The sequence below is a fragment of the Rosa rugosa genome, chromosome 4 (genome assembly GCF_958449725.1).
Source record: "Rosa rugosa chromosome 4, drRosRugo1.1, whole genome shotgun sequence".
Taxonomy (NCBI): domain Eukaryota; kingdom Viridiplantae; phylum Streptophyta; class Magnoliopsida; order Rosales; family Rosaceae; genus Rosa; species Rosa rugosa.
The window spans coordinates 17,949,813-18,093,685 of record NC_084823.1 but is presented as its reverse complement, the minus strand read 5'-3'; the positions used below and the strand labels follow the sequence as shown (position 1 = coordinate 18,093,685).

Sequence of the window (143,873 nt, the reverse complement as noted above, 5' to 3'; positions counted from 1 at the left end):
CAAAATCCATGCATGTAGTAGTGCTGCCTGAAACGGCCGGAGCACTGTGGAAGAACCACGTTGAGTAGATGGACCCGCGACTGAGAAATTTCTTCGATTCTCTTTTCCTAATGTGAATTAAGTTAAGCAGAGGGCATAGGTCAAGACGACGTGGGCTAGCAGTTCCAATGCCACCGGTGCGGTGTCCCGGGGTAGTTGGAGGGGGGAGATGGCCTCGGGTCTGGTTAGAATCGGAATCGGGTTTGAGAGTATATTCGGGTCGAGGCTCCTCTATGTGAATATGGCCTGAATGTCGAACCCTAAGAGAAATTTTAAATACACACCCCAAACTACTTAATACACATCCCTATTATTTTATATTTCAAATCAGATTTTAAATGACCAAAATAGACATTGAAAAACAATAATAATCATATCTTCCTTATATTATTCTATAATTATAAACACAATGAACTTCTATAAATGGAATCCTCATTTAAAACAAGAATAAAGTTAGAAACCATCTAATTTAAATTTTTCTTAAATAAATTGTAATTAAATGGGGTGAGAGACCATATAATTTAGAATTTCAAAATCAATGGCATTAAGTGTTTTTAAAACATATCGCTTTACTCCCACTTTTTAGTTCTTTTTTTTTTCCTAAAAGTTATGATTAGTCAATTTATTATCTAATATAAAAGGGGTTTTTCCAGTTTACCCAAAAAGCTCTTGTATTTTTCCCAACTGCCCAACACTTATGTATTTCACTATTAGCTTTGGGGAAAGACTAAAAGGTATAGGTCTTTATCTAAATGCCATTTGTATCCTATAATAACCCGTGGTTATGCTAATGACCAAGAAAAATTTATTTTAAACGACAAAAACAAAACAAACCTAGCCTTCAACATGCCTAAGTTTTTCTCCTAACGGCCACTTGCCTAACGGATACTTTAACAGGCGGAATCACTGCTGTTTTGTCTTAATTTTTGGTTTTAAAACTGGTTTTTCTGGGTAAATCACATGACTTTGGGTTTCCATAAGACACAGACATCTAGGATAATGACATACATATGAAAAAAAATGAAGGAACATGATGACACATGATGACAATGATAGAAAGGAAATAATGACAACAAAATTTGACTGATAACAATTGAAGAAGTGGGTGAGCAACCACACGAATTTATTTATTCAAATAATATACATGTTAATCATTCAGAGCCTCATTCTTAGGTAAACAGCAAAAACTGTTTTAGCTATCCATGAGAATGAGAACAAGTACTTACTTGTACTGGAGCACACTACTTCACTTCTAGATAGGAATGGAAGCACACTATTATGGCTCTCTTCGAATATCGGAGTGATGTTTCCGTTTTTTCGAATGCCTTACAAATGAAACTAAAGCTCTTTATATAGAGAGCGGAACTCAAACTAGAATTCAAAACTTAACAATCTACAGGACAACTCCGTGACCTTCTGCTTTTCTGAGTGCTCTTGTTGGTAGAGGTCGTTCGGGAAAAGCAAAAAGGATGTTAGGTGAGAAGTGAAGTGTTTTTTACTTGTTCCTTTTTTGAAAAAGGACAAAGCAAAAGTAGCTTTAGAAAAGTCTAAAGATCTACAGTTTGCAAATTTGGTGCTGATTCTTCACCTGTTGCTTCACATGTTCTCATCCGTTTCAGAGTGGTGGCCAAAGACAAAGGAGTTGTTGTCTGCCTGGGCCATACGAGCGGTTGTCGCATTGTCCTCGACGTCTGTATCAACATACATCTTGTAGTGGTTGTCAATTTCAAGTTTTTCCACCCATTGCATGCATGCCATTGTCGAGTCTATCTCATTTCTGGTGAGAGATAGGAATAGGTCACTGCTGACTACGTCAGGGTGATCGTAAGCAGTGATGATTGTCTTTTCTCCTGCTTCCAGGAAGGTATTATTGACATCTTCAGAGATGATCTTCTTGATGTAGTCCAATGCCATGGCCTTCATCCATGGGATGCTTGAGTTTGGTTGGCTATTGTATGCTACACAGGCTGGTTGAAGATATTTTCTTTGAATAATTCTCACATAATGATATGGAGGAATATATTCAACCTTACCGTTTGCCTTCTGGATCCATTCTGGGGGAGTGGATCTGAACTTCAGTCGAAGTGTACAGTCATTTCTTCTGATATTTTTGACTGTGTTGACAATGATGGGCGGCAAACCTTTTAGATCATCATTCGTTTTGCTCCATAGATTATGGACAAAACCATTTTCAACAAGCCAAAGCTTGTGTTCTTGAGGATGTTCACTCTGAACATTAACCAGGTATCTTCCAACATATGCTCCTGAGACAATGAAAAGGGTTGGAGGAACAAGGTCTTCTGAATTGTGTCTTCCTATCAGATTGTGGAAATCATGCCAATCTGCTTCATTGAGTGCCATGATAGGGACCCTAGCACTTTCTGGACTTTCAAGGAAGTTAATTTTTTTTTCTTTCTTGACAGCACTCTGTTGTACTTCTTCTAACTGTGGCCTTGCATTCTCATAAAGTTCTTCAGCTAACGCAAAGAGAGCTGGAAACATTAGACCACTGCTTCTTTCCTGAAAGGCAAATAAAAGATTATCCAGAATTGCCTTCTGGTGGTAAGCTAATCTCCTGCCAGTTCTGAACACAGGAGTATCGAACGTTCGAAGTTCATAATTGAAAACATTTATTACTCCAGTTGGAGTAGGTTTGCTTTTTGGCAAAGCAACAGCCGTCAACGGTCTTGATGAGCCTTTACCGTCTGCCGTTTAAGACGGGCTAGTCAATCCTTTACTCTGGGATTGATCAGTTGTGGCTAAGCCCTTTGGACTTAGCAGGAATCTCTTGAGGATTTTTTCTTTGGGATCCCCATTGGTTTCATGTTCTTTCCCAGCTCTTCTGCTTCTGGGATTGCGACCTTCGTCGTCGTCGTCATCATTTCTTTTGCTGAACATGGCTAATTCTCTTGTTAAGGCGTCTGGAAGATAGTTCTTGTTTCCTGCAATTAATTCAACAACATAATCGTATTGGTTAAGGAATAATTGCCAGTTAGCTAGTCTTCCTCTGTCAGCAGCTTTATCAAGTTTGAAATTTTTTAAATTCTTTACTCTGGCACAATCGGTGCGGACAGTAAAGGTTTTTCCAAGGAAAGCTGGAGAATTTAAAATTGTTTTCTTAACAGCCAAAATTTCTTTTTCCCCTGTGGGATAATTCAGTTCTGCAGGGCTGAACTTGCCACTACAAAATTTACAGATCTTTTCAATGTTAGTTCCAGGCGCTTTCGCCAGAACAACACCGGACCAGTAATTATCACTCGCATCTGTCTGGAGGATAATCTCATCATTCTCTTCTGGTTGTTGAAGAGGAGGGAGGTTTTTGCAGAGATTTTTTATCTGCTTCACAGTTTTCACATCATCTTCTGTGAAGTTCCATTTTCTTTTGGAACTTGTTTTAGGAGATAACATTGCTGTTAACCCTGAGATTTGGGGGATTAAGTCTCTCCCATAATTTAGGATACCAAGGAATATCTCTAGACTCTTAGCATCAGGAATTCTATCTGGGAACTTCCGGATTTTCTCAAAGATATGAGGATAAATTAATCTCTTTTTCAGGAGATCTTTCATATCTGTTCTGAATCCTTTCTGAGCTTCCTCTTTGTATTGAGGAATGGCTTTGACATGCCAGATAGCATTCACGTCATGTAATCTCAATTCACAGACCACTGGGTCTTTTTCCCAAAACTTCTGAGGGTCTACATCGATGTTCTGCTCGAGTAGTTTCTTGATTTTCTCAAGAGTGGGAATTTTCTGAGACTCAAGCTTATTCTGAAAGTGCTTGAGGTAATGCTCATGGAGGAAACTAGCTTCTTTTTCTTTACTAGTTTCTGCTTCTGCTTCTTTTTCTTCTTCTTCAGAAGATTCTTCAACAAGTAATTCTTCTTCTTGTTTGATCTGGAGTATGGGTACAAATTTTTTCGGTTTTTTCGGTTTGTAGGGGTTAAGATCACCACTATTCTGTTGCGATCTCTGATATGGGGTAGTAAAGTGAGGACTTACTACACTTTTGGCTTGAGTAAGCCTATCTGCCCAGAACACCCGTTCTCCTTTTCTGAAGCCTATTGCTTCTTCATCCTGAATAAATCTCTGTTGGAGAATGAAATCATTACCTAACAAGAAATCTGCGTCTTGGCCTTCAGATTGCCAGACGTTATGGATGATAAATGTTCCTCCACCAATGGTGATGTGAACATTTTTTGCTACTTTATTCATGGTGAGATGGCTTCCATCAAAAGTAGCACCAGTAGCTGTTTTCTTTTATTCTTTCCAGAGATTTTCTGGAATTGCAAATCTTTTTGCAACTGTAAATCCTGATCCATTATCTACAAAGGCATGTAGATGATATTTTTTATGATCAGGGAATTTTAGTCCAATCTCTATGTAGTTGCTGTATCTACTAGTAGAGACGACTTTCGATTGCTGAAGCTCAATTTCTCGAGCTTGTTCCTTTGGAATGAATGGTTGACATTCTTCTGGAACATTTTCCTGAGTGGGAGATTTATCAGAACTTCTGGGTTCTGTATCATCCCAGTCTGTAGGAATTATCTCTTTGCAGTCTGGATTATTGAACCATGAGGGAGGGTCATATCTGACTTTATAGTCAAACTTGCCAGAAGGTTGGCCAAGTAGATCCCATGTTTCAGTGGCTGCTGTAGCTGCTTCTTGTCTTTCTAAAAGATGAGCAGTTTCTGGTGGTTTCACCATTTCTACCTTTTCTGGTATTTCGACCAGTTCTATATCTTCATCGATTTTTTCTTCATCGATGATTTCTTCCTTTATTTTTGAGGAAGATGGTTCCACTATTTTTTGGAACAAAGTTTCTACTTCTTTCTCTTTTTTCTCAGAGAAATATTCTTCATATTCTTGTTCAACTAGTTGGCTGAGAAGACCATTCTTGGTTTTTTTTCTTGCTTCAGCTATGAAGCATTCTTTGTGATAAGTCTTTTTTGACTCTTCACAAAACATAGGGAGACCATTCTTTTCATGACATAAACAGTAGTCACAAACGAATGTACCAGGGTTCACCTGATAAGAAGACATTAAGGATTCTGTCTTGCTTTCTTCCCAGTTTTTGATTCTCAAAACATTCATTTGTCTGGATTCGAAGTACTCTACTTCAGAATCTGTCTCAGACTCAGATGAATCTTCTTCTTCAGACCAGGCAGAGTAAACTGACCTGTCGTCTTCTTCATCATCAGAATAGGCTATTTCGTAGCCTTTCATGTTGGCAAGTTCTACTATATGCTCATATTCTTCAAAGAGAGCTTTAGTAGATCTTTTACCCTTTTCCGGCCATTCATTGGCATAGTGCCCTTCAGCTTTACATAACCAACATCTGCAAGCTTTCTTGCTTGGTTGTTTATGTTGATGAGTATTCTTCTTTTTCTTGAAGAATTTCTTTTTTGGATCTTCATCCTGTTGTTTCTTGTAATTGGAACTTTTCTTGAATTTCCAATCTTTTCTTTGATTACTCTTTTTGAATTTTTTAGAGTAATATTTTCCTTTTTTCTTTCTGTGGAACTTGGATTCATGACATCCCCAGTTGGTTGGCATGTCAAGTATTCCATAACAGAAATTTTCAACTCCTTTGAGTTGTTTCTTAGCCATCTTTGCTGTAAGATTGGCTTTGCATTGTTCTTTCAGTAATTGCCGGATTCTGTCGGCAATTCCTCCAACTGAAAATCTTTCAATTGGTTTTTCTGCTATGCTTTCTCGCACAGCTGTTCTCCATGGTTCAGGGAGTTTCCTGTGCAACAGGTTGACTAGATCTGTGCTTTCTAGTTCACCAATTGTACAGTAATATTCTTGAAATTCATTCAAGTATTCTTCAAAATATCTCATGTCACAAATCTTGAGAGCATAGATATTTGATTTGGCCGTTTCTCTGGCTTTTTCACTCATATTTGCAGAATCTCCACAGAACTGATCGTATAGGGGTACTGCAAAATCATACGGAGATTTTGAAGCTTTGATATCTTCTAGCCATTCTTTTCCTCTGGCTGTTTCTTTGAAAGAGAAATAATATTTCTTAGCTACTCCTGTGAGAGTAGTTTCAAAGTACATCTGAAGATCAGGAGCTTCGAATTTTCCAAAGGTGAGAGCAGATGCCATCATCAGGCTGTCTACCCATTGGTCAAGAGTTTTTCTCTTGTCTAGAGTTTTATCCAGATCTAACCAGATACCAAAATTGGTAATTGGTACTCTGGGTATCTTGTCCTCTGGGACAAATCTTTGAGAATTTCTTTCTCCATCTCTGCCCGTAGGGGCCTTCTGTATAGGGAGTTTCACCTTTCCTTTTTCTCTGGTGATGGAAGTTTTGGAGCTTTCTCCTTCTTCCATTTCAACATCCTGGTAGGGAAGGAGTTTTCTTTCCTTTCCTGGATTGAAATTCTTCATTTCTTCGATTAGTTTTTCTAATCTTTCTGGATTTTCACAGAATTCTGCTTCTTCATAAAGATCATAGAGCTTTTGTGCTCTAAGCGTGTTAACTGGTCTGTTCAGATCAGTTTCTAGGTCTTCTTCAGTAATTGGCTCTTCAGTAGTGGGTTTTGTGCCACTAGTACTAGCTTCTCTAGTGCTATAGCTTCTTCTGAGAAGATTTTTGTTTATCCTGATATTCTCAGGACAGACATCACTTTTTCTGTGATTGTCAAAATTTAGACTGATTTCTCCAGTCTTTCTGCTTTCATAAATTTTAGCTTTTGCACTTTCTGCTGGTAGCTTCGGACCAGATAATTTCCATTCAATAGGAAACGTTACTTCATTCCAAGTAACCTTGTGGATCTGTTGTGAATGGTTCTTCTGACTGGTGAGGAATCCAGTAGTAAGACCAGGGATGTTTGATATCCTTGTCTTTGGCTCTACTGTGGTACTCATCAGTTTATAGTATATCCTGTATACTATTGCCAATTCTTGCATATCATTTTTCATAGATATGCCATCTGTCTTGACTCTCAGTCGGAGACAGTGAGCTGCATCTTTCAAGCTGGTAGAGAAGTTGGGGAAGCAGTTGAAATATGCTACTTGGTTGCACAGAGATGCTTCAAGGGTTCCTAAAAGACTAGCTTGAAAATCTTCCAGTCTATTGTCTTGTAAGACACATAGAACTGAACAGTTTATGCCTGCTCGAGCAAGAAGTTTTATGCCTACTTGGACTGCTCCAATGTGCATAAATTGATAATTTTTTGCTTTTGCTCTGGCTACTTCAGCAGGAGTGATCAGTAAAAGATCTGTTTCTCCTGTTGTAGACGGGGTTGTAAATTCCAGTAATTTGAAATGATGGCTATCCATCAGGTCAAATGTTCCCCTTTTGTATATTTGTTTGAAATCTAGCTTTGGAATTGAGGCGTTTTTTACCTCATGCTCGATTTCATTATATTCAAATTCTTCAGCATTTAGGAGCTGTACTCCTTTCTTTTTCCCGAAGATGCTCAACATGTTAACATCTCGAGTTTCTTTCGGCTTTTCATACCGAATACTAGTAGAACTAGTTGAAGGATCCAGAAAAATCAAGTTTGGAACAGGATTCTCTGGTCTTTCTAATGGTTTGAATCCATTAGCTTTCTTTTTTACTGTAGGCACTTTCTTGTCCTTCAGTATAGTTTTCATAGAATCCAGCGTTTTTTGCTGTTCATTGATTTTTCTACTAACACTTGTTAGCTTTTCTTCTTCCGTTTTTGGAAGTCCTTTGATATAATCCAGTTTGTTTTCCAATTTTTCTAACTGGTGGATTATAATAGGAATTTGTTCTAGATGATCTTGACATCTAGCTATCTCTTTCTGCAGGATCTGATATTTTTCATCAGAAGATTTTAATAGAGAATTCAGTCTCTCTATTATTAAATCAGACATTGTCCCCATCGGGGATTCCCCTGCTGAGCTATTTTACAAGCTCTGATACCAGTGATTTGCGGATCTAACCAATACTCAGATAATCTAGAGGTTTTTGTTCCTCTTCCAGAATATATAAGAGATTATCAATATCTTCTTCTATTTTATAAATTCTGGTTTGAAGCCTATAGATAATATCCCAATAGTTGGGAGTTTAGCCTATAGATAATATCCCAATAGTTGGGAGTTTCTCTACTAAGACTTTCTCTATATTCTTTTAACTTTCTCAATTTTTCTCTCTCTTTTTGCAATTCTTTGCTAGTATTTCTACAGATAGCATTTAACTCAAGTCTGTCTACTATTGAAATCTTGAATAGTAAAGTGTACTGTTTACCTTTGAATAGAGGATGAATGCAACAGTCGTATCTTATTTAAACAGATAAAATTCACATGGGCCCACCACGTTTCAACATAACAATAGACAACAGATATGCAAAGGAAAACCAACTGACAAAGACTTCAAGGAAGGGTACTACAGGTAAGAAAGTTGATAAGATGGGTTGGTAGGAATGGAAAAGAGAAAGAGTTGTGTAAAGAGGAATAAAAATAAGACACTGGGGTGTATGAGACGTATTTTCAGAGATTTGGGGTGTATGAGCATTAACCCAATATAAAACATCACGTACATGTATAAAATTTTGTAGTTGTTAATTTGTTTGACCATCCAATGACAACTTCGTAATTTTGCCATTGTGGAGAAACTACTGATATAGTTTTGGTTGAATGTTCGACTCAAAATTTTATACTTGATCAATAGGGTGTTTCCGTGTTTGGTGAATGAGAACTCAAATAATACAAAACCTATTTCTAAGCATCTATTTGAAGGGAACAATCATGAATCCTTAAGGATTTCCCAATAACTAACACAAATAATTAATATGGTGAATTATATATACTAATCAAATTAAATAGTAGCCTTAATGTAGTTAAATAATAGTGTATTTCATGGTTTTTTAGTTTAAGGATATTTTAGGTAATTTGGGTTGTGTATTTAGTAAAATATTAGAATAAGAAATTAAATGGGAAGTGTATTGAGTAAGGAGTGTGTATTAAGTAATTAGGGGTGTGTATTTAGAACTACTCGAACCCTAAACCCAAAAAAAAAAAGTGCCCTAGTCTTGTAGGGTCACCTCCTATAAATACGTATAATGTTAAATGTCCAATTTGCCCTCTTCAAAAATTTGAAAAACTCCGACATAAAAATAAACTTTCTATAGATCGTAACTTTTTCATACAAACTTCAATTTTAGCGTGCCGCATGTCTATGAACTTGTTTTAACATCATCTACAACTTCCGTGAAGAAAGTTTCATCGAAAATTGAATCAATTAAAAACTCAACTCTAGCTACCCCAAAATAATATAACTTTTGGATTTATTCTACACAATCACCCACGTTTTCAACCATAATTGAGATGAACTAGTTTGCAGACTCTGCTTGCTTCACTTTCCTTCTTGGAAAGCTATAGTCTCATCTGGGAAGAGACACTTGAGGAATGTGCGGTCTCCAGTGCCTACTGACTATTGTTCTCCTAAAACGAGAGACCCTCTGTCTCACAAGATTACATGCGCCACAGTCTCCTCGAGCTAAATGATGAGAACGAAATGAAGCCACACAACCATTTAACTATAATGATCTTGCTAGTGCTATGGATAGTTGGGTAAGCAAGCTAGTCGAATGGTCCTGAACAAGATATAGAAAAGTGTTTCAAAAGCCTGCAAAATGTTCATGAGAAACTCATCTTGATCCCGAAAGGCCTAAAGCAGAGCATGAAGATCTTGTTAATTCTTTGAGTTCAGAAGGATCCAAAGCAAGTTGGATATCCAGTTCAGATTAAAGAAGCAAAGCAACTGATGATCATTACATAACATGTCAGATATGTGGTAAAACAACATACCCTTTCAACGGTATAGGGACCGACGACCTCTCTTTATTCCTATGGCTTTATGGAATTGAATGAGAAACAATAGGGAGTTGTACAATTGAAGGGTATGAAATTCATGCCAAGACAATGGTGAAAATGATCAAAAGATCTAAGAAACAAAGTTTTCTTCAGACATGTAGTTCATCCATCACCTCAGTTCTATGCATATTAGTCCTCATGTATTATTCTTCTATGAGAAACTAGAGCAAATTCGCCTAACCCCACCTTCCAAACTGGTCTTGATACCAATCTGGCCCATCTTTATAATCGATTCGACAAAATCTGCCTCGAACGAAGGTCCAAAAGGTGGCTGGAAAAAACCAAAGTAGGAGTCTATTACACTACTGGTAGTTTCATCATCATTGAGCTTGGCATCGGATTCTAACACAGCAAAACCACTTCTAATATTTTGCAAAATGTGAATGTCAAATGTTTCCTCGCTTCCTCGGTCAATCGGCAACCGTACATTAACATCACCATTTTCAGGACATTTTCTTTTGAGTTCTTGGAGTAGAATGGGGTTGATTGTTGGATCAGATCCCCCTCCTGGAAAAAAGTTGTAGAGCCTTTTGGTCATGAAGAAGCAAGCTGTTGTCCCAATTGTATGAGCAGCTGCATAATAGTAATAACAGTGATCACCAAAGGTAACAGAATCAACATCAATTTTGAACTAAAAGAAGCTTTATGCTTATCACAAAATGACTCAGAATTAAATGAAATCCAAATCTGTTTATACTGTCTAAAATTTAGAGAGAATTTTCAGACTTGTTCATAAATGACACAGTTTCACGTCAGTTGGCATGAGTTTTACCAATTTGGTAAGCAGAGTAGCCATATTCAATCTATGTTTCCAAATAATTCATGGAATTAAAGACTCAAGTCTTAGCTAGTCTTTTCTGTCATGTAATAACTAGCTAATGGGATAATGTGAATCTCCCCATGTTGTTGAATTGCATGTACGACCAACCTTTACCATCACTCAACTTGCATGAGAGAATTAGAGAGAGAACAAAACACTATACATACCACTGAGAATGACAAGGTCCTTTTCTGAGAGTCCCTTCCTCATGAACTTGGCCTTGAGTTGCTGAATCGAATCACTAACATCCGGCATATCACCGGCCAGGGACAGATTTGAAACGACTCCGTCTATCCGCCCCGCAGGCACCTCGTAACTCGGCCCACCCGCCTCCAAATATTACAACAAAAAAGTTAGCATCATACATAAATCAACCATAACTCGAAGGAGGTTGATGGGAGTACCAACGATATGGCATCTCTAGCCGCCAAGGCCACAATGTCTGCACAGGAAACGACGCCATGGCATGTAGCCTCCAACTGTGCTTTTGCCTTGTCTATCACTTCAAATCCCCTAACCCCTTGGTGACCAAACGCATTTTTCTCTGCGCTTTCACCATTGTCTATAAGGATTGAACCATCACAGCCCTACATATACATAATACAATGGACTCAGCAGTTGTGTGATTATGATCCATCAAAGAGGAGAATTAAGGTGATAGAGCTCAGTACCTCAACGAAGCAGTCGTGAAAATGAAGCCTGAGCAAGACGGCCGGAATGGTGGAATCCGAAAGAGCAGCTTCCCGGACGACGGCACGAACAATGGACTCGGCATTGGGGCATGTTTCGTCGTAGAAACCGACTGTAAGCCGGTTAAACTGGCCCTCCGACAAACAAATGCTACCAACTAAAAAGACCAAGATCAAACCAGAAACCAAAGCCATAAGTAAATGAGTGCAATAAGCTGAGCAAGTTGGAGAAGATGAAGATCCTGGCAAGTTATATATATGATGGTAGAGGCCAACGGTCCCCGGCACTAGTTATTAACAAGCAGCTTTTCAACTGACAGCTTTGAAGAAATAGGACTGCAATGTGTCAAATGGAATGCATGAGAATTTGTCACCTTGCTAATTATTATTATTATACTAACTAATTGTCATTTAGAAAGTCAAAAGGAGTCGTCATACAAGAATTCTAAATTTTTATATTACTTACTTTGGTTCAACAAAAACTGAAGTGCTAGAAGGAAGTGATTACATTTTACTTCTCAAGTTCTCATCGAAAAATGAATACATTTCACTTTACTTTTTTTTTTTTTTAATCACATCAACAAGTCATAACTATTGGGGTGAACTTTCGGCCACCGAAACACCAAAAACTGATCAACTCCGCACTAAATCGGCGAGAAAACCAAAACCAGACTGAAACGGAACATCGGTGCTCAAAACCGCACTGACCCTGCAACTTCGGTGCCGGTTTTCAGCCCTATTAATCACATCGTTCGTGGACTCACGACCTCTCATACGAAGAAGACTTAAATCACTAAACCAAATGATTCTAGGCTACTTCTGATGTTTAATGAAGTACAACAAAATATATAAAAAGAATAAAAGGAAGCTTTAAGGTAATAGCCTTAAAACATATAAGCTAGCTACTTTTCCAAGATGAGATCCACTTTACTTCATGTCCATTTTAAGTAAAGCCTTTGCCAATCATTCATCTAATTGGTATAGAAAAACATTTCAAAATGAAGTACGGAGTTTCTAACAAATAGAAAGAGGCCTTTTCTTCCTCATTCCCTTTTTTTTTTTTTTTTTTTTTTGTTTCTTAAACTCTTACGATGTACTAGGAAGCTGCAGTTTTTCGCCAAGTAAGGCTTAGTTTGGGATTGATTTCTGGAGTGCTTTTGAGATTGCTTCTGCTTTTGGGACAAGAGCATGGTGTTTGGTAAAATCTTTGAAAGCTGCTTTTGGTTGGAATTGCTTCTCTGTAAAGCTGAAATTGAGAAGCTACAATTTGTAGCTTTCAAAAACTGCTTTGGGAAAACACGGAGGAGCTCTCCACTGTTGTTTAATGAAATTGGACTTCCTGCCAATTCTGTCCTCCTCATCTCTCTTTGCCGTCATTATCATTATCACTCCACATCTCCTCCTTCCTCTTCTTCGGTGCCTGGTTCTCCATCCTCTTCTCTCAGATCGCCTTCTTCTTCAGCTCGTCGCTGTTGACGTCCTTCAATTCCTGGATTCTCGCCGGCCTCGCCTCCTTCCTCTGCGCAGACTTTGGGTCTTCTGGGTTATGCTTCTTCTCTGCAGATAGTTAAAGTCCCTGAATTCGATTCAGATAAAACTCCTAGTCTCCAACCCATGTGGGTCTTCTTCCTCACCAGCTATTAATACCCAATTCCAGTCATTTTTTTCTCTCTATGTTGATTTTCAATCAAAGCTCTCAACTTTGAAACCAGCTATTAGTTCCCAATTGTCCTCATTTTTCTTCTCTGTTGTTTTTCAATCCAAAGTTTCAGTCTTTAAATCAAAGCTCGCAACTTTGAACCAAAACCCACATCATGTCTATTGCTTTGGACAGAAATGGGAATAGTGGGAATGGTATGATCCCACGGTCCGGGAGGTTCATCCATGGGATGCCTTGTATTTCGATCTACGACACAAAAGGGTTTGATCAGGATTGTCGTTTGGAGTTGGAGGAGGACTCTAGTATCTCGAGGTCCTCGTCGGTTGGTAATAACAGTGACGAGTCTAATGGGTCGTCGGAGGGTGAGGTTCAGAGCTCGTTTAAAGGGCCTTTGGACACCATGGACCAGCTTGAGGAGGTTTTGCCTGTCAAGTAAGTTAGTTGGTACTTTGTTCTTAGTTGGGTTTTGATTTAATTTGGATTTTGATTGCTTGGTGTTGTTGGTTTGTTGAATTATTGAATTGCGTTTTGGAATTTGGGTTAAAAATTTGATGCTTTATTGGTTGCTTAGCATGTTAGAGGTGTTTGTTAGATACAGACCTGGTTTAAAAGAGTTACTAGCTTGTGGGTTTTCTTTGTTAGTGATTCCATATTATACAGAAAGCCCCAAATGGGATTTGAAACAAGAAAGAAAAGAAGTACCTATTAGCTAGTATTGGTTGGGGTAATAGTTTAATGCTTGCTTGCTTAGCATATTACTAGTTCTTATTGAATAAAAACTTGACTTCGAGGAATTATTAGCTGGTGTGTTTCTTTGTTCATGATCCAATATGTACTCAAACCCCAAATATTTGTATTGGATATTTAGAATAGAAAACTCACAACTTCATCAGAAATTTGGATTTGCTTGTTTATGCTTTGTTTAGTCTTCGTGAAACTAGAGGGAATGAGAAGAATTTTCTATGTTTGAGCCTTCTGGATGTGGTTGTTATTGTTGTGTTGTGAGAAGTCCCAAGGGAAGTTGATCAAAGCACATTATTGTTGATCAAAACTTGACTTCGAGGATTTTTTGGTGATATTGTTTCCAGCTATACATATCAAATGTTTGTCGAATTGCCTAGCTTAGCATGCATGAACTTCCCCAGTCTGGTTTCTTTCTCTTTGTATTTTAATTTGATTCCTTTTCTGAACTATGAAATCGTCTGCTTTGGTTGTGAAGATTATTCCCAGCATTTTCAATTGATTGGAGCCATTACTTTCTTATTGTTCCTCTGATCGAGTTCTTGAATCAATATGTATTTATATTCTCTGCACTATTTGCTTGGATATATTGTGGTTTTCTGCTTCCTTGTGCTGACACATGCACAAAACTCACACACAAAAAACATGAATATTGGAATACATATTTTGTTTTTGTACAATAATGATGAATGTACTCTGTATTGTATTCTATTAGAAAGAGGGCATATGTTATTTGGTTATTTGGTTTGGCATCTTTCAAGCTCTTATGTCGTAATTCAATTGGTTAGTTCTAAGGTTGCCTTTTCCCAATCTATTCTCAGCGTCCTTATTTCATCCTCTTTAGATGCTATGGTATTTTTCAGTGTCCTATTTTCTTGAATCATGCCTTGTAATTTTTCATCAAGTTCAAACTGAAGGGCAGCAACCTCTTCCTGTAAATGTAGAATTGTCTTGCCGTCTCCATCTCAACCATGTTCACCAGCTCACTTGATGCAGTTTTATTGAGTTTTAATCCATCTATAAAGATTGGTTTAGTTTGTGAACAGGTCTAATCATTACAGTAGGAATTTGATTTCTTGTGATCATTCTCATAGCATTCTCTGGTTTTTTTAATTCGAAAAACTTATTTCCAAATGTAGTGGTGTGATCTAAATATTTAAATAATAGTCCAACGTCCGAGTTCTCGTGTCATGTACTTGTGTTTTCTCAATGAGATTAGTGATGTCTCAATAGTTGTTTTTTTTTTTCCCTTTCGTAGAGGTGATGAACCGACCGGTCATAAAGAAATATTCAATCATGCACATTCTTCACTCAGGGGTGTTATTGAGCGCACTTTTGGAGTATGGAAAAAAAAAAAGGAGTATTTTACGTGATATGCCATTTTTTCCGTATGAAAAACAAGTGAAGATAGTTATTGCTACTATGGCTCTTCATAATTACATAAGAAGATATGCTCAACAAGATATTGATTTTGATGAAAGTGGAAATTATTCAAGTGAAGAGATGGAGGATAATGAACATGATGGAGATGGTCCAGGAAGACAAGAAATAGAGGTGTTAAGAAATGCAATTGCACAAAGTCTAATGAATGCATCTACTTAGCATTTAGTTGCAAATTTCAAGTGATTTTAATATATTTTGTGTAATGGTTTCCGTTAAACTATGGTCGGAAAATTAATCCAAATATTCTAGATGAGATTTTGTGTAATAGTAAAACATAATATGCATATTGAAGGGTTTAAAGTAAATATTTTATTCGGTCCAACCAAGGTTTCAAGAATAATACATGAGAATTTTTTTTATTTGGTATGGTTACATAATCAAAAAATAAAATTATGTATTTTAGTAGCATATCTTAGCATGTGTGACTATTTTGGTAATTATAACTAGCCAAAGCACTTTTGCTTTGCAACTTACCAAACACCTAGAAATTGCTTTTGGATCTCACAGCACTTTTAAAAACAGTTTACCAAACACCTCAGCTGCTTCTCCTCACAGCAAGTTCGGAAGTGCTTCCTCTCACAGTAAGTTCGAAATTGCTTCCCCTCACAGCACAGCAATCCCAAACTAAGCCTAACTACTAAATGGGTGACCGATAGAGGTTTGTGCCCCTATCCACAAATTCACCGAAAATTGCATGCTTCCGAGTTGTCATTGCCCCACTCAACTGCTCAAAGAAGGCCCAAAGTACATACAGATAGGTGGATTCACCTTAAAAATAGACAGGATTGCTGATGGAATCGTCCAAATCCCATCACCACACATTAGACCTGAAGCAACTGCCCCTGCATAATCCTCCGCATCCTTCCTATTCACTTGCTCCCATATATACAATATCATTGTCCCAACAAATAAGTCTATGGCAAAATATGATCCGATGTAGAATGGAATTGCCATGGCCATTGGAATAGGAATGAATCGTGATATTCTCTTGGGAATCACATCCCTCAGGAGGTTTATAACCAGAGCTGCCATGAAAAACCCACCGCACAAAGCCAAGCAGTGCTTCGGGAACTTAGAGAAGCCTTCAGTACCTAAAATCGCCATTTCCCTAAATATCACAGCATGTGGTGCTTTATATGGGCCATCAGGCGCCCCAATGTCAAAGGCAGTCCAAAACAACCAAAACGTTAATGGAGCAATTACACAACCCATGGCTGTTCCCACTAGCTGACTGACGAACATTGACTTGGGTGAGGACAGAGTCAGGTAACCTGTCTTGAAGTCTTGCATGAGTTCGCCTGCTGTACCAATAATGGACATCATCACCCCACAAGATGCTAAACCGCCTATAACTCCACCATCACTTCCGATTAATGAAGCAATTACAAAAAGACCAATTTTCCCATATGTAAAAAGTAAACTGCAGTCTGTGAGGCCAGTGCCATAGGAATTGCAGAAGGCAAGGATAGGAGCAAGGATGTATGAGAAGAGAACCAAATACCATTTGAAAGGGGGAAAGATGATGGGCAATGTTGCTACCGATAATGCCCCTAGGACGAGATATCCAGAACCAGCAAGCCAAGTTGGTATTCTATCCTTGAGAAATACCTCATCTCTTTTTCTTTGCTCCATCAATTCTTCAGAACTCTCACCATCTGATTAGCACATATCAACAACTATTATTCAGCTGAAAAACAGGTAACCTTATAACTAAGAAACATGCGCAACTTCCCATTTCCACTCAGACTATGCCAAATGTATACCTGGTTGACAACAGATAAAATCTAGTTCTATACTATTAATAATCTATCACACTAGCCAATAATTTTTTTTGGTTTGAAAAACCTAAACCAAAAAAAAAAAAAAAAAAAAAGTAGACTTCTCCAAGACCACATTCAAATAAAAAATCAGAAGTCAATTGAAGTTCTCTATATCCATAGCAGATATACCACTCAGTAATATGCATGTACCACAAATAAATAGTTTTGCTAATCTAAGCCAAAAGTTTACTCTCAAGTTCCTAGTCAAAATACCCACAGCCAAAAATGGATGAATAATGCTAAGCTAACCACCTTTTAGGTACCATCTTATGTGGCAGCTGATGTGGCATAGAAAACCACCCTTATCAGAAACTTTTATTATAGGATGTGGCATAGAAAGGCTATGCCACATCATCGACCACATAATGTGATTTGTAGCTCATACCTAAAAAGGTGGTTCACCTAGCATTACATATGTTTGGAAATAACATCTCAGCTAGTTAAAACAAGTAACAGTAGATTACTAATATGTGTGTGTGTAAGCATAACCAATAGAAGAAGAAAAAAAATATTATATAATGTGTGTGTAGTGAATTCCTGCCTTCCACGCATGATTTCAATATGAAGTGACAAAATTAAATTCAAAGAATATCCGAGACCATATTATATACTCACTTAGTACCTCTTTAACAACAGGAAGGTTGCTCCGTTTGCTAATATTATTGTAAATTTCTTTAAGAGTCATGCCTATAATCTTGATTAAATTGTAGAGACCATCCCCAAGAATGAGAGCAATAGCAATAAAGACCTGCAACAAGTAAAAGGAAAGGTTGCTTTTGAGAAAACACACATGCATGAGAGAAACTGGACATCATAAGGGGCCTCAAGTGGAAAGGGTTATACGATACCTTGTATCCATAAAGACCTTTAAAATCATTACTACCGAGGTCTGCTGGATACCAGTCCCCTGCCTGTTGGGATATGAAGGGCCAGAGTAAACCCCATGATATGATACCCCCAAGAAGAACTGAACAAACGACTATGCGAGGACAGATAAGACCACATCCAACATAGGTTAAACCGAAGTCAAAATAAAACCTGCATAAAGCAGTCATGAATATATAAGCAACTTCACTCAAAATAATATACTGTTGATAATACTTAATAAAAATAAAATAAAATAAAAGATCCCTTTGATACCAATTCCATATATTATAACAACTATAAATCCAGGTTATGGCACAAAATACACTGCCTAGTGTTGCTATTATTAGGCTTCTTATTATGTCCATGTTAGATGAGGTGGGACTTGGGACTGAAGAAAATAATCACAAAAGAAAACCAAAATTACAAAAACCTTACGTGTTCTTAAATAGTGTTAGTCCAAAGCTAGGAAAGTTGTCAAACCCACATGAATCTCCAATACCACTAAAGAACCACTTAAAACAGCTCCAAACAAAACTTATACTTAGATACTTCGCAAGAGAACGTACTTGCTTCCTGCAAAAATAAGATTATATAAAAGATATTGAGTTGAAAAAATAGAACTAGAACAGGGTGCATCTTATTTAATAAAAACCCATAAAAGGGCTCATGGTGTTTCTAGATCTACTACAAACACCAATTCAGTGGTGATGAAGTGCACTACACTTAAATATTTCATGAAGATGAGACATAGACTTTACCGGGCAAGCTCTGCGCCAGTTTTAGTTTGAAGACTATTTATCAACATTGCTGTGGCTGTCCCACTGGGATATGTAAGTTTGTAATCCATGATCATAACCTGATATCATATGCATAGATGTGGCAACAAGGAAACCTTTTCAGTGAAAAAGGACAGAGAGAAGCAGATTTCATAATTACAATAGTGATTTTGTTGTGACTTGTGAGAAATACTTGGTGCTCGTATATGAAAATTCATGTTAGTTACCTACTGATTCTAGTGACTAGCTTGTAATGGTTCAAGGAAATTAGGCAGATGTCTATATTTATTTTAAAAATAGTCGAGACTAATGGTATATATCAATGCCCCCAACACCCCAACCCCACCCACCCACCAAACACAAAAAATACCCCAAACATGAACTAGCCAGTAAAGGCTGGAAGAACAACCCAGCTTCTTCCCTACCGCCACTCCAAATAATAATAGTATTTTTTTTTCTCCTCTAGGCATTTGAATTCTGCCTCTGTGTTTCATACAGTCTAACAAGCAATTATTTCTCCAACTGTGGAATAAGCCAGTACTCCCTAAGGTCTTTAGTCTCAGCAGCGTTGATAGATGGACAAAATCTGCAGTTGCAGCTACTCTAATTGGAGAACTACCAACAACGTCAAAATTTTCCTTAGTCACACTGTAAACACCTATGATCACCTAAGAAAGATGAGAACTAGCCTTGAAAAAGTGGTTGTATCATCCCAGATTCTTGTACGAAAGTGGAGATGCTAATCTGACTCACGAGAGGTATAATTATGCAACAACTCCCTACTGTTGTAATTTCAATCCACCTTAACACTCTGAGAATTAGAAGGTGTGTAAAATCTTTATCTCATATATTGCCGGTGATGTAATATATTGGAGGGGCTACACATTAGCCCTTTTTGCATGTTTGTGTCTGCACAAAGATGCCAATCATGGCAGCCAGCAGGCATGCTAAGCTTATCCCTATATAAAAGGGTGTTTTATTTCTGTTACATTGAGACACAAATTTAGAGATAAATCATTAGAACAGTTTGAAAGCAACTAACAAGCAACTGGAATGGAAACCCACAACCTCCATCAAAGCATCAATAGAAGGACAAAAAACACAGAACCAACTTAACCTACGAGCAATAGTTGACTTAGATTGGAATTCAATTAGAAAAGAAAACAGCAGCATAAGCTCAAATCAAACCCATAAAGCATCAACAGTGGAGGTAGTTACCTTACGAAGTGGAACAAGAGTAAAGATGCCACCAAAGCTGACGACAAACAAGAAAACAGTCATCCACCCCAAGCTTGGATTTTTAACATCTTGTGCCCGATTCCCAGGGTGATTGGCTCCAGTGAGTTCATATGTTTTCTCATCCATTGCTATCAGATATGAACCGAATCCCCCTTCATTTATTCCATTACAAGAATACAGAAACAAAAAAGAGTGTCATACACAGATAAGTAGATAACTAAAACAAAATCTCTAGCACATTGATCGGTAAAAATTTCCTGATGAAACAAGCAACTATCACATTAAGGAGATGTTATAATACCGGTAAGAGCGAGGGTATAGCAAGCGACGACACAAGTCTGGATGACGGTGTTCTCTTGCCTTGTAAAGGGGGTAACCCTAAATCCCAACTTAGACAAGAAGCCAGTCCAGGACTGGATGAAAAAGAAGCCTAGCAGCCCCGCAGCAACATTCAAGGATGGGATGATCCCGGTTGTTAGATTGAGCTTGTGAATGATGATGCAGAAAAGACTCCCCAACATCGTGCTCACCACCAGCCCTCTCATTGTGATCTGGTCCTTCCATTCAGGGTTTGAATCGCTCTCCACAGGTTGAATGGCTCTAAACTTATTTGAATCATGCAGCAATTGTTCTGATACTTCCATGAAGATCGTTTCACTCTCCATCACACCAGCCTAATAAATACGGAACAATGGTACATTCTCATTTTGTAAGGATTTAGGCAAGAGTGTATTTCCAAAATTTATTAAAAAAAAAAATGATTTGGGTAAGAGTCAAAGTAAAAACTTTCCATATTTAAAATACAAAGATTTTAGAATCTTTTTTACTTAAAATGTTACAAAGAAGTGGACAAGATGGATCCACTGACAAAATATCCTAGAAACACAAGACTACCAAAAACACCAAGCAGAGAAAAACAAAGTTGAAGACGCTGAAGACAAGCTAACTGTAGCAGTCCAATCTAAATGGATAGCAAAAAAACAAGCTCTATTCCAAAAGCTGAAGCCGAAAAAGATGAAAGAAAATCCAAAAACTCTCAAAGTTGAATCAAAACTCGTCAAATAAATTTACAAGTAAAGCTTGAGTACCTTCACCTCAGAGTTTCTAAAGATCACCCGGACAGTTTCATAAAAAGCATAATGAGATATTTATTGGGTCTAACTTTTTCCGTCTCCTCCAGATGCAACTTTTCACCACTGCTTTTCTCAGAAGTCAGAACCCTGTTTACGCCTCCTTCGTCTTTCTTTTTCTCAGAGAGAAAATAAATATTTTTTAATCCACACAGACACCTTTGATTTTTCGTTGAAAATTTGCTGAAATGACATATATGAGTATATCACTGACAAAAAATGAATGAGTGATGCTAGAGGTTCCAAAAATCTCTGCCACTGAATGTGACCCACTTTATATTTTCCACGTATCTTCAACATATTATTATTTTTTGGGATAATGACCACTTACCCATAGAATATCAAAATACGACTTCATACACTCCACTAATTTATTTTCAACCACACTCACACAAAAGTTTCATTTTTTTTCCTCCCAACTATTCATTTCACTTAAATGTTTATCCCAAGAGTACCCCTCTCTCTCTCTCTAATTCTTGCTTTTACTATTATTTTCCTTTTGATGAAACGTAGTGGGCTCATCTTGAATTTATTGATCTAAATTATAATTGCAGCTAAACTTCATCCTCTGAATTCAAAGGTAGACAGTTAAAATTACTATTCATAATTTCGATCGTTGATAAACTTGAGTTAAATGTTATCTGCAAAAATACTAGCAAAGAATTGAGAAAAGTTGAGAAAATTGAAAGACTTCAGAGAAAGTCTTAAAAGAGAAACTCCCGATTACTGGGATATCATTTTTAGACTTCAAACAAGAATCTATAAAATAGAAGAAGATATTGAAAATCTCTTACATATACTCAAAGAGGAACAAAAACCTCTTGATTATATGAGCATTGGTTAGATCCGCAAATCACTGGTATCAAAGCTTGAAAAAGGCTCAGCAGGGGAATCCCCTATGGGGACAATGTCTGATTTAATAATAGAGAAACTGAATTCTCTATTAAAAACATCTGATGAAAAATATCAGAACCTGCAGAAAGAATTATCTAGATGTCAAACTCATCTAGAAAAATTACCTGATATACTCCACCAATTAGAAAAATTGGAAAACAAACTGGATTATATCAAAGAATTTCCAAAAACGGAAGAAGAAAAGCTAACAAGTGTTAGTAGAAAAATCAATGAACAGCAAAAAACGCTGGATTCTATGAAAAAATATACTGAAGGACAAGAAAGTGCCTACAGTAAAAACAAAGAAAGCTAATGGATTCAAACAATTAGCGATCGAGAAGGCCAACATCTACTTGGTCTGTTCTTTTTTTAATTTTTTAATTTTTTTATGTTTGAAGCTTTGTGTACTCACTCTTTTTTGTTAGCAATGAAGTCTTGTTTCTATCTTTTTTAAAAAAGAAAAAAGAAAAAAAGAAGAAGAAATCTTGTTTCTATTAAAAAGATATATTGTTTATCGGTACTCTTGCACATAGAATTCTTAAACTTGCTGGTGCTTTTAACGTAGGAGACAAAGAGACGGCCTCTAACAACAAATTTGACAGCCAAAGCAGTTCTTGCAGCTGCTGCCACTGATACTGCTGGCTGCCATCGTGACTCGGTCCTTTCATTGGCCTCTGTTAAGTTGAATCAAAGACACTTAATATCAAGCAGTAGAGATGGGGCAATCAAGGTCTGGAAGTGATCTGACATTATCATAGACACTTGTTATTATCAAATGTACATACTTAGCATCAATGCTAGTCAAGTTTGTGCCAAAAATCTCCAAAAAAAGAAAGTTCCACTTTATATTTTCCACGTATAAAGAAAGAAAGTTCCTTTCATTAGCTAATGGAACAAAGAAAGTTCCAAAAATCTCTGCCACTGAATGTGACCCACTTTATATTTTCCACGTATCTTCAACATATTATTATTTTTTGTAGAAATATTTTTTAATTAAAACCCAAAAACTCAAAAAAAAAAAATATATATATATATATATATATATATAAATATAATTGTTCAAGTATATTTGAATTATGTGTCTGGCCCAAACTCTAGTTACTTGTCCAAGTTGTAATAGGGTTAGTCTTACAGATATTCTTGAAGATATCCTAATCATTGTACGATTCAGTTTCCTTGTAAAACTCAGATTCCATGCTTATAATCCTCTATATAAATAGGCATCTATTATCAATGAAAGACACAACTTATTCTCTCTCAATTTCAGTTTTCCTAAAACACGTTATCAGCACGAAACTCTGACCCTGAAACCCTAATTTTGTAACCTTCAAACCCTAGCTTCCACCGCCTCACACCTTGAAGCACTCGATCTCAGGAATTTAAAACCGGCTGCGGAACCACCAGAACCAGTCGAAAAAGTCCCGAACCAGCCACTGAAAGTTTCGAACTGGTCCTGTTAGCCTTGCTTGCCTTCGGTTAGCCTCCCCAACGTGACCTGCTAGCCTCTCCTGCTTGTTGCCCAGCGCCCCCGCAGCCCTGCACGCCTGCAGCCCCGCATTAGCCTCACTTCGCCTCAACAGCGCAACGCCCAGCGCAAGCTTGCCTCGCCAGCACCCCTATGCACGCTAGCCTGGCCAGACCTCGGCAGCAGTCAGCCTCTCTTCGACAGCTGCTAACCTCGCCTCAACAGCCCCGCGCATCACCCCTGCACCTAGGGGTGGGCAGAAACCGAACCAGAGGTCCAAAACCGGCCGAACCGGATGAAATAAGGGGGAAAAATGACTTGACCGAACCGGACCGGATTTCTCCGGTTCGGGACCGGGTTCATTGAGTAAATCGGCCGAAAAAAACCAAACCGTTCCGGATAATTAATATTATAACTTTTATTTAAATTATATTAGTTTTTATTTAAATTAATAATATTTTTAATGGCTGTCTAATTCTTATTGGCTGGAATCAGGTTACACATACAACATGTTACACCTGATCCCTCTCCTTAGAAGAAAACCCTACACTCTCATTCCTCCTCTTGTCTCTTTCGGCCTCTCATCTCTCTCTCTCTCTCTCTCTCTTTTTTTCTGAAATGTCTCATCTCTCTCTTCTGGGCTTTGGAGTTTGGAGTTTAAGGAACAGACACCACAACCAGTTCACCGCCACCATACCACCACCACCACACCAGCTTTCGAACCCCTCTTATCTTGTGGAAAAGCCAAAGGCCTTAACCACAAAGCTAAAGGGAAAGCCTCTCATCTCTCTCGACAACCACTCTCACACAGCCGCTGACCAACGCTGCCTACCAACACCTTCGATTTTCACAAAGCCGAGCCCGACTTTCAGCCTACCAGCGCCGCCTACCAACGCCTTCGATCCGCAGTTCCGCACAATGTCGAGCCCAACCTTCAGCCTTCGATCTGCAATTCTACACAACGCCGCCTACCAAGTACGACGACCAACCACGATGAGCAACGACGCCGACTTGAACCGAAACCAAACCGGGGCCGACTTGAAATTCGGGTCACCCGAATTTTTCGGGCCAGCCCATTAACAATCAGTTTTCGGTCCTAAAAGTCTGCCCACCGAAGAATACAGGTCGGATGCGATTTTGACCCAAAACCGATTTGACCCGACCCGCTCCCACCCCTACCTGCACCCACGTGCAGTAGCCCCTGCACATGGTTAGCCTCCCTACCAGCCAAGCTTCGGCCAGTGCCCAGCCACCTGCGAATTCTGGCCATTTTTCGACAACTTTTTTGACCACTTTTCGAGGTAAATTTTTATAAAAATTGCCGCTTTCAAGTAATTTAATTTCTTTTCTTTTCTCGGGGACTTGCAACCTCTCTTCTCCTACCCCCCCCCCTTTCTTCTTTCATGGGGAGGCCTAAGCCGAACTGTGGGGGTTCGTGCTATCTCCAAGCTTAGAGTTTGTAGAGAATATATGATCAACCACACACATCATTGTTTCGATCTAATCCAATACCTCTTAGAATTGAATTTCTTAGGAGCAATTACGCTCAGAAATTCCTAATTTCTTAGGAGCGATTACGCTCAAAAATTTCTATTGTTTTCGTGGTAGCTTTTTCCGCTCCGAAACTAACTATTTTTCTTGTTCTCTTTCAGGATGAGTAACCTGAACAAATTGAATTTTGCTTCATTGGGAACAACTGGCTCTGAATATCACAAGTGGGTTCATGATGTCTGCCAACATCTCAAGGCCCAAGGAATCCTGGATACGATTCTTGAGCCTAGCTAGGACGTGGTAACTGTTGAGCAAGCTCAAGCTTTGGAAGCAAATAGAGCAGCCTTAGAGGCAAATAAGGCAAAAGCCATCATCCTAATGACTCGTCATATGGATGATTCGCTCCAGTACAAGTATATGAATGAAGAAGAGACCCCAGAAAGCTGTGGGTCTCACTCGAAGAATGCTTTGGCAATGTCCGTGACTCCCTGCTTCCTGACCTAGAAGTGAGATGACATAATTTCCGCCTCTGTGATTTCAAGTCAGTTCTTGACTGCAACTCAAAAGCACTTCTCATTAAATCCTTAATGGAATTCTGTGTAAAAGATATCACAGATGCGATATTGATTGTCTCTCTACCTTCCACGTCTCTGCTTTGATGGTTGCTAAGAACTATCAAATCGATGTTACTGCATGACGAATTACAAGGTTTCATGAGTAATTGGAGCCATGAATGTCGCTAAAAAGCATGACAACATCCTAGTGAAGAACTATAATTCGAGACCCATGGGAACTATGTCTATTCCGGAGTCCAATTATAGTTGCGCCCCTAAGGGAGGGCAGCAAGAGCTAAACCCTAAATCTAGGGACAATTTTGGATGTTCTGGTCCATATTCTCGCTCTAATGAGGAAGATAACCGCAAAAATAGGCGGACATGGAACCGAAGAGGTCAACCTGGAAAGAGAGGGAGGCAACACCTCTAGCCATGTTGTTGGCGCCACCAACATTAAGAGTCATCCTTATGACGCTTTCAAAACTCCTCAATCAACGGAGTCTGAGCACAAAGATGTATGTTCTCGATGTGGAGCATCCGGTCATTGGGCACACATTTGTAGAGCTCGTGAAGATATTGTCACCGCCTACAAAGCATATTGTGAAGCAAGAGAAGCTTACTATGTGGAACAAGAAGATCAAGAAGGTGATCTAGAGTGAAGGGTTGAAGACTTCAAATCTGGCTGGGATCAATAGATTGCCAATTCTGTTTAAGTCTTTATTTTTCCAATAGATGTAATAGGCAATTGTCATATATTTTGTACTAAATGCCGTTGGTTTAGTTTTTCTTAAAGTAATTATGTCTACTAACCCCTTTAACCTTGATGCATCTTTACATATATATGTGTGTGTGTGTGTGTGTGTGTGTGTGTGTGTGTGTGTGTGTGTGTATTATATAGATATATTTTCTTAAAATAATATATATATAAAAAAAAGGCTACCTCACGCCAAATGTTTGAAAAAGCTACTAGGGCACCTACTTGATTGGAAAATAACAAAAACCAGCAATTTTTAAAGGAACAATTCAAGCACTTGTAGAAAAGTAAAAAAGGAAATGGAGAAGGTGGGGTGGGGTGCGCTATCTATCTCATGTTACAGGAGGGAAGGATTTTCTTCAATTGCGAAAGCCTGATGGAGAAAGAGATGAGATGTTCCACACGGAGCTATCACCAGCCAGTCCTTAAGTTGCAAAGAGATGCAGCAAAAATGAAATTGAAGGAAGAATATGGCATGGTTCATTTTCATAACTTCTCCAACTTCAGAAATTTCAATTGGCATGATGCATTTAGCAGGATATTAAAGGTGAGTCCTCCCTATAAATAAGCAATTGGCCCTGAAAGAAATCAGAGGTCGACAGATTGAAAGATGTTTAAAACCCGTCCCACATACATCAAGAGTCTCCCTATAAATAAGCAATCTAGTTGATGGACACAGTAGGCATCTAGCAAAGAGAACAACCACCATTCGTGGCTAAAGACCAGCTACCCAGGAAAAGCAATATCCGCCTCATCTAAAAGTACAATCTTATCAATTAATGGTTAGTACGTACCTAAAAGTGGGTATAGTGAGATCGGAGGAATTGATAATCTGACCATGCTCTGAGGTCCCAATCAAATGATCATAGCCACCCTGTCATTAAGATAACAGAAGTTGGTAAGGAAGGTCATATCCGAACGATTAGAGAGACAACATGAATAGATAAGGCGAAGAGAAGCATAAAGTCAATGTATGGATACCTCATATAGACATTCAATCATTACCGAAGTTATATTGGAAGCATAGTGCACTTTGTACCCCCAATACATCTCTGCTTCTTCCATTGGCTTGGATGATGATACAACCTGCCGTGATATATCTAGATAAATGCCATAGGAAAAAGAAACCATTAAGTATCTAAGATTCATACTAAAAGATGAAAAGAAACTTTCACTAACTGTTAAGAAAGGAATCACTATAGTTAATAGAATTCAGAACAAAGCATTCATTACCAGCATCCAAATTACAACTGTCTCCCATAGCCACTATAACTCTTGCTCCAGGATCAAGTACTTGATCAACGACGACATTTTGCATATTGTCAACAAAATCAATTAATCGCTAACTCCCGGGATTTAAGAAAAGTATCAGGCAATAACTCGTGAAAGACTAGCAAAACCAGACAATGAGAATACCTTACTCAAGCCCACATCAACTAACGTCCCAACACCGTCTGGAGATCTTTCCTTTAGTGTGACACCTGTGCATTAATGGCAAATATCAAAACTTGTCCAATATTCTAAACAGCAAACACAAACAAGCCACCAAAACTAAACATTAACAGTACAAACTCCAAACCATCTCATTTCTCAGTTGGTTCTAGTTCAATATCTTCAACATAATCAAGTTAAACAATTGCTTATCTTGCGATAAACTAATAAAGCCAATAACCATAACACAACCGTACGAGAAACAAAACTAGTCACTTGAATAGCACAAAATGGGTACTAAGCATTGGTAAACAAACTACTGAACTAAACTGGTTTTGGTTTACCTATAAAATACTTGGTCATGACATCAGGAGTAACAACCTCGCGCTCATCAATATCACCAAGTCGAGAAGCCTTGAATTGATTTAGATCTTTAGTGATAGAGAGAGAGTAATGATGAGAAACGATGAAGAAGAACGTGAGGGTAACACAAAGTGGAGCTTCGATTATCGATTATCAATTGGGTAGATGGAGTTGGAGGTGGGTTTGGATAAGTGAAGAGCGAGCCCCAATTCGAACCCAAATCTCTTGCTGGAGAGCAAGAACAACCGGTGAATTAGGGTTTCAAGGATAAAAAGTAAATCGGAGTAGAGGATTTGGGTAATCGAATTTGCACTACACAATGATATAACTTCTATTCATCAATTTCACCGATCCCAAACCTCTACTCAAATCCATAGAAAATCAAGCACGAAATCGAATCATAAATAGAAGACAGATAGAGAGAGAGAAACTAGAGCGACGGATGAGCCGAGGGGGGTCGACTATGTAGAGAGAGTAGAAGATACCGTCTTGCCACTGAGTCGACTCGTTGATGTCGTCCCACCAGCACAGCACGAACGCCGCGACCTCCATCGGCGTCGAGGTCTGAGAGAGACAGAGGACCTAGAGGGTTCAAGAATTGAGAGAGGACTGAGAGAGAGAAGGTCGAGAGGGTCGAGAGCTTTTGTTTTCTTTTCTCTACAATTAGGTCGATATGTGGCTAGGTCTAGGGATTGTCTAGCTTGGTGGGAGTAATTGGGGGGAAGTAAAGGAATAAGCGTGGTTGTCGGACTTCAATTAAGTTGTTTGGTAAGAGACTTCAATTTGTCTCAAGTTTCTCCCACAACAGATGAAAATGACCGTTGTGTGAGAGTGTAACGAAAAAACAGGCTGGGAGGGAAAATTTGCCGCCTGTGCCTACATATGTTTCATCAAATTGAAACTTTGCCGCGCTATGCAACTTGCTGAGTTGCTTCCATGCTCAGACAACAGAACTATGACAATCTGTTGTACAAATTTGTGCATCTTGCACTAGATGTACCTAGAGGATTTCTCAAAGTTCATACAACATTTCTTATACAACAGATATCAAAAAAACTGTTGTGTAGATAGTTGAAATTGAGCTCCTTCTGGCAGGGAATTATGTGCTCATTTCCCTCCCTCTAGGCCTCAGATTCACACAATAGAAACTTCTTAACTCAGTTGTGCAATATCTTCCTAAAAAAAAAGTTTTCAATTTGCTTACATTCACACAACAAAAACATATTTGTACCGTTGTATGATAGAGTTTGTGTTAACACACAACAACAAATTTTAGTTCTGTTGTGTGATGAGTGTTGTGTGTTTCTATTTTTGTACGTAGTAGTGAATCCTTTGAACTTGCACTGCATTCTTTGAATCCTGAATCCCGAAAAAACCACAAACCGCTGCATACCACCACCATTGAAATCAAACCATCCCTGAATTTCAAACCGTCATCACCCTACCTTTTTTTTCTAGAAAAAAAAATATTCAGATCCATCTTGAAACCCTAGAAAACTCAATCCTGCAAAAATCCCGAATTCCTCAATGATCGGACCTGTAATTGAAGGTGAACAGTCAAATCCCGAGAAGGCAATGGTGCCATCCACACAAGTCATCTATCACCACTACACCACCCAACAAGACAACTCTGCGTTCCTAACGAGTGTTGTCTTGAATGAATCCAACTACACCATATTGGCTCCTCTCATGCGGATGCGCATTGGAGCACGAGGGAAGGTTGGTTATCTGACCGGAGTGAACGCTGAACCCGCCATAAATTCTGCAGAGTATGAAGCTTGGGCCACGGACAATGAAAAGGTGAAAAGTTGGCTCATTGACTCCATGGAGTCCTCTCTTATGAACCGGTATATTCGTCTTCCTACTGCAAAAGATATCTGGGAAGCTGTAGAGAAAACTTTTTATGATGATTCTGATGAAACCCGGATCTTTGAATTGAACAAGAAGTGTTTTAAAGCAAAGCAAAATGGACGGCCCATTCCTACCTACTAGAATGAGTTAGTGGTGATGTTCCAGGAGATTGATCAAAGGGTGGCCTCTCAGAATGATAATGTTGCAGCTGTAGTTCAAGAGACCTCAACGATGTCCCGGATGCATGTTCACATATTTTTGAGTGGACTTGACCCAGAGTATGATCAAGTGTGTGGAGAAATCCTGCACAAGGAACCTAAATTCTCTTTGGAGCAGAGCTATGCTTACATTCGCAAGGTGCAATCAGAGAAACAGAATATGGGGCATTCGATACCTACCGAATCTTCTGTTATGGTTGTCCAACGCAAACCAGGTCCTCCTCCAGGCTTCTCAGGTTCTTCTCCATGTTGTCCTCTAGGTAAACCAAATCCATACGCAAACAGAAAGTGCATTGTTTGTGGGGAACTAGGTCATAGCAAGGAGCGGTGCTATGAAGTGATTGGTTACCCTGATTGGTGGGACTTCACCAAGAAATCGCAAAAGAATTTGGGCAAGGCCGCCATTGCTACTACAAAGGAAGAACATCTAGACAATGCCTCCGCTAATGTAGCGTAATCAGGTATGAAGGGTAAGGTTACTTTGAATAATACATGGATAATTGATACAGGTGCATCTGATCATATGACCAATATAATGACCCTAATCTTGTGAAAAACCATAGACATTCCCCTCAAAATGTTGTCTCTACTGTTGATGGTACTCCAACTCCGGTCACCGGAGAAGGTTCTATTGCTTTATCTGATACCTTAACCCTTGAATCTGTCTTAGTTGTTCCATCACTAGCTAGCTTATAATTTCCTGTCTGTTGGTCAAATTATTTTAGCTCTTGCATGTATTGTGACCTTCTATCCGTCTTTCTGTGTGTTTCAAGACATTCTGACTCGGCGGATTCTTGGTTATGGTGTTAGAAGGGGGAAATTGTACTACCTGGATCTGACAGAGACGGGAGAGAACCAGAAGCATCTTTTGGGGCAAGCTAATCAGATCAATGGGGTAGAGAATATGAAGGAAGTTGTATGGTTATGGCATCGCCGTTTAGGTCATCTGTCTTTTAGTTATCTTAAGAAGCTGCAACCTCATTTGTTTTTTGTTGTCAGTGATTTGGATTTCTGTTGTGATATTTGTGAACTGGTCAAGAGCCACTGTGTTTCATATTCACCAAGTCTTAATAAAAGTCATGTTCCTTTTATGAAAATTCACTCTGATATCTGGGGTCCTGCGAAAATTCCTTCTCTTTCTGGAGCTCGATATTATGTAACATTTATTGATGATTGTACTCGCATGACATGGGTATCATTACTAAAGAATAAGAGTGATGTATTTGGGATGTTTACCGAATTTCATAAAATGGTGGCAACTCAGTATCAAAAATCCATCAGAGTGTTTCAGTCTGACAATGGTGGAGAGTTTGTGAATGGCCCTATGATTGAGTTTTGCCGGTCACATGGAATTCGTCATCAAACCTCCAATTCTTATACTCCTCAACAGAATGGTTTAGCAGAATGAAAGAACAGGCAGTTGATGGAAGTTGTTCGTGCTTCCTTATTTGGCATGAATGTACCTCGGTCCTATTGGGGAGAAGCAGTGAAATCAGCAGCATATCTCATCAACCGTACTCCTTCACAGGTAATTGAGTTTCAGAATCCTTATCAAAAGCTTCATACATTTTTAACCATCCCTTCTATGCCTAATTTGGAACCCCGAGTATTTGGGTGTACAGCTTATGTCCACATACCAAAGCCACAACGGAGCAAACTTGATCCCCGTGCAAAGAAGTGTATTTTTGTGGGTTATGCAGAGTTTCAGAAGGGCTACAGATGTTATGATCCGCTCACCAATACAGTACATATATCTCTTGATGTCTCATTCGTTGAATCTGAGCCATATTACTCAGAGGGAGCTTCTCAGTCTTTCCTTCAGGGGGAGAGAGGTTGTGAAGGGAATCCTCGTTCTATTATTGATTTTGATGTCTTTGAAGACTTGAAAAATTTGGAGGAACGATTTGAAGGTAGAAATTCTGAAACAGCCAAAAACGATCGATCGTTTGAACCTGACGATCAATTGTTTCGAGAGAAAGAAGCTTCCAGTGGACAAAATGATCGATCGGTTGAACCTAGTGATCGATCGCTTCAACAGGCAGAAATTTCCAGTAGCCAAACGATTAATCCTTTAGTCTCTAACGATCAATCATTTCCTGAGACGACTTTTCTGGATCGTTTGAATCAAAATCAAGACATAGCTGAAGCTCACACACAAGATATTCCCCCTTCTGCATCACCAACTGAAGATCCCGGTCATAATGATCCACCTCAGGTACCCCTAAACTTTAATGAGTCTTCTGGGTTAGAAAGTGTCGAACCTAGGAAATCACAAAGGGTTACCAAGGGAATTTCTAATAAACAATATATATGAACCAGATATCAAAGCTAAAGCTAAATACCCTATAGCTAATTTTATGTCTAACCATAGGATTTCTGGGTCACATGCACTTGTTGTTGATCAATTATCTACTGTCTCTATTCCTAGTAACGTGCAGGATGCATTGACGGATCCAAAATGGACAAAGGCGATGAATGAAGAATTGGAAGCTCTTCAAAAGAATGCAACATGGGAGCTAGTACCTATGCCGGTTGGAAAGAAGACTGTAGGATGTCGTTGGGTATTTACTGTGAAGCTTAATGCAGATGGAACTATTAATAGATACAAGGCGAGGTTGGTTGCCAAGGGATATACACAACACTATGGGATTGATTATGAGGAGACTTTTGCACCTGTGGCAAAGATTAATACTGTCCGGATTCTAATCTCACTTGCAGCAAACAAAGATCGGCCCTTGCACCAGTTTGATGTGAAGAATGCGTTTCTTAATGGGAATTTAGAGGAAGAAGTGTACATGGATATGCCCCCAGGTGTTAAGAATTACCCAAGTGACGTTGGCAAGGTGTGTAAATTGAAGAAATCTTTATATGGCCTGAAGCAATCTCCAAGAGCTTGGTTTGAAAGATTTTTAAAGTCCATGAGAGCCTTTGGATACAGACAGAGCAATTCTGACCATACCTTGTTCATCAAGCGCAAGAATGGTAAGATTACAGCTCTTATTGTGTATGTTGATGACATGATTGTTACGGGGGATGATCCGAAAGAGATAAATGAATTGCAAAAGTATTTGTCAAAGGACTTTGAAATGAAGGATCTGGGACAACTGAAGTATTTTTTGGGTATTGAAGTTGGAAGGTCTAAGAAGGGGATTTCACTTTCACAGAGGAAATATGTTCTTGATTTACTTGCTGAAACGGGGATGCTGGACTGCAGACCCATCGAGACACCCATTGAGATGAATCACGGACTTGCTATCTATCCTGATCAAGTTCCAACTGATAAAGGGAGGTATATATCAACGTCTTGTAGGAAGGTTGATTTATCTTTCACATACTATACCTGATATTGCTTATGCTGTGAGTGTTGTTAGTCAATTTATGCATTGTCCTAGTGAAGAGCATATGGATTCAGTCTTTCGTATTTTGAGGTACTTGAAGATGGCGCCAGGTAAAGGGTTACTGTTTTGGAAAAAATATGAATTGGAAGTTGTTGGGTACACAGATGCAGATTGGGCTGGTGATAAAACTGACAGACGTTCTACATCTGGGTACTTCACTTTTGTTGGAAGGAACCTTGTCACTTGGCGTAGCAAAAAGCAGAAAGTTGTTACCAGATCAAGTGCAGAAGCTGAATTCTGAGGTATGGCACATGGAGTCTGTGAAATGTTGTGGATTCGTAATGTCTTGAAAGACCTGGGTTACAAGCTTAAAAAGCCTATGGATTTGCATTGTGATAATACAGCTGCCATTGAGATTGCACATAATCCAGTTCAGCATGATAGAACAAAGCATGTGGAGATTGACCGTCATTTTATTAAAGAAAATCTTGACAGAAAGGTTATTGGCTTTCCATTTGTAAACTCAGAGGAGCAATTAGCTGATGTTCTTACTAAAGGAGTGTCCAGGAAGATATTGACAGCTCGGTTAGCAAATTGGGCATGATAGACATCTATGCACTAACTTGAAGGGGAGTGTAGAATCGCTGTAAATCTGTATGTAATTAGGATTTTATTTAATTAGGATATCCTGTAATTATGGAAAGATTGTTTCCTATTAGAGTTAGACGTACTACTCCTTTGTACTTGTATATATACCCCCATTGTGGGATGAATAGAATCATCGAATTAACCATGAATTGAAATATTCTTTTCTACTAAATCCATTATGATCCTGCCAAGTTCCAAATTCAGACGAAGATGAGCAAAGCTGTTCCATCAAGTTTGTCAAGTTCTACAGATTTCAACAAAAAAGAATAAAGTTGCACAACTCATATCTTCTCAAGTCTTTCAAAGAATCAAAATGTTTTCCAGCTGTATTATTGTAACAATGTTGTAAAGTGGCTATAAAAGCCGTTCAAATGTTAGATATACTTAGAGTGGGTGTTAGCTAGCCTCTTTGCTTGAATTTCTCACCCAGACATCTTGGATCAAATTGCTTTCCCAATAAAAGTTGTTCAAGTTGCAAGTATTTCAAAGGTATCTTTATTTACAATCATGCTATCATGTCTTCATTACACTATCATTCAAAACACAAAATTGCTTTATATCAATTTTATCTTCAAACATTAGATTTACAACAAAAATTTGTTGAAGGAAAATATCATATTGTCCTTCATCCATGCCCTCCAAATACCTATGAATATTATTGTTATAATTTATATTTCATTACTCCTGAAATGTTTGAATGGAGAAAAGCAATGATCAAAGCCATCATAAAATCTTGGGGAAATGATTATTTACCCAATTTCAGCTTAAAAATTGCTCAATTGCTCCACTAACAGTTTTTTAACCTCATTTACCTAAAACACTCTAAGAGATTATTTCCCTAATACCCAATTAATTCTTTTTTTATTCTTTTTATTTATTTTTGGGACTTTTTTGCCCTCTCCGTCTTTCTCACTTAGAGAGAAAAGTCATCCTCCACCTTGCTGTGCTCCGGTGACCAGTGGCCGGTCACGGACTCCGGCGACCGGAATCCGGCGACCGGTGACCGGAATCCCGAATCCGGCTACCAGTTTGGTGACCGGATTCAGGCGTCTGATTTTATTACCCCCCAATAATACCCAGTAATCATATTATTGCCCCCCAATAATCATGTTATTGTCCCCCAATAAACATATTATTGCTCCCCAATAACAAGGGTATTGGGGATCAATAATTAGTGAAAAATGAAAATATTTATAATTTTGAAAGTTTTTGTAGGTTTATCCAAATAAATAATCTTATTATTGCCCCGTAATAATCTTATTATTGCCCCCCAATAATCATATTATTGACCCGCAATAGACATGCATAACTCCTCGAAAAAACCTTTTTTTTTTCTTCTTTCTTCTTTCCTCTTTCCTTAGACATGTATAAGCCTTATGCCAAATTTACCCAAAAAATAATACAACAGAAAGATGCGTCTGAGCGACGTTGAAGTGTCAACGTCCGAGCGAAGCCCAGTCTTGGAGAACGACGCCGTCTAAGCGACGTTGAAGCATCAACGTCCGAGCGAAGCCCAGACCCGAACTTGGAGAACGATGTCTTTTGAGCGATGTTGAAGCGTCCGAGCAAAGTCCAGACCCGAACCTGGAGAACGACGCCGTGTGAGCGATGTTGAAGCGTCTGAGCGAAGCCCAGACCCGAACTTGGAGCATGGAGCTTCGAAGCGTCGTCTCTATCCAGATCGCCTCTATCCGGGAAAGGAAAGCCGCAAGGGAAAAGCAGCGTCGTCGGCGTCACTCAGCCTCACCGTGTTACTGCGCGCCGTCTCCTTTGCCATCAGGATCCGAACCTGCGCCGCCAAAATCGATGGGGATGTTCCTCGCCTGAAAGAGATGAGAGAGAGAGAGAGGGAGAGAGTCTGCAGATGCAGAGAGACATAGAGGAGAGAAAGTGAACCTGTAATTTTTTAATTAGTTGAAGGTTGAAATTGTCATTTAACACTGAATTGGGTAAATGAGGTTAAAAACTCTTATTGGAGTAAGTGGGCAATTTTGAAGCTGAAATTGGGTAAGTGGTTACGGCCCCTAAAATCTTATACGAACAAACTTGAACTTCTTGCTTGTTTCCAAAAAAATCTGAAACTTCCAATGGCCATAACTTCCGCATACAAACTCTAATTTTCGCGTTCCACATATCCACGAACTCGTATCGACGTGCTCTACGACTTTCATGAAGGAAGTTTTCAGAGAAACCCAACGTATAAAAAGTCAAACTTTGTAACCCCCAAAAACTTTGCGTTTCGAAAAATTATTCGTCCGAAATACTTCCACCTCAACCTCGAACTACGTACACATACCAACAACCACTGAATCAATTCCGAAAAATCCTCTGAAAATAATAACGAATTTCCGGGGTATTACATGGTCAATGTTTTCTGAAAAGATCAGGACATCATCTATGTAAATAATCAAAAAATTTGTAAGGATTAAAAATGTCATTCATCATATTTTGAAATTCTGAAGGGGCATTTTTGATTCGAAAAGCATAACATTCCATTCATAATGTCCGAAGGGAACATTGAATGCTATCTTGTATTTGTCTTTTTCGCCAATTTGGATTTGCCAAAAGCAAGATTTCATGTCAAATTTGGAGAAAACATTTGCTTGTACTAATCTTTTTAATAAATCTCTTTTGTTTGGAATTGGATATCTAATCCACTTAATGACTTTATTTAATGGTTTGTAGTTAATTACAAGTATTGGAGCTCCTCTTTCAAGTTCAAGATCCTTCTGAACATAAAAGGTTAAGCAACTCCATGAGGACTTGCTAGGTCTTATTAATTTCTTGTCCAAGAGATTTTGGATTTCCTTTTTGCAATACTCTAACAATTCGTTATTCATCTGGATTGGTCTTGCCTTAGTAGGTATTTTTTGTTGGTCAAAATTCTTTTCATATGGCAATTCAACCATGCATATGGGTTTTTCTATTCCAAAAGGCATTTGGGATGTTTGAGCATACTTCTTTTCCTACTCGCTCTTTAAATCTATAATTCGATTTTGTAGGTAAAGTTGTTGACGTTGATGTTCAATTCTATTAATTTGTAAATCTTGTTTGAGATCATTTATGTGATTTTGTTTATTTTGAATTAAATTGACTTTTCTAGTGATTGCAGAATTTCAGACTATATTTAAGTTTCCAGTTTCTTCTTTTTCAATAAAAGGAAAATGAACTTTGTGTCCTATATGATTGTTGTTTCTAAGCCTTCATCAGTTGTTAGAATTGGATGAATTAAACTGACGGATAAATTAAGCTGTTAAAGGGGGTTCCTAGAATTAATTCAGTATCTAGGTTATTAACGATTGTGAGAAATGCTTGTATGCAGACATTGTCTACATGCACATACATAAACTTTTGGTAATTTATATCTTATTTTTAACTTTGATCCTTCTACGCTTGCGAGATTTTCTTTTGATTTTTTACAATATTTGGTAGGGATTATTCCTTGTTGAATACAGTTCACATCTCCTGTATCAATCTAAGCGACGATTTGAATAATGGGATCTTGAACCCCCCCCCCCCCCCCCAAATTTTTTTATTTTTTATTTTTTATTAGGGGGCAATAAAACAGGACGCCGGACTCGGGTCACCGGTCTGGAGGTTGCCGGAAGTTTGCAAAGAGGTCGTCAGAGACTTTTGTTACCCCCCAATAAATTTTTATTTGAGTTAATAAAAAAAAATTGGGTATTATTGGGGGGCAATAAAACTGGACGTCGGACTCCAGTCACGGGTCGCAGACTTTTGATGGCTGGTCACCTGATTCCGGCGACCAAAGTCAGGCGAAGTCTCTCTCTCTCTAAGTGATAAAGGGAGAGAGGAAAAAATTGTCCCAAAAATAAACAAAAAATAATTAAAAAAATAACTTAATTGGGTATTAGGGCAAAAAAATGTAATTTGTTGGGTAAGTGAGCAATCTTATAAGATGTTTGGGTAAATGGGGTTAGTGTAGCTCAAATTTGGATAAATAGACATTTTTCCTAAATAAAAAGCAATATTAAATTAAAAACAAACCCCTAATGGACCTAGGCTAAAACCCTAGGCCAAGCACCGCCAGGCCCACATTTGGAGCAAAGCTAGGAGGGTCCAAGCATCGAACCCAGCCCACGACAACGTTTTCACAGACAGCCCAGCCACCACCATCGCACCTCTCCGACCGTTGCACTACCCCCTTTAGACCCAGACAGCTATCGAACAGACACCGCCGGCAGAACACCAGCATATCAGATCGCCCACCGCCACAACCCCAATCATATAGAGCCCGAGCAGAAGAACGATCCCTGCACTATGACTCCCTCTGCCTCCTCCTGCTATGGGATCCGAGACCACCTCACACCCAAACTCTAAGTGATCTATGACGAGATCCAATCGGATCCAACCACAAACTTGGATTCCAGATCGAGTGCGCCCCTCTGCCACGCACCCAACTTCTGTGCAACCACCACCGTTAACTGAAAACAATGCAAAAGAATGCCTCCCAACCACCATCTCCGATCATCTACACAAATATCCCGTCCGATTGTACTGGACGCACGCCGACGAGGCCAGAGGCCAAGGCAAGCATGGCAGCGCAGTCGGACAAGCGGATTATATTCTTATGGTTTTCCTCTATTCTCTCTATTATTTATCTTTAAAATTCTTGTTCTTACATAAAAGAAAAAATGGCCTCCTCACATGCGTTACAAAATTACATGCTGGCCAATAAATTTTTTTTGCTCTATTTTTACAACCACCCTTTTTTTTTTTTTCCTCTCAAGAAAATAAAAATTATTTTTAAATCCTCCCTTCTTCATAGGACTCACATCTCGTTGCTGAAGGCCCAAATCAGTTTAGGTATAAAATATTCATTTTAGGCTTTTTGTGCACTTTGTTTTGCTTTTAGTTTTAGTGAATTATTTTGTTTAAAAAAAAAAAATTCATGACCGATTGTACCGTTAGAGAACCCTATGCCTTATTCAAATCCTCCCCCAAAAATTCAAATTCTCCCCCAAAATCACAAAGCCTACGCAAAACCCTAAACCTAGACAATCGAATTCTTTTCAACTCTGAAAAAAAAAATTCCCTAATTGACAATTCTTTGCTAAACCCTAATCCCCAATTTCAAAATATGCTAAACCCTAATTCCCCAAAATCCAAATTCAAAGCACCATGGCCGAGGGACGTTCTGAGCGAAGGCGTGCCAGAGGCGAATGTATCCAGGATACGATCGATCGCTTGGGATGGATATTCTATGAGGTCACCAACTGGAAGAATGAATTGCTATGGTATCAATCGGCGCCTATCCTCCAAAAGTTGAATAGGTGAGAGTAAAAAGATTGTTTCTTTTTTAATTTCTGATAAGCAAAGAATGAATTTTCGTTTATACTTGTTTCTAATGTCTGTGTCATTTTCTACAGGGATGTGTTAGATGAAGTGGCATTTAGATGGGCTAACAATATGGTTGTACCTCCCTGGGATACATATACTGTGAAAGTCAGGGATAACAAAGCCTATATTCCGAGACAAGGCTCTCGAAACTATTCTTGGAACTACACAATTCGGTATCGGGATTTCATTCTTTCTGTTTATGGCCCTGTGGCAGATAATAGGCTTCTTGATGATTTTTGTAGAAGGCTGAGTGACCCAACCCTCACACTGTAAGTTTCTTGTGCCCTTTTCTATTGTGTATTCCCCCCCCCCCCTATTTAAGACCCTCTCCTTTTTCTCTCTATTTTTGAGTCCTTTTATTGAAATTGGGTCTAAGTTCATGTAAATCATCTGATTCTCTGCTGCAAAAGTGGAAGCTTGACATTTTGATTGGTACAAGGTCTGAAAACACATGTAGTAACTCACTAGAAACTACACCTTACTATACTATTATTACATTTCCAGATTAAAGATTGATTATTTGATGAGAAAATTTGAGAATTTGCGAGGATTGGCAGTGGTATTTGTATAATTGATCTTATAAGAGTACTGTTTGATCAGAATAATGAGTTGAGTTAGAGCTTTCTGTTCCCAAATACTGAAAGCTCTATATTATACACATAAGTAGGCCAACTACCCCATAACTCCTTCCCATTTTTACCTTTCAACAATCTTGTTTCTTCTTGTTATACACATACTGAAAACATCTTCCAGGAGGTCAGAATTGATGTTGTAGTATTAGGCGATACGTTGCTAGTTGTTGATGTTGCAAAGGTGTGCTCACTCTCGGCGTTCTTCCAGGAGGTCAGAATTGAGGCTCAACCCCTCCGGGTTGGTGAGTGCATCGAAACATGCCACTCTATTGCTTTGGACTTCCTGTTCAATAGGGATCACTGCCTCGGTGACGAACGACATGCAGAAAGGGGACTCGCCATTGGCCTCCGTTGGAGTTGTTCTGATCGCCAAGAGGGCCTCGGGTAACTTTTCCGCCTATAGGCCCTTGGCGTCATCCAAGCGCTTCTTCAGGTTTTGTTTGATGATCTTGTTCACTGCCTCTACCTGGCCGTTTGTCTGTGGATGGGCGGGTGAAGCGTATCGGATCTTTGTGCTGTATTGGCCCACGAATTCCTCAGGGTATCGTTATCAAACTGCACTCCATTATCGGTGATAATTGTTTCAGGAATTCCAAACCGGTAGTAGATGTTTTTCCATAGAAAGTTGATGACCTTGGCGACCGTGATGGTGGCAAGAGCCTCCGCTTCTACCCATTTTGTGTTGTAATCTATGGCAATGATAACGAACTTTAGCTGCCCTGGCTCTGTGGGAAACTTGTTGATGAAATTGAGTCCCCACTGACAGTATGCCCAAGGGGCGATGATGATGGAGAGTGGCACCGATAGTGCGAGAGGGGAGTTGGCTAATTGATGGCACTTGAGGTAGGCGTCGACGATACGTTTTGCATCTTCTTCGATCGTTGGCCAATAATACCCTGTACGTAGTGCCTTGAATGCTAAGTTTCTGGCCCCTGCATGGTTACCACAGACTCCACTGTGCAATGACAGTAGAACTCGTTGTCCTTCCTCGAGGGAGATGCATTTCAGTATGGGGAATGACCTTCCTTTTCGGTATAATTTTCCCTCTCGGACTGTGTACAATGTCGCCCTTCTGCAGAGTCTTGTGGCGATGGCCCTGTCTGCTGGCTCGATATCCCTGGAGAGATAATCAATGAATGGGTCCATCCATGAGGATGGTCATTGGCTCTCTGTGGCGAATATCTCTAAGAATGGTCTGTCGATACTTGGTTTTTCCAGGATTTCCATTTTGAGGTTCCCGATATCGGTGTCCGATGGCGATGTTGCTAACCAGGCGACGGCTTCTGCTTTAGTGTTCCGTGTCCGGAGGATCAGGGCGATAGTGTGGCTAGGAAGGCATTGCTGGAGTAGAGCTTTTGTGAGGGACTGATAGTGGGATAAATGTGGTTCCTTGGCCTGGAAATCGCTACCGACCTGGTTTACGACAAGTTGTAAGTCGCTGAAGATGTTCAATCTTTTCACTCCCAGTTCCTTTGCCAATTGAACGCCGGCTATTAATGCTTCGTACTCGGCTGTGTTGTTCGAGGCCTTGAACTTGAACTGTAGCGCGTACTCATGTGTATGCCCCTCTAGGTCAGTTAAGACCACTCCGGCCCCCCTGAGTTTGCTATTGGAGGACGCGTACGACGTGAAGTATCCATGCTAGGGTGGTGATGGTTTCCGATGCTATCTCGTTTGGGGGCTCGTTGTCCTCCAGAGGTATGAATTTTGCAATGAAGTCTGCAGCAGCCTGCCATTTGATGGTTGTGCATGGCATTAGTGGATGTCAAACTCGCCTAGCTCGATGGACCATTTCACCAACCGTCCCGAGGATTCCGGTCTCTGGAGGACCTGCTTCAAGGGTTGGTTGGTCAGGACATGAATGGTGTGTGCCTGGAAGTATTGCCGTAGCCGTCGAGCAGCGGTGAGGAGTGTGAGGGCAAACTTTTCGATATTGGAGTACCTGGACTCGGCATCGTTGAACCCTTTGCCGGTATAATATACTGGCAACTCGTCACTACTCTCGCGTCTGACAAGGACACCGCTGACCGCTGTGACTGATACTACGAGATAGATGTAAATGATTTCCCCGAGGATAGGTTTTGAAAGAGTGTGTACCGACGCCAGGTAGTCTCAGATTCCCTGGAAAGCCTTGTCGTGCTCGGGCCCCCAGGCGATTTTCTCGGTGTGGTGAGTTTTAAGGAGCTTGAAGAATGGAGCGCATTTGTCGGTTAGGTGGGATATGAATCAGGCGAGAGCTACAACCTTACCTATGGGGGACTGTACCTCATTTCTCGTCTTTGGCGGTGCCATATCGAGGATAGCTTGAACCTTCTTCGGATTTGCTTCAATGCCTCTCTCGCTAAGTAAAAAGCCCATGAATTTTTCACCAAGGACGCCGAACACTCACTTGTCTGGGTTGATTCGCATACCTTATTGGAGTAAGATGTCGAAGACGATACCCAGGTTTTTGATGTGATCTTCGATGGTAATGCTCTTGACAAGCATATCGTCGACATATACCTCCATTATCTTCCTGATGTGATCTGCAAACATGGCGTTGACTAGTCTCTAGTATGTGGCCTCAGCGTTTTTCAGACCAAATGACATTACCTTGTAGCAATATAAGCCTTTGTCGGTGGTGAAGGATGTGTGTTCTTGATCGGAGGGTTCCATAGCAATCTGGTTATATCTCGAGAAGGCGTCCATAAAGCTGAGGAGCTTATGGCCTGCGGTGGAATTGACAAGATGGTCAATTCTTGGCAGGGGAAAACTGTCTTTTGGGCAAGCCTTGTTTAGATTGGTGTAATCGACACACATTCTCCACTTGCCATTGGGTTTCTTCACCATCACAACATTTGATAGCCATGTCGGGTAGGATACTTCTTTGAGGAACCCGATATCTTGGAGTTTTTTGACTTCTGCCTGGATGGCCTTGTATTTTTCTTCTGTAAAGGCCCTTCTTTTTTGCCGGATAGGGGGAACGTCTGGTGAGATGGTGAGCTTGTGGGTCAGCAATTCTGGTGAGACCCCTGGCATGTCGGCGTATGACCACATAAACACCTCATGTCTAGACTTGAGGAAGGCAATTAATTCTGTTTGAAAGTGTGGGTCCATCTTGGAGCCAATCTTGACCTTTCTTTCCAGTTTCGTGTCGGATATGGAGACCGATATCAAGTCTTCCAAGGCATCTGGCCTCGGGTGTTTGAGCTTCCGCTTATCTTCCTTCTTTTTGCTGCGTTATCACAATCGTCCTGGGTCTCGGGGTCCTCTCTTGGGTCGTCAGGCTTGTTGGATGGGGAGGGCAGGTCCGTGGTGAGGAGTACTTCTTGTCTGCCATGCCCTCTCGCGACAGTCAGGGAGTTACACTGTCTCGCCAACTCCTAATCGCCTCGGATGGTGAGGGTGCCCCCCGGGGTAGGTATCTTCATCATTAATATGTGCCCTGCAACTAAGCACTGAAGTCCCCAGATGGCGTCTCGCCCTAGGATAACGTAGGATGAGGGGCAGTTGACAATGATAAAGTGTGTTGTCATGGTGACGATAGGGTTGCCTCCACCGAGTGTTATGCGCAAGTTGCCGGATCCCAAGGGCTGTGTGATTTCTCTTGCAAAGCTGATCAGAGGCTCGTGATCCTAGGTGAGTTTCTTCTTGTCTCGGTTCAAACCTTCATAGCCAAATGTTTCAGCTGTCTAGAGAGGGATTCAATCCAGCTAAATCATGGGGTGTCTCAACCTGCCACTATCGTTATCGGTCTCGCTTATCTGTAAACCAAACAAAGGTCAAAGGGAAGACCGGGTGTACCGGCCTTCAACGCTCCTATGCCTAAGTCAGTATCGTTATAAGATAATGATAATGGAAAGCAATAGTAAACAGTTACCCCTTTGGTCGTTGGAGATGACATTCATGTAGTGGTTTCGTGAGAGCTTGGTTTCATTTCCTTCAGTGTGGGACATTTGGATTCCCAATATCGCCCTAGGGGGTATTGGGATCCCTAGCTGGGAGCTCTTTCCTTACTTTGTGATGGCTAGATGAGCCTTGTGCTTTCGGTACTTGTGCTTGGGAGGTATATACATACCAACACAAAAGGCACCTAAAAACCCTTCAGTCAAAAAGGAAAGAGTTGGCAATGAACCATGCTATAGGTGTGGAATTATTAGGCATTGGTACAAGAACTGCCAAGCAAGCGAACAGAGTCGCAGCCACTTATAAGAGGTATAAGGAGGTCTAAAGAACAAGAGGCTCACTGTCACGCCCCGAATTTTGAATAAAGGAATTCAAATCCGAAACGCAAGAACAAACAATCACAAGAAGATTCTTAGAAATTTTTTTCATTTAAATCAAGCAACAAATAAACTGAGCTTACAATGTCAATACCGACTCGTTCTTTAGAGTCACATATTACATTATAATAGTTTACAAATTAAACTGAATATCAATTCAATAAGTAAACGCACCCTCTACACTCATAACACAGCGGAAGACTAGAACCAAGAGTACCCTTCCACGTCCACGCTACCGAACGTACACCTCAGCTTTGATGACGATTGATTGATATTCTAACCTGCACAATAACCCCTACACCATAGAATAGTGCACCGGGAATGTAAACAACAAACCCGGTAAGCTTTTCAGCCCGTATGAGTAAACTCAAATAAAGTGACTCACGTCACTCTTGCTTATAATTTCTCAATTCGTGAGATAATTAAAGCAGCAACATTTAACTCCACAAACACAACCAAACATATAATCACACTAGGTAACAATTAGTAATCCCTGAATCGAAAGTTTAGTTCAGGAGATCACTAAAGTCACCCAATTCAAATTATAGTAATCCCTGCATCGAAAGTTTAGTTCAGGAGATCACTAAAGTCACCCAAACACAACCAAACATAAAATCACACTAGGTAACAATTAGTAATCCCTGCATCGAAAGTTTAGTTCAGGAGATCACTAAAGTCACCCAATTCAAATTATAGTAATCCCTGCGTCGAAAGTTTAGTTCAGGAGATTACAATTAAATCAACAATAGAATTCATAGCATTCCAATTCTCACATATGAATTAAGGAAAGAACACCAGAACATTCTCCGAAAACTACGTACTCATGATGCAGTAACGTCGTTACCACCATGACGGTACGTAAACACAGACTACACACCCATGATGCAATAACCCAGTTACCATCATGAAACTATGCAAACACAGACTACACACCCATGATGCAATAACCTAGTTACCATCATGAAACTATGCAAACACAGACTACACACCCATGATGCAATAACCCAGTTACCATCATGAAACTGTGCATGCAACATGACTAGAGCTCTAACCATACCGTAACCTGTTGCCTCCGTCGAGGTTCAGCCTTACGATGATATTGCACCCAGGTTAACCACAGTAACCTTTAGAATTCAGCCATTTAAAGAAATCCCACCCGACTCTCAATTATCACATCATAATTTCAATCACTCATTCAACAATATAAGTTCTCAAATATAATTCTGGCATAAGTGGAAGTTCAATTCAATAATGTGAATGAAAACATCAAAAGTCTACATATCACAATGCCACACCATCCAGATATATATATACCACGTAAATATATATATACGTAATCATCCACACAGGAATGACCACTAATACCAACTATAGTTCACACACTTTAAAACCAAGAAATTCATTTTATACTTAAATTCATTTTTTTTACCTGGGAGCCGTAGCCCTATGAACCGTAGTCGATCGAGTTCATATTATTTCAAACAAAGCATTAAATTTGAAAACGATTTACAATTATAACAACAATTTCCAACAATTAAATAATTCGGTTCGTAAATGAACCATGTGAGATTTACTCACCTTTAAATCCAGCTGCGTCTTCAATACAGCCCAAAATCACAATCACAACCGTTCGCCCAACCAAAACCGTCAATCACCTAAACAAATACGACCTTAACTTAGCAACCGATTCATAAAACACACTTAAACGACGATCCCACGGTCGGATCCTCATCCGTGACCACACAAAGTCATCGGAACAGCTCTACGATCAACAAATCAAAACTACAAGTCGATCGGACGGCCAAATCCTCACGGATCGAAAACCGAAACGAATCGAAAACCCTAAAACTTGGAAAATTCATAACATGCTCATACGATTTCCAAAAATTACAAACTATATATCGAAATACTCGTATCGACGAGTAGATCACAATGAAGAGCATAAACTGCCCCAGAGGTGGCCGGAGGCCGCCGGAAACCACCACCACAGTGGCGGCACCGCCACCAAACCAAAGTCAAAATTTGACAAAACCTCCAACATCAAAGTTCTTCATCTCAACTCCAATTGAAACATTCATAACTAGCACAAAGTCAGAATCAAAGCCATTTGGCCGGAATTTACCTCGCAAGTTCAGAAAACCGATGAACCCTAGAATCACAATCTTCAAAATTCGACCTCCACACCTTGAATCGTTGCAAGCCGCTTGGAGGGAAGCATCTACATCCTCTGGGCTTCAAAAGCCCCCAAGAATCACCGGCTATGGTGGCCGGAAACGTGATCTCCGATCTGGGTTCGAAGCATCGCCGCCGCCAAACTTCCCGGCCTTGCACCGCCCTCCACAGCTCGTTTCATGCTCCAATTCTTCCACAGACCTCAAGAGGGGATTGAGGCGAAGAGATCATGAGAAGAATCACGGCCTATGGTGGCCGGACGGCGGAGAACGAAGCCGGCGAAGGTGAGGGGGCGAAACCGGGCTCGGGCTGAAGGGAGAGAAAAAGTTTCCCGTTTTGGAAACTTCAGATTTTCTGATATTTTTCGGAAAAATCCCATATATACCAAAATGGAAAGTTTTTCTGACGGCCATAACTTCTTCATACGAACTCCGATTTCCGCGTTCCGCATGTCCACGAACTCGTATCGACGCGCTCTACAACTTTCGTGAAGGAAGTTTCCGCAGAATCCTAACGTATGAAAAGTCAAACTTCTTAACCCCCTAAAACGTGCACTTCAAATAATTATTCGTCCGAAAATAATTCCTCTCCAACCACGAACCACGAAATCGTATCAACGAACTCTTAAATAATTCCCGAAGCATTTAGGAATTAATTACGAATTTTCGGGGTATTACACTCACTATAAGGAAGAAGGAGGCCATGACCCAGACATCAACTCACAATTGCAGACTCCAATGGCAACAAGGAACTTGCTCAGTCAATGGATGCTCCAGATTATGATTGATGTGCTTTATTTATTTATTTTATTTTCCAAAGACATTTGTGAAGGCATAATGCCTCATTTTTTTTTAATTAGACTATTGCTTGGTCTTAAAGTTTATTTAAATAATGGTTTGATGAATTATATTTCTTAACAAGACCTTGATTTGATTATCGTTGGCTTATTAATAAATTTTGGATTTTATTTTGAAGCATTGAATTTATTCGATTTTATTTACTACACATATATACATGGTTCGAAGTAGCACTATAAAGATGTAAAGCAATACATCTTGAAAAATCAAGAAAAATTATTAGAATGAAAAGATTATCATTCTACCTAAATCGATATACTCTAAAGAATAAGAGATATTTTTTTCGAATTATTTAATAATACCTCCCATTTACTTGTAGGAATGAATTGAGGAGAACTTGAGTGCTTGGTTGATAGTGGGACTATCCACACCATATTAAGGAATAGGCAATTATTCATTGAATAAATAGCCTATAAAGGAACTGCCTAATTTTTGCTGCCTAACGGCACAATGTTTAAATTCGCAGACGCTCTGTATGCACCAAAAGCTAATTGAACATTATTAAGTTTCAAAGATATTCATGCCAACGGTTATCATATAGAAACCCACTGTGAGAATGGAACCGAATACCCTTTATATTACCTCTAATGAATGTGAAAGGAAACGCATTTTAGAGAAACTAATGAGTCAATCTAATGGACTGTACCTCACTACTATTCGGATCATTGAATCCTATGCTGTCCCCAACAATGAAATGTGGGACACTGATTCATACAGGCTATGGCATGAGCGCCTAGGGCACCCTAGTCGTGACATGATGATCCGTATTTTAAAGAACTCACACGGACATCCCTTCTTTTGAGTGAAAAATAAAATGAGACAAAAATCCGCCACACTGCAAAGTGTCGGTCCTACTACTGCTCAAATGCAGCCATTGCCTCTGAAGTACCAGAAGCACTGCCTCCCTCCCATTATGCCTCATTGACTATTTCAAAGGCACATCACTCGTTTTGCAAAGCCTGCTCTTTAGCAAAAACCTTCCTATGCTAAAGATACAAAACAAAACATTCCATTCTTACAAAGGATACAAGGAGATATATGTGGACCTATCCATCCAGAATGAAGACCATTCAAGTACTTTATGGTTCTTGTGGATGCTTCGACACACTAGTCACATGTCGCATTATTGTCCATAAGAAATGCTGTATTTGCAAAACTCCTAGCACAGATTATAGGTTTAAAGGCTCACCACCCTAATCACCCTATCAAGTATATAAGGCTTGATAACGCTGGAGAGTTTACATCAAAAGCATTTGATGATTATTGCATGTCTATTGGGATCGATGTAGAGCATCCTATACTCCATGTGCATACACAAAAATGGCTTGCAGAAGCCACCATCAAAAGGCTACAGATGGTGGCTAGGGCACTAGTTATGCGCACTAACCTGCCTATATCTGCCTGGGGTTATGCAATATTGCACGCAGCTTTACTTATTCATTTCAGACCCACTGCTAGCCAACCATTTTCTGTGTACCAGTCGATAACTGGATATGAGCCTGACATTTCACACTTATGCATATTTGGTTGCGTAGTATAAAAAAATAACAATCACAATTACTCTGGCGTGATGGTTCAGACATCAATACAAAACACTAGGAAAAATTTTCTTTAAAGAACAGCAAGTAAAGATGTCCTGAACCCACAATGTCAATACAGACTCATTCTTTAGAGTCTTATATTACATTACACCAAGTTTACAAACTAAACTGAATACCAATTCAATAAGTAAACAGCCCCACCCCACTCACTACACAGCGGAAGACTATCAAGTGCGTACAACAATTAAGTTCCTAAACTCATGACTGCAACAGCAAGGAACCACAGCTCCATCACGTTCACCCTAACCTGCAGGATAGACCCCTACACCATTGAATAGTGCACCGGGTTGAAATAACAAACCCGGTAAGCTTATGAAAGCTCGTGTGAGTAAACCCAAAATAATAAAGAAGAAACACATGCTTAAACCATCTCAACCTAACCAAATCGTTATACAAATATCATAACAAAAACATCAAGTTCATATCCTACCATACCATGCTCACATACGTTAATTCAAATTTTAAAACTCACATGCTTTGACTCTCAACTGATGCAATTAATTTCAAAAATGTACAACTATCAATCAAACTCCAGTAATGTTGTAAAACATTTAAAACTCTAAGAATCCAAAATCATGCTCCTTTTATCTCAACCGAATAGTTGTCACCTCAGTGACCTTTCAAAATCATTGAAATCTCAACAACCACTTCTCAAAAAAATAAAGCATTTATAATTTAAAATCAAGTAAAAAGTAATCCCTGCATGTGAATTAGTTCAGGAGATCATATCAAAAGCACATCAAGCAAATCATAGTAATCCCTAGGAGATCACATCAAAAGTGTTTCAGCTGTCTCGAGAGGGGTTCAGTCCAGCTAAACCACGGGGAGTTTCGACCTGCCACTATCGCTATCGGTCTCGCTTATCTGTAAAACAAACGAAGGTCAGAGGGAAGACCGGGTGTGCCGGCCTTCGACACTCCGATGACTAAGTCAGTATCGTTATAAGATAATGATAATGGAAAGCGATAGTAAACAGTTACCTTTTTTGGTCGTTGGAGATGACCTTCATGTAGTGGGTTTGTAGGAGCTTGGTTTCATTTCCTTCGGTGTGGGACGTTTGGGTTCCCGATACTGCCCCAAAGGGTATCGAAATCCCTGGCTGGGAGCTCTTTCATTACTTTGTGATAGCTAGACGAGCCTTGTGCTTCCGGTACTTATGCCTGGGAGGTATATGTATACCAAAAAAAAGCACATCAAGCAAATCATAGTAATCCCTGCATGTGAATTAGTTCAGGAGATCACATCAAAAGCACATCAAGCAAATTATAGTAATCCATGCATGTCATTTAGTTCAGGAGATTACATTAAAACAATCAATAGACTTCATAGTAATCCCTGCATATCGTTTAGTTCAGGAGATTACATTAAAACCAATCAATTTAGAAAACAGTAATCCCTGCATATAGTGTAGTTCAGAAGATTACAAAAGAAAAACAAGCAATTCATTAATAAGAATAAAAAAGAAAATCAATACACATTCATCTACTGATAACACCAAACACCACATCACCAATTTCAAACATCAATCACTCAATAATAAACCATATCCTTTTCATAATAATCGTCACATAGATCACCACACTGGTTCCGCCACACAAGTCCTATTACACGACACTATATATTTAATCACACTCTCAAACACAACTTTCACCATTCTCAAAACAATATCGAAAACCTTTTTCAAAATATTATTTGCACACCACAACATTATCACTAATCGTATATATTCCTTTCAAAACATAAATCTAACAACACCGTCATTTCCCTTTTCAAATTCATTTATTTTCTTTAAAATCACCACTCAACCCAATGGTGATAAAATCACGCAAAATAATGTTTTTCACTTCTCCAAACAATTCCAACTATATTTCATAATCTACTCAAACCGAAATTCATTTGTAACAAATCCTTGTTTTTACTTACCCACGAACCGTTGACGATCAAGTTCATATATTTCAAAACAAATATTTATTTTGCGACAGATATGATTTTACAGCTAACAATTTATTCTACTAACTATCACTCAACTAATTTATCACCCAAAACAATGTGAGATTTACTCACCTCAAAATCCCGCTGCGTCTTCACACATAACCGAGACAAACATAGAATCATCAAACTCCATTCAATCACCTAATTAATCACATCAAGGTCACACTCAATACGACACAAAGTACACAAACACTTAAATTCGAAACACATGAACTATAAATTGAATAATACATCAATCGAGGTAAAACTTCGTCCGAGACCACCAAAGTCTTCGGAACACTCCTACGAGCAATATGTCAAAGTTACAAGTCGATCGAACTGCCGGATCCTCACGGATCGAAAACCGAGACAATAAAAAACGGTGAAAACCCTAATAAAATCATACGAACTCCGAAAATTACATATTAAATATCAAAATGCTCGTATCGACGAGTAGATGATAAATAAAATCAGAAATTGCCCTTGGCATGGCTGGAAACGCTGCCAAGCGCCGTCACAGGCGGTGGCACACCGGATCAACTTCAAAATCTCAACAATCAAACCGATAAAAATGTTCAACACGAAGAGTTGAGCAACTTTCATACTTGGAGCTAAGTCAGATTCAGTCTAGATCGATTGGGGTCAAGCTCACAAACTAGAACAGTCTCCATCATTGATCTTCAAAACCCGATCTCGGTCACCACACTTAAAATCATCATTCAAGGCTGGTATAGTTGTGATCTAGAGGATAAGAGGAATCTAGAAATGGTAAGGATCGGCCCCAGACATTGCCGGACTCAAAAACTCCGACCGGGTCGGAAACGGAGCTCCGATAAGCCGCTTCTGGTGGTTGTCGTCGCCGTCGAGCACCAGAGGGAAGATGGGGAGGTGGCATAACTTTTCCATACAATCTCCGATTTTCCCATGCCGCATGTCCACGAACTCGTATCGACGCGTTCTACAATATCCATGAAGGAAGTTTTCACAGAATCCTAACGTATAAAAAGTCAACCCTTGACTCCACTACATAAAACTTTTCGAGTAATTATTCATCAGAAATTCTTCTCTTTCACCCTCGAACCAACTAATCGTACAACAATCAACAAAATAAATTCCGAAAGACACTCAAAAATTAATAAGTAATTTCTGGGGTATTACAATATGTGCCTATTGCGCCCCCACAACGCACCAAAATGGGTCCTTAGAGACGATTAGATAATTATGTTGGATACGAATCTCCAACCATTATCCGCTATTTGGAATCCTTGATAGGCGATCTTTTTACCACTAGATTTGCGGATTGTCACTTTGATGAGACAGTCTTCCTGTCATTAAGGGGAGATAGGAAAAAGGATTTTCCAAGGGAACAACATGAATTATCGTGGTTTGTCCCCACTCTATCTCATTTTGATCCCCGCACTTCACAATGTGAAAGTGAAGTGAAAAGAATAATTGATCTTCATAACGCAGCAGATTCGATGCCTGATGAGTTTACTAATATCGCAAAAGTGACGAGATCACATATACCAGCTACAAATGTGCCTACAAGGTTAGAAGTCTCCAACAAGGGGCACGACACCGCAGATAGAGGCGCTGCAACCACACTTAGTGGAAGTGTGGTTGAGGCCATGGCTCCCCAAAGGAAGAGGGGGAGGCCACTTGGTTCAACTGACACTCACCCAAGGAAGAAGAGGGTGAGTAAGGCACAAACCGATCCATTAATCATCAATGTAGAGAATCCCTCTCATGAGATTGTCTCTGATTATAGTTATGTCCATGAATCAATACTAGAGGACGCTCCGATGTTTGAAATGATCCTAGAGAACAAAGAAATCTCAATGGATTATGAGAGTGTGTATAAGTTGATGGAAAGATCATCCATACACATTGATGATGTATTTGCATACACTGTTGCTCAAGAAATCATAGAGCACGATGATATCGGACCACGCTCTGTTGCAGAATATCAACAAAGAGCAGATTGGCCTAAATGGAAAGAAGCAATCCAGGCAGAACTAGATTTTCTGGCAATGAGACCGGTATTTGGTCCGGTAGTGCTAACCCCACCAAGTGTAAAGCCTGTAGGACATAAATGGGTCTTTGTCAGAAAGCGTAATGAGAAGAATGAAGTCTTGAGGTACAATGCTCGCCTTGTGGCGCAAGGTTTCTCACAACGTCCTGGAATTGACTACGAGGAGACATACTCTCCCGTAATTGACGTTATAATGTTCCGCTACTTAGTTAGCTTGGTAGTTTCCGAAGGACTGGAAATGCAGCTCATGGATGTGGTTACTGCATATCTCTATGGGGATCTTGATTCAAAGATATATATGAAAGTGTCTGATGGCCTTACATTACCCAAGTCAAGTGACTCTAAACCACGGAGTGCGTTTGCAATTAGGTTGAAACGCTCACTTTACGGATTGAAACAATCCGGGCGGATGTGGTATACCCGTCTAAGTGACTACTTGATTAGGAAGGGATATAAGAACGATGAATTATTGCCCCTGCGTATTCATAAAGAAAACGAGTTCCGGATTTGCAATTGTAGCTATATATGTCGATCATATGAACATAATAGGTACTCTTGATGAAATAGGAGAAACCGCGAGCTACTTGAAATCCGAATTTGAGATGAAGGATCTTGGGAAAACTCGATTATATCTAGGCCTTAAACTAGAACACCGAGTTTGTGGAATACTAATCCACCAGTCTGCTTATGTCTAAAAGATGCTCAGGCGATTTAACATGGACAAAGCGCATCCTGCTAGCACTCCCATGATCTGTTGAAGTTTAGATGCAAGGAAAGACCCATTTCGTCCAAAGGAAGATGACGAAGAGGTGTTGGGAGCTGAAATTCTCTATCTAAGTGCAATAGGCGCATTATTGTACTTAGCCCAATGCATTCAACCATACATTGCATTCTCAGTGAACTTGTTAGCTAGATTTAGCTCAGCGCCAACGCAGCGTTACTGGAATGGTATCAAGAACATTTTCCGATACCTAAAAGGAACCATTGACTTGAGACTGTTCTTTCCTTATAGAGAGACAAGAGGGATCGTAGATGGAACTGCAATCCCTAAAGGAAATGTTGATGGCGAAAGCGCCACCCACTACACCGAAACCCCAAATAATGTTTTGGTTGGTTTTGCAGATGCTGGGTACCTCTCTGATTCGCATAAAGATCGTTCCCAAACTGGTTATGTATTTACCATTAGCAACATGGTGATATCTTGGAGATCAACCAAGCAAACCCTTGTGGCTACCTCCTCGAACCACTCTAAGATCATTGCTCTACATGAGGCGGTTCGTGAATGTATATGGTTAAGGGTTATCATTACACATATTCGAGGGACTAGTGGTTTGAGTTCTACTACTGAAGAGCCTACTTGCATTTATGAAGATAATGCAGCTTGCATCGAACAGATGAAGTTAGGTTATATCAAGAGTGATAATACAAAACACATATCGCCAAAGTTTTTCTACAATTAGCAACAACAGGCTCTCCTCAAGATTCAAGTGAATCAAGTAAGGTCTGAGGAGAATGTGTCAGATTTGTTTACCAAATCATTGCCTAAGGCCATATTTGAGAAACATGTGAAAAACATAGGAATGCGAAGACTTTCCAAACTCCCTAGACTGATGTAAGGATCAAGGGGAGGTGTAGACTTCAAGGGAGGGGTGTCGTTTTTGTACTGCTTGCTGAAATTCATTAATGGGATGATTTTTTTTATTTAAAAAAAGAAACTTAACTTTAGGCATTTGCAAATTATTTTTTTCTTCAATATATGTTGTTTGAGCTAACTTGTCAATAAAATTGACCGGTTCCAAATCGGTTTGGTTTCGTAATAAATCAAAATTCGATTTTTTGACTTAACATTTGCATTCGGGTTCTGTTAGTTTGAAACAATTCTTTGCAGACTCACCCGGTTATATCAAAAAAAAAAAGAAAAAAATCGAGTGTGTTGACTTTGTTTTATTTATCTACTAAAACTTGTAATGTTTCGATAATATAAATTTTCGTAGCTAATTTTCTTATTAGTAAAATTAAGCACTTTATTAGGGATAGTAAAACACAGTATCATGAGTCGGGGGTTTGAGTCGAAACTGTAAGTTTTATGCTTTACAGTCACTTTCTCTCCCTACATCGAATCACACTGATCCTCCTCCACAATTTTCATATTAGGGTTTCTCAGAGAGAGAGACACACAGAGGCCCCAGGCTTTGCGATCGCCGCCGTTGAGCTCGAACGGAGGACTCAGGTATGCATCAACGATTCACCACCATACAGCACAGATTAGGGATTTGAATTCGGCATTGAATTGCCATTGCCTTTTTAGGTTTTCCAAATTACATTCACAATCTTGATTTTTGTGGTGTTAGTTTTGCTGAAGAGGGGGCTTTGATTTGATTCGATCCGAATCGGATTGAATCTCGAGATGTCGAGGTTCAATGTGGGAGGAAAGGTGGTGGACAAAGTTGATTTGTTGAGGAAGAAGAAGTTGGCGTGGCGCTTCGATGTGTGGCCTTTCGCTATCCTCTATGCTCTGTGGCTCGCTACAGTTGTGCCTAGTTTAGACTTTGGCGACGCCATTATTGTTCTCGGTGGTGTAGTGGCGCTTCACATTCTCGTTTGGCTTTTCACTGCTTGGTCCGTCGACTTCAATTGCTTTGTACACTATTCCAAGGTATCCAAAATGCTTGATATAATCCATATACACGTATTTGCCTTTTGGGAATACAGCTACTCTTTTTTTTTTTTTTGTCTGTGGTGAGAATGCGTTTTTATTGTAGTAATTGGTGTTTGTTTTGGTATTCAGGTGAACGATATACACCAGGCTGATGCATGCAAAGTAACCCCAGCTAAATTTTCCGGTTCTAAAGAAGTTGTACCACTCCATTTCCGTAAGCTTGTATGTTTGTTATATAGTTGGTTTTTTGTTTTTGTTTTCCTGATAGGAAGCATAAGTTTTACAGTTGAGAAATAGAGGTGTTAATTGAAAATGACCCAGAAGTCCAAACTACTATAAACAGAATGCAAAGAACAGACAATCAACACCAGCCAATATTAGCCAGTAGAACAACTTGAAGTAAAATTTCTTTTATTTCATATTACGAGATTCATTGGATATGGATTATGCACCAATTTCCTACAGATCAGTTTTTGCAATGGACACTTGTCTTCACTCCTGTTCTTGCTGACATGTCCATGTTATTATCAGCTCCCAGGAAATTCAGCTCTTCCATAGTGATCCATAGTTATCTTCAATATATAAAATGTTGACAACTATATTTTAATCACAGTACAACCATTTGTTCTTATATATTTCTCATAAATATCATCAAAGGGATTTATTTCTAGAGGGGCTTACACTTGCTATACTGTAATTCCATCTACAGTTCATGACATCTGCAAAAGTCTATACCCGAAGAAAAATTAAATTCTGGTTGAGTTACTCCTGCTAGGAATCTATCCTACTTAACTTTCCGTCCTTAATATATCAAATTCCATGATTCAGTTTTTGTTTTTGTTTTGCAACCTACCCCTTAGTTTGTTTGTTGAAATGTGCTTAATTTTTTCAGCTTGGAGGTTCTTCATCCTCAGTGAATATGGAGGAGATCTACTTTGACTTCAGAAAGCAACGCTACATCTTTTCAAATGAGAAGGAGAACTTTTGCAAGCTTCCATACCCTACCAAGGAAACCATGAGTTACTATTTAAAAAGCACTGGCCATGGCTCTGAAGCTAAAGTTGTTGCTGCTACTGAAAAATGGGGACGGAATCTGTGAGTTACTGTTCTTGTTTCCTTTTTCCTTCTTAAAATTCCATTTGTTGAACTCGTGACATTTGCCTTTGCAATTACAGATAGTTTCATTTGTTTCTCCCGAGTTTAGATATAGTTGTTTGTTTGCATGGTATTTTGTTGGATTGAAGGCCTGTCGTCTCTTGTTTTCTCTGTAGATGCTTTCTTTAGCTGTTGTTAATGAGTTTAGTTAATCATAGGACAGCTTGTCCCTACCTTGTAGTTTTCTCGTTTGTGTTAATAAAAGTTTGTTTGTTAGTTAATGCCATATAGTACTTGATATATTTTCCCTTGGAATGAGGAGTGCCTCTTATGTGATTTTCTTAAGTCAAAACTTTTACGTTATCAAATTGACTGATTCATTAACAGCTTTTACCTTTTCTGAACTCTGAAGAAAAGGTGTGTGTTCGTATTTACAAACTTAAGAAAAGGTCTTTTGTCCCAATAAATTCAACTGAAGTATTAATGAAGTACTTATTGTATTGGAGGTTCAATCACTTCTGAAATGTGGTTGACGAATTTGATTTGAAAATTGAATGACAAGACTTACTAGGTTGAAGATTGAATGACAAGACTTACTAGGTTGAAGATTGAATGACAACTTTTAAGTTTTATTAGGGGGTAGGAGTGGAGGAACTATGGATAGATTGTGTTATCGGTCTCCACTATAGGCTTCAGTTGTTGCTATTTTTGGAGATTTTCCATCTCTTTATGTTGATTCTGTTAGCTGTTATGAACTGATGCTGGCTAGTGGTTTCTGGTTGCTAGTCTCTCTCTGTTTATCAGCTCTAGTCCATGGAGTCCTTATCCATTCCATGTACTAATCTCTTGTTTTAAATTTTTTTGTCTTTTCTCCAAAACCAAAAAATGATTAGGCTTACCCGGTCAATGGTTGTTTCTGCCCTTGAATGTTAAGAAACAGTGGTACCAGCAACTTTTATATCCTTGAATGTGATGATTTGAATTTTGGTTCCTCAATACTCACACTTGCCTTTTGTGTAACACATGCTTGGTTTAAAGTTTCAAAACCTAATAAGATTGTTATTTCCAAGAAAAGAATTATTGTCTTCAAGTTGATTAAATAAAATTTTATTAATCTCAAATTTGTATCTTTCTTTTAATTATATGTTACTTTCCTTTGGGCCTTCTTTTGCAATTGAGTTGATTGGTTCCACTGGTTCAATATTTTGTTTGTTTTCTTCATCATCTTGTTCTCTTTTGGTTGTGATAATAAATATCAATAAATTTGTAATGCAGGACTGTGGCGCCTTTGCTAGATGAATTATATGTTGTTTGCGTCCTCATGGTTGCTCTTACCCCAGTTATCCAAATTAATGTTAAAAATTGTTCATGCAAGGAAGATGTGTTGAAATAACTTAAAAATTACATGGTAGTTTGTTATATTTTGTTTGTGGTAGTTTAGCTCTTCATGGATATCACTGTAAATGCCCCCTCTGGATTTGTGGAGCCTGGTTTTATTATTGGATCTATTGTTCTTGAACTCTTATTACATATATGCTGCATGCCCTGTTGCTATACTGGGACAACTATTAATTTTGCTTGATTCAGAGCTACCTATTATATTCCTGTTTGTATGGTTGGCTAATTGCAATTGGTGCATGGTACTTATAATTTGGTTCTATTGATTGATTCATTCATTCATTCAAGTTGTAAGCTTTGGCTGTAAAAGCAACTGGCAACAAATTGCATCTTAAGCCTGATGAAGTTTGGTTGATAATATTTTATCTCTCTTTAATGTTGCTGTTTCTTGGTTGTGCAGATTTGAATATCCACAACCTACATTCCAGAAATTAATGAAAGAAAATTGTATGCAGCCCTTCTTTGTATTTCAGGTTTTAGCTCTCTCTCTCTCTCTCTCTCTCTCTCTCTATCTATCTATCTATCTATCTATCTATCTCTCTCTCTTTTCTTGCACTCATCAAAATTTTTTTTTTTGGATGCACATTCACTCTCATTTATTCTCTTTTATGCGTTTTAAATGTAGGTGTTCTGCGTGGGTCTTTGGTGTTTGGACGAATATTGGTATTATAGTTTGTTTACACTTTTCATGCTGTTCATGTTTGAGTCAACAATGGCAAAAAGTCAATTAAAGACTCTGACTGAGCTAAGACGTGTCAGAGTGGATAGCCAGACCTTAATGGTGCATCGATGCGGGAAGTAAGTTATCTACTTGCAATGATGTTTGTTTTACGTCGTTTATACCTTATAGATTTGGTAATTTTCAGGTGGATAAAGCTAGCTGGAACTGATCTTTTGCCTGGGGATGTTGTTTCAATTGGACGATCTTCTGGTCCAGCTGGAGAAGATAGGACTGTACCAGCCGACATGCTTATATTAGCAGGAAGTGCTATTGTCAATGAAGCCATTCTCACTGGCGAGTCTACTCCGCAGTGGAAGGTGATAGCCTACTTTCAGACTTACTAGATAGTTAGAACATCTGTCATTGCAGGAGTTTGTTTTCTTAATGTATAATATAATGTATATTATGTATATGTATGCACGCACGCACGCATATATACATACATATATCTCATATGTATGCTCGTTTTTCTTTTATTTTCTCTCTTATTTGACATCGTTGCATCCTTGTCTTCACTTCTTTTTCCTTTTCCTAGAGGCTTAGTTTTCGGATTCTAACTGGATGACTCCTCTTCGATGCTAAATTTTATATTGTCCTTTATGCCACCTAGTATCTGGTGGTTGTTGAGTTCGATCATGGATGGTCTGTTTTTTTCCCCCTTTGTACAAGGGATTTAAATTACTGTTCCTGTGGGAAACTTCTGAAATTCGAATGGCATGGTGGTTTACTGATTAGAGTGACTTTATTTGATTTAATATTCATGACTATCTTCCTAGAGAATAAACAGTGTTCTATTCTGAACTTTTCTTTTCGAAGATTGAATTTGAATATTTAGCCTTTCTTCCTCTTATCAAAGTATCTGTAGAAAATAATACATGTTATTGTAAGTTTGTGAAGCTTTTTAATAGGACTCTTATTTCCTTAACTTGCATTCTGCTTATCCTTTTTTTTTTTTTTCCAATTTATTTGAAGTTCAATAAGCTAATTGTAGTTTTCTAGTGATGGAATATCTACTTGAGTTTTGCCTATGGATTCCTTTGAACTATGGTATTATTACCCTTCGTACAGACTGTAAATGTTGAAGGATGGGAGAATGACTTAAGTGCCATATGTTTATATGATTATATTTTCAGGTATCGATCATGGGCAGAGGAGCTGAGGCGAAGTTATCAGCTAGGCGGGACAAAAGCCATGTTTTATTTGGTGGTACTAAGATATTGCAGCATACTCCGGATAAGGTTCTTTTGTTTTCTTGTTTGTTTCTTAGATTACAGTCGCAACTTGTTAGTAATTTTTAAATCAACATACTTCCGACAATCTCATGGTAACACTTCTGATTATCTCAATGGAATCAGGGTTTTCCTTTAAAAACCCCTGATGCTGGCTGTGTGGCTGTTGTTCTGAGGACTGGGTTTGAAACAAGTCAGGGAAAACTTATGCGTACAATTTTGTTTTCCACAGAAAGGGTAATTATCTATTCTTTAGCAATGATTTTTGAACTCTATTTACTTTATCTTCTCTTTCCATAATATATATACATTTTATTCTAGGTGACTGCTAACAGCTGGGAAAGTGGGCTGTTCATTTTATTCTTGGTCGTATTTGCAGTGATAGCTGCTGGTTATGTTTTAAAAAAGGTAAACTATGGTTCCTTCACACGTTCTTAGGGGATTGTGCCATTATTGTATTTATGCTTGTCTAGTGGCCATTCTGTGACTTGCGATTTCTTTCTTGTAGGGGCTTGAGGATCCCACTAGAAGCAAGTACAAGCTTTTTCTTAGTTGTTCACTTATTATTACCTCTGTGATTCCCCCTGAGCTGCCAATGGAATTATCTATAGCTGTCAATACATCTCTGATTGCTCTGGCACGACGTGGAATATTTTGTACAGAACCTTTTCGTATACCCTTTGCTGGAAAGGTATGTTGGAATGACTCCGAATACGGGCGCCATTTTTTTTATTTTTTTATTTTTATATATATACGTAAACACAAAGTCCTCTTCTTAAGAGAAGTAAAGAAGAATATTGTTTGGCCCTACCCTTGTACTGTGGTCATACAATGCTAATCCCTATAAAACTTATTTATAATTGGAAATCATTCGGATATTTCATTGTCATGATCATTTTGTTATTTATTAGAAGCGTTATTTATTATCTATATTTAACCAGCTAGATGATTATTTGGAAGGATAATACTCGGGACATAAGAATGTTGGATTATGCTGCTTCAGTCTAATTCCTATGCTAGATTTGGTTGCTTGGGTATGCAGTATGCTGAAATGTGGATTTCCTTCTTTTCAAGCAGATAATAGTATTCTTGGGAGTTATATATTCTGATTACTGATAATATCTTTAGACCTAGTAATGATCTAGTAGTCATTACCTCACCACATGTGATGCATGTACTCACTATATATTTCACTGCCTCATTCACTTTTCTGTCACTTAAATTTTTATTGCTGATACTCGGGCAATGACACAGTACTATTGCGCTGTGGCAAGTATACTTATGAGACATTTGTTTATGTTCCTTCCATGCAGGTCGATATATGTTGTTTTGACAAAACAGGGACACTTACATCAGATGACATGGTATGCCATATTATTACCTATAGCATGCTCATTAAGTTGATGTGATTTTATGTAAGATCTATTAGTAATGTCTTCCTTGCTCTTCTCCAGGAATTCTGTGGAGTTGTTGGGTTGGCTGGTAGTACGGATTTGGAACCGGATATGACTAAAGTACATGGGCGCACATTAGAGATTTTGGCTTCTTGTCATGCCTTGGTGTTTGTGGACAATAAGCTGGTATGCTTCTTTTATCATTTACACATGCTGTCCTTGCTATCTCTGTATTTTGCTGAGTTCTTATTTATTATGCTGGATGCAATATGGTTATGTCCAAAACTGATTCTTTTCGTTGAATACTATGTTCTATTTGTCAATGCTTTGTAGATACTAAGAGTGAAATGCAAAATTTTTTTAGAAACTACTCATCTCATGTCCTCTTGCAATTCCATTTGATGTAAAAGTTTGCAACCAATAAAGAAAAAGACTTCATCAAGTAATTTTGAAGAACCATTTGAATGTGGTACTTATTTGTTATTAACCACTTGGTAGCATCACACTTTCAGGAAGCACATTTATGGGCTTGATTGCCTCTGGGTGGGCTATAAGCTCTTTTAAATTAACATAGAAAATTAGATATAAATATAAAAAATAACAAAAATATAAAATGTGTCATGGGTAGTGTTAGAAGCACTTGAAAGTTGTTTTGAGAAAGACTGGCCAAGTGCTTCCTGGTTTAAAAGTGCTTTTGCCAAATTTGAAAAGCACTTTTAAGCTTTTCAGAAGCAGTCTCAAACAGGCCCGTACATAAAGAAGGCTGATGGGTTGTTGGAGCTTTTGAGGGCCTTAGACACAGAATGGCCACAGAATGGTCCATTCTTGTAATTTGTCATTTTTAATACAAGTTTCTTTCTCCCATAAATGGAAGCTTTACTTTCTTGTGTGCTGTGTTATCCAATTTTGTTGTCTACTTTGTTGGATATGAAAGCATTAGTAGATATTGTATATGATTGCACAGGTTATAGTATCTAGTCTCTCGCTTCTTGATATAATCTCTCAAATAAAAAGTCTTCTGAACCTAGTTGTCTCTGAATGTTATTATCTCTTTAAGCTGTTTTTCCACCTCTAGTATGAAGTTTCTCCAATATCGTGTTTCGCTGATTTACTTAACAAGCAATTCAGATGTGTATTTAGATAAAGCTGTCTAACTTTACATTATATATAGCTATGTTGACTGAAACTTTGGTGGAAAGAAGAGATAAGGATCCTAGATGGAGCCAGGGATAAAGAGGTGGATTATTTAATGATTCTTGGGTATTAGTATTGATGGAGTCCCGGGATGTTCTTTTCAAGAATTTGTGTGATTGAATTATTTAATTCTTTTTTGAATTTTCTTCATCATTTCTGATAATGCTCAGTCTTGTTTGCCACTGTAGGGTTTGATAGTTAGTCCACGGAACAAGTTTTCCTCTGCTTTGTAGTGTATTTTTTCCTATCAATGATATTATATTCCTACAAACAAAAAACAAAATTGTAGCTGTAGTCTGCTGTAAATCAAGCTTTGGGTTACAAATGACATTCCTTTTTCTGACCATTGTTTGGCAACATTTTTCTTCTTGAATTTCTTATTTTTGTGAGTAATCTTTCACAACTGCATGTAGGTTGGTGATCCTCTCGAAAAGGCTGCACTTAAAGGAATAGATTGGAGCTTTAAATCTGATGAGAAGGCCATGCCAAAAAAGTAAGCTGAACTCCCCTTAACATTTAATATCTCTAATCTATACCTGAAGTTCTGAACTGATTCATGCATCATTTGGCTTATTTACAACGTAACTGTTCGTTTGCCAACCAGTTCTTTCGCTATTACCTATTAATTTCTCTTTAAATGTTAAAATATAGATTTTTCTTTTATTTTGTTCTTTAGATTAGGGGAATGTGTGAGGTTTGAAGTTTTGTTCTAGGGAGGAGAAGGGACTTGATTTGGGGCAGCTAATAAGCTTAATACAAAAAAATCAATTGTAATAAAATTGGAGTTTGTGCTTAGGATATATTAGAATTATATACCCATTAGATGTGTAATATGAAATTGGCCATTGTGTTCGATCTAGTATTCATATGGAGAAAGAGGTTAAAACATGCTTGTACTATTATAAGTGGGGGCACTCGTGGTAGAAAAATTGATTGCTATTTGAGTACAAACAGAAATAGTAATTTATGTGTGTGTTTGACTAATGGAGTGAAATGATTGCAATTTGTAAAGAATGACAGGTAGCTTAGACTTACAGGGCGGAAATTGTATTGAGAGGTGGTGGGGGGAGAGGAGTGATTCTGTGTTCTTGTTTGTCTCGCTAGGTTGAAAATTACCACCCAAAAAATTTAACCAATCTAAATTTGACCTCGTGCGGATTAAAAGGAAGTAGGAGGTCAATCTAAAAAGGGATGTTAATTATTCAAAGTTCCAACTGTATTGTAAATATATATATATATATATATATTTTTTTTTTGTGGGGGGTGAGGGGGTTGGTAAATTGTGTTTGAAAATTCATAATGGAGGGAGAGGAGACTTAGATTTCGGTCATCAGTTTCTTTAAATATCATTTGCTCTTTGACTTGCAGCAGGGCCATATTTCCTAATTAGATCTTCGTTAATTGGTGTCTGTTTGTATGCTGTGTATTGTGAGGGTGCACCACAATTTGTACTTCTTTATGTTGATTATAAGTCTCTGTTTCTTCTGAAAAAAAAAATATATCTTTTTAAGAGTGTAGAATACAGATACGGATAAGTGACATGATTGTATATGAGAGATCACTGGAGAAACAAGCTGTTTATTCTAGTTGAAACACAGACTTGACAAATTTGGTAATAGGAAATGAGAAGATGTATGAATATCTTCATTACAAGTATGATTCATTAATTGCTGTTATTAAACAGTTCACCTCATTCGTTCCTCTCTTTATGAGATGGCAAATGCTGAAATTCATATATGAGTTATCTGTGCTCTCTATGTTGGGCTTATTTAAGGTCTCATTGAATGCAGGGGCACTGGTCAAGCTGTGCAGATTGTTCAGAGACACCACTTTGCTTCCCACTTGAAACGAATGGCAGTTGTTGTTCGCATTGAAGAGAATTTTTTTGCTTTTGTGAAGGTTTGATTATACAAATTACAGCTAACATGAATACTTTGCACAACTACATTTTCACTTGAAGAATCTTCAGATTAGTATTCTGGCAACGCTAAAAGATGTTTATTCAATAAGCAACAATTGTAGGTGCACTCCAGTTATTATTTTAGTAGTATCCTTCAGTCAAGTAGTTTCTCTTATGTTTCAGGGTGCCCCTGAAACTATTCAGGATAGACTCACTGAGGTGCCATCATATTATGTTGAAACTTACAAGAAATTTACCCGACAAGGATCTCGTGTTCTGGCTCTTGCCTACAAGTCCATTGGTGACATGACAGTAAGATCTCTTTCTGATTATCTTTTGTCAATGCATTTTGACGCTCATTAGTATTAAGTAATGGCTGTGCCTTTTTTTTTTTTTTTTAATAGAATACGTAATGATTAAAAGCAGTGTCCTTAAAGTTATGGGTAGAGGTTTAGTGTCTAGATCATAATGCTTTATTGCATGGAGGCACATGGTTTCTGAAATGCTTCCTTTGAGGTGAAATAATATGTTTACAACTGTTTTAAAAAATAAGAAATTTTATGTCCTTATTCCATTCTGCGTTATCTGTGTCATGCTTGGTTCGGAAGTTCTCTTATTCGAAACGCAGATGCCACTATATGATATCTATAGGGAAAAGGAAATAAGTTTTAGATAACCTTTGCATTGAAATCTGCGGGTTGATTTTCATACTCCCTTTTTCATGATTTTCAATCTTGCACTCTTTCATGTAGTAAACAATTGAAATATATATATATATACAGATCCTATCCAGAGCGGAGTTCCGCTTTGAAATTACGGAGTGAACTTCGAGTTTTGGGTCGCTTTTAGGTCACATATCCACATCTCGACCGTTCAGTTTTTAGGTACTAGTGTATAGATCATCTCTGCAAATTTTCAGCCAAATTGATGACCGTTAAGACATTGATAACTGCTTTAAAGCTAGTACGGTTCAGGTTGGACAGATTCAGTTCGTCGATTGGTTTAAGCGAGTTAGATACCGTAACGATCATCAATTTAGCTGAAAATTTGTAGAGATGATCTATACACTAGTACCTAAAAACTGAACGGTTGAGATGTGGATATGTGACTTAAAAGCGACCCAAAACTTGAAGTTCACTCCATAATTTCAAAGCGGAACTCCGCTTTGGATAGGATCTGTATATATATATATATATATATACAATTTTTCTTAGGTAAGGATATCTTTACCTAAGCTTATGGAACGGATTTTCAGTTTTTGGCCACTTTTCGATCGCATGTTAACCGTTCAGTTTTTAGATCCTAATGTATAGATCATCTCTGCAAAATTTCAGCCAAATTGATGATCGTTAAGGCATCCAAAACTGCAATTTACACGAACGAACCGAATATGTTGAACAGGAACCGTTCGTGTACATTGTTGTAAATTGCAGTTTTGGATGCCTTAACGATCATCAATTTGGCTGAAATTTTGCAGAGATGATCTATACATTAGGACCTAAAAACTGAACGGTTAAGATGTGAATATGTGATCGAAAAGTGGCCAAAAACTGAAAATCCGTACCTAAGCTTAGGTAAGGATGTCCTTAGCCAAGAAGGACTGTATATATATATTTTTTTAAAGTATCATTGAAGTAATGAAATCTAATAGCGCTTCAGTAACTATTAAAAGTTTTTGAGCTTATCTAAATTTTGTTATCACATTTTATAATCTTAGGTTTTCTCTTGTGTGTAAAGTTTAGTTGAATTGTTTCTTTAATCTATTTATTGCATGAAGGTGAGTGAAGCCAGAAGCTTGGATAGGGATGTGGTGGAGACTGGCCTCACATTTGCCGGTTTTGCGGTAATCAAAATTTCCTTATCCGTAGCTTCATATCAATTTACTGTTCTGTGACATGGTTCCTAGCTTTTATTTTACTTTTGTAACTGCCGGGAATTCTCAGATGAGTGTCTGGAGTAGGCTTTTGTGACTTTCTGCTTTTAGTCACTAATTCTTGTCATTTGAGTTTCAGGTTTTTAACTGTCCTATTAGAGCAGATTCAGCCACTGTTTTATCTGAGCTTAAAGGATCCTCGCATGATTTGGTATGTCTGATGCTGTTGGTCAAGCTAGTTTTTCCTTGTATGATAGTATTTCATATTTCATATTATGGAACGCTGTGTATTTTGGATTTACCTACCATAGCTAGAGGAGTTAGAGAAAATATATGATACGTTTGAAATCATTCATGCAATTGCTGAATTCATGCCATGTATTTTATAATGGTTTTTGCTCTCACACAGTAGAGCATATAATCTGCAGTGTGATTGTTTTAGTTTCTGGCAAGTAAATGAAGAAATATTGCAGAGTGGAAGAGCCTTAGGTAGATTTTTACATTGTGCTGATAAATTGAGACGAGGCTTGTAATGGATATGTTTTAGTATGTTCTTGAGTTGTGTGTATCATTCTACCTAACCATTCGATTCGCTGTTAAGGATACTCCAGCTACTGCTTGTTGATGTGGTGTCCTGTTACTTTACATTTTGTCATTTTTTCCATGTTTCTATTTTTTATGCATTTCCCAGGGCAATTTTCAATAATTTTGTTTCTCTTTCTGCTTGGGTGGCTTTTAGCTGTTGGTCCATTTATACTTATATAAAGTTGTTCTGTTGTTAGGTGATGATTACGGGTGATCAAGCTTTGACAGCCTGCCATGTTGCCACTCAAGTTCATATTATATCAAAGCCAGCATTAATTCTAGGCCCAAAAAGGAACAGTGAAGAATATGAGTGGATATCACCTGACGAGACTGAGATGATTCCTTACAAGTATAGTTTTTATCGTCTCTGGATGACTATTTTCAAATTTGTCTGGATGTTAAGATCTTTATCTTGCCTTGGTCTTAACTTGGACATTGCTTCTCTATTATTTTGTTTGCGCTTCCTGTGAATTTTCTTTTTTCTTCTGCTCTCTCTCTTTCAGATTCACTTTTGAGTTTTCTTCCTTTTGTCTATACTGATTAGAGATTATGAATTTGATTTTTAGTGAAAATGAAGTGGAAACTTTGTCAGAGACTCATGATCTTTGTATTGGAGGGGACTGCATTGAAATGTTGCAACGAACTTCTGCAGTCATACGAGTGATTCCATATGTCAAGGTGCTGATTTATAACTCTTAACTGTGATACTTAATTTTGATAGTGGGTTAATCTAGACATTTCTCACTCGATTCGTTCTGTTAGGTTTATGCAAGAGTTGCTCCCGAGCAGAAAGAACTCATATTGACTACTTTCAAAACAGTGGGAAGGATAACATTAATGTGTGGGGATGGAACAAATGATGTTGGAGCTTTGAAACAGGTAAGTTGGCAAAGATGTATTTAGAAATAGGTGCTCATAAGTAGTGACACTTGGCCGAGAATTCAATACACTTTATAATAATCCTAGGGATCTTCACTTTACTTTTTTTTTTTTTTTTTGTTGGGGGGCCGCCGCCCTTGGGGGGGGGGGGGGGGGCTATCATCATGTTTGAAATTAGCGATCAATGAATTCAAAAAAAAGAAGAATAATTAAATTCCTATGTACAAACAGGTTTTGCAGTTTCAGACCGTGAAATTTGTCAAATATTAGTTTTTTTTTATTAACTTAGGGCACATATTCTCAGATAGTTAACTTTTTTTTTATTTTATTTAAATTTTGTGGACATGTTCTCAGATTATCTCATTTTGAATTTATTAATCTTATTTTTGTTAGAAAGTCATGTTATAGTTAGTGTCGTGCGGACTCAAAATCTGTGAAAGAATAAGCCCTTGGTGTTAGCCCAAGTGGTGAGGGGGGATTTGGTGTTTGATTGCCCTCCAATGTAACCAAAAAAAAAAAAAATTCTGTGATAGGATAGTATGAAGCTGTGTCATATTACTTTATAAAAAGTTAAGAGTAAGTAGCTTCTAGCTTGTAATGTGTTTTTTCCCTTCAGGCCCATGTGGGAGTTGCTTTACTGAATGCGGTGCCTCCAGCTAAGAGTGCAAAGTCTGCCAATGAAACATCTAAAGATGAGAGTAAGAAGTCTATCCGCCCAAAGAAGTCCAAGTCTGCATCGGATGCTGCAGATAAATCTGCCAGTGTAAATGGAGAAGTCTCAGCTGTTAACCAGCGTAATCAGCGTCTAACAGCTGCGGAGTTGCAACGACAAAAGATTACTTCATTACAAAAGAAACTAATGGATGAGCTGAATGAGGAGGGGGATGGTGGTCACGCGGCTCCAGTTGTAAAGCTTGGAGATGCCTCCATGGCATCACCGTTCACAGCAAAGCATGCATCTGTTGCTCCCACCACTGACATAATTCGTCAAGGTCGCAGTACTCTGGTGACTACCCTACAAATGTTCAAAATCCTAGGCCTTAACTGCCTGGCAACAGCATATGTGTTGAGTGTTATGTATTTGGATGGTGTCAAGCTAGGTGATATGCAGGCTACAATCAGTGGTGTATTTACAGCTGCCTTTTTCCTCTTCATCTCGCACGCACGTCCTCTTCAAACCCTTTCATCTGAACGGCCTCATCCTAATATCTTTTGCGCCTATGTCTTTCTTTCTCTGCTAGGACAGTTTGCAATCCACTTACTCTTCTTGATTAGTTCTGTCAACGAGGCTGAGAAACACATGCCTGATGAGTGCATTGAACCAGACTCCGAGTTTCATCCAAACCTTGTAAATACAGTATCATACATGGTGAGCATGATGCTCCAGGTGGCTACATTTGCTGTGAACTACATGGGGCATCCCTTCAATCAAAGCATTTCAGAGAACAAGCCATTCTTGTATGCCCTTGTATCTGCCGTTGGTTTCTTCACAGTTATCACGTCTGATGTTTTTAGGAATTTGAATGACTCCCTTAAGCTGGTTCCCTTGCCTTTGGGATTGAGGGATAAGCTATTGACATGGGCTCTTCTCATGTACTTGGGCTGTTACTCATGGGAGAGATTTTTAAGGTGGGCTTTCCCAGGTAAGGTCCCATCCTGGAAGAAGCGACAACGTCTCGCTGCAAAAAGTCTGGAAAAGAAGAAGAATGTTTAAGTGAATATAAGCTTTTATGTCAGGCGAATATTAACTGCATCTGGCGTTTTGGTACATGGCCATGCAGAGTTGTATATGGCAGAATGGATTCAATTACGCCCACAGGTCTTATTACAAAGGTTTCATCCTTTTGTTAGGAATTAAGGATTGATTACTCTGAGAATTAGTTCTTTATAGATATACTGATTCGTAACATGGTGTTTTACATGGTTGGACCTTTAATTGCACTGCCCTAGAAATCTCATGTACCACAAATTCCAATATTCCATACAACTGTTTTGCTCATTAGTTATCAGTATAAATTTTTACTTACACTCGTGCTTTTTATTTTTATTTTTTAAATATTTTTATCATTTTTTTTTTCTGATATAAATGAAATTTGAAGCACTACATGGACCAGATGCTGCCATGATGGAATTTTAAAGTTCTCCTTATTGGTTCTAATTACTAATCGGAGTTCTGAATAGGCACTCAATACTAAATTACGAATTACTGCAGAAATCAAAGATATTAAATGCCCCACCAAGCTTTCTATTGACGATGAGGCTCGGAAGTCTTTGATTTCTTTTGGGGGTCTTGGACTCTTGGGCTAAATCTCCTAGTGCAGCCTTGAAATTTGCTGGTGTCCCTAAAAATATGGAGATTTAGGAATTAGGCAGTTGCAGCCTGGAAACTTGTAGCAAATTTCAAACTTTTGGTAGCCATTGCTGAACTTGGATGGAAAATTATTGCTAGCTGGAAAATTGGTGGGTTCAATAGTTAGGAAAATTCTCACTTTGGCTGCTTCAATGGTAGTCTTTACATTTTCCCTTTCACTCATAATGTGGGGAATAAGTGGACTAGAGTCTTGTAAGAATATGTAACAGTTTCCTTAAAAAATTTCTATTATAGAGATTACAAAGTTATAATTTTTATAATTTTTCTTATGTGATTCCAACAATTTCTCTGTCACATTCTCTATGATTTATTATCATATGGTAATATTTTTTAAATTTGGAAAATATAATCTTTTTTCTTTTGAATAAACCCAAAACGGGTGTTAATATATTGCATCACAAGTCAGAATAGGCCGGTACATACCCTTCTGCAGTAGACAAGAAGCTAGTGGTAGTACTCACAATGGTACATAGCTATAGACCCACTCATTAGACATAATTAAGTACGTAGACATAGCGAGAGTCCTCTTTCAGTACTACTCCAGAGGCGCTATAAAACTAGATTCCTAATAAAAGGAAATTATTGTAATTAGACAAAAGCAAAAAACATAGGGCTGGGCCAAGGGCCAAAGCCCTAGCCCAGTTAGAGACCCAAAAGGTAGCCCAAAAAGAAGACACCCCAAAACCACAAGGCCCAGCCGGATTTGGATTAGGTCCAACCATCTTCTCCCAGATGTGCATGCTCGTGCAACGCCGCCCACTCCCACCGCCAGACCACTGTACCCTGCTGCGCCTACCATCCACAACCAGGTCGCGCTAGCCCAGCATACAGCGCCCACCAATTGGCCTCGCTCGCACCCCTCCAAAAAACAAAGGCCTGCCGCCCGGGTCCTCAAGATCCGCACTGCTGCATAGCTCGTTAGAAACCACACCGCCGCTCGAAACCATCAGAACCTTGCAGCCGCCCAGCCCTGCAGTACGCACGCAGATCCCGCCAGCTCTGCACAACGCCTTCACACCCAGAGATTTCGTCTGGATACCAACCCAGTGTCGTCCAAACCTTAAGCCCGAAGCCTCACCCTCTGAACTCCCCTAGCAGTAGCGTTCTACACCCATCCGGTAGAGTCCCAAAAGCGGCGAGGCAAACACCCCACCGATCCGGGCGCCGCTGAACGAGCAGAATTTCTCAAACTCTCGATCAAGGGCAGCCGTGTTTTTTGGAGGTAGGTCTTCGTATGCTCTATAGGAAAACTGTTATTGTACTGCTTCGATCGATTGTCACATGATGTTAAATATAATCAAATAATTAATGATCGGCAGAAATATTATTTGAAGAGAGAAGATTGAAGAGTGTAAAAACTTCCTAGCTAAAAGATGATTTCCTATAATTTTAGAGTAAAGACTCAAATAATTAGTGGTTTTAATTTTTTTTTTCAAAAGTAGGGATAGGTATAATTTGTATATTCAAAAGTAAAGACTCAAATAATTAGGTGTTTTTTTTTTCAACATTCTTTTGTAGGGATACAATTCATACTTAAAAATTTTAAGAAACTTAGACCAAAGTCTTATCCATGGATAGATGGAACCTTTTGGCAGTTGAGAAGATAGAGTATATGTTGGAGCAAAAAAATGCATATTTTCTCCTAAAATAGAGAAAAAAAAGTTATAGAGAAGCTGTTGGAGATGCTAAATGCTCTAATTGAGTTTAGCTAGGAATTAAACTGCATCGATTTTTCTTATAAATCGTCCAGTTCTGAAAACCTTTTTTTTTTTAGATGAAATTTCATTTTTTTTTTAATTAGAAGTTAAATTCATTAGATCAACAGCCAAATGCTAGAGTCTACCATAACTTACATGAGCAAACTCGGCAAGAAAATCCGAACTAAACTATCTAAGTTAGAGTAGATCATTAAAATATCTGGGACGCTCACTTTTAAGCAAGCCTATCTAAGAGCCAGTTCACCAGGTTACCCATTATTCACTGCTTTTTAGTGTTATTTTCACCCTCTGAGTCACGGGCACAGTTTCCAAACTGACCTGGGTCACCAAAATCACTTTCTGGGTCACTTTCGTGACCTGCAAACTGACCCGGTGACCCATGTCAGTTTGGAAACTATGCCAATGACCCAGAGGGTGGAAATAAGCACTAAAAAACAGTGAATAGTGGGTGACCCAGTGACCTAACGGGTGAACTTTCTCTAAGAATGTATAAACCTCGCCCTCTACAGAAAGGAAATCATTCAACTAGCCCTCCTTTGCCAATCACGCAATTGTGGTACAAGCAAGAAACTAGAACCGTCATAGAAAACTCATAGAGATCCATGCACTCTTATACAAGCTTAACCCCGATAAAGAAAAATTAATTAAGCAACAACTACCTCCTTCCCTTTCGAGTTGGAGGTTGCACCCATAGACTGCCTTGACTTCTTAGAAGACCTTTTCTTCTCACTATCCTCCCTATGCTTGGAGGATTGCTGCTTATCACCAGGAGGAGACCTGTTTTTATTGCCAACTGATCTGCCCCTTTTCTTCTTCTTCCCATGTCCAGAACTTGCTTCCTCCTGCACCAGAGTCAGGCCAAGATTATCCAAGTCTAGGTTAAGGTTTCGCTTGTCCACAGCCAAGCTCAGTTTCAATTTCTTAGGAGACACAGTCAGTCCCTCCTCTCTGCCCCGATGCTTTCCAGTAATTCTTTCAGGAGTTATGGCCATTTCCTGCAAAGCTCGCACCACTACCTGCTTCTTCTGCTTCTAAAACAAAGAACTCAAAGGAGGTTCAGAGGGCTGCCCTGACATTGGAGTCTGAAAGACTAGGGTTGGGCCTAGAGTCGAAACCCTAGCCCTCATAGCCGCCGTAACGCCGCTGCCAGAGGCTGTACTAGAACACGACGCCGTCGTGACATTCTACAATGGGAGATTACCAGTCTGCACCACCGGAGCCACAGGCTGTGAACCCAGAACTATTCGCTCAACCTCTTCATCATCTTCCTCTAATGCTGGAACCGAACATGGTAGTCCAACGTGAGTTATGAGACCACAGTTTGCACACCGGCCAAAAAACTTATCATACCTAAACTTGCATATGAATTCAACCTCGTCTTCCACCTAGTACCATCGTTTGAAAGGCAAAGGCTTAGTCAATGGTATCTCAATGCGAATCCGAAGCTTCCCAGCCTTCTTAGCGTTCTTGTCGATCTCTTGGAAGTCTCCCAAGGTGTACCCGATCATGGTCATGACCCTTTCAGATCTGAAAGCCAGCGGGATCCCCTGTAGAGCAATCCAGTACAAAGCCGTAACCAATGGAACCTTCTCCATCGGCATAATACCATCATACATGGCGAGAGCCACCGGAGCATGGTTCTAGCGCCAAGGTGCGCCGCGCCAGATCCAAACCCTATCCGCCGAGTCTGACAAAATGAATAGCACCCTCTACCCCTTAACTTCCTCCACCTGCAATGATCCATTGATTTTCCATGCGTTGCGGAACATCCCCATTAATGACTTGCTTTTGTAATCACTGGTTGTGAGAAGCTTCCCCACCAAGAAAACATTTGATTGTTGCAAACCCTAGCCCTGAGTTGGACGCAGATAAGTTTGTCTCTTACATTCAACGATGGCAAGAGAGGATGCTAGCCTAGCAGCCATAGCCTTAACAGAGCTCATCGTGTTGACAAGACGCAAAGAATACCGAAAACCCTAACCTTAGGTTTTTAGAGAGAGGGTGTGCAGCTCTTCTAGGTTTTTTTAGATGAAATTTCATTGTTTCAACACTATTTTACTTTAAAATTTAAATCTAAATTGAAATAGAAATATAAAAAAATATTTGCATTCTAACTTCCTCTTGCTAAAATGAAGCAGACTAGTTCTCTTGTTTGGAAAGGAATTTTGGACAGCAGAGTCCTTATTTCAAAAGGCATTAGATGGATTATTGGAATTGTGTAGTGTTAATTTTTGGTCCAGTATAATTTGGTCTAGTGATATAAGTGTTTAAATATATGGAAGGTCCTGAGTTCGACTCACGAACTAGTTATATATTCTTATAATAAAATTGGATCTTTCCCTTTCCTTTAGCTAATATCCTTGATGACTCTCTATTGCGGATCTCTTGAATAAAGTGTGGAGTTTTTTATTTTATTATTTTTTTTAAATCATAAAAAAAATGTGGAGGTTGAGAATCTTTTCCAAGGTAAAAGTTTTTAGTTGGATTTTTATCTAAAACAAAATTAAAACTAGAGATAGAATCTAGATTTGGTATCATTAATACGGATGAATTCCCTATGTGCAAATCTTACACTGAATCTTTTGATCATTGAATCATGGACTAAATACTCGTTACTCCTCATACTTTTGCATGAAAAATAGTTTAGTCTAAAATTTTAAAATTAAACAGTTTAGTCCTTATTCTTTCTAATTCTCACACAACAGGTCCTAAAATGACTATTATACCCCTCACTTTTTTTTTTCTCTCTTTTTATTTTTTATTTTTTCTGCCTCTCTCTCTCTCTACACACACACACACACACACACATATATATATATGTGTGTGTGTGTAGAGATATATATATATATATATATATATATATATATATATATATATATATATATATATAGAGAGAGAGAGAGAGAGAGAGAGAGAGAGAGAGAGAGAGAGAGAAAGTGAGGGGTATAATAGTCATTTTAGGACATGTTGTGTGAGAATTAGAAAGAATAAGGACTAAACTATTAAACAATTTGGATTAAACTGTTTTTCATGCAAAAGTATGAGGAGTAACGAGTATTTAATCCTTGAATCATTTACTCGGTTTTTGTGCTTTTTGCTCTAATATCTGTAGGCTTGCTAATCCTCAATTTCTATTTAAAGTTCTGAGCCAAAATAGATGAAATATGTGTTAAATTCATGATGCAACAACAACATACATCACGCATAAAAAAAACAACAGCATACATCAACAACCAAGATCAAAACATATAACACATATACAAGATCAAAACCCTGCTGCATAACAAATAGCAAACATCTGCAGAATAGCTTTCCTAGTGGAACTAGGACTCCACCTGGATCAATGGCGCTCCGGATTCCTGCAGAAACAACTTGGCCTAAGTTCGACATCTTGAGCAGTAGGAACAAGGATTAATTAGCAGCAGCAGAACTTGAGCAAGAAGGCTTCTGTATGTCAACACCAACTGCTTGAGAATGAGGCTGAACGATATGCAAAACTGGTGATGAATACAAGGACTTGGCTCTCTATTTATATTGGCCAAAACCACGAGTTAGACTCATCCCATAAGGAGTCCAACACTGCTTCATTTTTATCTATTTAGGAGACTTATCGTTTATCACAAATACTTGATGTAATTCAGGTTGATTACTAATGAGTTTCCTACTTCTATTAAGAGATATACACCTCAATAGATAACTAGAAATAGAGTCATATTCATGTACTTCTTGCTATTTACATAGAATTAATTCAGTTAGCTTTGTCTCCATGTATTCTAGATAATGTTAAGTCCATATTTTCTTACAATATGACCCTTTTTTATTTTATAAAGAAAGGACTAAAGTTAGCTTATGTCTTATGTGTATTGTCGTAAATGTTTCTTAACGCGAACTTGACCAACTCTGCACTGTTAAGAAAAGATGAAAGAGTTGAACCAGAACGAAAGATAACAGGAGCAAACTGAAGTTTCTGTGACTTTGATATTAGATATCTTCAATAACATTTCCGTATTTTCGGTCCAAATGAAAATGAAAATGGTGGTTCTAGTTGGACCTCTAAATTTGCTATTTGGTCCTCCCATACTTAGTACACCTCTATTTTACTTTTTAGAATACTTGAAAAGCTAAGTAGACCTTCTTATTTTTACCAAAACACCCTTGAACATGAGATACAACAATCTATTACTTTACTTTTTATCTGTATCTTCAACAACGAGAAGAAGAATGAATTAAAATCGCATGATATTGCTCTCTTATAAGTAAGTCTCTCCCCCACCAAAATTAATCAGAGGGTTAGTTTTCAATCTTGATGTTGCTGAAATCCCTTTGAATTTGCTAAAAGAAGGATTTCAAGAGTTTTGGGTTGGAAGATCAAGTAATAACTATATCATAATATTCAATGAAGGATTAAATTATGTTTAGTCCCTGTACTATGACCCTTTTTTCGTTTCAGTCCCTGACATTCTCAATTAATCTGAAAAGTCCCTAACGTCAAAATTTCCGTCTGATTGGTCCCTCCCGCGTCAAATTAGGAGTTGGCCTTAGGTGAAATGTCCAATATACCCCTATGTTATTTCTTTTTCCTTTTTAATTTCTTTTTCTCCTTTTTTTTTAATTTTTCTTTTTAATTTCTTTTTCTCCTTTTTTTTTCTTTTTTCTTTTTAATTTCTTTTTTTTCCTTTTTTTCTTTTTTCTTTTTAATATCTTTTTTTCTTTTTCTTCTTTTTTTCTTGTTCCTTTTTATTTTTTTTTCCTTTTTAATATCTTTTTTGCTTTTTCTTCTTTTTTTTCTTGTTCCTTTTTAATTTCTTTTTTTTCCTTTTTTTTTTCTTTTCATTTTGCCTACTTTCTCATTCCTCAACCCACCAATCCCATTCCGATCAAACTCCACAACCCATCTGTTTCTCTCCCCAAATTGAAACCAAACCCAGCAAAGACCTAGCTTGGCGGTGCAGAGATGGACATCGAGCAAAAGCAAGAGGCTAGGAGCTGATCGATCACTTCTTCACCTTCTCTGAAGCCATCTCCCTCTGTTGGGATCCGCCCTCGCCTCCATCATCGCCGACGCCATCTCCCAAACACAAGCAGATCCCAATCAGCTCGGAAATTCGCCGCTAAACCACTCAACTCTTGTTTTCACAGCCTACTTCTCTCTCTCCCACTCAAATCTCACTTTCTCTCTCCACATCAAGCCTCAATTTGGAAACTTTTCACTGAAAACTACCATTTTTTCAGACCCTGAGGTTTTTGGGTCTTGCTCAAAATGATGATTTGGATTTTGGGTTTGGTTGAAATGATGGTTTTTGATGGCCAAGTTGACCAAAACCAGAAGTGAAGAAGAAGAATACTGATGGAAAAGGAAAATGGCCGCCGGCGTGGAGAATAATAATTGGGGTTTCGGGTCGATCTGGATTGGTTTGCCGACGTAACGCTACCGATGCAGCAGGATACGATGGTCATTAAAAAGGAAAAACAAAAAAAGGAAAAGGAAAAAAGAAAAAGAAAAAAAAAGGCCGCCGGCATGGAGAACAAGAATTGGGGTTTCGGGTCGATTTGGATTGGTTCGCCGACGTGGCGCTACCGATGCAGCAGGATACGATGGTCATTAAAAAGAAAAAAGAAAAAAGAAAAAAGAAATAAAAAAGGAAAAATAAAAAATAAAAAAGAAAAAAAGAAATTAAAAAGGAAAAAGAAAAAAGAAAAAAAGGGAAAAAAGAAATTAAAAAGGAAAAAGAAAAAAAAGGAGAAAAAGAAATTAAAAAGGAAAAAGAAATAACAGAGGGGTATAGTGGAAATTTCATCTAAGGCCAACTCCTAATTTGACGCGAGAGGGACCAATCAGACGGAAATTTTGACGTTAGGGACTTTTTAGATTAATTGAGAATGTCAGGGACTGAAACGAAAAAATGGTCATGGTACAGGGACTAAACAGAATTTAATCCTTCAATGAATTTAGTTTAAGGAAATTCAAAATCAGATTGTTTTGAATTTATTTTTTTTATTAAATGATAATTATTATTTTTACTTAATTGTTTTAGGTAAATTATAAAACTATATAGGTAATATAAGAAAATTCTGGAAAAAAAAAATTAATTGAATGTTATATTTGGGTAGGTAAGAAGAGTATTTTTTTTTTTTCATTTTTATCTCTTTGTCCTTATTTGTCTTTTCATATGACTTGACAAAGTCTATTAATAATTGAAAAAAGTTGGAGGTCCAAATATCAAATTTGGAGGTTCAATTAGAACCACCCAAATGAAAAAATGTAATTAATGTTAATTTTTGTTAAAGGAAAAACACATTATGTGCATTCGTCAGTTTCGTCAAAGTAACTGACGAAGAGGGAATCAAAGAATTGCAATCACAGCTTAATCAGCATTTACTATCATTATTGTAATTGATGTTTCCGTTGTAATTCTATCTCTATATAAAGGGACAATGAAATGAAATGAGTAGACCAATTCTCATTTACTTTTACACGTTATCAGCACGAGTTTCTAGCCCTAGTTTGAAAAAAAAAAACACAAAACCCTAGAAGAATTTTTTTTTTCTTTTTTGCCGCCACCAAAAACCAAAAAAAAAAAAAAAAAAAATTTCTTCCCGGTCCTGACCGGCCTCCTGCCCTGAGCAGTCCAGACCAGCCTCCTCCCCGCCTATAGCACAGCCCACACAATCCTAGCCTTGCGCAGCCACCAGCAGCACACCTCCGACGCATAGCCTGCAGTGCCCACCCACCAGCAGCCCCCCGAGCACGGCCTCGCACCTTTGCAACAGCCCACCCGCGCCTGCACAACCTCTGCTCAGCGCGTTGCAGTGCCCAACCCACTCTCTCCCTCCAGCCTCGGCCCTGCGGTTCGCTCACTCCTCCTGCCTTGATTCTGTCGCTGCAGACACCCATCTGCAAACTAGAAAAAAAAAAAAAAAAAAAAAAAAAAAAGAGAAAACCAAAAGGAAGAAAAGCAGGAGGAGGAAGAAAAAAAAAGTTCTAATTCTCAGCCCAACAAATCAGGAGGCCAGCAGAAGCCCGAGAGAAAAAAAAAAAAAAAAAAACAAAACAAAACAAACAAACATCGCTACGCACGCCTGCATCAACACGCACGTGCGTTAGGATCGTTTTGTTTTTCTCGAAACCAAGTATGTTCTCTTTTATTTATTTAATTTCATACTTTTATAAATCAAACTTTTGAGCTTGTTTAGTTAGATAATATTGATCCTTTTAAGCATGCCTTGTTATTTTAATTTATGTTTTATATGATTATCTTTAAGCATGATTTATATATTTTACTGGTTACATTTTTTTTTGTAAACTTTCAAGCATGCCTTGTGAATTTTACATAATTATGTTTAAGCATGTTTTAATTATGCTATTGTTTGTATATTATTTTGAGAATGCCATATATATATATTATGAAATTTTGAGCATGTTTTGTGATTTTTATTTACAATTATATAATTACCCCTATGTATGCCTTTATATTATAATTGTTTTATTTAAGAATGCTACATATAAATTGCGTTTTGCCATGATAATGAAAATTCATGTGCATCGTAAGTACATACTTACCGTGATAAAACATTTTCACATAGCATCGAAAAAAATGTGACCATTACGAATCTTGGTCTTAAAATCTAATTCATATTCTTGGAAAATAATTCACGTGGATGTCTTTATGACTGCGTAATTTATATATCTTCTCTCTTGTTTATGTAGATGGCTGATCCAACTCGACCTGAATTTGACATTTTGGACTCAGAAGGACTTGAGTACCATCGTTGGGTTTCCGATGTGAAAACTGCCTTTGTGGCAAAAGACTACATTGCCACCATCAAAACTCCCACCGACCCCAAAGACAATGGATCGCCTAACAAGGTGAAAGTAAATGCCTTAATGTTTTTAAGGCAACATATTGATCCTAGCCTACGCTAGGAGTACCTTCAGTTGAAGACACCCAAAGAACTGTGGGATGCCCTTAAGGGACGTTTTGGGAACATTCATGACACTTTGCTCCCAGAACTGACCGTGCATTGGAATGAAATCCGCTTGCTTGACTACAAAAGGGTCAATGACTTCAACAAGGACATGTGGCGCCTAAAGGCACATCTCAATTTTTGTGGAAAGGAACTCACAGAAGATGATATGATCCAGAAGACTCTTTCCACTTTTCCTACTTCAGCACTTATACTAGCAAACCAATATAGGCTGGAATATGACAACAAAAGAATCACAACCTTCAATAAGCTGATCAACCTACTGCAAGTGTCTGAGAGGCATAATGAGGTTCTTTTGAACAACAATGCCAGACCTGTTGGGACAAAGAAAATTCCCAAGGCTAATTACGGCAAAGTGAAAGGTGGAAAGAACCCCAATGTAAAGGGGGTTGGACGTGCTGATCCTTACCCACGTGGCAACCATGCACCACGTGGAAAGGGACGTGGGGGTCGTGGTATGGGCCGTGGAGGCCCTCCCAATGTATGGCGCAGAGATAGTGGTGCTGGCCCTAGTGGTCATGGAAATAAGGTGCAAAAGGCACCTAAGAACCCTTCAGTCAAACAGGAAAGAGTTGGCAATGAACCATACTATAGATGTGGAGTCATTGGGCATTGGTACAAGAACTGCCAAGCAAGCAACAGAGTAACACCCACTTTTAAGAGGTATAGGGAGTCTAAAGAACAAGAGGCTCACTATATGGAAGAAGGAGGCCATGACCCAGACGTCAACCTCACAATTGCAGCCTTCAATGGCAACAAGGAACTTGCTCAGTCAATGCATGCTCCAGATTTTGACTGATCTGCTTTATTTATTTTATTTTCCAAAGACAGTTGTGAAGGCATAATGCCTCAATTTTAATTAGACTATTGCTTGGTCTTAAAGTTTATTTCAATAACGGTTTGATGAATTAGATTTTTGAACAAGACCTTGATTTGATTATCGTTGGCTTATTAATAAATTTCAGATTTTATTCTGAAGCATTGAGTTTATTTGATTTTATTTACTACACATATATACATGGTTCAAAATAGCACTATAAAGATGTAAAGCAATACATCTAGAAAAAAAAATTATTAGAATGAAAAGATTATCATTCTACCTAAATAGAAATACTCTAAAGAATATGAGATATATTTTTTGAATTAATTAATAGTACCTCCCATTTATTTGTAGGAATGAATCGAGGAGAACTTGAGTGCTTAGTTGATAGTGGGACTACCCACACCATATTAAGGAGTAGACAATTATTCATTGAATTAATAGCCTATAATTCCTCTGTGACTACGATGATTGGATCATCACAAGTAATAAAAGGATGAGGAACTGCCAAATTTTTGCTGCCTAACGACACAATGTTTAAAGTCACAGATGCTCTATATGCACTAAGAGTTAATCGAACCTTGTTAAGTTTCAAAGATATTTGTGCCAACAGTTATCATGTAGAAACCCACTGTGAGAATGGAACCGAATACCTTTATATTACCTCTAATGAATGTGGAAGGAAACACATTTTAGAGAAACTAATGAGTCAATCTAGTAGATTGTACCTCACTACTATTCGGATCATTGAATCATATGCTATCGCCAACAATGAAATGTGGGACACTGACTCATACAGGCTTTGGCATGACCGCCTAGGGCACCCTAGTCGTGACATGATGATCCGTATTTTAAAGAACTCACACGAACATCCCTTCTTTCGAGTGAAAAATAAAATGGGACAAAAATTTGCCACACTGCAAGGTGTCGGTCCTAGTACTGCTCAAATGCAGTTATTGCCTTCTGAAGTACTAGAAGCACTGCTACCTTCCTCCAATTATGCCTCATTGACTATTTCAAAGGCACAACACTCCTTTTGCAAAGCCTGCTCTTTAGCAAAAACAGGATTGAGACCTTCCTATGCTAAATATACAAAACAAAACATTCCATTCTTACAAGGATACAAGGAGATATATGTGGACATATCCATCCAGAATGCGCGCGGACCATTCAAGTACTTTATGGTTCTGGTGGATGCTTAGACATGCTGGTCACATGTCGCATTATTGTCCACAAGAATGTTGCATTTGCAAAACTCCTAGCACAGATTATACGTTTAAGGGCTCACCACCCTAATCACCCTATCAAGTCTATAAGGCTTGATAATGCTGGAGAGTTTACATCAAAAACATTTGATGATTATTGCATGTCTATTGGGATCGATATAGAGCATCATGTGCCCCATGTGCATACACAAAATGGTCTCGCAGAAGCCACCATCAAAAGGCTACATATGGTGGCTAGGGCACTGGTTATGCGCACCAACCTGCCTATATCCGCCTGGGGTTATGCAATATTGCACGCAGCTTTACTTATTTTTTTCAAACCCACTGCTAGCCGACCATTTTCTACATACCAGTTGGTAACTGGATATGAGTCTGACATTTCACACTTACGCATATTTGGTTGCGCAGTATATGTGCCTATTATGCCCATACAGCGCACAAAAATGGCTCCTCAGAGACGATTAGGTATTTATGTTGGATACGAATCTCCAACCATTATTCGCTATTTGGAACCCTTGACAGGCGATCTCTTTACCGCTAGATTTGCGGATTGTCACTTTGATGAGACAGACTTCCTGTCGTTCGGGGGAGATAGGAAAAAAGATTTTCCAAGGGAACGACAGGAATTGTCGTGGTTTGTCCCCACTCTGTCTCATTTTGATCCACGCACTTCACAATGTGAAAGTGAAGTGAAAAGAATAATCGATCTTCAGAACGTAGCAGATTCAATGCCTGATGCGTTTACTGATATCGCAAAAGTGACGAGATCACATATACCTATTGCAAATGTGCCTGCAAGGTTAGAAGTCCCCAACAAGCGGCACGACACAGCAGATAGAGGCACTGCAACCACACTTAGTGGAAGTGTGGTTGAGGCCGTGGCTCCTCAAAGGAAGAGGGGGAGGCCACTTGGTTTGACTGACGCTCACCTAAGGAAGAAGAGGGTGAGTAAGGCACAAACCAATCCATTAATCATCAATGTAGAGAATCCCACTCATGAGATTGTCTCTGATTATAGTTATGTCCATGAATCAATACTGGAGGACGCTCCGATGTTTGAAATGATTCCAGAGAACAAAGAAATCTCAATGGATTATGAGAGTGTGTATGAGTTGATTGAAAGATCTTCCATACACATTGATGATGTATTTGCATACACTGTTGCTCAAGAAATCATAGAGCACGATGATATTGAACCATGCTCTGTTGCAGAATGTCAACAAAGAGCAGATTGGCCTAAATGGAAAGAAGCAATCCAGGCAGAACTAGATTCTCTAGCAAAGAGATGGGTATTTGATCTGGTAGTGCTAACCCCACCAAGTGTAAAGCCTGTAGGACATAAATGGGTCTTTGTCAGAAAGCGTAATGAGAAGAATGAAGTCCTGAGATATAAGGCTTGCCTTGTGGCTCAAGGTTTCTCACAACGCCCTAGAATTGACTACAAGGAGACATACTCTCCCATAATGGACGTTATAATGTTCCGCTACTTAGTTAGCTTGGTAGTTTTCGAAGGACTAGAAATGCAGCTCATGGATGTGGTTACTGCATATCTCTATGGGGATCTTAATTTAGAGATATATATGAAAGTGCCTGATGGCCTTTCATTACCCAAATCAAGTGACTCTAAACTACGGAGTGCGTTTGCAATTAGGTTGAAACGCTCACTTTACGGATTGAAACAATCCGAGCGGATGTGGTATGTCTAAGTGACTACTTGATTGGGAAGGGATATAAGAACGATGAATTATGCCCCTGCGTATTCATAAAGAAAACAAGTTCCAAATTTGCAATTGTAGTTGTATATGTCGATGATATGAACATAATAGGTAATCTTGATGAAATAAGAGAAACCGCGAGCTACTTGAAATCCGAATTTGAGATGAAGGATCTTGGGAAAACTCGATTCTGTGTAGGTCTTGAATTGGAACACCGAGTTGATGGAATACTAATCCACTAGTCTGCGTATGTCCAAAAGATGCTCAGGTGATTTAACATAGACAAAGCGCATCATGCTAGCACTCCCATGATCGGTCAGAGTTTGGATGCAAAGAAAGATCCATTTCATCCAAAGGAAGATGACGAAGAGGTGTTGGGAGCTAAAATTCCCTATCTAAATGCAATAGGCACATTATTGTACTTAGCCCAATGCACTTGACCAGACATTGCATTCTCAGTGAACTTGTTAGCTAGATTTAACTCAGCGCCAACGTAGCGTTACTGGAATGGTATCAAGAATATTTTTCGATACCTAAAAGGAACCATTAACTTGGGACTGTTCTTTCCCTACAGAGAGATAAGAGGGACCGTAGATAGAACTGAAATTCCCTAAAGGAAATGTTGATGGCGAAAGCGCCACTCACTACACTGAAACCCCAAATGATGTTTTGGTTGGTTTTGCTGATGCTGGGTACCTCTCTGACCCACATAAAGGTCGTTCACAAACTGGTTATGTATTTACCATTAGGAACACGACGATATATTGGAGATCAACCAAGCAAACCCTTGTGGCTACCTCCTCGAATCACTTAGAGATCATTGCTCTACATGAGGCTGTTCGTGAGTGTATATAGTTAAGAGCTATCATTACACATATTCGAGGGACTAGTGGTTTGAGTTCTACCACTGAAGAGCGTACTTGCATTTATGAAGTTAATGCAGCTTGCATCGAATAGATGAAGCTAGGTTATATCAAGGGTTATAATACAAAACACATATCGCCAAAGTTTTTCTACAATCAGCAACAACATGCTCTCCTCAAAATTCAAGTGAATCAAGTAAGGTCTGAGGAGAATGTGGCAGATTTGTTCATCAAATCATTGCCTAAGGCCATATTTGAGAAACATGTGAAAAACATGGGAATGCGAAGACTTTCCAAGCTCCCTTGATTAATGTAAGGATCAGGGGGAGGTGTAGACGTCATGGGGAGTCTAACACACACATGTCATCCTCAAATGTAAAAGGTGCGTTGTGCTCTTTTTCTTCGACCAAGGTGTGTTTTTTTGTCCCACAGGGTTTTTATTGTTACTTGGCAAGGTTTTTTGTGAAGCAACAACTCATGCACCATTTCATCTTTGACTTGGCATAAGGGGGAATGTTAAAGGAAAAACACATTATGTGCCTTCGTCAAAGTAACTGACGAAGACGGAATCAAGGAATTGCAATCACAGCTCAATCAGCATTTACTATCATTATTGTAATTGATATTTCCGTTGTAATTCTATCTCTATATAAAGGGACTATGAAATGAAATGAGTAGACCAATTTCCATTTTCTTTTATAATTTTTTGGTTTATTAGACATTTATAAAAAGTAGACTAACATATGTGGCAGATTCCATATGAACAGACTAATTTATAGGCTTAAAAGTAATAGTGATAGCTCGTTATATTAGGCACAATATAAGCACACTCTTAATTGAAATTAAGCACACTATATTAATAAGTTGACGCGGGCGGAAGTAACCTAGGTTTACCAGCAATAAACCTAAAATAAAGATTCTGGAGTCCACCAGAGATAAAAGAGATAAATCTCAATTTGATTGATAAATATGATAAAAGATAGTTCTGCAGCCGTTTAAGGTTGCTTATATATGAGAAAAGAAACCCTAGGGCGACTAACAATGAATCCCTAAAGCCCACGGGTTAAAACAAAACAAATCCAAAATATACTAGAAAACCTAAAATAAAAAGAATGCAAAACTAGCCTAAAAATATTAAATCTCGAATCGGATAATTAAAACGACATATTTTGGCCTAAATCCGTTAGGGCTCACTAAAGTGAGTCTTGAAGATCTCGTCGTTCCCATTCTGGAAAGGTGTCATGCGTCTCAAACGGACATTCTGGCCAAAAGTTGATCAAATCTGATTCACAATCAAAACCTGACTTTTTGTACGAGTAACCCGAAAGGTCCAAAACCAAATCTTCTTAAATATTCCAGCGGCTAATAATCTCATTACGCGTGAGTTACCTATTTTCCAATCACTCTTCTTGAGTCTACACCGCTTCTTTACTTTTATGGTTTTTCGGCTAAACTGGGTCCATTCTCGTCCTACATCATAAGTATACCGAGTGCAAAAGTCTCCGAGTTTATTTTCAGAAATGGTAGCAGTATAATTAGAAAATATCAAGAAAACATCAAGTTCTCTCATCCGGATGAATGTCTATTTCCTCCTGATCGATAATGATCACCACCATCCTTATTAAATTGTGCACGTCTCAATTCATCATTCAATTCCCCAGAGGCTAGTGCAGGAGTTGGACCCGTTCAAAAATAATACCAAAAATAGTTTGAGTTGCAAATCGAACAAGAGGAAATCAATATTTCTTACTCATGTGATTCGTAGTTATGAAATTAGTATGTAGTCATGGATTTTTTGTGTTTTTTTTTTTTGAATAAAGGGCTGGTGCAGCTGCCCTCAAGCCTTGATTAATGAAACTGTTGAATACAAGGGGGGGGGGACATTAAGCCTAAACCCCTGATTACAATGAGCAACTAGAGTATATCCCAAAATAATATCAGGAATCTCTACAGAGTGTTTTGTTGAATACAAATTTATTTTCCTTAAGAGAAATTAGTGATATATAACAGGGGCCAACTGAAATTTGTTCTTTTTTATTTTTTTATTTTGGACATGGGCAACTGAACTTGTTAAAATGAGTTGATAAAATGAGACATATATGTATATGTGTATATATACTGATTTGTCAGAATGAGTTGAATACAATTTGACAAAAACGGGAAACTGAAATTGAGAGGATCCAGCTCCTTTACAAACATGATTGAACAGGTCAAAGAGGCTATGAAAAATGAAGAACAACAAAGACAAATATATGCTGTTTTGCATGAAAGTGTAACAACATGATGAAATAGCAAATCATGATTGGATACGTGGCTCTACTCCTATCGTTGAACCTCCATGTTTTGATGCTCAAATTTCGGTTATTCATGCTTGTTTGAAAGGAGCCATCACACTCTGTTCAGGAAAAAAACAAATAACAAAAATTGGGATCCAGAGAAAGAGAGGAACAAAGAAGAAGAAGAAGAAACCCACAAAAAAAAAAACAAATAAATAAAGAAGAAGAGAGGGCAAAAAGGCGAGGCTGTCTTTCTTGTCTTCTTTTCTTAACATCTCTCCTTGTGTTCCTCTCAATAATTTCTCATTCTGATGGCTTCAAGCAAATTCAGAAGAGCCTTGGGTGCCGTGAAGGACCAAACTAGCATTGGCCTTGCCAAAGTTGGCAGCAGCAATTCTCTAGCGGATCTAGACGTCGCCATTGTAAAGGCTACGAGGCATGAAGAATGGCCAACCGAAGAGAAATACATCAGAGAGATTCTTAGCTTGACATGCTACTCACGCGCATACATCAGTGCCTGTGTCAACACCATCTCCAGGCGCCTCAACAAGACCAAGAACTGGATTGTCGCCCTCAAAACCCTCATGTTGATCCAACGGCTGCTATCCGAGGGTGATCCTGCGTATGAACAAGAGATATTCTTCTCCACGAGGCGCGGGACTCGGTTTCTCAACATGTCCGATTTTAGGGATACTTCGGGCTCCAATACATGGGACTACTCTGCGTTTGTGCGCACATATGCATTGTACCTCGACGAACGGCTGGAGTTTCGAATGCAAAGCCGGCGTGGGAAACGCAGTGTGTTCGGAATAGATGAGGAGGAGGATTCGGATCCAAACCAGCAAGCGGGTACTAGGACCACACCTGTGCATGAGATGAGGCACGATAAGTTGTTCTCAAGGATGCAACATTTGCAGCAGCTCCTTGAGCGATTTCTAGCGACACGTCCAACAGGTTCGGTTTGACTATAAGACTCCTCTACAATACTCCTAAATCGTAACCCTCATTTTTAATTTCATTTTTCAAAAAGTGTCCTTTCATCATTCTGCCAAAAGTTTTTATTTGTGTCCAACCTCACCATGAAATCAAGTTTTAATGATCTTAACTGTTAATATTTTAGGCTATCGCTTAAACGATTTCTACGAAAGAAATACATAATCGAACTTAAACCTATACAGCCATTGATAATGAAAGTATTCAACCAATAAACTTTTGTAGATTTATATGATCACATGAAAATATTTCAATTCAAATGGTTCGTTTTTGAATTTTTAAAGAATATTTTGAATCTAAGAAACTGGATGGCGTAGTTCGGTCACCCCACATGCAAGCTCTCAATGAATTGCATGGCTTAAATGAGGAATCCTTAGTTGTCAGCCCAGATTGATATACATATTATTTGTATATACATTTTCAATGATCCGAACAGTATTCTTTATTGTTTTGCAAGTATTATTGCCAAAAGAAAAAATCATTAATGGGACATTGCGAAACTATTCATATCTTGTCTCTAACATTTGTCTACGTGCATGGCAATGTATAGGTGAAGCAAAGAACAACAGGGTTATAATAGTGGCTCTTTACCCGCTAGTGAAAGAGAGTTTCCAGATATATTACGACATAACAGAGATAATGGGACTCTTTATCGACCGCTTCATGGACCTGGAGGTCCCCGACGGTGTCAAAGTATACGAAGTATTCGTTCGCATCGGAAAGCAATTCGACGAGCTGGACGTGTTCTACAGCTGGTGTAAGAACGTCGGCATTGCACGCGCCTCCGAGTACCCGGAAGTCGAGAGAATCACACCGAAGAAGCTCGAAGTGATGGACGATTACATTCGAGACAAGTCGGCTTTGGCGCAAGGCCGGAAAGTAATTATGGCACTAGAGCCAAGAGGTGAATCCCCTGTGTCGGAGGAGTCCAAAGAAGAACCGGATATGAACTCCATTAAAGCCCTTCCACCGCCAGAAGACTTCGTGGAGGCTCCGGTGGAGGAAGAGAAGGAAGAGGAACCGATTGTCGAGAAAGAGGAACCCAAAAAACAAGACGTGGGTGATTTGTTGAACTTGGGAGAAGACGCCGGCTCCAGTGAAGAGAAAGGTGACAAATTAGCGTTGGCATTATTCAATGGAGCGGAGGGTTCCGCAACCTCCACCGCGGGTCCGCAACCGTGGGAAGCGTTTTCAGAGGAAGCGGATTGGGAAACGGCTCTTGTCCAATCTGCAACCCACTTGCCAAACCAGAAGGCTTCTCTCGGGGGAGGATTCGACTTGTTGGTGCTGGATGGAATGTACCAACAAGGACAAGTTACGGCGGCGATGGCTGGCCCCGGTTATGGAACCAGCGGTAGTGCAAGTAGCGTTGCATTGGGCTCTGCAGGAACCCCGGCCATGCTAGCATTGCCTGCGCCACCAACACAGTCGGATGATAATGGTGATAGGTCTATGGTAGTTGGAACAACGCAGGTGGACCCATTTGCAGCCTCGATGGTGGTGCCGCCGCCGTCGTACGTGCAAATGTCGGATCTGGAGAAGAAGCAGAAGCTATTGGTGGAAGAACAGTTGATGTGGCACCAGTACGCAAGGGATGGGATGCAAGGGCATATTGGATTGACAAAGCTACAACATAACCCTCATTATCAACCAAACATGGGAGGTTACACTCACACTTACTGATTAATTCGATCATGATCATCAAAACATGGGTTTGTTAAGTATGAGCTAGGGTCAATTAACCTCCATGTGTTTGAGTTGGACATATTTCCTTTTTCTTTTTTCTTTCCTCTTTTTTGGGTGAGATTCAGTTTAGCAGTATTTCACTCGGTACAGAAGAACATCACTTTCGCTTAAACATATGGGTAGGAAAAGTGGAACAGATATATTAATCCTTGTAACCTCCAAGTAAAAAAGAGTTGTAAATGGATACATGTACAAAAACAATTATGATCTTGAAATGGAAAAATACGTATAGTTCCTTCAGTGCAAACTAGCCCCACAATACTAAGAGCAAGTTCACCCGTTGAGTCACCAGGTCACCAACTATTCACTACTTTTTAGTGTTAATTTCACCCTCTGGGTCACGAGCACAGTGTATTTCGTGCCCTGGGTCACCCTGTACAGTGTTTTGGGTCACCATGGTGACCTGCACAGTGTATTTCGTGCCCTAGGTCACGGGCACAATGTATTTCGTGACCCAGAGAATGAAAATATACACTAAAAAGCAGTGAATAGTAGGTGACCCGGTGACCCAACGGGTGAACTTGCTCTAACAAAAAGCAAAGCTGTAGTAAATAGAAGAAGGCAGTGGCACAATAGGTATCATATGTTATGATACAAAACTATGGTATAGAGACTTGCCACTTCTTTCATGTCGAGCATCCAAGTGATATGAGTGAACGAGGATATATTCTACCCCAAATTATAAAATAGTCTCGGACCATAGTACACGTGGTGGTCCGAGGTGATATTATTGGCCCATATTATATGTAGTTATTTCTGATTTGTCTCTTAATTTAAATTTTGTTTTCATCCCCCTTGCATAGTCCCCACCAAATTCGAGTGATATTATTGGTTGTGACTACCACATGGCAGTGCCACGTGGTACTCTGGGACCACAGAATAATTCCTCCGAAAAAAAGAGGTTTGGTTATGGAATTTTTGTTAGCGACAGTTAAGAACTTTTGGAGCGTTTGATATTTGGGTCCTTTTTTTTTTTTTTTGAGAACTGAACTAAACATATATTAAATCAAGGTATAATACAAATGAATATAAGTACATGCAACTGAGGGCGAAAGGCAGGACAAAAGTGGTTACCTACTAACTACGTCGGCTGCCTGTAACAATCGCAAAAGCAAACTTATAAACATACTGGAAGAAGTGAAAAAAATATCTTCACTTATTCTCAAACCTATTCTAAGGGTGGTCTCATTAAAGCCTTGTTCGGATAAAAAATCATAAATCCCATTAGGACAAAACTCCGAACCAAGGAAAGATTACCACCACATAAAAGAGAGCAAATTGTAGGTGACCATTGTCATTTCATATTAAGATATCTCTCGCTTGGTAGAGATGACTAGAGTAGCAAACAGTCAGCAACATGAGTATCAAAAATCATTCTTGAGTATCAAAACTAAGTATCAGCAAAGCACGTGATGAGGGCCTTTTTTTCAGTGATGAGGGCCTTTTAAAGTATGGATTAATGTCAGTGCAAGATGGGCCCGACCCTAAAAACCGACCTAAAAGTAAAGGTATTGCTCAACTGTTCTTATTTGAATATTGGTTAGAACAACTGCTAAGTAACTACTAAAAAATTGCTTTCAACTCCAATAACCGCTTGCTGAGCCTACACACCACCAACGCTTGAACCATCCACTGACGATGTTATAAAAGAATTCTCGTCGGTTTAAGACGTTGAGTCCCCTTCAATTCCTCTGACGAAAATCTAGTACGATCCACATCAAAATTACTTTCTGAAATCTCGATTAGAAGCCACCTTCACAGTCAAGCAAAAATGATATTGATATTGTTTGCGTTGTCCAGAGCTGATTGAGATCCCGCATGCTAGTACATTCAACTAGGTTGAGAAACTGTTCCTTCAAGAGGACGTACCGAAACGATAATCCTCAGAAAACAGAACTAAACTTTTAGCAAAACTTCGCATAAAACAACACTGTCTAGGATAATCTAGACATCTCTCATTGGAAAAGTGAGAGAGAAACTTCTGGGGAGGGGGGAGAACTTAGGGATGAAACTTGCACCATTAACTGACAAGGTAGTATTTAACTGCTTTGTCAATAACAAGCGTCAAAAGGAACCGACTCCGATTCCATTTCATCCACTCGCTAAGACAGTGAAGCACGTGTCCACAATTTCCTGCATATTGAGAAATGATTAAAAGAAGCAATAATAGCCTGCATAAAGAAAGAATTAATTAAAAGAAGAAGCAAATGAATAAATTTAGAAGCCGCTAGCCGAATCATTAAGAATGTCTTGGTGTGTGCTACAAGCGTCGTTGTCAATGACGTTCCAATCTTTATTCATCATTAATTATGTCCTCCTTTCAAATAGCCTTATGTCCAAATTGAATGATGTCCTTCCTTCTGCGGTTAGTCCCCTTCGTAGACTGAATCTTGGACAGTATATTGTATTGCAGGAATTTCATCATTTCCCGTCCTCTTTCAGTCGCAACTTATACCGCAAGCCAAGCACCACACCCTCGCCTAATATTTGGGTCTAGTAGTCCTTCAAAAACATGCATCAGAATAAAACCTTAGTATTGAAGCATCTCATTACTATTACTCAAATTTCAAGAAAAAAAGTATGAAACATTCATTTCAAGTCATCCAAAGATCTACTATATATACCGACGATGTGAAAACATAAAACCTCTGGTTTTTATTCAAAAAAAAAAAAGTGAAAACCTCTCGCTCTAGGTTCTTTCTCTTCCTTTTGAGAGTCGGTGGCAATCATCCTCCTCCAAGGGAATTTTTCCTAGATTCGTACAAGAATATGAGGCTCTTTGCCTCTTCGATCTTTTTATTTATTTTTTTCTGCTTTTTGTCCAGTTTATCTTCTCCTTGTTGGGTCTATTTGGCTTGTATCTCTGTATATTCCCCTTGGCTTCACCCATATTTTCCTAGATATTCTTCATTTTCTCTCTCAAATTCCTTTCCTTCCTTGTGCGCCACTGTCTAGCAGCTTTTATCTTATCGATCCTGCCATTATTTTTATATTTGCTCCTTAAAACTCTATTTTAAACAGGCTTTACCCGTTAGTGAACATGAATTCGAACCCAGTTGTGCAACTGGGGATTGATTACCCTTTGGTGCATTTATGGATCTTGCTCTTTGATCCATTTATGGACCTTACTATTTTTCTTCTTCTGCTTTTCTGCTTCTAATGGTGGTAGAATGTGATCTTAGCGATGATTTGAGTATCATTGTTATTTGTTGTGTATATGAAATAAAGATGTTTGGATGTTTAATGATTAGAATCATCATCAGTGCCTCCCAAGATGTTTTGATCTCCTTAGATCGTGCAATTTCCTGCACATCGAGGATGACGCTCTTGCAATGTTCCCCTCTTTATTGGGTTGCTGCTTGAGTGACCATTCGTTTAGGCTCGCTTGGTTTGCTAGTTGTATTTTTCTTTGGGTCTTTTCTTTGAGATTTCCTGTTTTTCCTTTTTAAGTTTGTAATATTTAGCCCGTTCTTTTGGTGTGTTTCTCTTTTTCATTCAATGAAATGATAGTTTGTTTGCGAAAACAAAAACAAAAATCATCCTAAAATCAAAAACTTGATTTATGGAATTAAAGATGCTAAAGTTTAAAGATTCAATTACTGAAAGTAGCTTTTGGGATGGGCAGAAAGTTGAAAATAACTTTTTACCATTGGACTTTGATTAGATCTTGCAAATTCCTTTGGGGCATGTCTTGCCTGGTATTGGAGTAGTGATGGTCTGTATCTTGTCCGAATAGTTAGAAGACAGCTTTAATACTTACAGAAATAGAGAGGTTTGCACACAGAGTGGCTAGTTCCAAATCTGCCCCACATTGTGCATTTTGGAGGAAGCTTTGGAATTTTCCAGTTGCAAACGAATTTAAACTTTTTCTTTGGTGTGTTGGCTAGTAACATTCTACCTACAGTTTAGAATCTTTAGGTGAAACAAGTCCTTCCAACACCTATATGTATACGCTGTAGTAAGAAGATTGAACAACTTGCCATACTTTGTGGGAGTGTAGTAGAGTTTGGAAGGTCTGGGAACAATTAGTGTTAACAGAGGTGTGGTTGGTGGAAGCATAAGGATTTTATTTCAATCTTTTTTAACTTTTCCATTTTTTAAACTCTGAAAAACCTGGGGCAAATTATTTATTTATGTAGGTTAATTTGGGATGACAGTAATCAATTGGTGTTTCAAAAATTTGTGTGTAACTCCTTGCAACTTATTGAAACTTCATTATCTTTATCATTTGAGACTTCACATGGCTGATTTGGAATAACTCTTTGGTTGTTGTTGAAATTTCACATTTTCTAAAAGGTGGCAAGGTGGGAACACAGGTTTTTTTGCTTTGAAGCTGGAAAAGCCTATGAAATGGTGGAATGGAGTTTACCGAAGGCGATCATGCTTCAATTCGCTGTCAATAGTGACTTGGGTGAAGTAGATTATGAGGTGTGTCAAACTGGTATCATATTCGTTTCTACTCAGTGGTGAGCCTAGAGGAAAGATATGTCTGTCACGGGGTCTTCGCCAATGTGACTCCATTTCACCTTGCCTTATTTCTATTATGTAAGAAGGCATTATCCAACAATATGATATTCATGGGTCTCTATCTGCTCAGGTGCACTAAGTAATAGTTCTTTATTTTTTGCTGATGATTCTTTCATCTTCTTCAGAGCTGAGATGTCGGAGTGCTTGGCCTTGCGTGAGAATCCGTGGAAGTATGAGAAGGCATTGGCATTACAAATAAACTTCCAAAAAAGCTGTATTTAGTTTAGTTGCAATGTTCCACTAGGGTTTGAATATAAGTTGAGCAACATTCAAGGGGTTCTAAGAGTGGAGAAGCATGACAAGTATCTCAGTCTCTAACAGAGCTTAGTTGTTCTAAAGAGGAAGCATTCCGTTCTCTCACAAAGAGAATTAAAAAAAGGGCATAGGGTTGAGTGTGACTGGGAAGGAGATCCTAACTAAGGCGGTCTTGCAATCTATCCCTATGTACGTTATGAGCTGCTTCGAACTACCATAACACATTTTTCATGAAAGGCATACGCTTATGTGCAAACTTATATATTACAATGCTCTGTGGGCTCACTCCTGCCCCTTCCCTCCTCAAAATTATTCTTAAACGTGCGAATCCTAATACCAAAGTTTAATGCAACATAGCTCAAGTCAATTACTGACACGTGTCACCAGGAATGGACTTGGCCCTATCTGTCTAAGCTAGCTAGATTTTTTTTTTTTTTTTTTTTCAATTTGCATGCTTATCTATATCTACACTCAATCCTATTAACCATATTTATCTAGTTATCCAATTATGCTCATCACGTTTTTCACATATATGCCCGAGGAGAGCAGAACTCATGTGCCTGAGGATGCGGTTGAAATGCAAGGAACGCTTAAACTTTACAGTTATCCTGGTTAAATTGTATGACAATTTTGCAAATCTGCAAGTTTTATAGTATCTTTACGTATTATAGATATTTATTTGTGATGAATATATATATGAGTTCTTTTTTCTCCTTTTAAACCTTTCAAAAGATGTGACAATTTTTTTAGTTTGCAAATTTAGCAATTTCATTATACACACACACACACACATATATATATATATACATACATACAGTCCTTCTATGCTAAGGAGGTCCTTAACTTAGCTTATGGTACGGATTTCCATATTTTGACCACTTTTTGATCACATATTCACATCTTAACCATTCAGTTTTTAGGTCATAATGTATAGATCATATCTGCAAATTTTCAGCCAAATTGATGATTGTTAAGGTATCCAAAACTGCAATTCACACGAATGAACCGAATCTGTCAAACCTGAACCGTTCGTGTAAATTGCAGTTTTGGATGCTTTAACGATCAATAATTTGGCTGAAAATTTTCATAAGTGATCCACTCATATATACTTAAAAATTGAATGGTTAAGATGTGAATATGTGATTGAAAAGTCGTCAAAATATGGAAATCCATACCGTAAGCTAAGTTAAGGATATCCTTAGCAGAGAAGGCATATATATATATATATATATATGGCCCTTCCACTAAGAGATCCCTTTTTTTGGCCACTTTAAGAGATCACTTATTAGGCCAACTTTTTTGTCACATATCAGCATCTCCACCATTTAGTTTTTAGGTCTCTATGAGAAGATCATTTCTGTATATTTTCAGCTAAATTGATAATGTAAGGGTATAGAACTTGATCAAATCAATGGACACACCGAATCTGTCCAACCTGAATCATTCATGTTCATAATAGTAAATCATGATTATGAATACCCAAACTATCATCAATTGGCTGAAAATTTGCAAAATGGATCTACTCGTAAAGACCTAAAAACTGAACGGTTGAGATGCCAATCTGTTACCAAAAAGTTAGTCTAATAAGCGATCCCTTAAAATAGCCAGAAAAAAGAATTCCTCACTAAAATGGCCATATATTAGTCACACATTCATATATGTGTATGTGTGACTTATTATATATGCCCTTTTTTTGTCTGAGACATATATATATTACGGAATGGGTAACGACACTATAATAATCGTTGATAGTGAATCAGAATTCTCCGACACAGTGTCATTTTCTGATTCTGCCAACTTGCAAATGAAGACCATAGTTAGTTGCCACTCGAAGTGCATGTAATGGAATTTATTTACAAGATTTTTACTAGCTTAGCCTAGCTAGTTGCAGTAGTAGTAGTGAAATAATAATACAATTGGATAAAGTTTCATAATGTAAAATGAGGCACGCGCACATAGTTAGGTCTATCAAATCATCTTCTCCTTTCCCTTCTCACCTCTCTCGATCTTGCGTACGTTTCCTATCTTAGTTTGGCAAACTTATTTCATCAAGATCATCCAAAGATAAGTACACCTCGTCCAAACATGAAAGCTCTGTCCCATCATCGTCCTCATCTTCGTCGCGCTCATAAACTCGACACAACACGTATCCGCTATATTCCTGAGAAATGTTTTGCAAAAGTTTATCAGTTCATGGCACGCATGTTGTACGTAGACTTATGCAGTTATGCTTGATGAAAATACACATGCACACAATGTGAGAGAGCATAAATCTTTCGTATAGTAAATGAGTTGGTTTGCTAGCTATTTGATACTGCGAGTGTGATTACATTAACTGCTTTCGAATTCCGGTGACCTCTTCTCTTCAATGATCTAGTGGTGGAAGAAGAGGCATAAGTATCCGAATCTGCAGAGAGACGATACTCATGCATTGTCCAGTTTGTTTGGATCCCCGAAGGAGCTTCTCCCACGTAGAACCCGAAGTATCTTTTGATTCCAACTTTGTTGTTAGAAGTAAAAGATATGACAGGTTCCTCGGTGCCTAATGGCTTCCAATATCCATTACTCGTAACCCGATTTTGCATCCTCCTGCTATAGAAGTACCACTGCTTACCCTCACACAGAGCCTTACCTGTACATGTTATATGTATTAATGTTCGTACAGTAAACAAAGTAACTAGCATATTAAAGTAATAAAGGAGCGAAATAAGGGCAAGAGCAGTCTTGTTATATACAGGAATGCATTGGATTAATGGTACCATTTAGTTCCCATGGATCGTATGGATAGAGATCGAGATCAGGAATGACATCGGGGTGGAGGGGTAAGAGAGCTGCCTTGCGTTGAAGGAAATGGACAACGAGCTCTTCATCTGTTGGGAAAAATCGAAAACCAGGAGGGAGCTGAAAAGGGTTATCTGTCATCACAAGAAACCAGAACAAGAAGAAGAAGAGGAAGAAAAAGAATAGTAGCTAGCGTGTAAACGAAGTTTCAGCTGACAATGGTATTTATAGCCTCTGTAAAGCGAGAGAGAGAGATGAAGTGAAGAACAAAAACAATGGAGAAAAAAGAAAAAGAAAAAAGATAAGTGAGTGAATGAGTGACGTGAAAAAGAAGGTGGTTTTCATAACAAATGGAGGAGTTGATTGGTTAGTTGATGATGATGGTAAAAGTGCTCTGAGATGCAAGGCGGCGGGCAACTGTGTACCTGTTTAGATACTGAGTGCTGTCAAATGAGTGGGACATATTTCTGTGCCACCAAAATTGTTTACAAAATAAAGAATAGAAACTTCTCGTTTCAAAAAAAAAAAAAAAAAGAATAGAAACTTCTTTAAACAAAAATATAAATGCTTTTACATTTCTTGAATTTTAACGTAGGCTAATAGAATATGAGTTAAGCGGGTTATTTACAAATTGGCAAGTTGATCTAAACCCAACCGCTTATTAATCGTGTTTTGACAAGTTGACATGTAAATGACCAATTGTTTAATCATGCGTATTCAACCCGGTTAAGCATGATGACACTGATCAGTGGCGGACGCAGCTAAGGCCCACTGAGGACAGCTGCACCCACTCATTTTCTTGGTTTTGTTTGATTTGCTTTATAGTATTTACCATAATGAAATCGTTTCAACAATATTGCCCCCGTTGAAGAGCAATAAAAGTCTCTACTCTAGAGTAATACAAGACTTTTACTTGTAGTATTAGTAAAAAACTATGTTTGTTGGCCCACAAACATAAAAGAAATGAATAAAAAACTCTCTTTCTAGTCTATTTTACATGTATTGTTAATTATTTTGCAGATTGTTGATTGCCGGTTCTCTTCTTCTGTTTTCGGAAATTCCTCTTTTTTTTTTCCTTGTATATAATTAGAGTTATATTGATTGATAGTTGTTATGTTTTGCTCAAAAATGCTTTTTTTTTTTACTGTGAAGTTGTGGAAGTATTAAAAGCAAATATTAACCCATCTTTCGTTAAGATTCATTCTATTTCTTTCAAAAAGATTTTGTCCCCACATAAATATAATCCTCCGTCCGCCACCACGGACACTGATTGTGGCATTATTAGATCTTCAATCGCATATGCAAATAGCGATGCAAGGATGACTCAGCAGTGGATCATTGGTCAAACTTTCGGCATCAAACGACGAGATCGTAACTTCTATACAGATAATACAGGCAGTGACATTGGACAATGATCGACAACTAGAAAAAGAAAGGTAATTTCAAGAAGTGACTGCCGATGTAGGAGTTTACAAGCATCGGATTCTTGTATATTGAACCCTATTATTTCAACATCATTGCTGAGAGGGTAGGCCGGCACCAGGGAGGGGGAAGAGTGTGCCTACAATGGGTGGGGTTGTTGGGTGTACTTTTTCTCCTTCGAGTATTATACAAGGGTAAACACAGGAGTTAAACAGAAAACAAAAAGGCAAATGAGTAGAGCAAAGGACTTGTACTTGTAGCAGCTGCAATAAGAGTGAGTGGCTGCGCCACATTGATACAATCTGTATATATGTATTTACTATTTAGAAGAACCCAGAAATAAAAAGTTGATAATGTGAGTCAGCATCATCACCACTTCATGCTGAGATCATGCACCTCTTGCCATCCACGTCGCACACATGAATATGGGTTTGGTCGTGAACCAATTTTAAGTTCGAGTGTGCCCATACACCAATAATTACTTGCTCATAATTACTAGTCTATATAACCTCTGGCTTTGTTCTTGGCTTCTAGGCTTCTAGCCTTGTCTTAAAGACTGGACATCAATATTTAATAGGAAAATTTGGAAGATGTTATAATCAGCATCAAAAGTACACTGCATCTATTCTCTAATGAAATTGTCGGATAAAGAATGCATATACACAGATGACAATATGTACAACCTAACTACCTAAGGCCTTCATGCAAAGTAGATGCGATGAATCTCAATAATCCATATATTTACTTCAAAATGTTCTTTTAGTTTTGGGGGTGGGGGCTTCATACTTGGAACCTCATTCAACATTGTTGTCAAAAGAGACACCACTAGCTCAAAAGCAGCTAGGTAGTTGTTTGCAAGTCCCTTTTTGCCCAAACTTTTATGATCCCGGGTTTGCACTGTGTGAATATGCCAAAGGTCTGGGATCGATGCTTCTTTTAAAGTGAAAGATGATCAAATGATTTCACTCCTAACCCCATGGTGACTCGAACCCATGACCTCAATCTTCGGTAGTGGATGCTCTAACCACTTAGCTAACACCACTTCGTCTGGGATCGATGCCTCCATGGCTTACATCACGAAATGACAATTTAAATAGATGAACAAGAAAAGTGCTCTAGGGATGGATTAAGCGATTTGAAACTAATCCAATCAGTGGTATATAATATATATAGACGATCAGACGCCAATTTGTCCATTCAAACATATAAGATTTTTCGGACTGAGTTTCACTTCTAAATCTAACCATGTCATTAATGCTCACTTCCATATAAACACGCTACAAGGGAAACCTTACCATTTTTCAGCCAGCAAATTTTACTTCCTCATATGAATAAGTTCGAACCAAAATCACTCAACTGGAGTCAGAAAAGGCATTAGCATTGCGTCTAACTGAACTCAGCTGCTCATGTAGTGATCTGAATTTATCCTTAAGCCTCTTGATCTGCAAGACCAACAGCATGTTGGCAATGGGTGAGAACCAGAGCAAGTGAGTGAGGAAGAGAGCCAATTAACAAGTTAAGTGGAAGAAAGATATACCCTTTTAAGCTCAACCTCTACGTCTCGCTTTCGCTGGCCCAGTAAGTTTCGCAGGTTTGTGATATCAAAAATATTATCCAAATCATCTTCAAAAGCAGATTTCAAGTCTTCTCTAAGGAGTGCAGGCAACTTATCTACAACAGGCATCAAGAGAAAGCAGTTGAACTGCAAAACAAAAATGTGAATTTTTAAGAACCATTGGGATATAGTAATAAATCATTGTAAAGGCAAGCTCAAGCTTAGAAACAACAAGAACTTCTGTGATGACAAGAAAAGACAACAAACCCATAATAATAATTAATGGAAAATGATGGAAGCAGAATAAAAACAATGCTTCGATTAATGTTGATATAAACAACTGATTCTTTACAATGCATCAAGATCAAACTCTCCTTTAGGTTCTATCCCAAAAATACACGTCAGCAACTGATAGTACCTTCTTTTTAGGGTTTGGATTAGGTTATGATGATGGAGTGTATAAAAACATTTGGAAGAGATGGTTTTCATTTCAAATGCTTTTCAATTGATGCTTATACACCACACCATATACCCTGTGACATTCTTTGATTCGAAGGATGCTATCTTTCAGTTTCTAATCCCACAAAGATTCCAAGCTTTCGCAGATAAAATATAAGATGCATTTTGGCTTCCAGACTGAAACAAAGTTGCCAAAACTCAATTCATCAGTGGCATTTTATATTTGGGAGATCATCCAATGACATGCACCTCTCTTTTTTTTTTTTTTTTTTTTTTTTTGAGAAGAATGACATGCACCTCTCTTATATAGAGTAAATTGAAAATTATCTATCATTCTCTTAACCAATGGTAATAGTTGCCATCAATACCTAAAGCTCTTGAATTTTTGCCGGAACCAGCTGCCTACCTTCCCACCCAGTAATATACATATGTAGAGAGAGAGAGAGAGAGAGAGAGAGAGAGAGAGAGAGAGAGAGAGAGAGGACAAGATGGGTGCTCTAAGGGAATCACAAGCCTTAACAAAAAAAAAACTGTAATTTTGATTAAAATCATGATGCGAATTTGTAAGCCAATAGATTTCTTGAACAATTCAAATATGTTCAAGTTCAGAGAACTGCACATATTCTACAGCCACATCATCCACAAAGCACAGGACATAAAATATCTTCATCAATTTTAATTAATATTACATACCTTCAACTCCGCGGAGGCCAAGAAATATTCTCTTATGCCATGAAATATCTGCTGCACCAAAGCATAAACAATCCTTTCAGATGAAGGAGCAAGTTTCCTATTCCAAAGTGTACTATCTAGCAGATCAGCCAGCCTTGTTTCTGTAGTTTGAATAGAAGTCAAGTCATTGCCGGAGGCCAGATGACTGAGCTTCACATCTGCCCGTGACTTGGTGTCCTTCTCAATGGCGACTGACCCAACTGCTGAATCTTGAGAAAGACCAGAAGACACAGAAGTACCACCCACAGTGGTATGTTCTGTTCCAGAAAATGAGTCCAAGAACTGACGTAACCCAGCACGATTCTAGTAGGCATCCAAAGAGATGTCAGACACACAAATTGTATGGGGAAAAAAAATTTACAGAAATAAACTGCTGACGGTCCAATTTCAATAAATTGGAATCATGTGAAACTTCAAGACTTGAATTTCCCTTTCTGCAGGGTACCTCTCTATGAATTAGGAAAATGGCATGAAATATGGATTAAAAAAGAAACTTAATCCTCACTCAAATTCATGAATGATTATGCTCCGTGATATACATTAAGATCCCCACAGAGGCATGACTCCAAAAAGAAATTGATGCATAGACAGCAAGAATACAAATGAAAAAATAAACAATTGTATTCTACAAGGGTTGTAAGCCTGTAACAGATATCTAGTAATTAACTTATCCTGGAAAATCAATTACAGGTTACTCTTTGTTTTTACTGAGCCATAAGTAAAACAAGTTGTTTCTTGTTTTCCAGATTGTTCAACTAGACATCATTTTTAACTGTATTTTGATTGCTGTAGCTCTACCTTCTATACTTTTTTTCTGGCACAATCAGATCTTCCTAATTTCCTATCTCAATAAAGTAGACCAATCTGAAATCAGAGCATACAACAAGTAGCATTTTCAAAAATTCAACTATGACAACCTTATTGTGAAGAGACCATGTGACGTAGCGTGTGGTGCTTACTAAATCCTCCATACATCTGCAGCAAAAAGACATTTAACAAGAGAGCATATAGCAATGTAAGAAGACCAGAATAAACAAACATTAATAAAAAAATTCTTGATGATTGTATTACCTCAAGTCACTGTTATTTTACCAATCAGTAAATTATATCTTATAATTTCTTTGCAAGTGTTTGCATATGATAAGTAGCATAGGAGCACTAACTAGGAGTTAACCGAAATTGCCAGGCGGTTTACTTACATACAGTCTGGGGTTTGAACCCCCTTACAATGCCTATCTAGCTACTTGTAGAGTTTCCTGTCTCCTAAAGATAGGGTTCAGCAGGAAGCCCAGTTTTTAGCCTGGGTCCACGTAATGGGTTGGGGGGGATTTCTGGGTATCAAAAACGAAATAGCAGAGAAGCAAACTTAATTCCATGAATTGCATATTAATCTATCTGCAGTTTGGAAGCTTGAATTGAAGATAATGATAGTGCTTGCCATTAGGCATGTATTCATGTAAGGGAACACTTGAACATCGCATACTTCCACACTAAATTCATAGTTTACCAGACTGAACAAAGTGATTGATTGTGTGGGGCCATGAATGAATGTGTAATCCTAAGTGAAAATTTGATGACATAACCCAAAAAAAAAGTAGACAACTATAAAAAGCCTCATATCGGAAAGGGGTCCGAACAAATTATAGATAATGTAACTGGTTTATTTACATTTCGTGATGCCTTACAAGTTACAACTGTTATAAAGGATGTCTGTTTCTTTTATCACATTTGAAAATTGTATTAGCTTTGACTCCTTTGATCTAGTTTTTGTAGGTATTTTCTTTTCTGTATATATCTATTAAAACACCACCCACCCACCCCCCACCCAAATGCATTGGCAGAGGTCCAGGAGTTCACGTCTTTCTTGAGGGTCCTTGGAAGCTACCCCATGGATATGACCCTTGGTGTCTTTCACGGGGTAACTAGCGCCAATTATTAGTTTATTGCCAAAAAAAAAAAAAAAAAAAAAAAACAGAGAGAGAGAGCAGACGCAACAAAGAGTTTGCTTAATAAATAGCCAGAGACAAGAGATATAAACCGTGAAGGAGTTTACTTTTCACGACATGCCCTTTCGGTAGATTCTGCAAAGTCATTGAATGCAGAGGCAACACGCCTGAGAAACACCTCATGGCCACTCAAATACTCACCATCTTTCTGTATGAAGGAAGAAGAAATTGCAAGATTTTACTGCATAAAAATTTAGAAAATGTATCCAATATTTAAAAACCATAATCTATACAATATGGAGCCCATACCTGAAGAAGATAAACAGATATTGGAAGCAATCTCTTCAGAATGTGCAAGAGTCTACCACCCAACTGCAATAGTAGAGAAACATTATTTTTCCCACAGATGGCTAGCAACAAGCAGAAACCAGTCAAATTTACCAAAATTTCCAACTGGTATCATCTCAGCATATGCCAGTCATACAAGTTATTTACTTTATATCCAGTCCAATTCATCATAAATCTAGATATAGCGCACAATGAATGTAGAATTCAAAGAAGAAAAATATAATGTTCACAAAATTGGAAAAATCAATCAAGTACAGAAGTTAGAAGCTCTCTCTCTCTCTCTCTCTCTATTTATATATATATATATATATATATATATATATATATATATATATATATATATATATACCCAGTCTAATTCATCATAAATCTAGATATAGCACACAATGAATGTAGAATTCAAAGAAGAAAAATATAATGTTCACAAAATTGGAAAATCAATCAAGTACAGAAGTTAGAACTTAGAAGCAAATCTCTCTCTCTCTCTCTCTTCACAATTCGTTTTCTCCTCTGCCTAGTCATTGATCCTTGGGTGAGTCACGAAAACATCTCCATCCTCAGTCACATATTGAAGCACTTTGGAAGATCAATTTTTATTTTTTTTCATAAACCCCACTCACATGTCAGAGAACTATGCAAGATCTTTTTCTTCTTTTTTTTAATATAACCCTCACCCAAATGCCAATACACTCACAAATACTCCTCTTGTCCTCCAAAAGACCCCCTGCTTTTCCTCCTAGAAGCAATAATAGCTTGTCTCCTCATCCAATGTATGAAGCCAATGCAGTGCTTCATTTGAATGAGGAGCGTCCACTGGTAGGGACCTTGAAATGCAAGGTTTGGAATAAGGCGGTCAAAAACTTCTGTGTCCTATTTTCATCGTAACCTATTACATTACCCATTCATTCAACTAACTAACAAAGAGATTTTTATTTTATATTTTATTGGTCATGAGATTTTGGCCACAAACTTTTTATTGATTGTAAATGTACATTAGGATTCTGTTCATAATCGAACTTCTGATAGCAAATGACACCAAGTACCTACATTGCACCCCTCATCACAGAACATGTGTCACAGGAAAAAGATAAAAGGAAAATAAAAAAAGTAGAAAATACAGAGAAATTGTTCATTACCTGATGAAGGAAAGGCTCAAATGTATCACGAGCCTTTGCAACAGCTATTACACAAGCTGTCCTGTTTTATAAGAAGTATAGTCGAAAAGTGAAAGAGATCAGAGGAAAATGAAATAAATAGTAAGTAAAGAAAAATTTAGAGCACAATTGTGACAGATATAGGAAAAAAAAAAAAAAAAAAAAAGAGGAAAAACATGATCAATTTATACAGGTATGAGTATGACTAAATCATAAAGGCATAAATACCTAGAGTAGTTTGTTCCATCATGTAAATCTTCAACTCCACATGCATTCACGATTTCTTCCCTTGTAATTGGAGGGCATTTTGTTCCTCCAACTACAAAACGAAACTCAGCCATGGCACGATGGTATTGTGCACCCCCATAGAGACGCATTCCTGCATTCTACACACATAGGACACACAGTTCTTACATTCGTACATAAAGTCTAAAAAGGTTCACGTCAGTTTGCGTCCACAACAGAAGAAAAAGTTATAGAAAGGATATCAGATAAACAGAGAAAGGCAGGCAATTCTGTGGCCTGATTTTTCTCATGGTTTACTAATCAGTGCCAGAAGTTACAGAAAGGATAGTACTAATTTCAGAAAGGGTTTACTTACATAAATTTAATAATAGAATATGCAACGAATGCAAAACTCCAAAATAAATAAATAAATAGGTTCGTAAAAGAATAAAATTCTTAAAACCAGAAAAATTGCAATCAGAAAATTCTTTAACTCACAGGTATAAGCTTGTGAGGGAACTGAAGGCCATCGCTACTGACAAATGCTCCTCCGTTAATTCGCTCATCTTGTAGTGTTTCTCCTTGAAAAGGAAAGGATGATACAAGGAAATTAAAAGAGGCAAGGAACAACACAACATGAAAATAGATTAGGATTATAAATGCAGGTGGTGGAATTGATGTTGATATTTGATGGTTTCAACGATAAGAAAAGTTATCCCTTCTTGGTAACCATTAGCATACATAGTCTGTTAAGCAACATAATAGTGATTTACCAAATTTGTCTGGCGGTGCAACAACTGTTCCTTTCAATAGCAATGATAACTGAGGTATAAAACAAATTTTGTCAGTAGAGATAAACCTATAACAGGAGCATTATTTAAAGCAAAAAAATAAGCATGTCAAACACTGGAAAAAACAAAATAAGAAACTAATAAAGAAAGAAAAGAAAACTTCATAGAAGATAATGAGACTTTTACAATAAGCACGGAAGTACTACAAACTAAGCATTACACTAGCTCAAGCAAATCTTTCCAACGCGGAAGGATGCCGCCGAAAAGAATGGAACGCTCCCAACAGTTCTAGAAAAAAAGGCCTTTATCCACTTTCAACCACAACTAACATGAGGTCCATGGAGGAGACATCTCAAAGGGGTCCTACTCCTATTTCGTAAAGTGGCCATTCTCAAGTATCAAAACCCAAAGTTCCAGTAAAAAATATCAATATATAAGGCCACCACGAAAAGATAATAAGAAATTAATAACAACCTATAACTTCTTGTCAAGGATAATGCCACGACTAAAGTTACCTTCGTCAAGAACATATCATGAAATAATCTCCCTTTCTCCTTTAGTTTCAGTTCATCCAAAGTGCTGCATCAAGAAATAATGCAACATAACTAACTAAGTAACTAGCCAATATAAAAGAAAGAAACCGATGAAAAATGTTCGCAGTAGGTTGTTTTTATATACATTTCCCATGTCATGGTGTATTCAGTTTAAGCAAATGAAATGAAATAAACTGAAATCATACTGTGAATTGCATTAAGAGAAAGTGCTTTGTGAGTTTAACTATGAACCTGAGTTCTTGATTTATTTCATTCATCCTTCTTGTTGCACTCCGGTATTCCTTCTCAAGAAGTGGAATGATCAGTGGTACATTTTCCATGTACCTTGCAATATATAATCCCAAAAAATTTTAGGTCAAGAGTTGAGCAAGTTATTTTGATCATAACAGGAAAGTAGAAATTATTACCTTTTCTGTAGCAATTCTTCAAGAAAAGACCTAAGTTTACTTACACCTATCCTACTTCTCTCTTGTACAGACAGTGACCGGCCCAATTTTTCCTCTAAGCTTGCAACATCTTCCTTTTCTCTTACAGATATTGCCTGCATTAGAATATATTACAAACATTATATGGTTTACAATCAATGTCATATCAGCACAACAAAAATCGTATTTCAGGTCTTGGGTAGGACTGCATTTCTCTCTTCAGAAATACCAGGTTTTATCCAAAATAAGGGGGCCAAAAAAAAAAAGACTTACATAAGTAGGCCGACTAGTAACAAAGAGTACACAGAAAATAATTTGTAAAAATTATCATATGAGGATTAGTATCTTAATTAATTATATTCTATATAACTTCAAAACTGCTGCTTTTCAGCTACTAAAAAGAAAAACAACACCATCTTATGAAAAAAGTATATTGAGTACAGATAACTCTCTGGCAGCCAAATTATCACTAATGGCAAAATATTTCTTCGAGTAGTTACAATCATGTGAGCAACTAGATAGAAATAAACCCCATTGTGACTTCAGAAACCACCTTAAACATCTGGGTAAAAGTGGATTAGATATCACAACAAATGCACCATAAGATAATACATCCAACCTAAAGCTTAGGATTTAGATTCTTAAGTGATAATAATTCTAAGTGGCGAAATATAACTCGGGACACACAATGAATATCATTATCCCTCCTCATTATTGATTTTCAACAAAATGAACACAAGATAAGCGAGAACACCTGTTTAAACTCATCATTAGATCTGTAAACCGAATCATGTCCAAAACCAACTCTTCCAGACGGCACAGAAGTAAAGAAAGGCGAGTCTCCCAAGATGCACCCATCGAGCATACATGTGGGAGGTGACAGAAACACTTCCACATCTGATGACCGTGCAAACTGGGGTATTTTCGTATCGAGCTTGGTTGAAACAATTACAGTCCTCGAGAGCTCAGGATCGATCTGCACATGACCGAGGCAAAGATTCAAGGCTTCAAACAGTTGAACAAAACTCAAACCAGTACAGCCAAACACCTAAAAACAAAAAGAGGGACGACATACTTGCATTACTACCCTCCGCGTAGTTGCATTACTCCAGTCACTGCAATCTTCAAGACACAATATAATCAGCTCTTTATGCTGCATTTTAGCTCGCACGAGTGCTTCCACCGCACGAGCTTGAACCTGAAACTGACGTAACAACCATCAATCAACCACCATCGCACTTCCAATTCAGCCAGGACACGCTCCTACACCCTAAATTACTACTCATTCATATCGAAGTTGACCAGTAAATGTTATCACTCATATCAAGTTTGAATCACACAATTTCGCATAAAATTCATACATGAATGAGCCACATTGAACTTGAATAACTGTAATCGAGTTCGAATTGACCTGCAATGCTCGATTTTTGGGGCCGGGGGCAGGAGCAATGAGGCCGGGAGTGTCGATAATGGTGAGGTTGGGGCAGTACTTGTACTCGACTCTAATAATGATCTCCTTGGAGGAAAAGAGACAAGGCTCCTTCTCGAGCCTCATGTTCTCAGCCTCAATGTAAGCCTGGATGTCCTGGAGGGACTTGGGGTGGGCCTGGGCCGGGTCGGAGTCGGAGACGAGGCGGCAGAGAGGGGAGTGGGAGTCCGGGTCGTACTTCATGTGGAGAGTGATGGGGCGGCGGGTCTTGGTGCCGCCGCCGACGTGGTTGAACTGGAAGCCCATGAGGGCTTCGACCAATGCGCTCTTGCCATCTGTCTGGTGGCCGACGACGAGGACGGCGGGAGCGTCGAAGGGAGTGTCGAAGGCTTGGGCGAGGCCGTGGAGCTCGTTGTAGGCCTCGTACAGACGGCACTGCTCCTCCCTATCCATTTCTCACTCTAGTCTCTCTGTGAACAAATGAGGAGCGTGGGGGAGGTTCAAATTGTCTCTGTTACTTTCATACGGGGGGTTGGTCATTATCTTTGTCCTGTGTGAGGGAGCCATTTATCGCCGTTAATTTTTCAAACCGGTTAAGTCTAAAAAATTAATAATAACGGTGGAATTGAGGTTTGATGAACTGTACCCGCTTCGTAATAAGGGTAATTCCCTCCAAAAATTCGCACGTTCGAGCAATTTCTATTGACATTTTAACTCGTGGAACATGTCAACTAAGATTCGTAAACTCCGCCAGTTGTTAAAATGAGGAACAATATTAAAATGAGGACATTCTAATTAACGGTTGTGAGACTCATTTTTTTATCACATTTCAATAAATCAACCTTTAGATGTCTACATATTCATGAGTAGGTTATTTCTACAAATTTTCAACCAAATTGGAAATCGTTAAGATATTCATAATCACAATTTATCATTTATGAACATGAAAGGTTTAGCTTTAACATATTTGATTCGTCCGTTGATCTATTCTAGCTAGTCTAGTACCTTAATAATTAGCAATTTGAAATAAAATTTTCACAAGTGGTCAAGTGGTTTACTTATGGATACCTAAACATCTAACGGTTGATTTACCGAAATGTAATTGAAAAGTGGGTCTCACAACCGTTGATTAGAAAGTCCTCATTTTATTAGTCCTCATTAGCGCATCTCCCTGATAACAAATACGCTATTTGTATTTCTCATACTCTAGGTGATAGAAAGAGTAATAGTAAAATGAAGAAATATCTCAATGAGAAATTAAGAGGGGTGTATTGTATATAGAATTAGTGGAACTTTTAAAGAAATCTATGGAATTTAAAAGTCTGGGTGTATTTAATATAGATTTTTAACAGTCCATGAAAGTCTTGAGGTATTCAATTAGAATTTTTAAAGACTTCATGAATTCCACCAAAATCTAGGGGTATTCAATTAGGACTTTTAAAAATGAATAAAAGTACAGAGGTATTCAAAATATCATTCATACTTATGGAATTAGAAAATCATGGATAATCATGGACTTTGTAGTGTTAACTATACATACCAAACTCCAATAATTTTCTGGCCTCCACACCAAGGATTTCAAAAAGTCTATCAAAGTTTCCTCTTCAAAAAAAAAAAAAAAAAGGTCTATCAAAGTTCTTCTCTCTACGCATGAAGAAGTTTGTCCTTCATCATCTCTCTTTCTTTAATTTTTTGTCTTTTCTCTAATCTTTTATGATATCAACCTTTTTTGATACCCAACATGTTCATTGTAGTTGTTGAATGTGATTTTTGTTTTTTTGTTTTTTTTTTTTCAATTGTGATACTTCGAACCCTAATAGCAATAAAAATGATTTATGAAACCCTAAAACTCAAATATTGTGGTCTAACCCTAAGACCTTGAACCATACTAAATTTTATCTTATTAATTAATTATTCTCATTAATTTGAATTTATATTATGGTTCAAAAAAAAGGTTGAACAATTGAATTTCAATTGAATGATTATAGATCAAGACATGCATTGACCAATATTGCTACAATATATGTTAATCGGCGAAAACAAAATTGATGAGAATAATTACCCATAAACATCAAGTGATCTATATTGTATATTTATGTTGTTGGGAGATTAGGAATGAGAACAAACTCGCTAAACAGACTAACAATAATTTATTTGAGTCAATTTCTATTAGAAGATACAACAAGTTATTATTTTATTTTGTGTTTGGGCTGCATTTGTTTTATTTATTTTTGTTTTTGTTTTTTTTATTATTTTTATTTTATTTTGTATATCCTAGGAAATCTGTAGAAGTCATTCATAATAAAGTATATAGATTTTCATGAATCAATAAAAGTCTGTTGCTAAAATCAATGGTTTTAAGAAATCCATAACAGTCTATCAACTTTTTAAAGAGTCTGTGGACTTTTCAAAAAGTTTGTCATTTAAAAAAAGTCTGCACAAATCCAAATACAATACACCCCCTAATAGTAAAAAAATTGGGCTAAACCTGTTGAAATAGATTGACATTTTATCAATGAGAAATTGGTTAAAGAAATTATTGATTCGTCATTTTGAATGAATAATGCTAGTGAATATTAATTATTAAAGATCAACTGGCTCGAAAAAAGTGGTGGCTAGTCACACTCCCAGAAACGAAATTGTTATATGTCGGGATTCTTCAAGTGATCTACTAGCTATGTTTGTCGAATGAAATTCTGAGATCATTTGGAGGAGAAAAACAAAAGAAGCATGGTACATACTTCGCTAGTAATAACATTAGTGAGAAAAGCACAGATTATTGTATTTTATTTTATTTCTTTTTGTTTGGTTTCCACCATAAAACGGTCCCAATCACAATATGAAAGGATTCACTCTTGCAGCCACATACAATACATCAAACAGGGGAAACTATCAAATCCAGAGAAATTGCAACAAGAGATCCATGTCCGTAATTCATTATCCTTTATCAACTTTTAAGTACCGAAATAGGTCATGCTATCCAGATATTATGCACCATAGTTGGTGATCAAGTACTACGGTAACCAATAATCAACAAGGCCCTCTACAACTATAGTTGGCAACAATCTTGCTCAATCTAATCCCAGTCTACGCGCTAGAATATGAGCAGTAAGTAGGAACAATGAGGTGCAAAAGGGACCTAATCCGAAAACAAACAGGACGAATGTACAATATACCTTTTTGTGTGAAGTGGAAGCTTTCAGCAAACAGGTTACTACTCTGGGCAAATTTCAGCAAACACTGACAATCTCCTTCTTGTAGTAGGACCATAGAGAGAAGCAGTGATGTACTCATCTACATCTGCCTTTGATGGAGGTTTTTCAGTTGAAGAAGGCAAGACAACCTCAATGTCATCTTGGGGTGACCAGTCTCTGCAGCAGATAACAGTAATGGGGGTCTTGCTGATCCTATTCAGTTTTGGAGACAAGGCTGCTGCTGCTGCTGCTGCTGCTTCAGTAACAGCTGATGCCATGATCTGATAGACAAGGCGGGACTTCGGGCTGGGTGTGCATGATCCTGATCTAGGTGTAGACTTGCACAACTGTGCCCAGAGAAACAAAAATAGAAGAAAAAAATGGCAATTTCAGTAGTTGATTATGTCAAATTTGGCAGGCAGCTAACTACCGTTGTCTGATTGCTAACCTCAGATTTGTTCTTGCCAGGAAAACGAGTTGGACGCAAATTTTCTTTTCCAAGTACAAACTGCAAAAAAATAGGCAACGGTCAAGACAAATGCAAGAAAATCAAACTTTGGTCAAGTCCTCACCATTAATGAGCAATTTGCGCTATGAGTTCAACATATATAATTTCAACTAGCACTACTGAACAAATCATCTCAAGACACCAGTGAGATTTGGCAAAATATAAAGGATGCATAACCAATGTATTAAAACAAACACTCAGAAAACCATCCAAGGCACCATACCACCAACCTAGTTCTCACAGAAATGCGTGATCGAAATATTCAGCGGTAAAAAAGGCTCTGGAGATTTAGAGAGAGCATTATGTTTTGTAAAGAACCTTAACTACATAAATTGTTTTACAACTGCACTGACTACTTAAATGCAATCATACTAAATCATTAACTAACAATTACAATCTAACCCTCTGATGACTAATTAAAGTCAGTAGTCCAACTAGGATGATGCTCATGGACAGATGGAACATAAGCTGTTGTTGACTTTCAGTGAAAATAGGTAAACTGTCCTTAACTTCCTTATCAGTTCTAGCATCACTCAAGATACAACTTTTAAATTGAGCAACAACCAACAGCTCAGGGACAGATGGCACATAAGTAGAAATTACTTCTGCAGTAACAGCTTTCACTTTCTATTAGCTTTCACAATTTTAAAAGGCCAATTTGATCAATCCCAAGATCATATGATGATAAATGTAGAGAACCATTTTCTAGATCAAGCAACCTAATTCTACATAACAAATTATAGTTTTACAGTTTTCCTGCAACACTGATATATAACATGTAAATCACCCCAACTTGATAATTAGCTATGACCATTTTGATTGACAGTGACAGGAAGACTTACAGTACTGCCACATCTTAATGTGATACATTTAAAAAAAAAAGGGAACTAAATCTTTGTTCATAGTTTTATAACTCAGAAAGAAAACAGCAGTTCCAAATTAAAGTTTAAATGGACCACAGGATAATCAGTGTGCAACAAGAAACTAGCTGTACTTGATGTGGACAAGTCTCTTACTTCAACCTTTGTATTTTTCCACACTAATCTCAAACCTTACCATACCACCTACTTCTCACTAATGAATCTTTCTCATACATTTCACAAGTCAAAACAATCTTTTGGTGGACCGTCATTTAAGTAACCACAGCATTGTTAGAAATCCCAAAGAATAGTTAGTACAACAAGCTTTAGTCACGGCATATCCTAAGTAAAAGCTTAAGAAGCAGAGCAAAGAAACTACCAAAATAATTTGAAAGTAGAAGTCCAACAGAAACACCGCTTACCTATTAACTTACCCTCTTCTTCACTTGTAGACAAACAAGTGGTAAAAATTACATTGTTTCTCATAGATTATTCATTTGTAAGGTCAGAACAAGCTCTTAATGGACCATCCTTTTGACTAACCATACCATCATCTGAAATCTCAAGGAATTGTAAATGTTGCAATCTTGTTTACTTAAATGTTATGGCATTTAGAGGCAGCAAGTAACAACATATTTTTTTGGGTGAGGTTTTACTGACCATTGCATCTATTTGTACTTATCCTCTTCCTAACATGTTACTGAATGAGTGGCAAAAACTAAGATTGTTTCTCATACATATTTCACAAGTCACAAGAAGCTATTAATGGGATATCATCTAAAGTATTAAACTGACAACAGCAGCATCTGAAATCTCAAGGACTTGTTAACTTGCAAATTATGCTATTTAAGGCAGTAAGTAACAACATTTTCTGCTTTTGGACTACTGACTAATCAAGCTAACGATCCAGTTTGGTAAATTCTAAAGTTCTACGAGCAGTTACAAGCTTAAGTAGCAGAGTAAATCAAAGAACAGCAGCAAAATCTATTCACGCAACGACAGACATACAATGATGGCTGAATTTGAGCTCAAGATGCTTAACCGAATTTGGTTTAAGTGCAAGAACCCTAAACTAAAATGTATCCACATCAAACTAAAATGTATCCACATTGCATCTTGCAATCAGAAAATTCTAGCACCTAGTGTACCTAAACCATATGTTAGATTCCATCCAAAACAAAAGAACTCAAGTGAATAGAAAGGAAATTACTAATTTCTTCTCACAAATCGGTTGATGATGATGCCAATACAATACTTGGATCATTATTCATTGATAGCTAAACAGATAATTACTAAGAAAACAAAATTAGAATCGATGAACCAGTGAGAGAGTAAGAGATGAAGACCTGGCCTTTGTAGAGACTCTTCCCCGAAGAATCCGAAGAAGTAGATGAAGGCGAACCAGAACCACCCGACCTCGAACTCCTCTTTCCATCGGTGACCAAAACGCCGTCCATCACCAGAACCTCCTCCCTCGGCACCGTTCTCACCGGTGAAGACCTCGCCGCCGCCATCAGATTCTCCACCGGAGAGAGCGGGTGGCGCCGCTGCTTGAAGCCGTCGACCGGCGACTGAGAGCCTCGCAGGTACCTGAGGAGCGGCGAGTCGAGGTCCGCATTCTCGAAGCTTCCTCCTTTCATCAAGTGCTGCGGGCTCAATTTCGGAACTCTCGAGTTGCCGTGAAGGTTCTCCATCGCTGCACAAACACTCACACAGTCATGGATTGGAAATCAAATCCATGCCAATTTTCCCGCCAAAAAAGTCCCATTTTTCTTAGGGGAAAAGGAATTTTCAGATAAGATTAACGGAGATGATCAAAGTTGCTTCGGATTAGGGAGACGTACCAATTGCAGAAGACGGAATTAGGTTTCGGATGAAGAAGGTAGACGAAGGAACCTATGGAAGTAGCAATGGCGAAGAGGCTAAAGCGAAGGAAGCCTAGAAATGAGTCGCCGACTCTGCTCAGTGGCTCTCCATGCTCTGGTACTAGTATTTATAGTTCAATTCCAATTTTTCTATTAAATAATCTTTTTTTTTTTTCCTCTAAACGGTAGGTGTGACAACTTCTTAACGATGTAGCGATATATATATTAGGATTAAATTCAGTTTAGTCCCTCAAACTTTAGGCCAAACATCAGTTTGGTCTCTCATTTTTTTTTATAATCAAACTCATCCCTGATCTCTCAAATTGCATCAATCTAGTCCAAAATTTGAATTTGGCTCGAAAGATGACGTCATGTGCTGAGTTGGAGCCGACACTGGGACCTACTTTTCAAATTTTAGAAGGGCAAAATTGACATTTCATATTTAATCTAATTTCTATTTTTTTTCTAATTTTCTCTATTTTCTTCTCTCTCTCTCTCTCTCTCTCTCTCTCTCTCTCTCTCTCTCTCTCTCTCTCTCTCTCTCTCTCTCTCTCTCTCTCTCTCTCTCTCTCTCTCTCTCTCGGGTTCACACCTCACACGCTCCCACTGTCCACTAAAATTCTCCATCAAACTCCGGTCGACGGCGGCGCTTGCAGATGTTTCACCAAAGCTGGAACCGCACCGCCTGCAATGATGACGTTCGCTACGTCCTCTACCATCGAACATCTCGACTGGAGCTTCACCAGCAACACTCCCAAACCGAAATGGCTGGCCCCCAAATCTTCTCTCTACACCCAAAAACTCTTCTTTCTGGGCACATCCAAATCACAGGCCTCCCAAAACAATAGAGTTCCCAACAGATAACAAAACCAACAGAGCACGTCTCTGTGATTGTTTACCTGAGGATGGACCAGAGATCTGCGGCGACGATCAGAAGGGAAGCGATCGGAGGTCAGGGGTAGGGTACCCCACCTGCAGGCATAACCGCTACTGCTAGGGCTCGCTAGCCCGTCGGCCCCCAGCTCCGATTCGGTCCTCGCCTACAGAATACCACCACCTCCATCACACCCCAAACCCTCGATCGATTCCTTCACTTTGCAATCTGGTTGGGCTTCGGGTCGAAGTTTTCGTCGCCGGAGGTCGACTCGGAGGTCATGGAGAAACCAACCGGGGGTGATATTTGATGGAATTGGGTGAATGTGAGAAATTAGGGCTTTAATCGGGTTTGGGGAGATAGAGAGAAGGTTGTGCCGGCCTACGCCACCAATTCCGATCGAGGAGGAGGACGAGGAGCGAGACGGCGTGGTGTGGAGCTTCAGATCGAATGGAGGTGGAGGTGGTAGAAGGGGTTTTGTGGTCGTCGATCTAGAGAGGAAGAAGAGAGAGATCGAGAGAGAGAAGAAAATAGAGAAAATTAGAGAAAAAAAAATTAGAAATTAGATTAAATATGAAATGTCCATTTTGCCCTTCTAAAATCTGAAAAGTGGGTCCGAGTGTCGGCTCCAACTCAGCACTTGACGTCATCTTTCGAGCCAAATTCAAATTTTTGGACGAGATTGATGCAATTTGAGAGATCAGGGATGAGTTTGATTAAAAAAAAGATGAGGGACCAAACTGATGTTTGGCTTAAAGTTTGAGAGACTAAACTGAATTTAATCTTATATATTAAGTAAATTTACTTTGATACAGAAAAAAAAAGAAAAAAAAAAGAGTAGTTTGAAATTAGAATATCAATGAATGAAGTCAGTTTTACATGTGAATCAAACAAGTCTACTTAATGTAACGGACTACTGGTAGTTAGGGGTGGGCTCGCGAAGCTGAAAACCGAAAAAAAACGCACCAAAACCCGAACCGAGGCCGAAAAAAAAAACCGAACCAAAGTGCAAAAATCGAAATGAACCGAATATGTGCGGTTCGGTTTTCGGTTTCGACCCAGTAACAACCGAACCAAACTGAGAACCGAACTTACCTGATACAACATCGTTTTGGGGATCCCCGAACTTACCTTATACGGCGTCGTTTTGAACACACGAAGAAACCCTAATACCTAGCAGCCCGACCTCGTCCTTCACTCACTCATTCAGTCCTAAACTCCTAATACCTAACTCATTCCTAACCTAATCCCTTCGCCGATCGCCAATCTCGTCTAGCCCACTCAGCCCTTCAGTCATCACTGGCTCGCCGTCTCCCTCGGTAAGCACTAAGCAGATTGTTTTCTGTATGATTTTTGGAACACCCTCAATCCCTAATTGGTTTTCCTTTTGCTTTCGGTTTCAGTCCCTAACCTTTCGGTGTGAAACTGCCTCGGTAAGCAGATTGTTCATTCCTTTTAATTGGCTGAAGGTGGGTTTTGCTCAAGGTGTTGTTTTTGCTTGTTTATTTAGTTGTTGGATTTGAAAAGAGTGAAAAGAAGTTTGGGGTTTCTGAGATGAGATGTGTTCTGGAAGCACATATGGGCTGTCTTCGTTTTCCTTTTCTAGTTTTGATTTTGGTTAGTTTATGTGAAAGGTGTTAGCTTTCAGTTTTCCGTAATTGGTTTTCTCCTTCCTTCAGTCTTTGATCGCCCAGTCTCCTCAATCCGTAATTGTTTACCTTATAAATCATGTTTGTTTGAAGTTCAAGGTAGTGAATGTTTGTTCGAATTTGAAGCTTGAAGGTTTTTTGTAGTGAATGTTTTTTGGACGTACTGGCTATATAAGAGATCGATGATTATGTGACTGTGGATAGTTTAAAATTTTGATAATCTGCTGCTTTGGTTTGATTAGAGATGAGTCATATCACTCCTATGAAATTGAAGATTTTAGCTGTATTTTTGTGTACTGATGTTCTGTAGTGATGTTCTGCAATTTTTAGTTACTGATGTTCTGATTTTGCAGGTGAAAAAACGAAGCAAGCATTACAGGTCTTGATCACCACTGTCCGCCGCACGGTATGTAGTCTTTCTTAGTTGTCCTACTCTCCACCATAGCAAATATTTGCAGTATCAGAAAATTACATTTCTTATGTCAATTCGGTTGTGAATCATTGAATAATGGAGTAAAACTTGTTGTTAATAGATTGAATCATTGAATAATGGAGTAAGGCAGTAAGCTAAATAGCTAATAATAGGTTATACTAGACTATATATTACTGTTTTTATATGCAGTAAGCTAATTGAAATTGCAACTCATTGATTTTGAATAGGAGTGATCAGTAACAAACATTATGAGGAGGCAATCTAAATCTGCTGCTACTAGTTCCGGTGCTAATGTGAAATCAACTTCTTCATCTCAGGTACCAATTTTGTTTCTTTTAAGTGCTATGGGATTTGGATTTTCTGGAAATTTGATTTGGATTTGAGATAATCACATTACACATGTTTATGCTGTTTGGTATATATATCAAGATTGTTTGCACTTTGCAGTTTGATTTTCTGTTTTGTGCTATCATTATTGCAGTTTCTGTTTTGTGTTGTCATTATTGCAGTTTCTGTTTTGTGTTGTCATTATTGCAGTATGAGTTTTGCGCACCAAAACTGCAGTTTCTGTTCTTTCTCTCTTATTGCAGTTTTTGTATTTTGTTTATGTTTGCAGTTTCTGTTTTTTGTTACTTATTGCAGTTTTTGTTCTGTTTTGCAGATTAACACTAGTATCGGTGAATCTATAACACCAATACCTCCCCACGAAGGAACTTCTGCTGCAACTTCGGAAGTTCAAGGAACTCAAGGAAGTCAAGCAACCGAGCTTGAAGATGATGGAAGTGTGGAAAGCATCCTTGATGCGTTGAAACGGAAAGAAAGGTCAAATATTTGGAATCATTTTGAGAGGAATGTGGTGGATGGTAGAATTAAGGGTAAATGTAATTATTGTGGAAAAGATTACTATGCCGATCCTAGTAAGAATGGTACAACCTCCCTTCTAAATTATATGGAAAAGTGTCCAAAGTATCCCCCTAATATTAAGATGTTGAAAGCTAAAAGGCAAAAGATTTTCTTTTTAAAAAAACCAACTACTGAGTTGTGTAATGTAGAATCCACTCAAGAAGAGCTATCTATGTTATGTGTGGAGTACATTATATTAGATGAGCTACCATTTTCTCATGTGGAGGGAGTTTAGACGTTTTATGGGTAGAGCTTTTCCTTATTGGAGAATTTCTTCCCATAAGACAATAGCAAAGGATGTCCTTAAGCTTTATTTGGGGGAAAAGAAAAAATTGATGGATCAATTGAGTAGATATAGGTTGTCTCTTACAACCGATACTTGGACTTCTATTCAAAACATTAATTATATGGTCCTCACTGCACATTTCATTGATGATAATTGGGTGTTGCATAAGAGAATTTTATATTTGTGTGATTCCAAATCATAAGGGAGAGGCTATAGCTAGGCTATTGGAGGATTGCTTGTTGGAATGGGGTATAGAGAAGATTCTCACAATCACCGTTGATAATGCTTCATCAAATGATGTTGCATTGAAAGAGTTGAGTAAAAGGATAGGTGATTGGGGTGTCCCTAATGCACTTTTGCATCAAGGGAGGAATTTGCATATGAGGTGTGTGGCCCATATTCTTAACTTGATTGTCAATGATGGGTTGAGTGTGATGAAGATATTCATTGGTGTCATTCGCAATGCGGTGAGGTATGTTAGATCCTCCCCACAAAGGCTTGATTTTTTCAAGGAATGTGTTGAAAGGGTGAAACTAGAGTGCAAAAGGCTTGTGATTTTGGATGTCCCTACTAGGTGGAATTCCACATTCTTGATGTTGGAACGGGCTTTGAAGTTCCAAAAAACTTTTGATAGAATGGTGGATGAAGATGCAGGTAATTTTTGGGCATGGCTCCAAGGTGACAAGGGTGAAAAGCCAAAAGAAGGGCCACCTATGAGTGTTGATTGGCATTATGGGGAGCAATTTGTGGATTTCTTGAGACCATTTTATGAAATCACTTTGAAGGTATGTTGTTTTTACTCTCCTACTGTTCATAATACTTTTGGTGATTTACTCTCTATTTATGGTCTCTTGCAAGAACAAAAGAACTCATGTTTGTCTGAGATTGCATCACCCATGCAAGACAAGTTTCAAAGGTATTGGGGTAGCTTTGATAAGTTGAATCACTATCTATTCATTGCTATTGTTCTTGATCCACGTCATAAACTTGAGAAAGTTGTTGACTATTTTGAGATTCTAGATGATGGGGATATGGATGAAAATGTGGAAGCTAACACAAAGAGTGTGAAAGATCTCTTGTATGACCTTTACAAGGTGTATGAGAAAGAGGGAAGGGAGAGTGGTGTTAGTGAGGTTGGTGGTTCTCAAGTATCAAGTGGGGGAATATCTAGTTCAAGTAAGGGTCTAACGGAGTTAAAAATGAGATTGAAAGAGAAGAAGTAAAGGAGAAGAGCAACAAAAGCCGAGATCGTAAACAACGATGTGGATAGATATCTTGGAGATCCTATTGAAGGAGATGGTGAAGGTTTTGACTTGTTGAATAGGTGGAGGGTGAATGGAGTTTGTAAATATCCTATATTGGGCCGCATTGTAAAGGATATTCTAGCTATTCCGGTGTCAACCATAGCTTCAAAATCTTCCTTTAGCACGAGTGCGAGGATTATTGATCCATACCGTAGCTCCCTAAGTCCTAGAATGGTGGAGGCCTTGATATGTACATAAAATTGGCTTAGGAGTGAAAATGTGTATCTACATCATATGCCTACTATTGAGGAGATGGAGTTATGTGAAGAAGCGGAAAAAGGTAATTGTTTCTATTTTCTTAGTTAAAGTTTTTTGGGTTAATGAAGTTGTAATATTTATGTTATATATGATTGTATGTATTTCTTTTCTAATGTTGTTCTTTTTATTATTCTCTTATACTAATGTAGAGATGCTTAAGATGTCATGTGGAGCTGCAGTGGGGAGTAGTCGGAGCGGAATGTTACCTCCAAAGTCGAAGACTTCATCTTTCCGAGCTTGAGATCATGCCATTGCCCTCCTTCATATGTTGATGTTGGTTCATTCTTTTTGTGATGTTTAATATTTTAGTGAACTTATACATTTTTAATTTGTGAGGTTAGTATTGATGTAATGATGGACTTTTATAAACTTTGGACTCTATATTTTTTTACCATTTCATATGTTGATGCTAAAACTTGATGGACTATTGGACTATATCAATTGAATTATATGGACTACGGAGTATGGAATTATAGATTATTGTCTATTGAAGTACAAAGCATGCATTAGTAAACTTGTAAACTCATTGTTATAGATTATTATTATAGGTTTGAAGAAACAAAAACTTCTCAAGTTACAAAACCAAAGAAGTATATTTGGTAAAAATCTGTTTTCCAAAAAAATAAAAAAATAAAAAATAAATAAAACCGAAACTGGGCCGAACCGAACCGTTCAGGTCGGTTCGGTTTTCGGTGTTAACTTCTCAAAACATAAAAACCGAACCGAGCCCAAATTCTGTTTGGTTTTCGGTTTAGGCTCGAAACCGAACCCACCCCTACTGGTAGTAACTTATTTTCTTAAGGAATATATATATTAAGATTCATAGCAGTTTGCAAGCAGAATGGGAAAACTAGGGTTTGAATCTAGAGGTTCTCTACAACTTTCAATCATTTGTTATGGCTGAAGAGATGGCGACTCGCTAATCGACGACCATAGCACTAATTAGGAATGTTTGCTCCATCCCCGCACCCGCACCCCTATTTCCCCATCGGGCTTTTATTAAATGGAAAAGCCCCACCTCGTCCCTACAGGTTACACACTACAAAACATTTTGATCTGAGAATCCTGAAAACAAAAGTTTAGTTTTTCATTGTTTTCAACAAATTTTGAGCAACCTGGTCAAACCAGAAAGAGTCTCCCCAAAAAATATTCTTGGCCAGATGAGGGAAACATTTTGGCTTGTAAACCACGAAAATCGAAGTTTTATTTTTCGTCTTTTTCTTCACATTTTGAGTTTCCTGGTCAAACTAGGAAAAGTCAATGTTTGGATTTTTGTTGTTTTCTCAGTGAACCAACCTTGGGTTTTTGTTGTTTTCTCCCTGGACCTTCCTTGTCAAACTAGGAAAAGTCACCCTAAAAAAGATTCATGGCCAAATAAGGAGAACTCATCAAATGATGTAGTGATGATGTCATTATGACATAGAACACATAATGACATAAACAGTGATGCGAGTGCAAGATTTGATTCATAGTCATTTTTACATTATTTTTTTTATTTCTTCTGATTTTGACAATATTTTATTATGTTTTAAAAAAATTAAGATGTATAAATATTGTGAAAAATGAGGAAAAAGAAAATTGCGGCCCCACTAGAGTGGCTAGAATCCCCACAACCATTGCCGTAGGAACTGGGATTTTCTAAATCCCCAACCCTTGCCCTGGCATAATACACGTGGCATATGGCCGGGAACCCTCTTTATTTAGTCATCCCTAGCACTGATTGAGAACGTGGTTAATCAGCTCTATGAGAACTTAGACATTATCCAGGCAATTATCTTTGTCAACTCGAAGCAGAGTCTTTAAATTCTTGTTGATATGATGCGCAGCTGCAAGCATAGTATTTCTATCTTCCATAGTGACATGGAGCTAAAGAGTGGACAAGAATATGCTGGATTTTCTTTCAGAGAATTCTACAATTTTATCACTAATGAATTTCGACGGGGAATTGATTTGCAGAATGTTTCTCTACTCATAAACTATGGAATGCCCAATGCTTCGAAAGACTATCTACATCAGGTTCGTAGAATTAAGAGGTTTGGTAACAGAGGTTTGGCTATCAGTCTTGTTATTACCAGTGATTGATTATTGAAATTCAAAAACGTAGTGTCAACCTATATAAGCTCCCCGCTAATATAGACGGTTAAGTTTCATAATCTCATGATGCAATGATTACTGAAATTCAGTAACACATGGAACGTTTTGTTTTGTTTTTGTAAGTTCTATAGTGGGTAGATTTTGTTAGTCATGCATGTAGTGGATAACCTAGTTAGTTAATTCGAATTAAGAAATTTAAAACAAAAAAATTCGAGTTTCCTGAATTATTCTCAAAGATTCACAAAAATTTACATTTTTTTTTTAAGTCAACCAAATTATTCCTGAATTATATGTATTCCAGAATTTTTCAATCGAAAAAAGTAAAGTTTAAGACTAATTTTAAATTTTAAACTTCTATAATTAAAAGATTATACAATTGATAGTCATAAATATTTAATAAGTTGTTCATTACATTTTTCATTTATTAAATAACTTAGATGTGTTGGAGTTTTGTATATCCAAATGATAATATTTGGAAAACATTATGGCTCACCTGGATTTTTTCTTCAAATTATATGTTTTGAAAGTCTTATTAACTACATATAAGTACTAGAAATGACATATATTGATATTTGTATGTCCGTATTTTTCATTGCATTTCGTTTAAAACACATGGGTATCAAATTTTATAATTTTTCATTTCTGAATTTTATGACTGAAATTTTCAAAGTATTTTTCACTTAAAATTACCGAATCGTCACGTACATATTTTTGACGTTTAATTCCCATTCCGAATATTACTAACTATGGTGGGCAGGAATCTAAACTTACTATTTATGTAACTATATCAGTATTAGTATGTCTTAAAGGTTGCAGTTCTAGATTCTTGTGGTTCTAGTATGTACTGGATTTGGAGTATCCTGGGTCATTTGTGGTTTTATTCTAGTACAAAAAAACTACTACATATAGGTCAATAAATCTGATAAAATGATCTTATCATCAAATGTTGATGATCAAGAAGGTATTTGTAAATACTTTCAAAAGCAGTTTGAAGCTTATCTTCAGCCGTAAATAAAGGAGCATGCCGGCCGACTTGACCCCTAGTGCTCAGAAGTTGCTCAATGACTTGAAGAATGAAGACATATACTTATATTTGAGCCATAACTTTTATTTGAAAAGATTGGATTAGCGAATTAGATAAATGTGATGTAGGTTTTCTTTTTTGGTGTGAGAGCGTTGTTCTCAAGCAAAAGGTAGAAATTTCTAGGCTGGACTTCGCATTCGTAATTGTGTGCGAGAGCTCCAGTCGTGGTTCGCTCTTTGTGTACTCTTGATGATGTTAATCTTTCGACATTTCTGCAATAATTTAATGAGCTCGGTGATCATGCTCAAGTTGGATAATTTCTTTTCAATTGCTTAGACTTAGACAATGATATTCACTGTGATGGTAGAAGAAAGTTGATGCTTTACACATTTGGTGAAAATTTGGTATTTTACAATCTTTCAACAACCCTACTAGTAACAACCCTACAATCTTCCAACAACCCTACTAGTAACAAGATAAATAATAAACAGACCATCGTAGTGTATGAGCACAATTAACCAATAATTGGTAACTTTAATTATGAAGTGTGTGAGCACAGTTTCCTTTTGGTTCAAAGTCACGAAGTCACCCAAAGAAAAATGACAAATAATTAATCCACCAATTTGCAATAACTTACATTGCTATTTCGATGAACGCTAATTGATATGACCAAACAATTAGCCAAGTTACCAAGATGCACTAGTATCAAACAGATTGGTAAACTTAATTACAAAAAGACATAAAAGGGTTGAAGTTGGATCTCGAAGTAAGCTCAAACCAAGGCCGAACATGAGGTTTTCATATTTAAGGCGAATTTTAAAAGTTGGGCCCTCTAATTGTAGTAGGCATTCAAAATTTAAGAGATTAAGCCAAAGATATTCCAAATTAGAACTATAAAAATAAGCTAAGAGCATCTCCAACAAAGTAGCTAAAGCAAAGTTAAATATAGTAGCTATATTTAGCTAGGAATTTCAAATAGTTATATTTCTATCTCCTATTTTCTTTTCCTTTTATCCAGACGGTAATTTATGGCTTGATAAAACATTTTAAGTATTACTCAAGCAAAATTGTTAAACTTATAGCTATATTTCACTTTTTTAGTTATTTTGACCGAAAATATAGTTTACGTTATTGAAGATGCTCAAAACATGTTCTACACCAAAAGTATTAAAGAAATGGTTGACAAACATGAGAGATTTACTTTTCTTTGATCTTGCAGTAATTGTATTGTTGCATATAATGTATATATACTTTTCTTATCCTATAAATATAATAAATCTTATCCTAATTTAGATTGGGCTTTTATTTGATATGTGTGTGTGTATCTTATTTTATATAGTACGCAAACAAGTGAGTCAGGGATATATCTATGTGAAATTGTGAATGGCTGACCCAATTCAAAATTCTTTCAGTCAGATACTCAATATAGAAGAAAGACTTAAATTAGTCTTCCTAAACCCTAAATATGCACTTTGACTACATCTCTATTAAATAAGGTTGAAGTGACATAAAAGGGTTGAAGTTGGATCTCGAAGTAAGCTCAAACCAGGGCCGAACATGAGGTTTTCATACTTAAGGCGAATTTTAAAAGTTGGGCCCTCTAATTGTAGTAGGCATTCAATTTTTTTTTTTATAAGAATCTTCCGGAAATATATTTATGAACTCAAAATCAAATTATAGAGTAGCAAACAAAATGTAATATCAAAATATTTATATTCAAATAATAAGGCCGAAGATGTTCCAAACCAAAATTTAAGAGATTAAGCCAAAGATATTCCAAATTAGAACTATAAAAATAAGCTAAGAACATCTCCAACAAAGTAGCTAAAGCAAAGTTAAATATAGTAGCTATATTTAGCTAGGAATTTCAAATAGTTATATTTCTATCTCCTATTTCTTTTCCTTTTATCTAGACGGTAATTTATGGCTTGATAAAGCATTTTAAGTATTACTCAAGCAAAATTGTTAAACTTATAGCTATATTTCACTTTTTTAGTTATTTTGACCTAAAATATAGTTTATGTTATTGAAGATGCTCAAAACATGTTCTACACCAAAAGTATTAAAGAAATGGTTGACAAACATGAGAGATTTACTTTTCTTGGATCTTGCAGTAATTGTATTGTTGCATATAATGTATATGTACTTTTCTTATCCTATAAATATAATAAATCTTATCCTAATTTAGATTGGGCTTTTATTTGATATGTGTGTGTGTATCTTATCTTATATAGTACGCAAACAAGGGAGTCAGGGACATATCTATGTGAAATTGTGAATGGCTGACCCAATTCAAAATTCTTTCAGTCAGATACTCAATATAGAAGAAAGACTTAAATTAGTCTTCCTAAACCCTAAATATGCACTTTGACTACATCTCTATTAAATAAGGTTGTGTGTGTAAAAAAAAGATATAGAAAAGTGTATATATATTAAATGATGATGATTAGGCTTTCATTTAATATTATATATATATATACTATTATTAAGAGAAGATGGTTTGTTAGCCAAAATCAAAAATTTTGACAGAAATGACCCTAGAAGATTAAAAAACTTTGAAAATTAATTAAATCACAAGGACAATGATGACATTTACAAAATGTATTTTTATTTTTTCTCTCCCACTATATTTTCTCTGCAATAACTGTTTTTTTTTTTATATTCCGAAAAATAAAAAATAATAAAAAATAAAAAACTTGCACATGTAGAGCATGTGTGTGGAGAAAGGCTAGTATTAATTATAACAGCCACTTAGGCAGAAATTAAATAATTTTTTAATAACCATAAGTACCATGCACATACATCGATCAACTGCATTAGACTATTTATTTGCGCACACACACACATCTAACTAGAACAATCCACTATCACGCTATATGTCACTAAAATGGGCGAAGACACTGTGTGCTTCCCATCATTCCAACTCAGCCTCTCAAACTCCACACCATTTTTGAGCACTAGATCAGCGAAGAACTCCCTGTCAATTGTATTTGCACCTATATATGGTGGTGATCCACGGTGCAACGTTCATGACTACTCCTCACGTGGGCCAGTATTGCTTGCAGCGGCTAAACAAACAATGTTTTTCCCTGTTGCGGCAAATGTTGCAATGGCAATTGGGTCCTTATCATAAGGCAGAAGAATCATTCTACCTGGTGACATAGAGATGACATAAACCCCAACTAGTAAGGCTTGTCCAATTCCAGCTAGTATGTTTGATGGGTAACATCTTGGTTTTGCGCACACCTTGTAGACTGCAAGTCTGGCTTTGGGAGCTATTCCGGATGAGATTCCTTTGGCAAAATCAAGGAATGATGCATCTGCGACATGTCGTCCGACAATGGTCAAAGCAGTGTGTGTTTCATGGTTGACATCATCTCTTGTGGAGGTTATATTATTGCCCTCGCGACCAAAGAATCTTGCTCCGATAACCTTATGGTGGCAAAAGGAATTAGGATTCTCGGAAGCTTCAGGGAGGCAACTGCCTTTCCAATGTAAATCTTATCCTAATATTTAGAACTCTTGAGATGTTCTACTTCAAAAGTATACATAATACTAAAGAACCATGCCACATGAAGCAGATGAGATTAACTTTTAAGGGTGCATGCATGAATATGGAGATCGAAAAATTAGATTGGACACTGAACTAAAGCACATTAAATTGAGAATGGAAAGTCCTAATGAGTCCTGACCATTCTTAACAAAATTAAGCGCAAATGGAATGTGCATTTTACTTAGTCAAATGTTTATACACATCATCTTAAAAAGTTTTGTCTGTTATTACTTTGGAAATAGTAAGTAGAACCTTAGGTCATCTGACTCATCTCTACCTCGTAATTCTAATATAGACCTTGCTATTGTTCATTGAGCTAAATGTTCATCTCAAAACTATTCATTGAGATTATCCATCTAGCTCTAACCATTCATGTAATAACTAGTTATATATATATATATATATATATATATATATATATATATATATATATATATATATATATATATATCAAGAGATGACGTCCTTAAACTCTTAAAATGAGGATGTTTTTATTTTTAGGATGTATTTTGATAATCACAACCACTCATTGTTTAGTAATCTACACACATATGTATCTACAAAAAATTAGTCAAATTGGAAAACTTTTAACCATTTGATTAGCACAATGTTCATTTTAGTTTTATCTAACGGATTACATTTGCTTACAAAATTTTGAATGACCAAATGATTATGGATTTGGTTGATTTTTTGTGGACATCATTCTTGCATAGGAATTTAAAAGATCAACGGTTGAGATCTTTGAACTAGGTCACATACTTGTGTAAAGTTACAAAAATCCTTAAATTCTTATAGTAGGTCTTCTCTAGAACGGGCCTATATATATATATATATATATAACCGCCTAATATGGTATAAAATATATATGATATATAATACTATATATATATATATATATATATATATATATATATATATATATATATATAAAACAACAACGATTGGGCTTTCATTTAATATGTGTGTCTGTGTGTACGACATCCTAAAAAGGGGAAAAAATTATTGGGCCTGAGGCAGCAGTCTCCTAATAGCCTTGCCTCATGTTCGGGCGTGGCTCCAACAGTCATGTCACGCCCCGAATTTTGAATACAGAAATTCAAATCCGAAACGCAAAACATAACAAGCACAAGAAAACACATAAAAAATTCTTCATTTAAATTAAGCAATAAAACAAACCGAACTCACCAACATCAAATACAGACTTGTTCTTTAGAGTCACATATTAATGTACAAAGAGTTTACAAATTAAACTGATCGACAATTCAATAAGTAAACACACTCACTACACAGCAGAAGAATAAAACTAATGTACACTTCAACGTCCAAGCTACAACAGCAACCAACCCTCAGCTTCGATGACTGTTACTCCGACCTGCACAATAAACCCTACACCGTGGAATAGTGCACCGGGTTGAAACGACAAACCCGGTAAGCTTTGGCAAGCTCGTGTGAGTAAACTTAAATAACCACAAAAATGTCTTTCCAACTCAAGAACAATAAATCAACACAATGATTAATTCTAACAACAAATCCTTTTCTTTTTGTTTTTAAGGAACACACATGTCACACCCGTGACAAATCAAATCATACTAAGTGAAAACCGGTAATCCTTGCATAGAATTTTAGTTCAGGAAATCACCAAAAGTATACAACCAAATCCATAGTAATCCCTGCGTATAGTTTAGTTCAGGAGATTACACTTAAAATCGACAATTAGAATGAAAAGGACAATCGATAAAGAAGTCAAAACAACTCACACTAAAGTCGATGATCACCCATCAACTCCAAATAAATCATCTCACAACATGACTCATTTTCAAAACTCGACGTTCTTATCCCTTAAGTTAACATACAACACTAAAGTGATAAAAAAATCATATTATCTCGACTCACCCATAATATGAAAATCAAGTCCCTCTTGGACAATAAAAGAAAGAACCCACCCGAACTCTCTTTTAAAAACACGTGTACTCATGGGCCTCAAGTAACCTAACGCGTCACTCCCATGTAGTACAATGGCAGACAGACTAGAGCTCTAACTAATCGTAACCACTAACCCGGCCAAAGGTGTGGTTCCCGATATAATTGCCTCAGTCACCACTATGACACCAAATCCGTAGATCCGAAAATATTTATAAAGTCCCACACAACTCAACACATCACACTCAACACAAGATACTCTTTAACACAATCACATCAATCAATCACATGATATATTGCATTCCCGAAAAGAGTAAATGCACAATTAATAATGCGAATAATTCCCAAATCATATGCATATCACAATGTCACGCCATCAACATATATATTTGTCACGCCCCGAATTTTGAATAATAAATTCAAATCCGAAACATGAATAATTACAATTACAAAATCCAAATCTCGAAACTTCGAGTTCATTATTACAATTCACTCTCACAAGCAATATTGTAAAGCTCAAATGAGCATAACACACCTCACAACGTACAATTGCTGTAAAACTCTAACAATTGCTCTAACCGCACGATCACCGTCCTGGTTCTCCTGTCCTGTAGGATTACCCGCTACACAATTTGAATAGTGTACCGGGAGTTGTAACAACACAAAACCCGGTAAGCTTTTTACAGCCAGTATGAGTAAACAAGAAGAACTGTTGATTTAATAAAATACATTTCCTTTAACTCAAGTATAGAAATGTAGAAACATCACAATTACAATGATCACCACAAAACCACTTCACTTTCTCACTCTCATATATATATAAATATATATATATATATATAAATATTATACACTTATGAGTCACTCCCCGTTACCCTCATAAGGTCACTCAACATTTGGCAGACAGACTAGAGCTCTAACTGATCGTTTCCACCTACCCGGCGCGAGGGCGTGGTTCACGATTTAATGCTATTAGTTTCCACCTACCCGGTACAAGGGCGTGGTGCACTAATAGATGTCATGGTCACCCCCGTGACCTATTGATCTCCACAGATCAATATATCTCAACAAATCAACAATTTATTGTTTCTCAACAATAAATTTAATACCTCTCACAATATTGTTGCTTTTCAACAATAAACTCAACACAACCATAACAGTACATAATATCTCACAATTTCAACAATACATATTATTTCACATAAATAATATATATATAGATAGACATTCACACAGGAATGCCCATTAATACCAACTATAGCTCACACAATGACGACAAAAAATAAATTAATTAAAAGTACTCGGTTCGTAATATGAACCACGTGAGGTTTACTCACCTCGATAATCCCGCTGCGTCTTCAATTCCGCTCAAAATACGATCCACAATCGTCCACTAACTCAAACCGTCAATCACCTAGTCAGATACGATCTTAACTTAGCAATCATTCATAAACCACACATATACGGAAATCCAACGGTCGGATTCTAATTTAATGATGATCCAACGGCCAGATCGAATTTATATGATGATCCAACGGTCGGATCCTCACGGATCGCCCTTAGGATCATCCTCCAAAATTATCACGAAGATCCAATGGTCAGATCTTCTTGAATCACTCTAACAAACATCTCCTCAAAATTATACGAAAATCCGACGGTTAGATTCTCACGAATCGCCTTCCGAATCACTATTTCACAATTATACGAAGATCCAACGGTCGGATCTTCGCCCATGACCACACAAAGCCACTGGGACAGTCATAAGATCAACATAACAAAACTACAAGTCCATCGGACGGTCTGATCTTCACAGATCACAAATCGAACGATCGAAATCGATCGAAACTTAAAAATTCATAACTTAATCATACGATATCCAAAAATTATGAATTATATATGCAAACGATCGTATCGACACGTAGAACACAAAAATGGACAGAAACTGTCCTTGGGGTGGCCGGAGGTCGCCGGAAACCACCATCACAGTGGCGGCACCGCCACCCATCCAAAGTCAAAATTAGACAAAACTCCCAACACGAAAGTTCTTCATCTTAACTCGAATTGAAACTTTCATAACTACACCAAAGTCAGATTATAAGCCAAAAAGTAGAATTTTACCTTATAAGGTTTGAAACCCGAAGAACCCTAGTTTTGAATTCGTTCCAATTCGATCTCCACAGATGAAATCGATGCAATCCACCTTAGGGGAAATGATCTACATCCTCAGAAGTGCAGAATCCTTTCAAGAATCACGGCAAAAGGTGGCCGGAGGAGGGAGAACGACGGTGGGGAAAGGAGGTGATTTCCAGCTCGACTGCACCGTGTTCTTCGACTTGTAGCGGCTACCACGTTGGTTATTTCCCCTCGATGTCTTCTACAAAGTTGTAATATAGCTCAGGCCCAGCAAAATCCCTTTTGGAATCAACTCGATTCGAGGTTGGATGAGAGAGATATCGGCCGGTGAAGGAAGAGCAGCATCGGGCGAATTCCAGCTCGAGCTGTGCAGCTTCTCGGCCTCCTAGCACCTTCCATGGTTCTTTTCTCACTTTGATGTCTTCTAGGAAGTTTTAACTGACTTCAAGGCGAATGAAAATACTTTTGAAATCAAGTCGATCGGAGGTCTGTGGAGGGAGATATGGCCGGTGGAAGAGAGAGGAACAAATCTGGGCTCGGGAGAGAATTGGGGAGAAAATATAGGTTTCTGAAATTTCTGTCCTCCAATGCAATTTCCGGAATTTTTTTTTGTATTTATAGAATTTTCCCGATTTTCAATCGCTTATAACTTTCTCATACGAACTCCGATTTTCGCATTCCATATGTCCACGAACTCGTATCGACGCGCTCTACAACTTTCATGAATGAAGTTTTCCCAAATTCCCAATGTATAAAAAGTCACTTTTTGAGACCTCCTAAATAACGTTCGTTTTCGAAAATTAATCGTTCGAACTAATTCCATAACTTCTCCAAGCCTCGTACTCGCTCCCACTATCGTGAAATCATTTCTAAAAATCCACGGAAATTAATTTGGATTTTTCGGGGTATTACAATCTACCCTCCTTAAAGAAATTTCGTCCCGAAATTTGAGCGTAAGTCAATTCCTCTCGATTAAGGTTGACCTAACCATAGAATCTCCATCTTTTCCAAATCTGTAGTAATCTACAGAGCCTCAGCTCTTTGTATAAAAATACATTCCTATGGCCACTAAATCCTTTCATCACAAACGTAAACTCACACAACAACTGCTCAACAACACTCCACATCACATACACAAAATCGTCACATGGATCATCTCATAGATCCTCACATAGATCATCACATAGATCTTCACTTAGATCATCACTCTGTACTGGCATACAAGCACAGTAAACACTCCCACAAAGTGTTTCGCTACTCAATTAGCATCACGGTAAATCTCTATAGTAAAACTCAAGCATGCACCATTCTTCACAACAATAGTGATGCATCACTCAAAACAAATCATCCCCAAAAGCACGCCAATAAAATATGTCACCCAGTGACGATGACTTGGGCTTGCTCAATCCTTGGGCTAAGCATTAGGGCTGGCCAATTGGGCCGAAGAAATCGGACCATCCACATTTCGAACCGGCCCGAACCAAATTGGGTTTAACATTTGGGCCTACCATTCGGGCCGAACAATTGGGCTTACCATTTGGGCCTACCAATCGGGCCGAACAATTGGGCTCACTATTTGGGCTTACTATTTGGGCCTACCAATCGGCCCACCAACTTCCAGCTCGGCTACGGTATGAAATTGTACATACCGTATATACGTATGCATACCATACAGACCGTATATACGTATGCATAACGTACAACTGTATATACGTATGCATACCGTACAGACCGTATATACGTATGTATACCGTACATACCGTATATACGTCCGTATATCAAGCATATACGAGATCCAAAAATATTTGTAAGAGGTAAGGTTCGAACTCCCGACCCTCGAACACGAAGGTTTTGCTCCCAACCACTGAAGCAAGAGCTGCCTTCATTAATATATGCTCACGTGTTAAATTTATTATGTCATAAGCGACATAAATAAAATAACGGGGGAGGCAAGGTTCGAAACCTTAACCTGCTGCACGAAACCTTTGTCCCCAACCACTGGAGCACAAGCTGTGCTTAATATAATGTGTACAAATGTTATACTTATTATGTCATAAGCGAACATAATAAAAATAAACGAGAGGCAAGGTTCGAACCTCTGACCTCTTGTACAAGAGCCTTGCTCTTCAACCACTAGAGCACCAGCTGCTCTCGTTACTATCCATGCAACTTCTTTTATTTATTCTATCATAAGCGATAGAATAACAACAAACTGTCGGTACACTCCACGTGCCACGACACGTCTCTTCCGTGATTTACGGAAAGCAAATCACTTTCGGCTAAAGCTGTCTGCCACAGCGTCTCGAGGTTCGGCCTGTCCCCTTACACGCTCAACACGCGCCAACAGCTTTTCCGGGTTTCGGGGCGACTTTAATCCAACGCGTGGATTCAAATTCTGAGATCGTTCATCCAACGGTGGAGATCTGCTCACCTTGTTCTATAAATAGGTGCATTCTGGAGAAAAACTGTTCACTCCAAAAGAAAAGAAATTTTCTTCCGAGCTCAAGTCTTTCTCTCTCAACTCTTCAGCCTTTCTCTTCTCAAATCCTTTCTTCATCAATTTCGATCCTTCTCTTCTGATCTTCTCTCCCATCTAGTTGATTCAATCCCATCTTTCCTCTGAACTTTCAGATCTTCAATCTTTTCCTCCAAATCTTCAATCCTTCTTTCTCAGATCTTTTCTTCCATTTGAAGATTCGATCTCATCTTTCCTCTGAGAATCTCAGATCTCCAATCACCAGTTCAACAACTCCAATCCTTCTAACAAAATCTCCCTCAAACACTAAACCATGTATTCCTCGATTTTCACATCCTCTCACTCCATGACCCAAGAGCCACGAACTCTGCAACTAATGGAGCTCCAAACCCCGCAACAAATGGAACCACAACAACAGCAACCAACAGAGGAGGGAGGAAACACCCAAGCAGCTGGAAGTAGTGCCAACATGGATTTCTGGCGAAGCCGTACCAGGTGGATTCCTACTCCAGAACAAATAAGAATCCTCAAGGATCTTTACTGCGTCAAGGGATTTAAGTGCCCAACTACAGAGCACATTCACGAGATCTGCCTCCAGCTGAACCAGTATGGACATGTTGAGGGTAAGAACATTTACTTTTGGTTCCAGAACGTCAGGGCTCGAGAGAAGCAGATGAATAGGTGTAATCAGGCTGCTCCAGTGCCCATGGGAACTAGTTCTCTTGGTACTGGTGGATCCATTGATCTCAATTTTGGGTCCACTGGTTCTACTGGTGCTGGTGGATCCATCGACATCAATTTTGGGCCAGCTGGTGGATCCATTGACATTAATTTTGGGTCCACTAGTTCTACTGATGATGGTAGATCCATTGATCTCAACTTTGGTTCCACCTATTCTACTGGTAATGAAGGATTTCTTGATTTAAATTTTGTTTCATATTCTTCCTCACCCTTCAATACTAATACCAGTACAACTCTTTTGGCACAACAGGAGGACGAACATCCCTGCAACAACGAGGAGGAGATCACCAGGAGGTTGAAACTCTTCCTCTGTTCCCCGTGCACGGCGAGGACGTCTTTGGTAACCCGAAGACTACATCCGAGGAAGGTAGCGTATTTGGTTACTATTCTGGTGGCTCAGGCGGTTACAACAGTGGCTCTAACGTTTCTCTTGAGCTCAGCCTCAATCCATCCGGAGCTGCTGACTAGGCTTAGCATAGCATAGTCCTCGTTTTCCTTTTTTTTTTTTTTGTAATATAAAATCAATAAGATGGTGTGCATGTTTTCCTTTCTTTTTGTTTAACCAACGACAACACCAAGGATCGAACCTTGGTCACCCAATACTATTTTCAAAACCATAAACAACTCTACTGCACACATCTTTCATAATGATGCAATAAAAACAATCACTCAAAAAGAATCCAACAATCAATTAAGTCGCATCGAGGTCTAGCTAGTATCCTCTGAGTCAAACCAAACACAACAATTTCATCGATAGGATTAGGGATTTATAAAGCTAAACACATCCTGAGTTAGCTAGGAAAAACCCACGTCTTTAGAGTTACTCTTACAACTCTTATAGAATCTCGATAATTCCATCTATCAATTGCTTCAACAAAAACTCACCACAATTCAATCCCTAACATTTAGCGATTCAGAATTCGAATCAAACTCCATATCACATAGTAATTCACTTGAACCACCATGGATACCTAACAAAGTCACTAAAATCAATATCCGAAATTGCGTTTAACTATATCACCTAAAATCAATCACCAAAGGCACACACTCTCATCCAACATCATTCACAAGAACTGATTCTAACTCTCCCAATTAATTACACCAAAATCAACTCCCTTGCAAAACTTTAAGTGTCCCGCCTACTTAAACTTAAAACACACAACAACTTCAAATTCACTGCAGTCCATCTCCATACTATGATCCAAAACTTAAGAAAACTAGTTCACCACACAAAGGCCACAAAATTCAATTTCATTCACTTGAACAAAACTATATTCACAAGTCACGGTCAGGTCATCAACCCATGGTGTTCAAATGAATAAATTTCAAATCCAGTTTTCCTTTTGAATCGTAACGTATCGTTCCAAAATGATGCAAGCAACATCAACCACGTATATAAGACACGTCTCGCGAACTCAATTCAAATTCCGAATCATCAAAACTACTACTATTTCCAATTCTACCAACAATCCTGATTCTGAAGGAATTATAGTACTCAACGACAACCCAAAACAATGGTCTCTCATCTCTAACCATCGAGCACAAAATAAAATTCTTGTCTCGCACCTTAAACCCTGCTTAACAACTTACAAGCACAAGGAAGAAGTAACCACAATAATTTCTTTCCTAACCTCAACCCTACTAACAAACTCCACAAGGACATCTCATTACAAAACAAGATATTTAATCCTTGATACGTACATCCCATCCAAACGTCTGTACGTCCAACTTAAGAAGACAAAATTTATAACAATTCATACTCGTATCCACACTAGGTACGTGCATAGGTCAACATCATGCCTTCAACCAACACTTCAACATCCAAAAGGACCTCACTTCCATAAAACAAATCTCACCGACTCATCAGAGTTAAATCTAGAGGTCTCTATTCCTCGAAGATTACAACCTGCGGAAACTAAATTTATTCTAATACGAACTTAGAAGACAACTCTACCGTCCTACAGACATACACGCTGTCTAGACCCCATACTAAGACATACCCAATGATTATACCAGTACCGAAGAGTATATGATGGGGATCCGCTGCAGACGGGCCATCACTCGGGGAGTACTGATTATCACCAAATATGTACCTTACGCTCGGATACCAAACTGTCACGCCCCGAATTTTGAATAATAAATTCAAATCCGAAACATGAATAATTACAATTACAAAATCCAAATCTCGAAACTTCGAGTTCATTATTACAATTCACTCTCACAAGCAATATTGTAAAGCTCAAATGAGCATAACACACCTCACAACGTACAATTGCTGTAAAACTCTAACAATTGCTCTAACCGCACGATCACCGTCCTGGTTCTCCTGTCCTGTAGGATTACCCGCTACACAATTTGAATAGTGTACCGGGAGTTGCAACAACACAAAACCCGGTAAGCTTTTTACAGCCAGTATGAGTAAACAAGAAGAACTGTTGATTTAATAAAATACATTTCCTTTAACTCAAGTATAGAAATGTAGAAACATCACAATTACAATGATCACCACAAAACCACTTCACTTTCTCACTCTCATATATATATAAATATATATATATATAAATATTATACACTTATGAGTCACTCCCCGTTACCCTCATAAGGTCACTCAACATTTGGCAGACAGACTAGAGCTCTAACTGATCGTTTCCACCTACCCGGCGCGAGGGCGTGGTTCACGATTTAATGCTATTAGTTTCCACCTACCCGGTACAAGGGCGTGGTGCACTAATAGATGCCATGGTCACCCCCGTGACCTATTGATCTCCACAGATCAATATATCTCAACAAATCAACAATTTATTGTTTCTCAACAATAAATTTAATACCTCTCACAATATTGTTGCTTTTCAACAATAAACTCAACACAACCATAACAGTACATAATATCTCACAATTTCAACAATACATATTATTTCACATAAATAATATATATATAGATAGACATTCACACAGGAATGCCCATTAATACCAACTATAGCTCACACAATGACGACAAAAAATAAATTAATTAAAAGTACTCGGTTCGTAATATGAACCACGTGAGGTTTACTCACCTCGATAATCCCGCTGCGTCTTCAATTCCGCTCAAAATACGATCCACAATCGTCCACTAACTCAAACCGTCAATCACCTAGTCAGATACGATCTTAACTTAGCAATCATTCATAAACCACACATATACGGAAATCCAACGGTCGGATTCTAATTTAATGATGATCCAACGGCCAGATCGAATTTATATGATGATCCAACGGTCGGATCCTCACGGATCGCCCTTAGGATCATCCTCCAAAATTATCACGAAGATCCAATGGTCAGATCTTCTTGAATCACTCTAACAAACATCTCCTCAAAATTATACGAAAATCCGACGGTTAGATTCTCACGAATCGCCTTCCGAATCACTATTTCACAATTATACGAAGATCCAACGGTCGGATCTTCGCCCATGACCACACAAAGCCACTGGGACAGTCATAAGATCAACATAACAAAACTACAAGTCCATCGGACGGTCTGATCTTCACAGATCACAAATCGAACGATCGAAATCGATCGAAACTTAAAAATTCATAACTTAATCATACGATATCCAAAAATTATGAATTATATATGCAAACGATCGTATCGACACGTAGAACACAAAAATGGACAGAAACTGTCCTTGGGGTGGCCGGAGGTCGCCGGAAACCACCATCACAGTGGCGGCACCGCCACCCATCCAAAGTCAAAATTAGACAAAACTCCCAACACGAAAGTTCTTCATCTTAACTCGAATTGAAACTTTCATAACTACACCAAAGTCAGATTATAAGCCAAAAAGTAGAATTTTACCTTATAAGGTTTGAAACCCGAAGAACCCTAGTTTTGAATTCGTTCCAATTCGATCTCCACAGATGAAATCGATGCAATCCACCTTAGGGGAAATGATCTACATCCTCAGAAGTGCAGAATCCTTTCAAGAATCACGGCAAAAGGTGGCCGGAGGAGGGAGAACGACGGTGGGGAAAGGAGGTGATTTCCAGCTCGACTGCACCGTGTTCTTCGACTTGTAGCGGCTACCACGTTGGTTATTTCCCCTCGATGTCTTCTACAAAGTTGTAATATAGCTCAGGCCCAGCAAAATCCCTTTTGGAATCAACTCGATTCGAGGTTGGATGAGAGAGATATCGGCCGGTGAAGGAAGAGCAGCATCGGGCGAATTCCAGCTCGAGCTGTGCAGCTTCTCGGCCTCCTAGCACCTTCCATGGTTCTTTTCTCACTTTGATGTCTTCTAGGAAGTTTTAACTGACTTCAAGGCGAATGAAAATACTTTTGAAATCAAGTCGATCGGAGGTCTGTGGAGGGAGATATGGCCGGTGGAAGAGAGAGGAACAAATCTGGGCTCGGGAGAGAATTGGGGAGAAAATATAGGTTTCTGAAATTTCTGTCCTCCAATGCAATTTCCGGAATTTTTTTTTGTATTTATAGAATTTTCCCGATTTTCAATCGCTTATAACTTTCTCATACGAACTCCGATTTTCGCATTCCATATGTCCACGAACTCGTATCGACGCGCTCTACAACTTTCATGAATGAAGTTTTCCCAAATTCCCAATGTATAAAAAGTCACTTTTTGAGACCTCCTAAATAACGTTCGTTTTCGAAAATTAATCGTTCGAACTAATTCCATAACTTCTCCAAGCCTCGTACTCGCTCCCACTATCGTGAAATCATTTCTAAAAATCCACGGAAATTAATTTGGATTTTTCGGGGTATTACAATCTACCCTCCTTAAAGAAATTTCGTCCCGAAATTTGAGCGTAAGTCAATTCCTCTCGATTAAGGTTGACCTAACCATAGAATCTCCATCTTTTCCAAATCTGTAGTAATCTACAGAGCCTCAGCTCTTTGTATAAAAATACATTCCTATGGCCACTAAATCCTTTCATCACAAACGTAAACTCACACAACAACTGCTCAACAACACTCCACATCACATACACAAAATCGTCACATGGATCATCTCATAGATCCTCACATAGATCATCACATAGATCTTCACTTAGATCATCACTCTGTACTGGCATACAAGCACAGTAAACACTCCCACAAAGTGTTTCGCTACTCAATTAGCATCACGGTAAATCTCTATAGTAAAACTCAAGCATGCACCATTCTTCACAACAATAGTGATGCATCACTCAAAACAAATCATCCCCAAAAGCACGCCAATAAAATATGTCACCCAGTGACGATGACTTGGGCTTGCTCAATCCTTGGGCTAAGCATTAGGGCTGGCCAATTGGGCCGAAGAAATCGGACCATCCACATTTCGAACCGGCCCGAACCAAATTGGGTTTAACATTTGGGCCTACCATTCGGGCCGAACAATTGGGCTTACCATTTGGGCCTACCAATCGGGCCGAACAATTGGGCTCACTATTTGGGCTTACTATTTGGGCCTACCAATCGGCCCACCAACTTCCAGCTCGGCTACGGTATGAAATTGTACATACCGTATATACGTATGCATACCATACAGACCGTATATACGTATGCATAACGTACAACTGTATATACGTATGCATACCGTACAGACCGTATATACGTATGTATACCGTACATACCGTATATACGTCCGTATATCAAGCATATACGAGATCCAAAAATATTTGTAAGAGGTAAGGTTCGAACTCCCGACCCTCGAACACGAAGGTTTTGCTCCCAACCACTGAAGCAAGAGCTGCCTTCATTAATATATGCTCACGTGTTAAATTTATTATGTCATAAGCGACATAAATAAAATAACGGGGGAGGCAAGGTTCGAAACCTTAACCTGCTGCACGAAACCTTTGTCCCCAACCACTGGAGCACAAGCTGTGCTTAATATAATGTGTACAAATGTTATACTTATTATGTCATAAGCGAACATAATAAAAATAAACGAGAGGCAAGGTTCGAACCTCTGACCTCTTGTACAAGAGCCTTGCTCTTCAACCACTAGAGCACCAGCTGCTCTCGTTACTATCCATGCAACTTCTTTTATTTATTCTATCATAAGCGATAGAATAACAACAAACTGTCGGTACACTCCACGTGCCACGACACGTCTCTTCCGTGATTTACGGAAAGCAAATCACTTTCGGCTAAAGCTGTCTGCCACAGCGTCTCGAGGTTCGGCCTGTCCCCTTACACGCTCAACACGCGCCAACAGCTTTTCCGGGTTTCGGGGCGACTTTAATCCAACGCGTGGATTCAAATTCTGAGATCGTTCATCCAACGGTGGAGATCTGCTCACCTTGTTCTATAAATAGGTGCATTCTGGAGAAAAACTGTTCACTCCAAAAGAAAAGAAATTTTCTTCCGAGCTCAAGTCTTTCTCTCTCAACTCTTCAGCCTTTCTCTTCTCAAATCCTTTCTTCATCAATTTCGATCCTTCTCTTCTGATCTTCTCTCCCATCTAGTTGATTCAATCCCATCTTTCCTCTGAACTTTCAGATCTTCAATCTTTTCCTCCAAATCTTCAATCCTTCTTTCTCAGATCTTTTCTTCCATTTGAAGATTCGATCTCATCTTTCCTCTGAGAATCTCAGATCTCCAATCACCAGTTCAACAACTCCAATCCTTCTAACAAAATCTCCCTCAAACACTAAACCATGTATTCCTCGATTTTCACATCCTCTCACTCCATGACCCAAGAGCCACGAACTCTGCAACTAATGGAGCTCCAAACCCCGCAACAAATGGAACCACAACAACAGCAACCAACAGAGGAGGGAGGAAACACCCAAGCAGCTGGAAGTAGTGCCAACATGGATTTCTGGCGAAGCCGTACCAGGTGGATTCCTACTCCAGAACAAATAAGAATCCTCAAGGATCTTTACTGCGTCAAGGGATTTAAGTGCCCAACTACAGAGCACATTCACGAGATCTGCCTCCAGCTGAACCAGTATGGACATGTTGAGGGTAAGAACATTTACTTTTGGTTCCAGAACGTCAGGGCTCGAGAGAAGCAGATGAATAGGTGTAATCAGGCTGCTCCAGTGCCCATGGGAACTAGTTCTCTTGGTACTGGTGGATCCATTGATCTCAATTTTGGGTCCACTGGTTCTACTGGTGCTGGTGGATCCATCGACATCAATTTTGGGCCAGCTGGTGGATCCATTGACATTAATTTTGGGTCCACTAGTTCTACTGATGATGGTAGATCCATTGATCTCAACTTTGGTTCCACCTATTCTACTGGTAATGAAGGATTTCTTGATTTAAATTTTGTTTCATATTCTTCCTCACCCTTCAATACTAATACCAGTACAACTCTTTTGGCACAACAGGAGGACGAACATCCCTGCAACAACGAGGAGGAGATCACCAGGAGGTTGAAACTCTTCCTCTGTTCCTCGTGCACGGCGAGGACGTCTTTGGTAACCCGAAGACTACATCCGAGGAAGGTAGCGTATTTGGTTACTATTCTGGTGGCTCAGGCGGTTACAACAGTGGCTCTAACGTTTCTCTTGAGCTCAGCCTCAATCCATCCGGAGCTGCTGACTAGGCTTAGCATAGCATAGTCCTCGTTTTCCTTTTTTTTTTTTTTGTAATATAAAATCAATAAGATGGTGTGCATGTTTTCCTTTCTTTTTGTTTAACCAACGACAACACCAAGGATCGAACCTTGGTCACCCAATACTATTTTCAAAACCATAAACAACTCTACTGCACACATCTTTCATAATGATGCAATAAAAACAATCACTCAAAAAGAATCCAACAATCAATTAAGTCGCATCGAGGTCTAGCTAGTATCCTCTGAGTCAAACCAAACACAACAATTTCATCGATAGGATTAGGGATTTATAAAGCTAAACACATCCTGAGTTAGCTAGGAAAAACCCACGTCTTTAGAGTTACTCTTACAACTCTTATAGAATCTCGATAATTCCATCTATCAATTGCTTCAACAAAAACTCACCACAATTCAATCCCTAACATTTAGCGATTCAGAATTCGAATCAAACTCCATATCACATAGTAATTCACTTGAACCACCATGGATACCTAACAAAGTCACTAAAATCAATATCCGAAATTGCGTTTAACTATATCACCTAAAATCAATCACCAAAGGCACACACTCTCATCCAACATCATTCACAAGAACTGATTCTAACTCTCCCAATTAATTACACCAAAATCAACTCCCTTGCAAAACTTTAAGTGTCCCGCCTACTTAAACTTAAAACACACAACAACTTCAAATTCACTGCAGTCCATCTCCATACTATGATCCAAAACTTAAGAAAACTAGTTCACCACACAAAGGCCACAAAATTCAATTTCATTCACTTGAACAAAACTATATTCACAAGTCACGGTCAGGTCATCAACCCATGGTGTTCAAATGAATAAATTTCAAATCCAGTTTTCCTTTTGAATCGTAACGTATCGTTCCAAAATGATGCAAGCAACATCAACCACGTATATAAGACACGTCTCGCGAACTCAATTCAAATTCCGAATCATCAAAACTACTACTATTTCCAATTCTACCAACAATCCTGATTCTGAAGGAATTATAGTACTCAACGACAACCCAAAACAATGGTCTCTCATCTCTAACCATCGAGCACAAAATAAAATTCTTGTCTCGCACCTTAAACCCTGCTTAACAACTTACAAGCACAAGGAAGAAGTAACCACAATAATTTCTTTCCTAACCTCAACCCTACTAACAAACTCCACAAGGACATCTCATTACAAAACAAGATATTTAATCCTTGATACGTACATCCCATCCAAACGTCTGTACGTCCAACTTAAGAAGACAAAATTTATAACAATTCATACTCGTATCCACACTAGGTACGTGCATAGGTCAACATCATGCCTTCAACCAACACTTCAACATCCAAAAGGACCTCACTTCCATAAAACAAATCTCACCGACTCATCAGAGTTAAATCTAGAGGTCTCTATTCCTCGAAGATTACAACCTGCGGAAACTAAATTTATTCTAATACGAACTTAGAAGACAACTCTACCGTCCTACAGACATACACGCTGTCTAGACCCCATACTAAGACATACCCAATGATTATACCAGTACCGAAGAGTATATGATGGGGATCCGCTGCAGACGGGCCATCACTCGGGGAGTACTGATTATCACCAAATATGTACCTTACGCTCGGATACCAAACTGTCACGCCCCGAATTTTGAATAATAAATTCAAATCCGAAACATGAATAATTACAATTACAAAATCCAAATCTCGAAACTTCGAGTTCATTATTACAATTCACTCTCACAAGCAATATTGTAAAGCTCAAATGAGCATAACACACCTCACAACGTACAATTGCTGTAAAACTCTAACAATTGCTCTAACCGCACGATCACCGTCCTGGTTCTCCTGTCCTGTAGGATTACCCGCTACACAATTTGAATAGTGTACCGGGAGTTGCAACAACACAAAACCCGGTAAGCTTTTTACAGCCAGTATGAGTAAACAAGAAGAACTGTTGATTTAATAAAATACATTTCCTTTAACTCAAGTATAGAAATGTAGAAACATCACAATTACAATGATCACCACAAAAC

The 143,873-nt window shown here is 38.3% G+C and overlaps 10 protein-coding genes across 15 annotated transcripts; 5 read left to right on the top strand and 5 right to left on the bottom strand.

Moving 5' to 3' along the window:
• Positions 1-9,722: 9,722 nt before the first annotated feature.
• LOC133706762 (peroxidase 43) lies at positions 9,723-11,616 on the bottom strand. The gene is made up of 4 exons (XM_062132306.1): positions 11,383-11,616; positions 11,116-11,298; positions 10,879-11,041; positions 9,723-10,464 (listed from the first exon to the last, which is right to left on the bottom strand). Exons 1-4 carry the CDS (start codon positions 11,593-11,595, stop codon positions 10,043-10,045), a joined length of 981 nt encoding a protein of 326 aa, XP_061988290.1. The 5' UTR covers positions 11,596-11,616; the 3' UTR covers positions 9,723-10,042.
• Positions 11,617-12,764: 1,148 nt separating this feature from the next.
• LOC133706763 (uncharacterized) lies at positions 12,765-15,884 on the top strand. 3 transcript variants are annotated; one of them, XM_062132307.1, is made up of 2 exons: positions 12,765-13,492; positions 15,060-15,603. In XM_062132307.1, the coding sequence occupies exons 1-2, from the start codon at positions 13,215-13,217 to the stop codon at positions 15,172-15,174; spliced, it is 393 nt and encodes a 130-aa protein (XP_061988291.1). In that variant the 5' UTR covers positions 12,765-13,214; the 3' UTR covers positions 15,175-15,603. The 3 variants fall into 3 exon arrangements, 2 of the variants coding, with proteins under 2 accessions (XP_061988291.1, XP_061988292.1); XM_062132308.1 differs by lacking the exon at positions 15,060-15,603 and adding an exon at positions 15,767-15,884 and having other exon boundaries at positions 13,213-13,492; XR_009844708.1 differs by having other exon boundaries at positions 13,357-13,492; positions 15,035-15,603.
• Positions 15,885-15,960: 76 nt separating this feature from the next.
• Positions 15,961-21,258, bottom strand: LOC133706761 (probable metal-nicotianamine transporter YSL6). 2 transcript variants are annotated; one of them, XM_062132303.1, is made up of 8 exons: positions 21,035-21,258; positions 20,248-20,620; positions 19,926-20,098; positions 18,690-18,787; positions 18,367-18,504; positions 17,913-18,102; positions 17,680-17,812; positions 15,961-16,899 (listed from the first exon to the last, which is right to left on the bottom strand). In XM_062132303.1, exons 2-8 carry the CDS (start codon positions 20,609-20,611, stop codon positions 15,965-15,967), a joined length of 2,031 nt encoding a protein of 676 aa, XP_061988287.1. In that variant the 5' UTR covers positions 20,612-20,620; positions 21,035-21,258; the 3' UTR covers positions 15,961-15,964. The 2 variants fall into 2 exon arrangements, with proteins under 2 accessions (XP_061988287.1, XP_061988289.1); XM_062132305.1 differs by having other exon boundaries at positions 21,041-21,258.
• Positions 21,259-39,065: 17,807 nt separating this feature from the next.
• Positions 39,066-39,732, top strand: LOC133742457 (uncharacterized). The gene is made up of 2 exons (XM_062170118.1): positions 39,066-39,377; positions 39,474-39,732. Exons 1-2 carry the CDS (start codon positions 39,226-39,228, stop codon positions 39,715-39,717), a joined length of 396 nt encoding a protein of 131 aa, XP_062026102.1. The 5' UTR covers positions 39,066-39,225; the 3' UTR covers positions 39,718-39,732.
• Positions 39,733-55,019: 15,287 nt separating this feature from the next.
• LOC133742587 (probable manganese-transporting ATPase PDR2) lies at positions 55,020-69,924 on the top strand. Its single transcript, XM_062170272.1, has 22 exons — positions 55,020-55,201; positions 55,323-55,627; positions 55,760-55,852; positions 56,523-56,725; positions 58,524-58,596; positions 58,749-58,921; positions 58,990-59,161; positions 59,978-60,082; positions 60,200-60,310; positions 60,395-60,481; positions 60,582-60,764; positions 61,387-61,437; positions 61,528-61,653; positions 63,075-63,154; positions 64,452-64,560; positions 64,745-64,873; positions 66,339-66,404; positions 66,574-66,645; positions 67,217-67,368; positions 67,586-67,697; positions 67,782-67,898; positions 68,515-69,924. The coding sequence occupies exons 2-22, from the start codon at positions 55,379-55,381 to the stop codon at positions 69,610-69,612; spliced, it is 3,561 nt and encodes a 1,186-aa protein (XP_062026256.1). The 5' UTR covers positions 55,020-55,201; positions 55,323-55,378; the 3' UTR covers positions 69,613-69,924.
• Positions 69,925-86,989: 17,065 nt separating this feature from the next.
• Positions 86,990-89,852, top strand: LOC133741900 (putative clathrin assembly protein At1g03050). The gene is made up of 2 exons (XM_062169615.1): positions 86,990-87,827; positions 88,417-89,852. Exons 1-2 carry the CDS (start codon positions 87,185-87,187, stop codon positions 89,547-89,549), a joined length of 1,776 nt encoding a protein of 591 aa, XP_062025599.1. The 5' UTR covers positions 86,990-87,184; the 3' UTR covers positions 89,550-89,852.
• Positions 89,853-96,116: 6,264 nt separating this feature from the next.
• On the bottom strand, positions 96,117-97,350 carry LOC133707462 (NAC domain-containing protein 104-like). The gene is made up of 3 exons (XM_062133032.1): positions 97,154-97,350; positions 96,725-97,026; positions 96,117-96,555 (listed from the first exon to the last, which is right to left on the bottom strand). Exons 1-3 carry the CDS (start codon positions 97,314-97,316, stop codon positions 96,421-96,423), a joined length of 600 nt encoding a protein of 199 aa, XP_061989016.1. The 5' UTR covers positions 97,317-97,350; the 3' UTR covers positions 96,117-96,420.
• Positions 97,351-99,731: 2,381 nt separating this feature from the next.
• LOC133745258 (dynamin-like protein ARC5) lies at positions 99,732-108,744 on the bottom strand. Its single transcript, XM_062173318.1, has 16 exons — positions 108,198-108,744; positions 107,862-107,984; positions 107,541-107,762; positions 106,769-106,902; positions 106,593-106,685; positions 106,323-106,386; positions 105,790-105,838; positions 105,515-105,597; positions 105,020-105,177; positions 104,774-104,834; positions 103,599-103,661; positions 103,397-103,497; positions 102,261-102,318; positions 101,305-101,646; positions 100,135-100,299; positions 99,732-100,039 (listed from the first exon to the last, which is right to left on the bottom strand). The coding sequence occupies exons 1-16, from the start codon at positions 108,666-108,668 to the stop codon at positions 99,950-99,952; spliced, it is 2,277 nt and encodes a 758-aa protein (XP_062029302.1). The 5' UTR covers positions 108,669-108,744; the 3' UTR covers positions 99,732-99,949.
• Positions 108,745-111,033: 2,289 nt separating this feature from the next.
• LOC133746194 (uncharacterized) lies at positions 111,034-114,759 on the bottom strand. Its single transcript, XM_062174357.1, has 4 exons — positions 114,622-114,759; positions 114,124-114,473; positions 111,858-111,917; positions 111,034-111,756 (listed from the first exon to the last, which is right to left on the bottom strand). Exons 2-4 carry the CDS (start codon positions 114,469-114,471, stop codon positions 111,430-111,432), a joined length of 735 nt encoding a protein of 244 aa, XP_062030341.1. The 5' UTR covers positions 114,472-114,473; positions 114,622-114,759; the 3' UTR covers positions 111,034-111,429.
• Positions 114,760-116,668: 1,909 nt separating this feature from the next.
• LOC133706634 (zinc finger BED domain-containing protein RICESLEEPER 2-like) lies at positions 116,669-120,824 on the top strand. 3 transcript variants are annotated; one of them, XM_062132172.1, is made up of 6 exons: positions 116,669-116,835; positions 116,920-116,949; positions 117,519-117,571; positions 117,826-117,915; positions 118,260-120,371; positions 120,499-120,824. In XM_062132172.1, the coding sequence occupies exon 5, from the start codon at positions 118,934-118,936 to the stop codon at positions 120,008-120,010; it is 1,077 nt and encodes a 358-aa protein (XP_061988156.1). In that variant the 5' UTR covers positions 116,669-116,835; positions 116,920-116,949; positions 117,519-117,571; positions 117,826-117,915; positions 118,260-118,933; the 3' UTR covers positions 120,011-120,371; positions 120,499-120,824. The 3 variants fall into 3 exon arrangements, with proteins under 3 accessions (XP_061988156.1, XP_061988157.1, XP_061988158.1); XM_062132173.1 differs by having other exon boundaries at positions 116,920-116,985; XM_062132174.1 differs by lacking the exon at positions 116,920-116,949.
• The last annotated feature ends 23,049 nt before the right edge of the window (positions 120,825-143,873 follow it).

Bases quoted from the DNA above. Each gene is read 5' to 3' on its own strand.
- LOC133706762 (XM_062132306.1), bottom strand. From the start codon at position 11,595: ATGGCTTTGGTTTCTGGTTTGATCTTGGTCTTTTTAGTTGGTAGCATT. The intron at 11,299-11,382 runs GTACTGAGCTCT...ATGTATATGTAG, and splicing joins TTCACGACTGCTTCGTTGAG to GGCTGTGATGGTTCAATCCT. The intron at 11,042-11,115 runs GTACTCCCATCA...TAATATTTGGAG, and splicing joins CTAGAGATGCCATATCGTTG to GCGGGTGGGCCGAGTTACGA.
- LOC133706763 (XM_062132307.1), top strand. From the start codon at position 13,215: ATGTCTATTGCTTTGGACAGAAATGGGAATAGTGGGAATGGTATGATC. The intron at 13,493-15,059 runs GTAAGTTAGTTG...TCCCTTTCGTAG, and splicing joins GAGGAGGTTTTGCCTGTCAA to AGGTGATGAACCGACCGGTC.
- LOC133706761 (XM_062132303.1), bottom strand. From the start codon at position 20,611: ATGGAGAGTGAAACGATCTTCATGGAAGTATCAGAACAATTGCTGCAT. The intron at 20,099-20,247 runs GTATTATAACAT...GAATAAATGAAG, and splicing joins CTATACCCTCGCTCTTACCG to GGGGATTCGGTTCATATCTG. The intron at 17,813-17,912 runs GTATCGTATAAC...TACTTGTTGCAG, and splicing joins AAGGTCTTTATGGATACAAG to GTCTTTATTGCTATTGCTCT.
- LOC133742457 (XM_062170118.1), top strand. From the start codon at position 39,226: ATGGCCGAGGGACGTTCTGAGCGAAGGCGTGCCAGAGGCGAATGTATC. The intron at 39,378-39,473 runs GTGAGAGTAAAA...CATTTTCTACAG, and splicing joins ATCCTCCAAAAGTTGAATAG to GGATGTGTTAGATGAAGTGG.
- LOC133742587 (XM_062170272.1), top strand. From the start codon at position 55,379: ATGTCGAGGTTCAATGTGGGAGGAAAGGTGGTGGACAAAGTTGATTTG. The intron at 60,311-60,394 runs GTAATTATCTAT...ATTTTATTCTAG, and splicing joins TTTTGTTTTCCACAGAAAGG to GTGACTGCTAACAGCTGGGA. The intron at 67,698-67,781 runs GTGCTGATTTAT...TCGTTCTGTTAG, and splicing joins GAGTGATTCCATATGTCAAG to GTTTATGCAAGAGTTGCTCC.
- LOC133741900 (XM_062169615.1), top strand. From the start codon at position 87,185: ATGGCTTCAAGCAAATTCAGAAGAGCCTTGGGTGCCGTGAAGGACCAA. The intron at 87,828-88,416 runs GTTCGGTTTGAC...GGCAATGTATAG, and splicing joins TCTAGCGACACGTCCAACAG to GTGAAGCAAAGAACAACAGG.
- LOC133707462 (XM_062133032.1), bottom strand. From the start codon at position 97,316: ATGACAGATAACCCTTTTCAGCTCCCTCCTGGTTTTCGATTTTTCCCA. The intron at 97,027-97,153 runs GTACCATTAATC...TAACATGTACAG, and splicing joins CGATCCATGGGAACTAAATG to GTAAGGCTCTGTGTGAGGGT. The intron at 96,556-96,724 runs GTAATCACACTC...AACATTTCTCAG, and splicing joins GGAATTCGAAAGCAGTTAAT to GAATATAGCGGATACGTGTT.
- LOC133745258 (XM_062173318.1), bottom strand. From the start codon at position 108,668: ATGGATAGGGAGGAGCAGTGCCGTCTGTACGAGGCCTACAACGAGCTC. The intron at 106,903-107,540 runs GTGTTCTCGCTT...ATTCTAATGCAG, and splicing joins CTAATGATGAGTTTAAACAG to GCAATATCTGTAAGAGAAAA. The intron at 100,040-100,134 runs GTATATCTTTCT...TTGGTCTTGCAG, and splicing joins TAGAGGTTGAGCTTAAAAGG to ATCAAGAGGCTTAAGGATAA.
- LOC133746194 (XM_062174357.1), bottom strand. From the start codon at position 114,471: ATGGAGAACCTTCACGGCAACTCGAGAGTTCCGAAATTGAGCCCGCAG. The intron at 111,918-114,123 runs GTCTTCATCTCT...ATTTTTTTGCAG, and splicing joins AGAGTCTCTACAAAGGCCAG to TTTGTACTTGGAAAAGAAAA. The intron at 111,757-111,857 runs GTTAGCAATCAG...CTCTGGGCACAG, and splicing joins CTGGCAAGAACAAATCTGAG to TTGTGCAAGTCTACACCTAG.
- LOC133706634 (XM_062132174.1), top strand. From the start codon at position 118,934: ATGATAATTGGGTGTTGCATAAGAGAATTTTATATTTGTGTGATTCCA.